Here is a 144,179-nt window from a genome sequence, read left to right as displayed (position 1 = left end):
ATGGCCCTAGCTAGCAAAAAGACAGTACTAGACAAATGCAGATAAAGACAAAACTGATATTTATAACTCCTGGAGATATCAGGAGTCCTCTAGCTACCGAATGAAGCTTCTGTAAATACCAAGATAAACAACTACTTATTCAACTCAGAAATGTGTTTCTGGTCACCAATGATTTAACAATTCAGTGGGTCATAGGCCATATAATTGTACATATTTAAGCCAACCATTAATAAATACAAAAAATTGATGCTGAGATAACACAAATAAATCTCAAAATGTAATATTGAATGTAATATTGACAAAAGGTCAAGGTCATAGTGATTGAACATATTCAGTAAGCCCCATATACTGTACACACTTACAAATGTAGATTTAAAAATAATCCTTATTTTCTACCTTTTTGTGGGTGAACATAGGGCTGAGGGAACATAGGGCAGAGGGAACATAGGGCTGAAGGAAGATAAATTGAGGGAACATAGGGCTGAGGGAACATAGGGCTGAGGGAACATAGGGCTGAAGGAAGATAGGTTGAGGGAACATAGGGCTGAAGGAAGATAAATTGAGGGAACATAGGGCTGAGGGAACATAGGTTGAGGGAACATAGGGCTGAGGGAATATAGGGCTGAAGGAAGATAGGTTGAGGGACCATAGGGCTAAAGGAATATAAATTGAGGGAACATAGGGCTCAAGGAAGATAGGTTGAGGGACCATAGGGCTAAAGGAAGATAAATTGAGGGAATATAGGGCTGAAGGAAGATAGGTTGAGGGACCATAGGGCTGAAGGAAGATAAATTGAGGGAACATAGGGCTCAAGGAAGATAGGTTGAGGGAACATAGGGCTGAGGGAATATAGGGCTCAAGGAAGATAGGTTGAGGGACCATAGGGCTAAAGGAAGATAAATTGAGGGAACATAGGGCTGAGGGAACATAGGGCTGGGGGAACATTGGGTTGAGGGAACATAGGGCTGAGGGAACATAGGGCTGAGGGAACATAGGTTTGAGGGAACATAGGGCTGAAGGAAGATAGGTTGAGGGACAATAGGGCTAAAGGAGATAGGTTCAGGGAACATAGTGTTGAGGGAACATAGGGCTGAGGGAACATAGGGCTGAAGGAACATAGGTTGAGGGAACATAGGGCTGAGGGAACATAGGGCTGAAGGAACATAGGGCTGATGGAACATAGGGTTGAAGGAACATAGGGCTGAGGGAACATAGGGGAGGGAACATAGGGCTGGGGAACATAGGGCTGAGGGAACATAGGGCTGAGGGAACATAGGGCTGAGGGAACATAGGGCTGAGGGAACATAGGGTTGAGGGAACATAGGGCTGTGGGAACATAGGGCTGGGGGAACATAGGGTTGAGGGAACATAGGGCTGAGGGAACATAGGGCTGAGGGAACATAGGGTTGAGGGAACATAGGGCTGGGGGAACATAGGGCTGGGGGAACATAGGGCTGAGGGAACATAGGGCTGAGGGAACATAGGGCTGAGGGAACATAGGGCTGAGGGAACATAGGGCTGAGGGAACATAGGGTTGAGGGAACATAGGGCTGTGGGAACATAGGGCTGGGGGAACATAGGGTTGAGGGAACATAGGGCTGAGGGAACATAGGGCTGAGGGAACATAGGGCGGAGGGAACATAGGGCTGTGGGAACATAGGGCTGAGGGAACATAGGGTTGAGGGAACATAGGGCTGAGGGAACATAGGGCTGAGGGAACATAGGGCTGTGGGAACATAGGGCTGGGGGAACATAGGGTTGAGGGAACATAGGGCTGAGGGAATATAGGGCTCAAGGAAGATAGGTTGAGGGACCATAGGGCTAAAGGAAGATAAATTGAGGGAACATAGGGCTGAGGGAACATAGGGCTGGGGGAACATTGGGTTTAAGGAACATAGGGCTGAGGGAACATAGGGCTGAGGGAACATAGGTTTGAGGGAACATAGGGCTGAAGGAAGATAGGTTGAGGGACAATAGGGCTAAAGGAGATAGGTTCAGGGAACATAGTGTTGAGGGAACATAGGGCTGAGGGAACATAGGGCTGAAGGAACATAGGTTGAGGGAACATAGGGCTGAGGGAACATAGGGCTGAAGGAACATAGGGCTGATGGAACATAGGGTTGAAGGAACATAGGGCTGAGGGAACATAGGGCTGAGGGAACATAGGGCTGGGGGAACATAGGGCTGAGGGAACATAGGGCTGAGGGAACATAGGGCTGAGGGAACATAGGGCTGAGGGAACATAGGGCTGAGGGAACATAGGGTTGAGGGAACATAGGGCTGTGGGAACATAGGGCTGGGGGAACATAGGGTTGAGGGAACATAGGGCTGAGGGAACATAGGGCTGAGGGAACATAGGGCGGAGGGAACATAGGGCTGTGGGAACATAGGGCTGAGGGAACATAGGGTTGAGGGAACATAGGGCTGAGGGAACATAGGGCTGAGGGAACATAGGGCTAGGGGAACATAGGGCTGGGGGAACATAGGGCTGAGGGAACATAGGGTTGAGGGAACATAGGGCTGAGGGAACATAGGGCTGAGGGAACATAGGGCTGAGGGAACATAGGTTTGAGGGAACATAGGGCTGAGGGAACATAGGGCTGAGGGAACATAGGGCTGAGGGAACATAGGGCTGAGGGAACATAGGGCTGAGGGAACATAGGGTTGAGGGAACATAGGGCTGGGGGAACATAGTGCTTCACACTGTGAAGTCAATCTGCAGCTTTCCTGCTCTTCCTGCTCTTACTGTGCCACAGGCCCACAGCCACCTGTTTCACGGCCTCATCAGAGGGAGGTGATGACAGGATATAGATGGGGATAGGAGGAGGGACGGACAGACAGATGGGGGGGGAGACAAAAAAATAGCACAGAATCAACGAGTGCTCTTGCAGAGCACAGTGTAAAGTTGCAGCTACTACTTTCAGATCCCATTAACTAGGCACCAAGATCACGGACAAGACAAATGAAATAACATCAGCCCGTGTTTTCGCCCACTGTGACACCCGTTGTTTTTGTGCAGCCTGATTTGGAGAATAAGTTCACAATTCCAACTTCCTTTGTAACATGTTGAAAGAACGAGTCATTTCCCCGGCCTGCCCTCAGTCTCCCCCTCAGGCCTGGGACCTGTGGTTTGCTGGGGGTGAAGAATGACACCACGGGATGGGGGGAAGTGGGGGGGCCGACCCGTCAACAAAGCTGGGAGACACTATTGTACAACCTCCTCAACCCCAACCGCAGGTAGTGGGACATTTTGGATCTAAAATCCATTGTATTATTTGTGGGACACGTTACAGTGACGGGCGCTGATATAATTTAATCCATGTGCTCCTCCAGTTAGATGTTGTATCAGGCAGAAAGAGGGTTGCAGCCAGACAAGTGAGGATGGGGGGGATCAGACCCTCCGGAGCCTGATAGGAAACAGCCTTTAATTCATCCCAAATCATCCCACCGCAGCTGCCCTCTTCACTTATTTTTCATGGAAGGGAAATGTGAGCCAGATACAAAGAGACAGACTTGTGTCCTGTTGAAATAGCAGCTGTCCCATTTTTTGAACATGCATAGCTCCAGCTGACCAGCTCTGGGAGGAGGAATCCTTAACAAAAGGTAGAGGCCAAATACTATGGTTTCTATACCCCCGTCTGAGTGATCAGGGCTCCCAGTGAAATCTCTAATGAGATCAACATACATGGACTAATGGTCCAGTTTTTACCTTCATAATCTAGGTAAAAGCATTAAGTGAGAAAGTTAGTTGTCTGAATGGCATGCTGTGGTTGAGCAGAGGTTTAGCATTTTAATGGGCAAGTGGTCTATGAAGTCCAGACAAAGGCTAGACGCTACTTTGATTCATGCACTTTTGCACGTGTGGCGTCCTCTTTTTCTGCCTGAACAACATCAACTACACAGGAGGAGTTAACGAGATGAAAATAACTAGCCAAACAAATCTAGTAGTTTTCCTCACACAGTGATACAAATCTCAGAATGAACTCCCCAAAGCAATTACTGTAGAAGGCAATAGGACTAACGCATCTACTATTTCTGATACAAACGTTCTAAAAACGTTTTTAAAAAGCCACATTCAGGTTTCCTTCTCTCTCTGCCTGTCAGGCTGCGGTGTGATGGAGGAATGACAGTGCCGAATGCAGCGTTATCTTTTCCCCATTTAAATGCTAATGAGTGTTCCACTGCTGTAGTATTCAAAGCGTGGCGGAGACTGTGAATTTTTTATATCTTATCTCACCCCAAAGGTAACAGCGCTCTCGTTGAGGGATGACTACATGTTCACTCATTAAATTCAACACAGATGATCTGACCCACAGGGAGAGCCGAGGGACATTCTGTGAGTTAGGGTATGTGTGGTCTCTGTGTGTGTGCTAGCCTGCGTGGGTTTGAGTCTATGCCATCGTGTGTGGGTCTGTGTGTTCACGCCTCTTTATCTCATTTGTGTGAGTGAGCTTGTATCTGCAACTCATCAATAATGAACGCTACTCAATTAGTTCCCAATCCTATGGCCAAGCTAACGGGTTAAGGTTGTCACAGCCGCTTAAAAAGTGACTTTCCCCGTCTGCTATAGTCATTGGCCGCCGTGTGGATGGCACAAGGTCAGAGGAAAATTCATAATGTCAATTCAAATTCATCTGGGAGAATAACCCCTGCCCTCGTGCTACCCTGTTTTCTACATTTATTCAATCACCCCCCTGGCTCTTGTTCTCATACAGTACATACAGATAATGTATTGAGTTTTCAGGGGGATTTACATACATTTTAAAATTGCAATGCAATTTACTATGGAATGGAAAACACAATGAAAAATATTATGCTGTATGTTTATGGTGACACAGATGGACATTGACACGAAAAGCAAAGCACAGTAACAGGATTTTGCAGACAAAACATCAATTTAAGTAGGTGTGAGGGAGGGGGGGTTTGGGCTCTGTACCAAGCAGTCGACACTGCTGATAACTCCAGACAGCTTTATAATGGAATCACACTTAGGCTCTATTCAATCCGTAGCGCTGAGATCCGCTTTATTGCACGATTGACAATTAAGAGCAATGTTTCCACTGTTGAGGAGACTGCATTCGTGGTAAATGCTACATATGTCGGCTCAATTGGAAATTACCTTAACATTATTACACGGATCTTCCGCGAAACGTCGGAGATAAGGTTTGAGTTCAGACCTTAATAGCAAGTAGATTTCATTTAAAACAACTATCAAAAGGCTGGCCTTTCTGAAACCTATTGGTTACAGCAAGCGAAATAAAGTGGGAGAGAGGGAGGGAGAGAAGAAAGGATCACAGAGGTTACTTAACAGGAGAACAGATAAGAAGGCCACCATCAGTTTCCTGTTCACTAACACTTTCTTAATACAATATATTAAGTGTTGTGAGGGTGAGAAAGGGTAACCAGACCTGAGAAACAAACATCAGATCAAGTGCACTCCAGAATAGGCTACGTCCACTGAATAGACTACGTCCACTGAATTAATGCAGTGTTACAGTAACGCCAAGCAAATGGGGTGGGGGAGTAAGAACTTATTGCAGAACTTACTCTGCAACGAGACTCAGAGTAAGTTCTTCAGATAAGCACCAAGTCAGCATACCCCTATTGTATATATTATTTATACGATCAACAGTAATTGATGGCGTTCTCCCTCTGCGGCCTGGCCTAGACGTTTTGTGAGACTTTGTTGGTAGACTATCTATCGAACTTCTTGCGACTGCATTCCCGGCGGAATGCTGGACAGACTATCACGTTTTAGGGAAGACCCAGATGCAGACAGTGTCAAAGTAACAAAAGTGTATTACTAGAACAGGGGCAGGCAAAACGACAGGTCAAGGGCAGGCAGAGGTTGGTAATCCAGATCAGAGTCCAAAAGGTACAGAACGGCAGGCAGTCTCAGGGTCAGGGCAGGCAGAGGTCAGTAATCCAGATCAGAGTCCAAAAGGTACAGAACGGCAGGCAGTCTCAGGGTCAGGGTAGGCAGAGGTCAGTAATCCAGATCAGAGTCCAAAAGGTACAGAACGGCAGGCAGTCTCAGGGTCAGGGCAGGCAGAGGTCAGTAATCCAGATCAGAGTCCAAAAGGTACAGAACGGCAGGCAGTCTCAGGGTCAGGGCAGGCAGAGGTCAGTAATCCAGATCAGAGTCCAAAAGGTACAGAACGGCAGGCAGTCTCAGAGTCAGGGCAGGCAGAGGTCAGTAATCCAGATCAGAGTCCAAAAGGTACAGAACAGCAGGCAGTCTCAGGGTCAGGGCAGGCAGAGGTTGGTAATCCAGATCAGAGTCCAAAAGGTACAGAACGGCAGGCAGTCTCAGGGTCAGGGCAGGCAGAGGTCAGTAATCCAGATCAGAGTCCAAAAGGTACAGAACAGCAGGCAGTCTCAGGGTCAGGGCAGGCAGAGGTTGGTAATCCAGATCAGAGTCCAAAAGGTACAGAACGGCAGGCAGTCTCAGTGTCAGGGCAGGCAGAGGTCAGTAATCCAGAAAGTCCAAAAGGTACAGAACAGCAGGCAGTAAGGGCAGGCAGACAGATCAGAGAAACAGACAGAGGTCAGTAATCCAGAAGGGGTACAAAACAGCAGGCAGTCTCAGGGTCAGAACAAAAGGTTGGTAATCCAGATCAGAGTCCAAAAGGTACAGAACGGCAGGCAGTCTCAGTGTCAGGGCAGGCAGAATGGCCAAAACCAGGAAAACTAGTAAACAGGAACTAGAAACAGACAGGAGCAAGGGGGAAAACGCTGGTAGGCTTGACGAACAAAACGGTCTGGCAATAGACTACACAGGTATAAATACACTGGCGATAATGGGGAAGATGGGCGACACCTGGAGGGGGGTGGAGACAAGCACAAAGACGGGTGAAACATATTAGGGTGTGACACAGACTTTGTTTAACTAGATGTTCCCCGTTGTCAGGTCTCTGTTTTACTCTGCTCTTGTCTACCCATTACCAGGTCCCTGTTTTACTCTGCTCTTGTCTCCCCGTTGCCAGGTCCCTGTTTTACTCTGCTCTTGTCTCCCCGTTGCCAGGTCCCTGTTTTACTCTGCTCTTGTCTCCCCGTTGCCAGGTCCCTGTTTTACTCTGCTCTTGTCTCCCCGTTGTCAGGTCCCTGTTTTACTCTGCTCTTGTCTCCCCGTTGCCAGGTCCCTGTTTTACTCTGCTCTTGTCTCCACATTGTCAGGTCCCTGTTTTACTCTGCTCTTGTCTCCCTGTTGCCAGGTCCCTGTTTTACTCTGCTCTTGTCTCCCTGTTGCCAGGTCCCTGTTTTACTCTGCTCTTGTCTCCACATTGTCAGGTCCCTGTTTTACTCTGCTCTTGTCTCCCTGTTGCCAGGTCCCTGTTTTACTCTGCTCTTGTCTCCCTGTTGCCAGGTCCCTGTTTTACTCTGCTCTTGTCTCCACATTGTCAGGTCCCTGTTTTACTCTGCTCTTGTCTCCCTGTTGCCAGGTCCCTGTTTTACTCTGCTCTTGTCTCCCTGTTGCCAGGTCCCTGTTTTACTCTGCTCTTGTCTCCCCGTTGCCAGGTCCCTGTTTTACTCTGCTCTTGTCTCCCCGATTCCAGGTCCCTGTTTTACTCTGCTCTTGTCTACCCGTTGCCAGGTCCCTGTTTTACTCTGCTCTTGTCTCCCTGTTGTCAGGTCCCTGTTTTACTCTGCTCTTGTCTCCCTGTTGTCAGGTCCCTGTTTTACTCTGCTCTTGTCTACCCGTTGCCAGGTCCCTGTTTTACTCTGCTCTTGTCTCCCTGTTGTCAGGTCCCTGTTTTACTCTGCTCTTGTCTCCCTGTTGTCAGGTCCCTGTTTTACTCTGCTCTTGTCTCCCTGTTGCCAGGTCCCTGTTTTACTCTGCTCTTGTCTACCCATTACCAGGTCCCTGTTTTACTCTGCTCTTGTCTACCCATTACCAGGTCTCTGTTTAACTCTGCTCTTGTCTCCCCGTTGCCAGGTCCCTGTTTTACTCTGCTCTTGTCTCCCCGTTGCCAGGTCCCTGTTTTACTCTGCTCTTGTCTCCCCGTTGTCAGGTCCCTGTTTTACTCTGCTCTTGTCTACCCATTACCAGGTCCCTGTCTTACTCTGCTCTTGTCTCCCCGTTGCCAGGTCCCTGTTTTACTCTGCTCTTGTCTCACGCAAGTGACAGATGTCTGGCCGTCGCTGGCCTGACGATGAAAACAATAAAGTTAATTAAAAGTAAATAGAGGGAAAATACTGAATCTGACGGCTGGAAGAGTGTGGGAGAGGGAGAGAGCATGTCAAGGAGAGAGAAAGACAGACCAAAATAGAATGGAGAGGTGTGAAATGTAAAAACAATGTGAGGAATGTGTCAGGAGGAATAATATACAGGTACCAGGAACTACTGAACTTTGCTTTATCTCCACAGAAAACTGGAAGTGTTGAGAGATTTGAAGGGGGAGAACATAAAAGAAAACTCAGAAGCTTTATCACCGGTCTGCCCTGAACATCACACACTTGCCTACCTGTTCCATTACTGAAAGACTGTACTGTGTGTCAGTGTGAATCCTCACGTAGAAGTCATTATTTCTCAGAAGCAGCAAGGGAAATTCAGAAACTACTTTTACAACCAAAGTATATATTGCTCTGGTCTCTTCCTTTCTCTGTTGCATTGATCAGGTTTTGAGGTAACTAGAGATCACTCTGTGAAGGCCACTCTTTTCCAGACAGACCAGTGTGCTATGTGCTTTTTCTGTTCCCAGACAGTTACAAAGTCCCACATAATGGAATTGAAAATCTCTCAGTCAATCTCAGCCATCATCCACCACTTTCTTTGCCCCATGGTCTGGTCAAAGCTCCATGTGTAGAGGATGTGGCTATAAATCTAACCCAAAATATTATCTTACTGAAGCTTCAAAACTGGTTGCTCTCTATGCTGTAGCAGGAGGAATATGGTACCAACCGTAGGCTTGAGACAATTTCCGATTCTGTTTTCAGTAGTGATCTACATGGAGTGACCAGCATAAAGGCTGTTAGATATCTGGGGCTGGGAAACATGGGATACACTTTGAGCCGATATTGGAGTCGCAATCCCCTCTGCTTATGGTTAAATCATATGGTACACATTATGGTTGACAAAAGCTGCACAATACCCAGAGAACACTTTCCATCTATTCTGTGTAATATGATAGAGTTTATCTTGAGGACATTGAGATTTCAGCCTGTTTCCATTGACATCAAAGCAGATCACCTAGGTGTCCTGGGAAAAGAAAGGTATGATGGCATAAGTCTAGCATGTATGGCTCCAGTAGAAATATAGAATAATGGACAGATTCTGCATGTTTTCAGTTAAAGTTGTCCATCCACCATACAGAAGAGATGCCCAGCCAAAGATTCAAGCAGGAACAAGGGCATGGGTGAACAGATGGATTGGGTAAGAGGTGTGTCAGGTACACTGCCTGTGAGTAGTGTAGCTCTGATTTACAAGAGGTATTGACATGTTGAATGCACCGAGCTATCTGTCTAAACTACAGGCACACAGCTCAGACACCCATGCATACCCCACAAGACATGCCACAGGAGGTCTCTTCACAGTCCCCAAGTCCAGAACAGACTATGGGAGGTAGGTGCACAGTACTACATAGAGCCATGACTACATGAAACTCTATTCCACATCAAGTAACTGATGCAAGCAGTAACATTAGATTTTTTTTTAAACATGGTAGTGGTGGATTAGGGGCCTGAGGGCAGAGTGTGTTGTGAAATCTGTGAATGTATTGTAATGTTTTTAAATGGTATAAATTGCCTTAATTTTGCTGGACACCAGGAAGAGTAGCTGCTGCCATTCATAATAAATACAAATACACATTTCTGTCTGTGTTTTCTAAGTGCCACAGCTGCACTGGTTCTCTTCTCTGTCAGACAGAATGTCAAGGTGTTGGAGGTGATCTCCCTTATCTGCATCTTGGCATTTCTTCAACAGTTTCCTCTGTGAAGCAACACACCCTCCTACCAGTGCCCACATTCCTGCTTCAAAGACAAATACAACAGCTGTCATGGACAAATAAAATATTCCCTTCCATTAAAAATCATGCTTCGTTTAATTTATGGTGTTTTATTTCTCACTTTATTTGGTTCCTGTGGGTTGAATTGATCTCATCGTGGGTGTTGCCTAATCTCTGCAGGGAATCAGAGTTGTCCAGATAATTAGAAGGTTTTGCTAGCACACTCAAAGTGCTAGTGGGTATACATTCTATGAGTTGAGCTGTGATTAGTGGTAGCTACAGGAGCTGTGCTCTGATCTGATTGACCTTTATTCATAAGGAAACACTGTCCCTCTGTCCATCACACCTTCAAAACCTGTCTACTGTTTTAACATGACCCCTCTTTCTTTTTCTCGCTACCCTTCGCCATATCTTTCTTTTTCTCGCTACCCTTCGCTAAATCTTTCTTTTTCTCGCTACCCTTCGCTAAATCTTTCTTTTTCTCGCTACCCTTTGCTAAATCTTTCTTTTTCTCTCCATTCATGATCTCTTTCTCCCTCTGCCATGCACAAACTTACATGCATCCACACACAAAATCCATAAAAGAAACTTGGACATGGTACTTTTCTTAATAATGCATAAAGAAATTATAAGAAATAATAAAATAGTGAGGTTAAGAATAAAACGAGAATAAGTCGTCACTTCCAGCTGCCAAGAAAATGTTATCATATTTTGTATTATTGCCTTAAGTTTGATTTATGACATTTTGTGAAAACACTCAGCAATGTTTCCAGGTATTTTCCTAGTGTGTCTGAATAATCTACTTACTTTTGTATTTTCCTGACTCTACCCATAAGGGGTCTCTCAGTACCTGGTTGATTGTCTTCTCTGCTGAAGTTTGTTTTCTATCCCCAGTTAAAAGACTGGACAAACCTGGAAAGAGGGTAGATCAGTAGGGTTTCTTTAAAAAATGCATAACGCTCGAGGCCTAGGGATTCTTGACAAATTAAGTTTACATTGTCATGCTGTGTCACGCAGTTGCTAAGCCATTTGTCACCGACTCCATTCTAGAAAGTCAGAGTATGAGTTGAGAAAATGCTTATTTTCCTCAAAAGTCTGTAATGTCACAATAATAAAAACTATGATATTACAGAGAACAATTTAATAATCTCATATCGGAAAAGATCTGTAATGTGCTGGTTCTTGTTCACGTTATTGATGCTATTGTTGGGTTGTTATGGCCCCCTCCGTAAATCAAAAATGTGTTTATCTGTCCTGCTACGCCACTACTATTCTGAACACCGGAAAATGAAATAAAACTTGCATAAACACATTTGTCCCATAAACAGTATATTAAAAAACTGCATTAGTAGGCTAGGGCTGGCTCCGAATAGTTTTCGGTCCGGCATGTCCGTTCCACACATCTCAACAGCAGGGTTGCATTCGCTCAACCCACAGCTGGCCGTCTGAAAGAGCCTTTATTGATTTGTTGACAAAGCAAAGCTGGGGAGCGTTGCTCATCAACCCCCCCCCCACCCCCACCCCCACTGAGGGTAGGCTGGACACATGACATTTTTAACAATGCTTTTTTTCTGATGAAAATGAGTTCATTGCATCCGCCATGGACCCCAGTTTCATAATAATACCACATGTCCCAGCTGCTTGCCATAGTTATGAAGTAATCACGAAAATAATGGCCTTATTTTAGTGCATTTTTCACCCTGCCAGCTCCTATTAGTTCTATTGAGCACCGTGGCACCAACTCACCTTCCTGAATGTTCTATTCCCAGTTTATTGTTCTAAGTCACAACGCCTGCTTTGCTATCGTTAGCAATGAGACCGGCCTCGTTGCTGGTAGTTAAAATGTAAACAACAAAAAATTACTCATGGAACTCTGAGATTGTCCCATTGTTTACTATTGTCACACCCTGACCGTAGAGATCTTTTTATTCTCTATGTTTGGTTGGTCAGGATGTGACTCAGGTGGGAAACTCTGTGATCTTTTTCTTATTATGTACAGTACCAGTCAAAATTCTGTACATCTACTCATTCAAGGGTTTTTCTTCATTTTTACTATTTTCTACATTGTAGAATAGTGAAGACATCAAACTATGAAATAACACATATGGAATCATGTAGTAACCAAAACACCATTTGCCTTGATGACAGCTAGGTAGTCACCTGGAATGCATTTCAATTAACAGGTGTGGCTTATTAAAGGTTAATTTGTGGAATGTCTTTCCTTTTTAATGTTTTAGCCAATCTGTGATGGTTTTTATTGATTTTCTGTCCCATTTGTAAAACAATTCTGCCCCAGTGTCCTCATTTACCTCAAACTTTTCAATGTTCAACCATGAGGGAGAGGGACCATTGTCAAACCTCTGAGCCAGAAACCTAGACTGTGCAGCCCAGTAGTACATTCTAAAATGGGGGATGTTTAAGCCCCCTTGACCGTAATCAAAGGTCAGTTTATCCAGGCCAACCCTGGGGGTTTTGCCGTGCCAGATAAACCGTCTGGTCAGCTTGTCGAGAAAGGAAAAGAATGCTGCGGGAACAGGGATAGGGAGAGATTGAAACAAATATAGAAATTATTTATTCTACCCAGTAGAGTGAGAGGCAAGTCTATCCATTTACAAAGGTCACCCTCCACCCTTTGCAACAATCTGGCCAGATTGAGTTTATAGAGGTTGTTCAGATTACCAGACACCATTATGCCCAAATATGTGAAGCCCATAGGCAACCATCTAAAAGGAAACTTGTGCTTGATGGTATGATGGTCAAAGACAGACAACGGTAAGATTTCGCTTTTATCAAAATTGACCTTATATCCAGAGAAAGAACTATAACACTGTAGTAGGATCTGCAAGTGAGGGAGTGTTCTTAGTGTTCTTGGTTTGTTAGAAATAAGATAAGGTTGTCCGCAAAAAGTGATAATTTATGGGTATGGGGGCCCACCTCAAAGCCATGTATGTCAGGGCATGTTCTAATAGCCTCAACCAACAGTTCGATGGCGAGGGCAAAGAGATGGGGGCTAATTGGGCAACCTTGTCTGTTCCCCCTATAGAGAGGGAAAGAGAAGGAAGTAATCCCATTGGTAGCAATCCTAGTTTTAGGAGATTTGTACAGTGATTTTTATCAAATTTACAAACATGGTACCTAAACCAAACTTTTCCAAGATGCGAAAGAGGTATGGCCATTCAACCCTATCAAAGGCCTTTTCAGCGTCGAGGGAGACTGCGACACTAGGTATTTTGTTTTTGTTAGCAAGGTGAATTATATCAAAGAACCTTCTGAGATTATTGGAGGACAATCTATTAATTATGAAGCCAGTCTGATCTGGGTTGACCAACAGGGGAAGACATGACTCCAGTCTCTTAGATAGCACCTTGGTGACCAGTTTACAATCGGTATTAAGGAGAGAGATTGGTCTATAGGAGGCGCACTTTAGCGAGTTTTTCTTTCTTGTGGATCACAGTAATCACTGCTTGAGAGAAAGATTCTGGAAAGCAGTTGTCTTCCCCTGCTTTTTTAAGTACCTCCATAAGGTAGGGGACCAACAGCTCCCTAAATTCTTTATAGAACTCTGGAGGGAAGCCATCCTCCCCAGGAGATTTATTAGAAGGTAAGGATTTAATGGCCTCCAACAATTCAGGAACTGAGAAGTGTTCACTCAGGCGCTCTCTGTCTTCCTCTGACAGGCATGGGAGGTTGAGAGAGGAGAGAAAGGAGTCGATCTCTGATAGATCGCTTGATTGGGAAGTGTAGAGGTCTTCGTAGTATTTCTTAAAAGTATCATTAATTTCAGTAGGGTTGAAAGATATCTCATTAGTAAGAGTTTCTATAGCATTAATTGTCCTCTTACTTTCCTCTGCTTTCAGTTGCCATGTCAATACTTTGTGAGCTTTCTCTCCAAGCTCTTAATAATGCTGTTTTGATTTAGTGATGGCCCTCTCAGCTTAATATGGGTTCAGAATATTATATTTCCGTTTTTTATAGATCTTTAGTTGGGCCTCTTTGGTAGGTGTTCTCTAGCTCAGAGATTTCAGATTCAAGGGAATTCAGTTCCGCACCATGTTTTCTCTTCAACCCTTTAGTATAGGAAATGATCTGTCCCTTCAGATAGGCTTTCAATGTGTCCCAAAGAATGAAACTGTCAGGAGCGGAGGGTTTGTTTGTTAATGTAAAAAATATTGATCTGCTCTTTGATGAATGCACAAAATTCAGGTTGCTTTAGGAGTGTAGAATTTACTATCCATCTATATGCTCCATTTACCTTGGTAGGAATGGAGATTGATAATACCAGAGGAGAATGGTCACTAAGCAATCTGGGGAGATACTCTATCTAACACTCTATGAAACAGTTGAGTCGATAGTCAAAAAAAGTGATCTATGCGTGTGTGTGTGTGTTGTGTGGGTGTGAATAAAAAGAGTAGTCCCTATCCTGTGGGTACAACTGTCTCCAGATGTCTAGTAAATTGAGATCTTTCATGAATGACATGGTGAGTTTGCCGGTGTCATGACGTTGCCCTCTTTGGGTACAGTGAGCACCATCCCCCTCTCTTTGCCTCCTACAACCAGGCTGCTGTGGTCAGAGAGGTCGTAAATTCCTAGGGAAGATCCTGCCTCATGGCCACACAATATAGAGACAGAGTGAAGTTTCATAGAGAACAAAGGAATGTCTTCCACCTCACAGAACTTGAGGTCTGAACAACATTTATGTTCCGGAGAAGGTAATCTGATCCAACCAGTAGCCATCCTGGTGGTGCTTGAGCAACCGGAAGGAAGACATTCTGAATAAACATATGGTCATCGACGTTAGGAGCGTAAATATTCAATAGGGTCCAAGACTCTGAAAACATATGCCCCTGCACCAAAACAAACCTGCCAGAGGGATCAGAGATGGTGTTGTTGACTCTGAAAACATATGCCCCTGCACCAAAACAAACCTGCCAGAGGGATCAGAGATGGTGTTGTTGACTCTGAAAACATATGCCCCTGCACCAAAACAAACCTGCCAGAGGGATCAGAGATGGTGTTGTTGACTCTGAAAACATATGCCCCTGCACCAAAACAAACCTGCCCGAGGGATCAGAGATGGTGTTGTTGACTCTGAAAACATATGCACCCCCGAGTAGGATCCAGAGTGGTGTTGTTGACCAAAACAAACCTGCACCAAAACAAACATAGGGATCAGAGATGGTGTATTCAATGTTGACTCTGAAAACATATGCCCCTGCACCAAAACAAACCTGCCCGAGGGATCAGAGATGGTGTTGTTGACTCTGAAAACATATGCCCCTGCACCAAAACAAACCTGCCCGAGGGATCAGAGATGGTGTTGTTGACTCTGAAAACATATGCCCCTGCACCAAAACAAACCTGCCAGAGGGATCAGAGATGGTGTTGTTGACTCTGAAAACATATGCCCCTGCACCAAAACAAACCTGCCAGAGGGATCAGAGATGGTGTTGTTGACTCTGAAAACATATGCCCCTGCACCAAAACAAACCTGCCAGAGGGATCAGAGATGGTGTTGTTGACTCTGAAAACATATGCCCTGCACCAAAACAAACCTGCCCGAGGGATCAGAGATGGTGTTGTTGACTCTGAAAACATATGCCCCTGCACCAAAACAAACCTGCCAGAGGGATCAGAGATGGTGTTGTTGACTCTGAAAACATATGCCCCTGCACCAAAACAAACCTGCCAGAGGGATCAGAGATGGTGTTGTTGATGAAAGATATGCCCCTGCACCAAAACAAACCTGCCAGAGGGATCAGAGATGGTGTTGTTGACTCTGAAAACATATGCCCCTGCACCAAAACAAACCTGCCCGAGGGATCAGAGATGGTGTTGTTGACTCTGAAAACATATGCCCCTGCACCAAAACAAACCTGCCAGAGGGATCAGAGATGGTGTTGTTGACTCTGAAAACATATGCCCCTGCACCAAAACAAACCTGCCCGAGGGATCAGAGATGGTGTTGTTGACTCTGAAAACATATGCCCCTGCACCAAAACAAACCTGCCAGAGGGATCAGAGATGGTGTTGTTGACTCTGAAAACATATGCCCCTGCACCAAAACAAACCTGCCAGAGGGATCAGAGATGGTGTTGTTGACTCTGAAAACATATGCCCCTGCACCAAAACAAACCTGCCCGAGGGATCAGAGATGGTGTTGTTGACTCTGAAAACATATGCCCCTGCACCAAAACAAACCTGCCAGAGGGATCAGAGATGGTGTTGTTGACTCTGAAAACATATGCCCCTGCACCAAAACAAACCTGCCCGAGGGATCAGAGATGGTGTTGTTGACTCTGAAAACATATGCCCCTGCACCAAAACAAACCTGCCAGAGGGATCAGAGATGGTGTTGTTGACTCTGAAAACATATGCCCCTGCACCAAAACAAACCTGCCCGAGGGATCAGAGATGGTGTTGTTGACTCTGAAAACATATGCCCCTGCACCAAAACAAACCTGCCAGAGGGATCAGAGATGGTGTTGTTGACTCTGAAAACATATGCCCCTGCACCAAAACAAACCTGCCCGAGGGATCAGAGATGGTGTTGTTGACTCGAAAACATATGCCCCTGCACCAAAACAAACCTGCCAGAGGGATCAGAGATGGTGTTGTTGACTCTGAAAACATATGCCCCTGCACCAAAACAAACCTGCCCGAGGGATCAGAGATGGTGTTGTTGACGCAGTTCCTCTTGCTTTGGAGTTAAAAGAGGACTCAAAAACTTGTTTTACCCATTCCCTCTTCAATTTCTTGTGTTCACTGGCTGTAAGATGTGTTTCTTGTAAAAACACAATGTCAGCCTTTAATTTTTCTTAAGGTATGTATTAGAGGTCGACCGATTAATCGGAATGGCCGATTTCAAGTTTTCATAACAATCGGAAATCGGTATTTTTGGACTATTTAAAAAAATAAAAAATGTTTTACACCTTTATTTATCTTTATTTAACTAGGCAAGTCAGTTAAGAACACATTCTTATTTTCAATGACGGCCTAGGAACGGTGGGTTAATTGGGGCAGAACGACAGATTTTCACATTGTCAGCTCGGGGGACCCAATCTTGCAACCTTACAGTTAACTAGTCCAACGCTATAACCACCTGCCTCTCGTTGCACTCCACAAGGAGACTGACTGCCTGTTACGTGAATGCAGTAAGCCAAGGTATGTTGCTAGCTAGCATTAAACTTATCTGATAAAAAAACAATCAATCATCACTAGTTAACTACACATGGTTGATGATATTACTAGTTTATCTAGCGTGTCATGCGTTGCATAAATTCTGACTGAGCATATTACTGAGGACTGGGGATGATGGTACATCAAAAGACAGAGGTGGGATACCCTGGTCAGGTGGAGTAAACAGCCTACCCCTCTCAGTGCTTGTAAACTCAGGACTAGCAAACACTCTACTCCCAGGAGCTGACTGAACAATTGGTGTAAATGCAAGGACACCCCTCCCTTTCCCCACACTAAAATCCCCAGCATAACTCATTTTATGGACTTGAGTATTCCATGGCTCAATAGAGCGCTAAAATACAAAGTAATTTACAGCATACAAATACAAAAATTCAATACATAAATTCCTTCAAAACAAGCAAATAAACACAAATACCCTTATCTAGTGAATATGCTACATTCACCTTCACTATTTACAGTATATATTCACTTATAGCAAACCATCAAGATGTGCACATGCGCAGATCCCGCACCTCATCCACATGCACAGCTCCGGTGGTCTGCTTGAGCTGACCTTAACTTAATTTAAAATAATTGTTCAAATTGCACACCCTTTAGTTTGTCCATTTTTTTTTATCTCACATGGTTTTACATGAATTTTTCAAAATGTAGAAATTCAATAGCTCCTTGGTCATGTGACCTAGTGACTTCAAACAAGGTTCAGAATGTCCACTTAGTGGCTCTACACATTGCACACCCTTTAGTTGGTCTATTTTCATCTCACATGATTTCACATGAATTTTTCAAAATTTCAATTGCTCCTTGGTCATGTGACCTAATGTCCGCTGACTACCCTTCTATATTGCACACTCTTGTGTACTGTAAAATGACGCGGTGTAACGTACATTTTTCATAGCTTCAAATTTCAATAGCTCCTTGGTCATGTCAATTACACACCGAAGCATGCAGTGGATATACACCCATATTGCATAATCTCTAGTCATGTATCTTCTATATTGTTGCTCATTAATATTAGCTTGACAATTAGGGGGTTCAGTCCAGTGTTTGGTGTTGGTCAATGCATATACTGAACAGGGATGGAGTGAGCTGGTGAGGTAGGCTGCAGTGGGTTTGCTGGTCAATGCATATACTGAACAGGGATGGAGTGAGCTGGTGAGGTAGGCTGCAGTGGGTTTGCTGGTCAATGCATATACTGAACAGGGATGGAGTGAGCTGGTGAGGTGGGCTGCAGTGGGTTTGCTGGTCAATGCATATACTGAACAGGGATGGAGTGAGCTGGTGAGGTGGGCTGCAGTGGGTTTGCTGGTCAATGCATATACTGAACAGGGATGAGTGAGCTGGTGAGGTAGGCTGCAGTGGGTTTGCTAGTCAATGCATATACTGAACAGGGATGGAGTGAGCTGGTGAGCTGGGCTGCAGTGGGTTTGCTGGTCAATGCATATACTGAACAGGGATGGAGTGAGCTGGTGAGGTGGGCTGCAGTGGGTTTGCTGGTCAATGCATATACTGAACAGGGATGGAGTGAGCTGGTGAGGTAGGCTGCAGTGGGTTTGCTGGTCAATGCATATACTGAACAGGGATGGAGAGTGAGCTGGTGAGGTGGGCTGCAGTGGGTTTGCTGGTCAATGCATATACTGAACAGGGATGGAGTGAGCTGGTGAGGTAGGCTGCAGTGGGTTTGCTGGTCAATGCATATACTGAACAGGGATGGAGTGAGCTGGTGAGGTAGGCTGCAGTGGGTTTGCTGGTCAATGCATATACTGAACAGGGATGGAGAGTGAGCTGGTGAGGAGGGCTGCAGTGGGTTTGCTTGTCAATGCATATACTGAACATGTAACCATAGTAATGGTGGCCAGTAAAGCAATGAATAAAAATTTAATATTGACAAATTAAACAGAAATTGGAGACCTTTAATCTTTCCCAACATGTAGACACTTAATTTAAGTATGAAGCATTTCACAGTGTTAACTTTCTCTTTATCCCTGGTTGATGTACATTTCAGAGCCTCTTCAGTGTGGATGGAGTATAGCATCTTTACTCTGAACTCGTGTCTTCATTCCTAGGCATGCACATGGAACCACCATTGGCATGCAAAAGATTTCATCAAAACAAAACGAATTAGCCATCCATTGTGTCATATCATAAACTGTTGTCAAAATATTATAAACATGTTAAATGAAGTTACTAACCCATTTTGGTCTTTGGGCCACATCCAGGTTCTTTATCAGTGGCACACATGAAGCAGTTGTTGGCTTTGTTGAACTCTGAAATCATAGGCATGAACTGAACATATGGTTGTCCCACACAACTACATAAAAATAATTTACATTTACTTTGAATTAAATGTCATTATATAGCAGACATTTTTAGGATATCCTCAGCCATTTCTTTTCGCAGTTGCTCCATGTGTGTCAGCCGTGTGTGTGTGTGTGTGTGTATAGGTGGCAGGGAAGTCAGGCGCAGGAGAGTCAAACAGAGTGTAAAATATAATATTTTAATGAATGTCCACATAACATGCTCCATAACACTAATAAGAACAGAATATAAACAAACATGGGTACGAGGACCCGTCGCGCACCTATACAACAAACACAACACTGACAATAAACAATCTCTGACAAAGACATGAGGGGAAACAGAGGGTTAGATACACAACAGGTAACGAATGGGATTGAAAACAGGTGTGTGGGAAGACAAGACAAAACCAATGGTACTGAAGGCCCCTCGCCCGACGTCCCAAATCCAAAATGGGGCGACGGTCTGCGCCAATTTCTGGCGCCTTATGGCACGCTGAAGGTGGACGTGGGCTGCCTCCCAGGTTCTCAGAGCGCCGAAACCAATTGTCCACCGCAGGAGCCTCGGTCTGACTCTGATGCCAAGGAGCCAGAACCGGCTAATACTCATTTTCAATGTGTATTAGGGTAAGGTTAGTGGAGGAGTGACGTAGCGAGTTCTGGGCCATCTCTGCCCAGGGCACGCACTTCGCCCACTCCCCCGGCCGGTCCTGGCAATAAGACCGCAGAAACCTACCAACATCCTGGTTAACTCTCCACCTGCCATTACTCTCTGGATGAAATCCTGAAGTAAGACTAACCGAGATCCCCAGACGTTCCATGAACGCCTTCCAGACCCTTGATGTGAACTGGGGACCCCGATCAGACACTATATCCTCAGGCACCCCATAGTGCCGGAAAACGTGTGTAAACAGGGCCTCTGCAGTTTGTAATGCCGTAGGGAGACCGGGCAAAGGGAGGAGACGACAGGACTTCAAAAACCGATCCACAACGACCAGGATCGTGGTGTAACCCTGTGGTGGAAGATTAGTCAAAAAAAAATCATCCACCGACACGTGCGACCATGGCCGTTGAGGAACGGGTAAAGGTTGTAGCTTACCTCTGGGCAGGTGTCTAGGAGCCTGGCACTGGGCGCACACCGAGCAGGAGGAAACATATATCCTCACGTCCTTAGCTAAAGTGGGCCACCAGTACCTCCCATCAAGACGGCGCATCGTCCGACCTATCCCAGGATGACCAGAGGGTGACGTGTGAGCCCAATGGATAAAATCGGTTGCGGACAGCAGACGTCCAGCTGGACACTCAGGGGGAGAGGGCTCTGCACGTGACGCACGCTCAATATCTGCGTCCAGCTCCTACACTACTGGCGCCACCAAACACGAAGCTGGGAGTATGGGAGTGGGATCCATAGACCGCTCCTCTGTGTCATACAGCTGAGACAATGAGTCTGCCTTAATGTTCTGGGAGCCTGGTCTGTAAGAAAGAGTAAACAAAACAAGTGAAAAACATGGCCCACCTTGCCTGGCGAGGATTCAGTCTCTTCGCCTGCCGGATGTACTCCAGATTGCGGTGGTCAGTCCAGAAGAGAAGAGGGTGTTTAGCCCCCTCAAGCCAATGCCTCCACACCTTCAAGGCTTTTAAGACAGCTAACAGCTCCCTTCTTCGAGAAGAAAGCACAGGGGCGACGCTTCAGTGGCGTACCAGAACGCTGAGAGAACACTGCTCCTATCCCAGCTTCGGATGCGTCCACCTCCACTATGAATGGCAAAGAGGGATCCGGATGAGCCAACACAGGCAACGAGGTAAACAAAGTCTTCATGTGTCCAAAAGCCCTGTTTGCCTCAGCCGACCACTGCAAGCGCACCGAGCCCCCCTTTAGCAGTGAGGTAATGGGAGCAGCAACGGATAAACCTCCGGTAGTAATTGGCAAACCCTAAAAACGCTGCACTTCCTTTACCGTGGTTGGAGTCGGCCAATTACGCACCACTGCAATGCAGTCGCTCTCCATTTCCACTCCTGAAGTGGAAATGCGATGCCCTAGGAAGGAAATTGATTGTTGGAAGAACAAGCATTTCTCAGCCTTGACATATAGATCATGCTCCAACAGACGACTAAGCACCCTGCGCACCAGGGACACATGCTCGGCGCGTGTAGCGGAGTATATCATCTATATACACCACTACACCCTGCCCGTGCCGGTCCCTGAAGATCTCATCTACAAATGATTGTTAGACTGATGGAGCATTCATCAACCCATATGGCATGACAAGGTACTCATAATGACCTGAGGTGGTGCTAAATGCCGTCTTCCACTCATCACCCTTCCGAATACGCACCAGATTGTACATACTCCTTCACAAAATTGGATCTCAGAAGCCTGCCCCTTGCATTGACTCAATAACCGTATTTATCAGAGGTAGCGGGTAACTATATTCCACCGTGATTTTATTTAGACCTCGATAATCAACGCACGGGCGTAAACTGCCATCCTTTTTCACAAAAAAAGAAACTCGAAGAGACGGGTGAAATGGATGGCTGAATGTACCCATGACGCAGGGATTCAGAGAAATATGACTCCATAGCCACCGTCTCCGCTTGAGACAGGGGATACACGTGACTCCTGGGATACGCAGCATATACCAGGAGATCTATCGCACAATCCCCCCGTAGATGGGGTGGTAATTGAGTGCCTTCTTTTTACAGAAGGCGAGAGCCAAATCGGCATATTAGACCTGGTCTGGACTTTCCACCGTAGTAGCACCAACGGAAATCCCTAAACACCTACCTAAGCACTCTCGCGACCACCCCTTGAGAGCCCTCTGTGGCCAAGAAACAGTGGGGTTATGACAAGCTAACCAGGGTAGGCCTAGCACCACAGAATACGTAGGAGAATCAATAAGGAAAATACTAATCTTGTCCTTGTGACCCTCCTGTGTTATCATACACAAAGGTGCGGTTACCTCCCTGATAAACCCTGACCCTAATGGTCGACTATCTAAGGCATGAATAGGGAAAGGCATATCCACAGAAACAATAGGGATCCCTAAACTATGAGCTAAATTTTTATTAATGAAATTCCCATCCGCACCTGAATCTACTAGCGCCTTATACTGGGAATGCAGGGAAAAATCCAGAAAAGTGACAGAGGTAAACATTAGTGCAACAGAGGGCTCTGGATGAGAATGGTGTCTACTCACCTGGGGTGATGCCAGAGTGCCCTGCCTGCCTTCTATATTCCCAGAGGAACCAACCCGGCACCAACCAGCAGTGTGACCTCTGCGACCATACATGGTGCTCCAGCGGGAACATCCTCCGGTCTCTCTGCGCACCTTCCCTCCCAATTCCATAGGTTCGGGAGAGAGGGTGCGGGAGGATGGAACAACCAGACCCCGATCTAGACGTCCACGAGTAGCCAGCATGTTGTCCAGCCTGATGGACATGTCCACCAGCTGGTCGAAGGTGAGGGTGGTGTCTCTACAAGGGCACTGCGTTCATCCACCTCTGGCCTGCTCGCCTCCCTACCACTGAGGAAGTACAGTTCCCGCTCAGCCCAGTCAAAACTGTTCGCTGCTCTGGCCCCCCAATGGTGGAACAAACTCCCTCACGACGCCAGGACAGCGGAGTCAATCACCACCTTCCGGAGACACCTGAAACCCCACCTCTTTAAGGAATACCTAGGATAGGATAAAGTAATCCTTCTCACCCCCCCTCCCCCCTTAAAAGACCTAGATGCACTATTGTAAAGTGGCTGTTCCACTGGATGTCATAAGGTGAAAGCACCAATTTGTAAGTCGCTCTGGATAAGAGCGTCTGCTAAATGACTTAAATGTAATGTAAATGTACAGGCCGGCTCCCGACGGACATCCTCGCGTAGACTACAACGGTAATGGTCGATCAGGGCCCTGTCACTCCATCCAGCGCCGGCAGCCAAGGTCCTAAACTCCAAAGCAAACTCCTGTGCACTCCTCGTCTCCTGCCTCAGATGATAGAGGCGCTCACCCGCCGCTCTGCCTTCGGGTGGGTGGTCGAATACTATCCGGAAATGGCGGGTGAACTCCTCAAAATGGTCCAACGCCGCATCCTCCTCTACACACAGCGCTGGCCCACTCCAGGGCTTTCCCGGTGAGGCATGAGACAAGGGCGCAACTCTTCTCACGGTCTGATGGTACTGGGGAGACCATCGCCAGATACAAGTTCAGTTTAAGGAGGAAATCCTGGCAGCCGGCAGTATCTCCGTTGTATCCCGTGGGTAGGGATAAATGGATCTCGTTTGGTTCAGGAGGGGGAAAAGCATTCAAGGGAGATCCCGGTGGTGGTGGTGGTGGCGCTGGAGAAACTCCCTGTCTCTCCCAGCGGGTCATATTCTAGGCAATGCGATCCATGACAGCGCTCAAAAAGTCCATCTCCTCCGCTTGTTCCCGGACGCGTTCCTCCACCTCCATGAGCGTAGTGTCCTCTCCTGCTGACTTCATATTTTTGGGATCAGAGATTCTGTCAGAGTCATGTGTATAGGTGGCAGGAAAGTCAGGCGCAGGAGAGTCAAACGGAGTGTAAAATGGAGTCTTTTAATGAATGTCCATGTAACATTCTCCATAACACTTAATAAGAACAGAATATAAACAAACATGGGTATGAGGACCCGTCGCGCACCTATACAACAAACACAACACTGACAATAAACAATGTCTGACAAAGACATGAGGGGAAACAGAGGGTTAGATACACAACAGGCAATGAATGGGATTGAAAACAGGTGTGTGGAAGACAAGACAAATCCAATGGAAAATGAAAAATGGATCAGTGATGGCTAGAAGACCGGTGACGTCGACCACCGACACCGCCCGAACAAGGAGAGGCAACGACGGCAGACATCGTGACAATGTGTTTTTGAAGGTTCCATATCAATTTGGGAGGGGATGTTGGGGAAGTTCTGTGCAACTTCCTTGGCCATCTACACCAAAAAATACCTAATTGTCACATAACAGCTAACCATTCATCATTGAAAATATAACTATCAAACCTGCATTACAAAGACCCCACAGCTGAAGGGGTTCTGCTGCATGGTGTGAGTTATTTCCCCTCCTTTCCACTTTATGTCCACCAAGTCATCTTTTCCATGGTAGGATCTTCTCATTTTTAAGTATTCTCTTTTTTATGTAAACATAATGGAAATATGATTAGTTACAGGCAAATGAATACACAAGCCAAATTTGTATGCTGTTTTGCTTATCACTATAATTTAGTAGTAATTTATTAGTAGAGGTAATTTCCTTTATGCCCCATTCTACACACAGCCTAAATGATAGGCACTGAACCATTTACAGGACAATAATAAAAGTAAGAAAAAAATATTAAGTCACAGTTTCATCAGTACGTGCTTAAAGAAAGTCATATCACAAAGATCACTGATGTCAGCGCCCAACAAATCTATAACAATAGAGAATTAATTGTAAGCACCAGAGTGTGTTTGTCAAAATAATATCTGAAAATGTCAGTTGTTGAACATAATACTTCTATTTGCAATAGCAATTTATGATATATGCATTTGAGGAATATTCTATGTACCAACACGGACGGACATTCCTACATACATGTTTTTATTTCACCTTTATTCAACCAGGTAGGCCAGTTGAGAACAAGTTCTCCTTTACAACTGCGACTTGGCCAAGATAAAGCAAAGCAGTGTGACACAAACAACAACACAGAGTTACACATGGAATAAACAAACGTACAGTCAATAACACAATAGAAAATAATCTATATACAGTGTGTGCAAATGAGGTAAGATAAGGGAGGCAATGCAATAAATAGGCCGTAGTGGCGAAATAATTACAATTTCTTAAATAAACAGCGGAGTGAGTTGTGCAGAAGATGAATGTGCAAGTAGAGATACTGTGGTGCAAAGGAGCAAAACACGTTTTAAAAAAATATGAATTAAATAAATAACAATATGGGGATGAGGTAGTTGGATGGGCTATTTACAGATGGGCTATGTACAGGTGCAATGATCTGTAAGCTGCTCTGATATCTGATGCTTAAAAATAGTGAGGGTGATATGAGTCTCCAGCTTCAGTGATTTTTCCAGTTGTTGGCAGCAGAGAACTGGAAGGAAAGGCGGCCAGAGCAGGATTTTGCTTTGGGGGAGACCAGTGAAATATACCTGCTGGAGCGCGTGCTACGGGTGGGTGCTGCTATAGTGACCAGTGAGCTGAGATAACTCAAACTCTCCTGTCGGATTTATCTGTAGTTGTGCACATGCGCAAAATTGATTTTCTTTACAATTATAAACTGGGTGGTTTGAACTCTGAATACTGATTGGTTGAAAGCCATGATGTACCATGGGAATGACAAAGACGTTTTACTGTTCTAATTATGTTGGTAACCAGTTTATAATAACAGTAAGGCATCTCATGAGTTTGGTATATGGCCAATATACCACAGCTAAGGGCTGTTATTTGTGATATATGGCCAATATACCACATCCCCTCGAACCTTATTGCATTTATCCTTTGCCAAGATAATCCATCCACCTGACAGGTGTGGCATATCAAGAAGCTGATTAAACAGCATGATCATTACACAGGTGCACCTTGTACTGGGGGCAATAAAAGGCTACTCTAAAATGTACAGATACACAACACAATGCCACAGATGTCTCAAGTTTCGAGGGAGCATGCAATTGGCATGCTGACTTCAGGAATATCCACCAGAGCTGTTGCCAAAGAATTGAATGTTCAGTTCTCTACCATAAGCCATCTCCAGTGTCATTTTATAGAATTTGTCAGTACATCCAACCGCAGACCACGTGTATGGTGTCATGTGGACCAGCGGTTTGCTGATGTCAATGTTGTGAACAGAGTGCCCCATGGTGGCGGTGGGGTTATGTTATGGGCAGGCATAAGCTACGGACAAGAAACACAATAGCATTTTATTGATTTTATTGACAATTTGAATGCACAGAGATACTGTGACGAGATCCTGAAGCCCATTGTTGTGCCATTCATCCACCGCCATCACCTCATGTTTCAGCATGATAATGCACGGCCCCATGTCGCAAGGATCTGTACACAATTCCTTGAAGCTGAAAATGTCCCAGTTCTTCCATGGCCTGCATACCCACCAGACATGTAACCCATTGAGCATGTTTGGAATTCTCTGGATCGAAGTGTTCCAATTCTTGCCAGTATCCAGGAACTTTCCACAGCCATTGAAGAGGAGCGGGACAATATTCCACAGGCCACAATCAACAGCCCAATCTATCCAAAGGAGACGTGGCATGCTGCATTAGACAAATTGTGTACACAAGATACTGACTGGTTTTCCATCCACCTCCCTACCTTTTTTTTAAGGTATCTGTGATGAACAGATGCATATCTGTATTCCCAGTCATGTGAAATCAACAGATTAGGGTATTATTTATTTATTTATATGAACTGTAACTATGTCAAATCTTTGAAATTGTTGCATGTTGCGTATATATTTTTGTTCAGTATATATTCAGAAACGTCAAGTTTTGAAGTTACTATACCTGTGGACCCTGGATATTGTAGACGTGAAATCTTGCGGTTGTGTTCCAGTTTATTTTCAAGAGGGAGGTACAGAGGCGTCGCTGCTAAGGTAAGTTCCCGCCCCATGGGTGTGTCTATGCAGGATACCGGCGAGCGCATTGTATCCACCTGCCAATGCGTTTCCCCTTCAGTAGCTTACAGAGCTGTGTTGCGTGCGCCGCGTTTCAACTTTAGCAACTACTCCATTTCAAGGAATAACGCTCATTATGAGAACAACAAAGTGGGATTGTACACAATAGACTGAGAAAATAGCATAGAGGACACAAATATTGCAAGCTGAGGTGATTAACAAGTTCATTTGGAACCTATATATTTGTTACCAGGGAATCGTGTAGGATGTCCGCTGCTTCATTCGTAGGCTACACTAATATATAATTGAATAGGATTTTGTTTACTACCTTCTCAATGACTTGTATAACTGGATTCAACATCATTTACACCGGGCAATAATAACCAGGTAGGCACAACTGTAGGCTCCTTTATTTAGCTCTAATGTTTTGATGCATAGGGCCTAAGCTTTTTCAGTCAAATCATGACTCATATGTCCATGTTGAATTATTTATTATCCTAAGAGATTACAATCAAAACACAATGGCTCCAGTAATTGAGTCGAACAATAATTGGTGAATTAGGCCTATTGTCTATAATAATATATACTATTTTAAGTCTACTGATTTAAGTGTAGACAAATAAGAAGCTAATGCTTTGTGTAATCAAATCCAGTTTTAATGGTTTCTTTTTATTGTTAATATTATGATAATGTATTATTTTGTTGCATTGTGCCGGCATGAGGAACAATATAGCCTAACCTTTCACTCCACGTAGTAGACTATCGCATGATTTTATCCATAATAAACCCGTTTCGATACTTTGCAGATTTCTCTGCATTTCAAACTGCTGTGGGAGCTCTTGCATAGTCTTTTGAGCTGCTGTACTTCTCAAGAGCGTCGCAAGAAGCGAGCATTTTATAGCGCTCGAGTTTCTTTATCCAACAGGCTGTAGAAATCTGTGCTGCTATTAGTGGGTGGTTTAAAACAGTCAATAGCCTTTGTTATTCTGTTATAACACAAGCATTTCCCAGTTAAAGCCAGTCTGAAATGTTAAGTGTTGCCTAATTTAACTTATTGCACAGACTTCTCAACGGAATAATTAATGTTTAGCAATAACAATGTCGTATCATTTTAAACGCAGTCACGCTTTATTTGGGCAAAATGGCAGGCTATAATTTGGAATTTTACGCTTGGAGGTCTGTCCTAACCTGGAGGGTTGAGGCTCTCATTGGGAACTTGATCCTAAATCCCTTCGTGACAGCTTGACCTCATACCCTGTTGACCCGCGTTACGAGCAGTACAGTGCCATGCAGGAGGGATTAGATGGCAAAACATGTCTTTGAGTAGCCTTTATGAGCTCCAAACCTCATAAATCAGACTTAATATTAACATTATCTCTACTTACGGGGTGTTTTGTTAAATTACCACATTAGGTTAATCATAGGCTTTTATCATGTCACCTTAATTAAACGTCGCAGGTTTTATTATTGAGATTACTGTCCATTTTTGGAGATGCCAGTGTGCTGTGCTACGTCTGCGTAAAATATCTCCAGGTAACATATTTGACAACAGACTCGTTCACTGGGCATAAAAGTAAACCTATATGCGTGTATGAGGTCTTTTTTTTGCGTGACAGGGCATCGGTTAGCGGGGCAGACCCGCCAGACCTACGTTTTTTAGGGGTCTGCGGAGACGCTGGGGAGGAGGGAACTGTGGAGTGGTGGGTTATAGAATGTGACAGCGATGGGGATGTTGCGGGGGTCTCGGGAGTAAAATTAGATTCATGAAGATGCAGAATAGTTGAGGGGGAAACTGTAATTCAATGTGAACGAACGCCGATCTCGTACCGCGCCCCAACAATTTCATCCCTACATTTACGTTCTCTGTTGCTTTGTAGTGGTCTGTACCTGGGAGGACAAGATACTGCAGGTCTCATCTGTGATGTATCCCCCCTCAACAACACTTCCCTTTTTATAAGAGGTGTGACAGTGAAAGATGGAATTTGTATGATAAATATCCTCTATGGATGCATAAACATTCACTTAGTGTTGATAGTTACAACATGCAACACTTTTTTTCGTGAAAAATGGCACAGAACCCTAACTCAGAAGGAGTTGGTAGGTCCAGTGTGTTGCAGGTGTGAGTATGGGGTGTGGTACAGAGCTGATCATTCTCTCTCCCTCTCTCCTGCTCCTTCTCTCTCTCTCTCTCTCTCTCCCTCTCTCCCGCTCCTTCTCTCTCTCTCTCTCTCTCCCCCCCCCAGCTTCCTGGACTGTTTCTCCTCTGTTTCTGGAAGCGGAGGGACCATGCTGTGGGACAAACTATGGTGGCTGTCCACCTTGCTGGCCCTGTCGGCCGAAGCATTGCCCACACTGCCCATTGAGCCCCTCTCTGCCCCTCGGGTTTTCCTCTCCTTCAAAGGTAAGCCACTCACACTTTCAGATATCTCAAATAGTTTGTGTGGTTCTCTGTGACTGAAAACAGGTGGATAGAATGTCCTTGTATCTGAGCTCTTGTGGTTGCTTCTATGTTTTTATTTTCACTATTTTCACAGTTCCTCCTAGCTTTGTCTGCTCTTGGTGAAATGTAGGGTTTAGGGGGACTAGACTGCCGTTATAGCCAGCTATGCGCTTATTTTGGCACACCATGGTGTCAGTCAGTGCCCATCCCTCTCTCTCTCTGGCTGAAACTTGATTATCTGTTGAGAGAGGGGGCGATGAGAGAGATGAGGAGAGGTGCTGTTTGTTCCTACTGTTCAGAGATCAGAGAGCACATCTTCATTAAACCGACTGACTGACTGACTAGCACAGTCCTCCAACAGGGCTTTGCCTGCCCTCAGCTCCCCTCTGGAATCAAGTTGGATTCAACACTTGGCCGTGTCCACATTTAGAGGGGCCCAGCGTATTATGAATGCCTTTCAATGTCACATGAGGCCCTGTCTGTGTTTTGAACTGTACCTTCAAAATGGTTCTTTATGGACATCATCTCTAATGTCTTGTAGACCTAATTGCTGTGTCTATTTACAAGTGTAGGGTCTTACTTTGATCACCCTGTTGCAGGGAATTGAAGGGAATGTAAAACTTGTCGTGTATTTGAGGTATAAAAAGGCTTCTGAAGTTTTTAATCTCCACTTTGAAAATCTTCCCTTATGAAAAATGTATCAACCCTTACAGAAATGTATTAATTATAATCCACTTATTTCACATTTCCTGTTGCTACAGGATTATTTTCCTGCTGTAGCGAATGGCCTCAAACTAATATCCTGCATCTGTAGGCTAATCGTTAGGTGAACCCTGGGTTGGAGCTCAAAGGAGCAGAGGACTCGCAAAGCCTCCAGATGACTTTAAATCCTCATCACCTCACTTGGGGACAGAGAGGAGATTCTGCACTTTTCCTTTTTGTCTGCAAGTATGTAGAATTGGGCAACCTGAGTGTCTCTCTCTCTCTCTCTCTCTCTCTCTCTCTCTCTCTCTCTCTCTCTCTCTCTCTCTCTCTCTCTCTCTCTCTCACCTGTCTGTTTTCACTCTCTAATCAAGTTTGTTTTCACAATCACACTGCTCCAAATTGGTAATTTCTTTCCCATTTCCTTTCAATTAGTTCCTTTTTTGTTTTTAATTGGTTTTTGAGAGACCTATATGCTTGACAGAGCATCTTTACTTTGTTGGTGACTAGAATTGAACATGAGCTGCACATTTTCTAATTGTGTCATTTTGGCTCACGCTGAGGGGAATTGCTTTTAAATGTGCCCATATTTATTCCTTTATGGACCTTGGTGAGCCAATTGTTTTGCTGCACATTTTAAAAAGCATATGCATGGGGTCAAGATTCCTTGGAGCTTGCCAAGGGTGCTTAGCTGAATTTTAACAAGTGTATATCTACCCTCTTAAAAATGCAACTAATCTCTTTCTAGCCATCCAACTGTTTTTAAACAAGCTTTTTGATTTCGACACTCCAAGCTTTACACAACCTCTTGCACCTACTTTTTCATGATGGCAATCTCTGTCTATTGAAGCAGTTGTGGTACAGTACACTGTGTTGCCTAAATGTGAAACCTAACCTGTGGCATCAGTGTTACTTCTGGCTAATACCGCCAGTGTGGTCTGGTGGTCCAAAAGTATTCTCTAATCCGGTTGGTCTATTGTCAAACACTGAGGTTGAAACCTTCCCCTCCAGTTTCAATGTCAGACTTGTAGACAGTTTGTTCTAAATATTTTTTTCTCGTGTACTGTTTTGTGTTATTATATGTCGTAATCTTGGATGAGTTGTAGTTGCTGTCGACCACCTGCTGGTCATCAGTGTGGTTAGACTTGGGCCAGTCCTTTCTGCTGAGGACTCAGACTGTCAGGCGGCTTAACTGAAGCTAGTTCAGGAGTTTGTTTAGTATTTCTGGCATTATTGATTGCTTTGAAGCTGCGTGCGGGTGCCTTGCAACACAGACACACACACAGATTTAACTGTGTGTATAAACATAAAAGCACAGACATGGCATGTACCTGAAACATCAACACATGGAGTAAAGGGCAGGGGCCATTAGAGATCATTTATTTCCTTTGATTGAGGACTTGAGTTCATGTAGGCTCCTGCTACATGGAGAGGAAAGATGGATGTGTCCATCAGTCAACTCACTCAGGGAACTTGTGCTACAGACTATCTCACAGAGACAGTGGTCTGCCAGACTGATGCATCACATGCATGTGTAGCAGGCCGTTTTCAGCTACTACACTGGTTGAATCCATATTCAAGTCATATTAGTTCACATTGCCATTTACTGTCTCCTTTTCACAGCTCAAAATCCAGGTTCTATTTTCATAGAAATGTTTTAAATCTCTTATCTTCTGTCGTTTTTTTCCTGAACGGAGACAGAAAAGCTTTCTGCTACATGAGTGAAAGTGTGAAGGATTGACATGCTAAAGGATGGCCCGGGGGGGAGAGGGGAGAGACACGTCACATGCTAGGTAGCCATCACATAACTCCATTGTGACATGACAGCACATTCCCTATGATTATTTCCCAGCACAATGGTTAAGAAAAGTGCTCTCTCGGGAATTGTTGCCCATGTTGTTTAAAATGTAGTTTTCTATCATTCTGAGCTATAAATTGTTATATCATATTTATTTTTTCAACTGACATTTTCAGTTTTGCTTGATTCAGATTTTTTGTTGTTGTTGAGTTAAAGGTCCCAGATCTGTCTATAGTTTCTGTTGAATGTTGTCCATAATATCAGTCCACCTACCTTACTTATCTTCAATTATTGAATTGAAGTAGCTTAAGTCCCTATCAGCACTGAGCTCTCTATGTACGTTTATATCAGTTGTCTGTAGTATATAGTGAGGTCTATAAAAGCAGCCAGTGAGGGGGTCAGAGGCGGTGCAAGGCTGTGAGTTATCACTCGTGATAAGGGAAGAGTAAACAGCAACTGAGAGTAAAGGAATGTCCACTCAGGACTCGTAAGCATCGATCATCTCCCACACTGCTTTAGTAGTATGAGATGAATGGTGACGAAAACAGACATACACACCATTTACACCTATTGAATACAATAAAGCACTGTTGAACACAATGCTCCCAGTTAGTCACACACGCAATAATACACTTACATGCTCGCATGCACGTTAAACGCCTTTTCTAAATGCTTATCGCAGGCTGGTTAGCAAACACATGTTAAGGTTATGAAGATAAAGTGGGCGCTTAGGTTTTCAAAGAACAGAAAGTGTGGTAGACATATAGACACCCTGAAGAAGGCACAGTTATGCCGAAACGTTGGTGTTTTTTTATCCAATAAATGATTGGGAGGTTATACTAATGGAGTGTGTGACATTCTTTGTTTTTCCAGTTTATTCTCTGTTAGTCAGCACCGCGACACTACATCATGTCCTCCAGGGGAGCTCCAGCTCATGCTTTTTATTAGACACACTTTCTCCCGTTTTTGGTTGGGTGTTTTTCTTTTGGGGTCAGTGGGAATAGTGGATGGTGGACGTTGTAATACAATGTTACAAACACAAACAAAGCACCACCGTTGTGTTCCTTATTAAGGGTAGCCATTGCCATCTTTATTTGTAAAGAGCTAATAGGACTGACTGCTTTCAGCCTCTGAGAGAAGAACTCTTATATTTATCCTCCAACAAGCTCCATAATCACGTGCTATTTCAAGGTGTGGGGCTCCTCAGGGGTCATGACCCCAAAACAGGAGCCAGTCACACTAACTGCACCCCCCCCCCCCCACACACACACACACCTTGGGAGAATGGGAGCATATTAGCTAGTAATAGCTCGTTGCGCTAATCTTCAGTCACATTCGAAAGTGTTTAACGTTGTTTTCCTTTTGCCTTTGGTCCAGGGTGAAACACCTGGAAACAGAGTTGGTGGTGAGGGAGGGAAATAGAACACTCTAAATGGGGGAGAAAATGCACGGCCAGACAGTCATATAATTGGACTATTTCTCAAACAGAATCTCAAGGTTATTTCAACTTCCCCTGGCTTCTCTCTTTCTCTATCATGTAACTTAATGGTTAAGTGATTATCACAGTAGCACAAAGAGCTCAGTGTTAGCTCACCTCTCCTGTCTGTGCTCTCAGGGTGGAATATATTAGCACACAGATCAGCTCTGGCTATATTTCTGCTTTCCTATTATGTGAATTATGCTACTACTCACAGTGAACTTCACTTAGACTTCACTCAGTGTCTCTCTACGGCTCTACGATTACAATAGCCCAGGTTTCTTAGATTAGAGAAAGAAATGTGGGCGGACATGCAGACATGCCTACTGTGGCTGGTAAGAGAGGAAAGCCTATTCATGGTTAAATGCCTTGCTGGAGGTGCTCTCTCAGCTTTCCGCCTGCCTGCGGTTAGTTACTATACTGTATGGGTTGTCTGAAACCCTTGCTGACATGTCTACTGAAAGGGAGAGCATTATGGCAGTCTATTTGTGCGCAGTCTGTCTGAGAGCCAGCCTTGAGCTGAGCTTTCCACCCCTGTCAGGGCCTAAGAGAGAGAGATGGCCAGCCAAGAAAGAAAGGCAAGAGTGACAGGGGAAAAGGCCACAGTCCGGTCTCCATGTAATGGACACGAGGTGGGAATGTGTGTGTGTGGTCTTTGTGTGGATGGGTGTCTGTGAGTGTGAGAGTGAAACGGAGACAGTTAGATGCCCATGTCCAGACTGGCAGAGTAGGTCTCCATCCATCTCTCTTCCAGGCTCCTAGGTTCCTATTTAGTTGGGTCCATTGTGACACTAGAGCCAGAGCTAAGTGCCCCAGCCTTACCAGAACAGAGGCCCATGGCAATCAATGATCTGATGGAATCTTGTCCACAGCTAACCTGTCAAGAGACAGTCTCAGGGTGACTATGTCCACTGCTTTCCTAAGTTTTTCTGGGCAGAACAAAACCTTCCCTGGGCAGACAGACAGACAGACAGACAGACAGACAGACAGACAGACAGACAGACAGACAGACAGACAGACAGACAGACAGACAGTCAGTCAGTCAGTCAGTCAGTCAGTCAGTCAGTCAGTCAGTCAGTAACACTCCCAATAAGACCAAAACATGTAAGGTACAAGGGTTATTGCTCGACAATCAGTTAGGATATACTGTATCCACTGGCTGGTTCAACTGTTTAAAACAATGGTTCACTGAAGATGACAAGAAGCTTTGTCAAGGTATAATAATCACTGGGGAGACCGTGTCTGGATCTCCAGTTATGTCTGCTACTTGGGATTACTCACAGTTAATTTTCAGAGCAGGTAGAGGCGGCTGCTATTTGTCTAAGTGCTCATTTGGTCTGAAAGTTCATTCTGATTCCATGACATTAAACCATATGAACAGGGACAGGCAAGATGTGACAGAATGAAAACAGAACACATTTGCAGTCTTTTTATATCCTGATGATTTGCATAATTACTTATTAATGGAAACACTCCCACCTCCAGAAGACAGATTCACCAAACCCATCTGACACAGAGAGCCACTGCGGTTAGGTAAGGATAGAGAGTGCTATGTCAGACACACTATGTAAGTAAGAGGCAGCGGACGTGCTGTAGCTAGTACATCAGTGTGAAAGGCCCCTGCCTGCCGTCCTCTCCTCTCCCTGCTCAAACTGCGCTATTCCGTCCCCTTACTCTGCACAGATATATGCCATGTCATCTCTAATCTGCATCCCACCTCCCTCCCTCCCTCCCTCCCTATCGCTCGCTCCGCTCTGCCAGCTGTGCATGTATACAGTGTTTATAATAGATGTCCAGGATAGCAAATGTTTAATACATATAAAAGCAGCATGTTTTCGGAATGGGCTCAGACAAGACAAGTCAAGTGCAGTGAGTGCGGTCAGTCCCTGTGTCACGTGGGTCACGACGGGTGCTCTGATATTTTAGTTCAACGGCAGCATGTAGTGAGTCTGTGCTTGACCATCGCTGACCAAGCTGACCAAGTTGACCATGCTGACCAAGCTGACCAAGCTGACCATCGCTGACCATGCTGACCATCGCTGACCATGCTGACCATGCTGACCATCGCTGACCATGCTGACCAAGCTGACCAAGCTGACCATGCTGACCAAGCTGACCATCGCTGACCATGCTGACCAAGCTGACCAAGCTGACCATGTTGACCATGCTGACCATCGCTGACCAAGCTGACCATCGCTGACCAAGCTGACCATGCTGACCATGTTGACCATGTTGACCATGCTGAACATGCTAACCATGTTGTCCATGCTGACGATCGCTGACCAAGCTGACCATCACTGACCATCGCTGACCCTCACTGACCTTGCTGACCGTCACTGACCATCACTGACCATCACTGACCATGCTGACCATGCTGACCATCACTGACCATGCTGACCATCACTGACCATCACTGATCATGCTGACCATCACTGACCATCACTGACCATCACTGATCATGCTGACCATCACTGACCATCACTGACCATGCTGACCATCACTGACCATCGCTGACCATCACTGACCATCACTGACCATCACTGACCATGCTGACCATCACTGACCATGCTGACCATCACTGACCATCGCTGACCATCACTGACCATCACTGACCATGCTGACACACATTTACTGTCTAGACCAGTCACTCCTTTACTCTGTGACTGTCTTTTTAACTCTCAGGTCTTTGAAAAATTGCTTCAACAGAATTATATTCAGTGGCTGTGGCACGCAAGCCTGCAGCAAACATTATTACCTTGGCTGTGTCTCTCTCTCTAGAGATGGTGATGGGGCGGGGGGGCATACTGCATCCCAGCAACCTCTGCTCTGCAGGAGTCGTGCTGTCAGACTGATTATTCGAGGAGGGAAAACAGAAGTTGACAGCTTGAGCTCTAAATATAGTGTCTGTCTCTGTTTCTCTCTATATCCTCCTCCTCCTCTCCTCCTCACACCCTCTCTTGTTGCTTGTTGGTAAGGGGTTGGCAGAGGCAGGGAGGGGTGGCAGAGGCAGGGAGGGGTGGCAGAGGCAGGGAGGGGTGGCAGAGACAGGGAGGGAGGCAGAGGCAGGGAGGGGAGGAAGAAGCAGGGAGGGGAGGGGAGGCAGGGGAGGGAGGGAGGAGTGGGGATTACCTAGCACAGCATGGGCACCCTGTTTTAGCACGCTTCAAAGGGGAAAGGGGAGATGGCCGCAAGGTGGTGGTGGTGGTGGTGGGGGGGGGGGGGGTAGGCCTCTCAGGGCGGAAGGGTTTGACATACCAGCTCTGTCACAGCGTCACCGTCACGGTAACTAGGATCACAGGCCCGAGGGAAAATAGAGCGTGTTAAATCTCCTCTGTTCTGTGTGGTTTTATGTCAGCCCTGTTGCATAATGATGAATCTGACTGCTGGTATAGTACTACCGTATAGCTATGATCCCTGTCTCTCCCCTCGAAGTGATGTCATGGATTTTAAAAGAAAGACTTGAAGCACTTCAAGACTATTCTTCTCAATCAAAGGGAATGAACAGCAAATGAAAAGCAGGCAGGCTGATGCTGTTTATACCCGTGTGAGCAGAGTATTTCATGACAGCAGGCGACAGTGATCAGACAGAGCCCATAACTAAGTATTTAATTAATCATGCTGCAATCTCTCTCCATAGAGTTATAAAGACATACCATCCAAATTAAATCAGAATCACTGTGTTTTTATTATTCTTAATCTGTGGTTTGGGATAGCCAGGCCTTTTAATTAGAGTCAGAGCTGTTCCTGTGTACAGGAAAAGGACAGATTTCCTCATCTCAGGGATCAGCTCATCAGCCTGTCTAACGTAACCCGGTCTATGGACAGGCTGCAAATTGGAATGGGCACTGAGGTGGCATGACATGGAAAGGGCACTGTTGAACCGGATGGATGGGAGAGAGACATTGTGGTGTGGAGTGAAGTTAAAATGGAGAGAGAGAGAAGAGGAAAGAGTCTTCCTGTCAGTCACTTAAAGTACTCACATACACACACCAGGTTCTCCCATGTTCTCCTCATTCTCACAGCCTTCTTTACTCTTATAGTACTCTCCTACACATACCAGGCTCTCCCATGTTCTCCTCCTTCTCACAGCCTTCTTTACTCTTATAGTACTCTCCTACACACACCAGGCTCTCCCATGTTCTCCTCATTCTCACAGCCTTCTTTACTCTTATAGTACTCTCCTACACACACCAGGCTCTCCCATGTTCTCCTCCTTCTCACAGCCTTCTGTACTCTTATAGTACTCTCCTACACACACCACGCCCTCCCATGTTCTCCTCCTTCTCACAGCCTTCTTTACTCTTATAGTACTCTCCTACACACACCAGGCTCTCCCATGTTCTCCTCCTTCTCACAGCCTTCTGTACTCTTATAGTACTCTCCTACACACACCACGTTCTCCTCATTCTCCCATGTTCTCCTCCTTCTCACAGCCTTCTTTACTCTTATAGTACTCTCCTACACACACCACGCTCTCCCATGTTCTCCTCCTTCTCACAGCCTTCTGTACTCTTATAGTACTCTCCTAAACACACCACGCTCTCCCATGTTCTCCTCCTTCTCACAGCCTTCTTTACTCTTATAGTACTCTCCTACACACACCAGGCTCTCCCATGTTCTCCTCATTCTCACAGCCTTCTTTACTCTTATAGTACTCTCCTACACACACCAGGCTCTCCCATGTTCTCCTCATTCTCACAGCCTTCTGTACTCTTATAGTACTCTCCTACACACACCAGGCTCTCCCATGTTCTCCTCATTCTCACAGCCTTCTTTACTCTTATAGTACTCTCCTACACACACCAGGCTCTCCCATGTTCTCCTCCTTCTCACAGCCTTCTTTACTCTTATAGTACTCTCCTACACACACCAGGTTCTCCCATGTTCTCCTCCTTCTCACAGCCTTCTTTACTCTTATAGTACTCTCCTACACACACCAGGCTCTCCCATGTTCTCCTCCTTCTCACAGCCTTCTGTACTCTTATAGTACTCTCCTACACACACCACGCTCTCCCATGTTCTCCTCCTTCTCACAGCCTTCTTTACTCTTATAGTACTCTCCTACACACACCACGCTCTCCCATGTTCTCCTCATTCTCACAGCCTTCTTTACTCTTATAGTACTCTCCTACACACACCACGCTCTCCCATGTTCTCCTCCTTCTCACAGCCTTCTGTACTCTTATAGTACTCTCCTACACACACCAGGCTCTCCCATGTTCTCCTCATTCTCACAGCCTTCTGTACTCTCTACACACACCAGGCTCTCCCATGTTCTCCTCATTCTCACAGCCTTCTTTACTCTTATAGTACTCTCCTACACACACCACGCTCTCCCATGTTCTCCCATGTTCTCCTCCTTCTCACAGCCTTCTTTACTCTTATAGTACTCTCCTACACACACCAGGCTCTCCCATGTTCTCCTCATTCTCACAGCCTTCTTTACTCTTATAGTACTCTCCTACACACACCAGGCTCTCCCATGTTCTCCTCCTTCTCACAGCCTTCTTTACTCTTATAGTACTCTCCTACACACACCAGGCCCTCCCATGTTCTCCTCATTCTCACAGCCTTCTTTACTCTTATAGTACTCTCCTACACACACCAGGCTCTCCCATGTTCTCCTCATTCTCACAGCCTTCTTTACTCTTATAGTACTCTCCTACACACACCACGCTCTCCCATGTTCTCCTCCTTATCACAGCCTTCTGTACTCCGTTCTCTTTATTTCACCCAGATTGATATATCCTTTCAACAGTTTTTCCCTCCCCATTACTTTTATGCTCCTTAGGGCATGTAAGGTAACAAGCCTGATGTTTTAAGATAACTGCTTTATGTACCCTTATGAATTTGACTATCTATGCATGTGTGCATCTGTGGAATTATGTTTTGATTAGAATTCTAGCAACCATGAAACCAGATCGGATAAAGCTTTTCTAGTTTTCCCACAGTGCAGTTTTTAGTTTTCCCTATACATGAAATGCTTTTTCAGAATGCAAAATCACATGTAGACCATAGTCTTCTTCACATGGGGCCACTTTGGCATGCTTGATAAATGGCCCTTCTGTTTCACACTCTCTGCTGTGCAAAGGGTTTCAACGCTCAGCAGGGGTGTGAGACTACCGGTCTCTGATGGGTGTGTGTGTGTGTGTGTGTGTGTGTGTGTGTGTGTGTGTGTGTGTGTGTGTGTGTGTGTGTGTGTGTGTGTGTGTGTGTGTGTGTGTCTCTTGATGTCTGCTGCGGCCTTTTTATCCAATCGAAATATGACAGACAGGATAAAAATAGGCTTTAGCCACAGTAGTAGATGCAGCGATGTTGTCGTCTCATTTTTCTAGTCCCTTCAAAACAGGACCCAAGGAGCGCTGAACATTCAGACATCCACACTGTCCATGTTAGGACGTGTTTTGTTTTCACATGCAATTGACTATTGACTACAGGCATCAATGATCTTCTGACTATTGTTCCTTGTATGAATGTAAGAAACTCCTTGGTGAACCCTTGCAGATCCTTTGCTTCTCATGAAAAAGTATGGAGGCAGAGGCTGTAGAGTAATAGAGTAAACCTCAGCCCCTGCTATTGAGACAGCGGTGGAAAGGTGAGGGATGGAGGATAAGGGGAGCATTGCAGATGAAAGTCACAGAGATAGATGATAATGGATTTTTAAAGAAGTGTTTCTCTTAAGATTCGAAGTGACAGAGGAGGATGACTGCTTGAATATTAATCTCTTCAAGCGTGTGTGTGTGTGCGTGCGTGCGTGCGTGCGTGCGTGCGTGTGTGTGTGGAAACAGCAACAGAGCCCATGTTTGGAGGTGGAGTGTGACAGTGACAGTTCTTTGGCTTGGTTGCCATAGCAGCATGGCTGTTACTACCTGCCACTTGTCCACTCAAATAAACCGAACTGATTTCAAATTACTCTCTTCAGAGGGGAAATTAATGCAATCTCTGGATTGGTCTTATTTCCCCTGGTGTGTGTTGTCGTGTCTGCACACAGATGGAGTCTGAAATGAACAAGGATAAAGGTCTGCTAGTTAAGATAAATGGGAACTTTAAAAGTGGATTTTGGGAGACAATTTAACCTTCATACCAATTCAATATTGGGAATGTGATTGAGGTTGTGGTTGGTGTGTGTAGGCTTTGTGTCTGTCTGTTTGAGAAAGAGAAGGAGAAAGACAGAGAGAGAGAGGGAGAGGAGAAAGTGGAAGAGTAGATTCCTCAAGGACACAAACCCCATGGGCCCTCCAGATGTGACCCCATGTGTGTGTGGGAGTTCTCTGGGGGTTAGCGGTCAAGGCTTGACCCCAGGGCTGAAATTAAGGGGATGGCAGTGATGGGGGGTCAAGGGTGCCTCTCTCTCGCCCTGCTGGTCCTGTTTAGCCAGTCAGACATAATTTATTCCCATCTGTCTGTCAGGGCTAGGTTCTGTTACCATGATGCTGCTGAGACATGGCCATCATATATACAAAGACAGACAGACCGAGTTTGGACAGGAGGGAGACAGAAACAGGCACCTGGCATAGGGAGAACAGCTGACTGGCTATCTTATTAGAGATACTGGTTATGTCTGGGGAGTAGGGAGGACAGCTGACTGGCTATCTTATTAGAGATACTGGTTATGTCTGGGGAGTAGGGAGAACAGCTGACTGGCTATCTTATTAGAGATACTGGTTATGTCTGGGGAGTAGGGAGGACAGCTGACTGGCTATCTTATTAGAGATACTGGTTATGTCTGGGGAGTAGGGAGGACAGCTGACTGGCTATCTTATTAGAGATACTGGTTATGTCTGGGGAGTAGGGAGGACAGCTGACTGGCTATCTTATTAGAGATACTGGTTATGTCTGGGGAGTAGGGAGGACAGCTGACTGGCTATCTTATTAGAGATACTGGTTATGTCTGGGGAGTAGGGAGAACAGCTGACTGGCTATCTTATTAGAGATACTGGTTATGTCTGGGGAGTAGGGAGGACAGCTGACTGGCTATCTTATTAGAGATACTGGTTATGTCTGGGGAGTAGGGAGGACAGCTGACTGGCTATCTTATTAGAGATACTGGTTATGTCTGGGGAGTAGACAGGAGGATCTTATTAGAGATACTGACTGGCTATCTTATTAGAGATACTGGTTATGTCTGGGGAGTAGGGAGGACAGCTGACTGGCTATCTTATTAGAGATACTGGTTATGTCTGGGGAGTAGGGAGGACAGCTGACTGGCTATCTTATTAGAGATACTGGTTATGTCTGGGGAGTAGGGAGGACAGCTGACTGGCTATCTTATTAGAGATACTGGTTATGTCTGGGGAGTAGCTGACTGGGAGGACAGCTGACTGGCTATCTTATTAGAGATACTGGTTATGTCTCTGACTGGGGGATACTGGTTATGTCTGGGGGAGGACAGCTGACTGGCTATCTTATTAGAGATACTGGTTATGTCTGGGGAGTAGGGAGGACAGCTGACTGGCTATCTTATTAGAGATACTGGTTATGTCTGGGGGAGTAGGGAGGATCTTATTAGATACTGACTGGCTATCTTATTAGAGATACTGGTTATGTCTGGGGAGTAGGGAGGACAGCTGACTGGCTATCTTATTAGAGATACTGGTTATGTCTGGGGAGTAGGGTGGACAGCTGACTGGCTATCTTATTAGAGATACTGGTTATGTCTGGGGAGTAGGGAGGACAGCTAGGGTTGCAAAGCTACTGGTAATTTACCAAAGTAATTTAGGTAATTAACAGAAAATATATGGCAATCTATTGTGACTTTGGTAATTTATACTTCAATAACAAACACAAAAGATGTCATATATAGTAAGGGTATTCAACTCTTACTCCACGAGGTCCAGAGCCAGCTGGTTTTCTGTTCTACCTAATAATGAAATGCACCCACCTGGTGTCCCAGGTCTAAATCAGTCTCTGATTAGAGGGTTAGAATTGAAAACAGCGGTGGAACTGGCTTCGGGGTCCAGAGTTGAATATGAGGGATATGTACAGTTGAAGTGGGAAGTTTACATACACTTAGGTTGGAGTCATTAAAAGTCATTTTTCAACCACTCCACACATTTCTTGTTAACAAACTATAGTTTTGGCAAGTCAGTCTACTTTGTGCATGACACAAGTAATTTTTCCAACAATTGTTTACAGACAGATTATTTCACTTATAATTCACTGTATCACAATTCCAGTGGGTCAGAGGTTTACATACACTAAGTTGACTGTGCCTTTAAACAGCTTGAAAAATTCCAGAAAATTATGTCATGGCTTTAGAAGCTTCTGATAGGCTAATTGACATAATTTGAGTCAATTGGAGGTGTACTTGTGGATGTATTTCAAGGCCTACCTTCAAACTCAGTGCCTCTTTGCTTGACATCATAGGAAAATCAAAAGAAATCAGCCAAGACCTCAGAAAAAATTGTAGACCTCCACAAGTCTGGTTCATCCTTGGGAGCAATTTCCAAACGCCTGAAGGTACCACGTTCATCTGTACAAACAATAGTACGCAAGTATAAACACCATGGGACCACGCAACCGTCATACCGCTCAGGAAGGAGACACGTTCTGTCTCCTAGAGATGAACGTACTTTGGTGCGAAAGGTGCAAATCAATCCCAGAACAACAGCAAAGGACCTTGTGAAGATGCTGGAGGAAACAGGTACAAAAGTATCCATATTCACAGTAAAACGAGTCCTATATATCGACATAACCTGATGTCCCCTGGTCTGATGAAACAAAAATATAACTGTTTGGCCATAATGACCATCATTATGTTTGGAGGAAAATGGGAGGCTTGCAAGCCGAAGAACACCATCCCAATCGTGAAGCACGGGGGGGGGGGGGGGGGGGGGTCGTGTTGTGGGGGTTCTTTGCTGCAGGAGGGACTAGTGCACTTCACAAAATAGATGGCATCATGAGGAGGAAAATTATGTGAATATATTGAAGCAACATCTCAAGTTAAAGCTTGGTCGCAAATGGGTCTTCCAAATGGACAATGACCCCAAGCATACTTCCAAAGTTGTGGCAAGATGGCTTAAGGACAGCAAAGTCAAGGTATTGGCTTGGCCATCACAAAGCCCTGACTTCAATCCAATAGAACATTTGTGGGCAGAACTGTAAAAGTGTGTGCGAGCATGGAGGCCTACAAACCTGACTCGGTTGCACCAGCTCTGTCAGGAGGAATGGGCCAATTTTTTTACTAGGATTAAATGTCAGGAATCGTGAAAAACAGATTAAATGTATTTGGCTAAGGTGTATGTAAACTTCTGACTTCAAGTGTATATAGTATTAACTTATTATATCTGTCCATAAGTGGGGGGGGGGGGGGGCTGAGGAAAGGTACAAGGGTAGTTAGTAATGGACCTAAAGAGCCCAACAGTTGAGGTGCCATAATACCCATAAAACCAAGCGGTCAAACAGGGAAATGGTTCCAATCATTTTCCACCATACATTTTTCCCATAGTTGATTTTAGAAACACTTCAAATAAGGTCTGTGTTTTGTGTAGACTTACCCTGGCGTGACGCTTTGATAACAGTGTCAATTTCTCTCGGACAAGGTGACTTATCAATACATTCGTCTCTATTTACTCACAGATACTAAAATGATAATTAGCTTCAAAGTAGACATCATGCAAGACTACAAATCCCTGCAAGCTCCTGCACGTCATCTCTAGTTGACACCTTTGCTGACAATTATTGTGTCAATTTATAACTTGCACAAGACAGTTCACAGAATTTTACATTTAAAGAAATGTTGCCAATTTATTCATAACTACATTTATCTAATATTAGATAGTTAATCCAGAGATTCTTACCTTTGCCTCTATTCGGCAGTCTCATCCAGATCATCATAGCATTTGTAGTTATTTTTGATCGCCACATTAGCAGCTAATTGGCATTTAATTTGGGGGGGGTAAATAGAGTATATAATGATAAAAGTCACCTTGTCCTAGAGAGATTTACACGGGTATCAAAAAGTCACGCCACGGTAAGCCTACACTAAACACAGCCCTTATTTAAGTGTTTCTAAAATAAAAAAACTATGGGAAAATTTATGGTGGAAAAACAATTGGAACTATTTCCCTTTTTGACCTCAAGATGTTATGGGTATTATGACTCATACTATGGTACTCTATTGTTGGTGGGGAGGAGGGAGAGCCTTTTCTCTTCCCATCCCAGTGATGTACTTTAAATGTGGAGTGACTAATCACCAGAGACTGAGCTAGCCTGGCTCTGCTCTCCTCCTTGTGGTGAGATTTAGCGGGACATGATGAACTGATGGACTGGACTTGTCTCTGGAAGAGAGAGAGAGAGAATTCATCTGGGAAGACACAAGGGGTGAGAGGACATGGTGCTGGAGAGAGAGGGTGAGAGGGAGAAAGAGTGAAAGAAAGAAAGAAAGAAGAAAGAAAGAAAGAAAGAAAGAAAGAAAGAAAGAAAGAAAGAAAGAAAGAAAGAAAGAAAGAAAGAAAGAAAGAAAGAAAGAGAGAAAGAAAGGGAGTAAGGAAGTGCTTCAGGCAAGGCGTGGGAGACTAAAAGGGAGTGAGGGAGAGAGTAGGTGATGGGTTGAACCTGGAGGGAGGGATTGGAGAGGGCTGGCTATTCCACTACTAATGGATGGAGGGGCATCAGTGTCAGGCCTCTTATCTTAGAAAGGTCATGGCTGGCTAGATGGAAGGATGGATAGATGGCGGGATGAGGAGGAGGAGGAGGAGGAGGAGGAGGAGAGGAGTGTGGGAGCTGGAGGCGTACTCAGAACAGATTGTCTCTCTGTTTCTTATTAGCTGTCTCTGAGTGTTGGTTGACATGGTTTAGCTCATGGTGGTTGAGTGCTGGGACACCTTCATGCCAATGTCCTGACAGTAACCTCATGCCTTCTCCTCTACTGTTAGATCCTATCTGAACATCAACATAGCCCTGACTTTCCTTACACTTTTGAATTGTCATTCAAATTGTGTTAAACCAACTGTTTCAGATCACTTGGCACGTGAGCTAATTTGGACTAGAGCCTGGACAGTATAACTGAGCCATACCATTCACTCACTGACCATATAAGTGGTTGTCTGCCAAAATGAGAAATTACTATTTTACTGAGCATTAGGGAGTATGTATTTCTCAGTGAACTGACTTGGCATTGCCTGTTGGGAAACTCTCAACTAATCATTCTTAAATGAGAAGCTGTGTAGTGTTTTTCTGTTCAAGCAGGAGTTTGGCAATATCAATAGTTACTTTGAGGATAGTGTGTTCTGTTTAAAGGTGCACTATACAGAAATCACTCTGCCATTTCCTGGTTACTAAAATTCAAATAGTTTGCCTAATTTCAGTTTGTGACAAAACAAGCAACTATAGTGTAGAGAATCATTGTCCATCTAAACCTCTGTGAAATACCTTTTCCATAAGCAAAAATATTGTATTTTCAGCTGTTTGAAGCTGATGTACAAAACCAAAAGTGAAAGACACAAAAACAAAACTTAAGAAGGGGAAGCATAGAAATAGCACACATAGAACAGATCTACAGCTTCTTAGACTAGCTTTCAATGAGAATGACTGATCTATAACTGACATTTATATTGGTCAGGTCACCCAAAAAGTGACATATTGCAGCTTTAAGAAACAGGTCTGGGTGAGTTCAGGCAACCCTACCATGTGTGTTTGCGCATTTGTGCGTGTGTGTGTCACCCAGGAGCACTCCCAGCTGCAGAACCTTTGAACACAAGTTCACTAGAGAGAAACGATTTGCCCATTGGAACACCCTGAAACCCATTAAGCTCAATGATTTTGGTGGGATGAGGACCAACTAGCTGTCTGTCTCTGGGAGTATGAGAGGGATCAGGGTTGGAGATGGAGAGTGTGGTTGGGAGCAAACGCTGATCTGGTGGGAGGGAGGTTTGTAGTTGTGCTTCACTGCTAGATTTAAAACAGCCTCAGCAGCATTCCTTTTCCTACCTCAGTGACAGCACTATTTTACCCCAGTTCCTTTCACTGCTACCCAACCAACAACAAGGTCACACCCTACAGCCTCCCCCTCACCCCTCTATGCTCATCCATCAGGTGCACTTGGAGGGCATCAATGTTCACCCATGTTAAATCCAAATAAACAGAGCAAGTGTTTTGTCTGGCACACTCTGGTTTGGTCACACACCACATAAATGTGGAAGCTACTAGATATGGGACCACGCACGTCCTGTAACCAGTGTTAGCTCTCACCTTTCATGCTGCATATGCATATTGTAGGAAACTGAACAGCAATTCAACAAGTGTGGTCTCACAGATGTAGTGTCATTGAGTCAAATGCTTCAGGCGTAGCATAATGTACATGGCCAAGAATCCATAGTGGATTGTTCTCTATCCAACTGGGTTTGTTTTCACATCCCTTTTCCATAGTCATTGTGGCTTTCAGGCTAGGGAAGGCAGAGTGCATGTGAGAGTCAGTCAGTGTGGGTGTCAGAACATTGAGGAGCAGTGACACTCCTCAGAGATCACCCTTGGGTGGGCTAAGGCTCTGATCCCTCCAATGAACCACTTCCTGGAAGAATAATAGAGAAGGGGAAGGCCCTGAATTTGGAATGAAGGAACAGGGGGATTTTAGGCCCTGTGTGGTGGGACATGAGGTTCCAGACCTTGTTTTCTGGGTTCCAGACCTTGTTTTCTGGGTTCATGTACTGATGGGGTTTCTGTTGCGTGGATAATGTGCTGATTGTTGGTGGAGGAGATGGCTTCTCATCCCCAGTCATTGTGGCGATTGCATTGACATGATGCCAAGATTCTCCCCATGTCCTGCCTCGTTCACTCCCCTTCACTCCCCTCTAACCCTCCTGCTTTGTCGGATGCCCCTGTTCTCAGGCACCCTCTGTAGGTGTCTCCAATGGTATGCTGGCAATGTGGGCCTGTGTGGAAAAGTGTGTGTGTGCGTGTGCATGTGTGTGTGTGTATGTTTGTGAGAGAATGAGAAAGAAGAACAGAGGCCTCCGTTCCCAATGTGTTGCTGTTGTTGTTGGTGGTGTCGCCTCCTTTCTAATCCCAGTGAAAGGAGTGCTGCGTCTCAACAGTAGAGGGGCGTTTATGTGGGCTGGTCCACAATTCACTGACTTCATTCATGTCTGAAGGGAAGCCAGGTAGCTTCAACACAAGGAGGCAGACAACATTGGTTAAATGCATCTCTCTCTCTCTTCCTTCCTCTCACTTTCTCCGTTCTTTCTGTCCACTTCCCCCTCTTGGTGCCCATGCTAGGATGATATTTACTCAGAACTCGGAAATGATCCGTAGCTGTTTTTGAGAATTTCACGTTGCATGAATTGATGTGTTCCGCTGTACCCAGCGTTAAACCTTCCATACAGTGATGGGAGTCTGCTGTCCTCTGGGAACCTCATGGTGAACATTCATTGTCATGATCAGTTACACAATGCCATTGTACTGCAGAGACAGTATTTTTAAGAATCCCAGGAACGGTCAGAGCATGTGATAGTTCTACCCATTCCAGTGCTATTGTTCTATTGGAACCAACCCACAATATACCTTACATCTTCACTGGTATCCCTTACGCTGGCTTTGGCTTCCATGGTTCACATTAAGATAAAGTGGCGCTCTACGGTTTCAAAAGAGGTGATGTACATTGAGCGCATGTGAATCGGGGGGCATTGTGTGCATGGCATTTTCTTCTCATGGCATGCCTTCTCTCTATAGCCTCGTTCTGACTGAGTCCTTTTTAATGGTGTCCACTCAGTTGAGCAACAAAGAGATAGGAAACAAAACCAAACTCTTTTGGCATGAAGAGGATGGGGAGGTAACAGGCAGGGTTTTCACCAATAATCACCTCTTGTCAGTCTGGAATATATTAGCCTGACTGTTGATTAATCCAACATCACTAGGGAATGGTTACGTACAGCAAGATTTACATACTAACATCCGTGACCAGATTACGTTGTTCTTGTTATTGAACATGTTTGTGCTAAATTAAACCGCAAATCCATGGTTAATTCATCATTAACAATAAAATTAAGACAGTAATTTAGACCAGAACGCATTCCAATGATGGAAAGGCTTTCTTGATAGCTTTACAATTTACAACCACCCTACTGTTGGCAAAGGAAAGATGATCTCTAAAAATCTTCTTGGTCTCTTTCCTTGCCACTGACAGAAGTGGAAAGGTTAAACTGTTTTAAAACTACTATAACTTTTCCAGTGTGCTGTGCAGTACTGGATACCCTGTGCAATGTTGCAAGAAGATTGGGGAAGAGAACAAATAGATTAATTAAGTTAGAGGACTGGGATTTCTCAATGCAGTGTGAAATCACCAAGCCAACAGAATACGGTTAAATGTAGTATTACATCCTTATGTTGCAACAGTAATAAAAGCTTCAGAGATGAAGAACTTTTAGCGTGGGCCAGGGAAGAATTCAAGTCTGCCTCTGCTCACTGGAAGAATAAATATAGGCCTAGATGACACTGAAGTCTTTTGGTCTGCTTAGGACTAATATCTCCATTCCTTTTAAGATAATTATTTAATTTACTGCCCAACATTGTAATAATTCAACAAGATGGTCAATAAGAAACATTAAAAAAGTCCTAATCTATCCTACGCATTAAATAATGAAATACTTTAACAGGTGTCCAAACGTCCATGCAGGTCGAGTTTCTGAACTTTCAAGAGGAAGTCTCCAGGCTAAACACGCTTATGTTACCATGACGATGTTGTTGTGGCTACAGTTACCCAAGAAATTCAATTGAAATGACAAGCTTTGTCCCTTAATATTTTGCACCAGATCACAAGACCCAGTATTATTTTTCATGAGTTGGCCAGCTTTTTCCTGTGTGAACAGTCTGAGCAGTCATTTGTCGGTGTCAAATTGAACTCTGGAGCGGGAGGCTAAAACCAGATAGGAGAAGTGCGTCTCTCTCCACTCCCTGTGTAGAATGGTCTGTGTTTGGGTTTCTTGCCGGTCCAGAGCGGATGGCGTGATTATTGATTTGGTAGCAGGTCTGATAGTGTGTGATAAGAGAGTTTTAAGCCCCTTAATGTGTTACTGACTGGAATCACTGTCATAGAGAGAGAGGGAGAGAAGCAGGAACCATGATCACCACTTCCCACTGTCATGCATGTTGCTTCTCCCAGCAGATAAAACTATTTTTTTCCACCCGCCTTCAACCTACAGGCCACAGAAAAACAGATGCTTCCAACTAATATTTCCTCTCCTCCAACCTGTCTGAGCATCTTCCATAGCGGTGTGTTGGTGTTTTTGAGCCCCAATTGAAAATTCTAGAAATGTTGTAAAAAAAATTCAAGATTTTCCAAGATGGCGTAGCAGTTCAGACATCTTTGTCTTTGTCTTGTCCCGTGTATATATATTTTTTTCTTCATATATATTTTGTATACTTTTAACCTCAATTTCAACATACCGTAATTGCTGGACTATTAAGCGCACCTGAATATAAACCGCACCCACTGAATTATTAAAAAATATGTATTTTGTACATAAATAAGCCGCACATGTCTATAAGCCGCAGGTGCCTACCGGTACATTGAAACAAATGAACTTTACACAGCCTTTAAACGAAACACGGCTTGTAACAAAAATAAATAGGCTTTAACGAAACACGGCTTGTAACAAAAATTAAAACTCTTCAACACTCAGCAGTCCAGCCTTTCGAAACCCGTTGATGATAGTGGATTTTTTGACAATGCTCCACGCTGTCAGGACCCACTGGCAGACTTGACCATAAGTTGCTCTTCACATGCGGCCCGTTTTAGTGAAGGATTTCGCCCCACTTGTCATCCAAGCCTCCCACTGAACACGGAGCGCCAACTTAAATGCACGATTTACACTGATGTCGAGTGGCTGCAAATACTTTGGGGCATCTGCTTTTCTTCCCTCTGAAAGGTTTGTTGTCTTTTTGCACTGAGTCAGTTCCTCACGCTGCTGTTTACAAAGTCTTATAATCGACTCATTAAGGCCAAGCTCCCATGCAGCAGCTCTATTTCCTTTTCCAACAGCCAGATCGATCGCCTTCAACTTGAAAGCTGCATCATATGCATTGAAGAGGGTGACAAAATTACTACCGTAATCAGAATGATGGGAAGTTTGAGCGCGCTCGATTTACGTCACATTATGTGACGGTGCTCAGTTTTTTGGCGGCGGCATGCATCTTGCGAAAGCGGGAAAAATCCATAAATTAGCCGCGTCATTGTATAAACCGCGAGGTTCAAAGTGTGGGAATAAAGTAGCGGCTTATAGTCCGGAAATTACGGTACTCTCCTCACCCAATGTGGTTTGGATCTGCTATTTTCTATACCTTAGAACCGGAACCCCCAACAGCAGCTAGCCAGCTAACTAGCTACTAGCTAGTAGTCAGTTAGCCACTGCTAGCGGTCATCAACTAACCTTGACAGGGTGTCAACTCCTGCCAGTCTGCACAGCGCGATTCAACCAAGAGCATACCGGACTGCTTTTTCTCTGCATCTCCGGATTCCTACCACAAGCTCTGAACCTTTTCACCTGGATCATCGCAGCTAGCTAGTCAAGTGGCTACTACTGGCTAAAGTCTCTGTCCCAAAGCAAGCACCAGTGAGCCTGGAACTAGCCTCGTGCTAGGCCCATCTCCTGGCTAGCTGAAAAGGTCCATCAGCCACTCCTTGAGCTACAATATCTATTTTGTCAATTGGCCTGGACCCCTTTTACTGCTGACCCCGCCAATCCATCACGACTGGTCTACTGACGTAATCTGCCCGAGGGGGTTTCAACAGGCTCCTCCGCCGCAACATCCCCTGAAGGCCCATCTGCTAGCCTGCTAGCCGCGGCCCGTTAGCTGTCTAGAGTATGTCGGACTGTTAGCTGAAGAGGTCCATCAGCCAATTTCTTGGGCTACAATACCTATTTTGCCAATTGGCCTGGACCCTTTTAGTGCCTACATGGAGCCCTGCCAATCCAACATGACTGGTCTGCCGACGTAACCGTCCTAGGGGGCTACAACAGACTATTCCGTCGCGAAGTCCCCCTAAGGCCCTTCTGCTAGCCTGCTATCCCCGGCCCGCTAGCTGTCTGAATAGCTGTATCTCCAGCTCACCTAGCTATCCACTGGTCCCTATGATCACTCGGCTACGCATGCCTCTCCCTAATGTCAATATGCCTTGTCTATTGCTGTTTTGGTTCATGATTATTCTCTTATTTAGCTGTAGAGCCTCCAGCCCTGCTCAATATGCCTTAGCTAGACCTTTTGTTCCACCTCCCACACATGCGGTGACCTCACCTGGTTTAAATTATTTCTCTAGAGACAAAACCTCTCTCATTGTCACTTAATGCCTAGGTTTACCTCCACTGTATTCACATCCTACCATACCCTACATTATGCCTTAAAACTATTCTTCCGCACCCAGAAACCTTTTCCTTTTACTCTCTGTTCCGAACACACTAGACGACCAGTTCCTATAGCCTTTAGCCGTACCCGTATCCTACTCCTCCTCTGTTCCTCTGGTGATGTAGAGGTTAATCCAGGCCCTGCAGCACCTAGCTCCACTCCCATTCCCCAGGCGCTCTCATTTGTTGACTTCTGTAACCGTAAAAGCCTTGGTTTCATGCATGTTAACATTAGAACCCGCCTCCCTAAGTTTGTTTTATTCACTGCTTTAGCACACTCTGCCAACTCAGATGTCCTCGCCGTGTCTGAATCCTGGTATAGGAAGGTCACCAAAAATCCTGACAATAAAAAATCCCTAACTATAACATTTTCCGACAAGATATATACTGCCAAAGGGGGCGGAGTTGCAATCTATTCAGACATAGCCTGCAGAGTTCTGTCTTACTATCCAGGTCTGTGCCCAAACAATTTGAGCTTCTACTTCTAAAAATCCACCTTTCCAGAAACAAGTCTCTCACCATTGCCGCTTGTTATAGACCACCTTCTGCGCCCAGCTGTGACCTGGACACCATATGTGAATTGATTGCCCCAAATCTATCTTTAGAGCTCGTACTGTTAAGTGACCTAAATTGGGACATGCTTAACACCCCGGCCGTCCTACAATCTAAGCTAGATGCCCTCAATCTCACAAAAATGATCAATGAACCTACCAGGTACAACTCCAAATCCGTAAACACGGGCACACTCATAGATATCATCCTGACCAACCTGCCCTCTAAATACCCCTCTGATGTCCTCGACCAGGATCTCAGCGATCACTGCCTGCATCCATAATGGGTCTGCGGTCAAATGACCACCCCTTATCACTTCAGTGAGCAGGCCTTTCTAATCGACTGGCTCAGGTATCCTGGAAGGATATTGACCTCATTCCGTCAGTAGGGGATGCCTGGTTATTCTTTAAAAGTGCTTTCCTCACAATCTTAAATAAGCATGCCCCATTCAAAAAATTTAGAACCAGGAACAGATATAGCCCTTGGTTCACTCCAGACCTGATTGTTCTTGACCAGCACAAAAACATCCTGTGGCGTACTGCATTAGCATCGAATAGCCCCCGCGATATGCAACTTATCAGGGAAGTTAGGAACCAATATAAACAGGCAGTTAGGAGAGGAAAAGCTAGCTTTTTCAAACATAAATTTGCATCCTGTAGCACAAACTCCAAAAAGTTCTGGGACACTGTAAAGTCCATGGAGAATAAGAGCACCTCCTCCCAGCTGCCCACTGCACTGAGGCTAGGAAACACTGTCACCACCGATAAATCCACTAGAATTGAGAATTTCAATAAGCATTTTTCTACGGCTGGCCATGCTTTCCATCTGGCTACCCCTACCCCGGTCAACAGCCCTGCACCCCCTACAGCAACTTGCCAAAGCCTCCCCAATGTCTCCTTCACCCAAATCCAGATAGCTGATGTTCTGAAAGAGCTGCAAAATCTGGACCCCTACAAATCAGCTGGGCAAGACAATCTGGACTCTCTCTTTCTAAAATGATCCGCCGCAATTGTTGCAACCCCTATTACTAGCCTGTTCAAACTCTCTTTCGTATCGTCTGAGATCCCCATAGATTGGAAAGCTGCTGCGGTCATCCCCCTCTTCAAAGGGGGAGACTAATCCTTATGCAATCTATCCTGGTGGTTTTAGATTAGATAAGAAGTTAGTCACAGAATAGTCACATGTACAGGGTTGCAGATGTAATCACAGAGTACAGTGAAAATCTTAAGCTCTGAGCTCCAACAATACAGGACAAAGTGAAATAAAAACAATTAAAGTAGTAATAAAAAATCCTCACTGTCCCTGATTATCTTCTTGGCCTTCCTGCGACACCTGGTGTTGTAGGTATCCTGGAGGGCGGGCAGTGTACCCAGTGGTTGGTTAGGCTGAGTGTACCACTCCCTGTCAAGCCTTCTGGTCTGTGGCTGTGAAGTTGCTGTACCAGGCTGTGATGCAGCCCAACAGTAAGCTCTCAATGGTGCTCCTGTAGAACACGGTGAGGGCCCTCTGGCACAGGAAGAATTTCTTCAGCATCCTGACTTTGAAGAATCGCTGACGTGCTTGCTTCACCACGGTGTGGTTTGACCATCTCAGCTCCTCGGAAATGTGTACGCCAAGGAACTTGAAGTTTTTATGTTTTTTTGTTTAGCTCATATAATATCATTTAAAAGTATGCATTAAGGTGTCTGTAATAGAATAAATATGTGAAAATTTAATGTAGACATGCATTTCTATAGCTTTCCCCCCCAAACAAAATCATTTAGGAGGAGTACCAAGATGGCTGGGTTGTGCTTTAATACAGCGCCCCCTGTCAGTCATCCAGGGTTTATACACATCATTGGACTGCAGGGACGTTGTGAACTAGACAGAGCATCACCACAGCTGGGGCTCTGGTGGGTCTCTGTTAGAGAGTGTGACAGACAAGATGGGCTAGCGCTCTCACTCTTCTCTCTCTTTACTGTGCCTCTTAGATGATTGTGTCTGTAGACAGGTTGGTTGAGTGCGCAACTATGGGGCATAACAGACGGGGTTGGCTTAGATTGTTGACTAGATGAAAACTGTATTTTGTCTCCAAATGTATTGATAACATAAATACATTTGCACAAGGAGCACTTGTTGTCTCTCATACATTATTACAGTTGTTGGTTAGATAGCTATTAGAATTGACATGAAATCAGTCACCTATGATTCCCCACACGGCAGCTTCTTTTCATTGCTGCTAGCTATCTGACCGTTCAGAATCAAAACAAAGGCTTCCGGCCACATCGATGCGTTAGCATCATTTTCGTGACGTTGTCAGCCAACCCGTCTGTAGGCTTTATCTTCATTCATTGATTGCTCTGTGTAGACGTGTAAAGTGATCCGTAGCGATACGAACATTCAATGGACTTCGCAGGGTTTTAACCATTTCTGGGAGTAACTGGAGCAATGCAAAGTCTCCTCCAACTCCCCCACATAACCCTAGACTCCACGCTGACCCTAGTTGTCATGGGTGAGAAAAAAGGTTACAGGGTAGGATGTCCTGTCTGTCCGTCAAACATGAAATGGCTAAAGTGGCTGGCTGGGTGGATGTAACGGCTGCCAACATGTTTTATCTTCAATGACAAAACTTCATTTCAAAGCAAATTAATTTGCACTATTGGAATGTAGTAAATGGTAGTTTTAGCCTGCAATTATTTTTGGAATATTTAACCCATTAGGTTTGAAGTGCTGGCTTTTATTTGTCATTTTCCTATCAGTCTCATTCATGTATGGCTGTAGAGACCCCGACAGACCAGACAAACAGACGGCCACATGTTCGGTAGGACAATGGACAGGTTGTATAATAGTTTGGACCCCAGATTACTTCTCCCATGCAAGATATAAAATTCATGCCCCATATGTTCATTCACTACTTCATGTTGGACAGCAGGTGTAGGTTAGATATCTCTTCACACCTCTGATAGGAAATGTTCTCGCCCTGTCAAATAGGCCTCCATTCAGAGAGAGACCCTGTTCGTATCACAACAACCTAAAGAGACAGATACTGCTAAGAGAGGAGTGTTTTCAATGGGGAAATGGGTAGGGCAGAAAAATAGGGGTGACTATGAAATATTTTGGCAACCGTTTACTGCCATTAGAATATCTTCCATCAGCTCTTCTCCACTATTTCCATCAAAATAACCTTCTGTAATAATTCCCTCTCCCAGCATTCCTTAAGACACCCCCTCCCCCAACCTCCATCCCTCCCCCAACACCTCCACTCACTCCATCCCTCCCTCTGTTCCCACTATCATTACATTCATCTCAGAGCAGCGCCAGACTTCCACAGCAAGGCAGAGGAATGGTCTTGACTGACAGCTCTCCACCTCATCATCCCCCTCCCTTTCTCTCTCCACCTCCATATCCCCCTCCACTCTTCATTCATTCATGCCTAACAGGCAAAGGAACGAGAATGAGGAGGGGGACTCAGCCTTGAGGAGCTCCCTGTCTGTCAGAGCATCCTGCCGACTCTTTCTCACTCCTTTTTCTCCCCCTAACCCCCACCCACCACTCCTGCTGCGTCCTACTCAAAGCCTGTATCACATTTATGATGTGTGTGAACGTACCAATGGGTGAGCGTGTCTATGAAGTCTTTTATGTTTCCCATGAACCAGGTCAAACCCTAGTCTGTCGTATTCACACAGTCTGGTCATGTTCAGAATGGTTCCATTGTGATGATGGAAAAGAAAGATAAAGAGAGAAAAGAATGCCTCCTGTTTGGGATAAACAGAGATGGTGGTAGGATGCGCTCCATGCACCCGAGCTGCTCTATCACTCTTATGGGTCTCCACCACTGATCTCACAGTGCACTTTGTGTAGAGCGTGAAATCCTCTGGGCCACTCCCATCTGCCAAGGAGCAGGCTGGCTGGATCAATGGCCTGCAAATGAGGGTTGTTCTTGTGGGGAACCAGATTCCTATGGGGAGTTTAGCCTTAGGAGAGCTGGTTCAGAGAACCAGAGAACCCAAAAGCTGAGGCCCAGGCCGAGGAGAGATGGGAAAACAGAGCTTTCTGAGGATCCATTTCGCAATCTCTCACTCTCTGGAGCGTCACCATCTCGGCCAGTCGAATTGAAGCACAATATTGAGCCTGGCTCTTCCCTGTAACAACGACAACAGTAGAGGAGTTAACTGGGACAACTTGTTGGAGGTCTCTGAGTGTTTGGGTTTGAGAACTAAGTAACCTGTCAGTTAATGTTATTCTAAAGCCAAGGTTGTGGTCACAGGGTTTAACAAACCCGAGGGAGAGAGTTTGATTTTTGAGTGTAATAATCCACAAATCCTTGCACTGGGTCAATGCAATATTGATTTGTTATACCTGTGTGCAGCCTGGCTGTCAGTAATGGAATTTCTTCTCAAGATTTCTCTTTAGGGAATTTGGGCAGACAGAAAACTTGACCTTAAGCAGCATCCATAGAGTAGTATAGGAGAGGCTCATCTATCAATCATTATACTGTAACTAGTCCATCAAGCAAATACACACACAACAAGATGTTTACATTTTATTTGATGGCTTGTTTTATTCTTTGCTACTATTTATTTGAATATCTTTCCCACAATTTTTTTCCTCAAACCCTTCCACCTACAGGTTAAAAGGAAAGCCATACAGCAAGTGTGGAAGAGGGATAAAAGGAAAGCCATACAGCAAGTGTGGGAGAGGGATAAAAGGAAAGCCATACAGCAAGTGTGGGAGAGGGATAAAAGGAAAGCCATACAGCAAGCGTGTGAGAGGGATAAAAGGAAAGTCATACAGCAAGTGTGGGAGAGGGATAAAAGGAAAGCCATACAGCAAGCGTGGGAGAGGGATAAAAGGAAAGCCATACAGCAAGTGTGGGAGAGGGATAAAAGGAAAGCCATACAGCAAGCGTGTGAGAGGGATAAAAGGAAAGCCATACAGCAAGTGTGGGAGAGGGATAAAAGGAAAGCCATACAGCAAGTGTGGGAGAGGGATAAAAGGAAAGCCATACAGCAAGCGTGGGAGAGGGATAAAGGAAAGCCATACAGCAAGCGTGGGAGAGGGATAAAAGGAAGCCATACAGCAAGTGTGGGAGAGGGATAAAAGGAAAGCCATACAGCAAGTGTGGGAGAGGGATAAAAGGAAAGCCATACAGCAAGCGTGTGGGAGAGGGATAAAAGGAAAGCCATACAGCAAGTGTGGGAGAGGGATAAAAGGAAAGCCATACAGCAAGTGTGGGAGAGGGATAAAAGGAAAGCCATACAGCAAGTGTGGAGAGGGATAAAAGGAAAGCCATACAGCAAGCGTGGGAGAGGGATAAAAGGAAAGCCATACAGCAAGTGTGGGAGAGGGATAAAAGGAAAGCCATACAGCAAGAGGGATGAAAGGAGCAAGCGTGGGAGGGATAAAAGGAAAGCCATACAGCAAGTGTGGGAGAGGGATAAAAGGAAAGCCATACAGCAAGCGTGGGAGAGGGATAAAAGGAAAGCCATACAGCAAGCGTGGGAGAGGGATAAAAGGAAAGCCATACAGCAAGTGTGGGAGAGGGATAAAAGGAAAGCCATACAGCAAGTGTGGGAGAGGGATAAAAGGAAAGCCATACAGCAAGTGTGGGAGAGGGATAAAAGGAAAGCCATACAGCAAGCGTGGGAGAGGGATAAAAGGAAAGCCATACAGCAAGCGTGGGAGAGGGATAAAGGAAAGCCATACAGCAAGTGTGGGAGAGGGATAAAAGGAAAGCCATACAGCAAGCGTGGGAGAGGGATAAAAGGAAAGCCATACAATAAGCGTCGGAGAGGGATAAAAGGAAAGCCATACAGCAAGCGTGGGAGAGGGATAAAAGGAAAGCCATACAGCAAGTGTGGGAGAGGGATAAAAGGAAAGCCATACAGCAAGTGTGGGAGAGGGATAAAAGAAAAGCCATACAGCAAGTGTGGGAGAGGGATAAAAGGAAAGCCATACAGCAAGTGTGGGAGAGGGATAAAAGGAAAGCCATACAGCAAGCGTGGGAGAGGGATAAAAGGAAAGCCATACAGCAAGTGTGGGATAGGGATAAAAGGAAAGCCATACAGCAAGTGTAGGAGAGGGATAAAAGGAAAGCCATACAGCAAGTGTGGGAGAGGGATAAAAGGAAAGCCATACAGCAAGCGTGGGAGAGGGATAAAAGGAAAGCCATATAGCAAGTGTGGAAGAGGGATAAAAGGAAAGCCATACAGCAAGTGTGGGAGAGGGATAAAAGGAAAGCCATACAGCAAGTGTGGGAGAGGGATAAAAGGAAAGCCATATAGCAAGCGTGGGAGAGGGATAAAAGGAAAGCCATATAGCAAGCGTGGGAGAGGGATAAAAGGAAAGCCATACAGCAAGCGTGGAAGAGGGATAAAAGGAAATAATAGTGCTTCGAATACTGTACAAACAGTTCAAGATGATTGATGTTGTTTTAAGAGGTGATTTCGTATTCCTCATGGTAGGGCTGAATTGGGAGAACGTTTAGTTTTGGTCTCCCCCATCATGCTCCATGGTCTCCATGCCTGTCACATTGTCTTAGTGGCATGGCCTCCATCTGCTGCTCACTGAACACAAAGCCTGTCAGCTGAATAAGCCAGCCTCTCTGCAGGCAGGGCCCAACACTGACACCCCGTCACAGACCCACGCCTCCACGGCTCCACGCCACGCAGCACAACAACCAGCCACCTCGACCTCCCGCTATCCCAGTGTCTTCTGCCTGTCACATGGCATTCGCCACAAGAGGTTGGGCTGGGGGTCTCTGTTGACACCTATCTGGTCGGGGGTGACCCTGGTCTTTGTGTCCCATAGACGGAGAGGTCAAGTGGGTGTATGCAGAGCAGGCAAAGCCCTGGCCTGGAGGAGGAAGAGGAGCCTGAAGCATCGGCAGGGTCACTAATGGCTTGTAGTGTGGTAACCCCTCTGACCCTACTGACTCCTGTTCTGTTCTGTAGGGCAGTTAGTCCTCTGACCCTACTGACTCCTGTTCTGTTCTGTAGGGCAGTTAGTCCTCTGACCCTACTGACTCCTGTTCTGTTCTGTAGGGCAGTTAGTCCTCTGACCGTACTGACTCCTGTTCTGTTCTGTAGGGCAGTTAGTCCTCTGACCGTACTGACTCCTGTTCTGTTCTGTAGGGCAGTTTAGTCCTCTGACCGTACTGACTCCTGTTCTGTTCTGTAGGGCAGTTTAGTCCTCTGCCCCTACTGACTCCTGTTCTGTTCTGTAGGGCAGTTAGTCCTCTGACCGTACTGAGTCCTGTTCTGTTCTGTAGGGCAGTTAGTCCTCTGACCCTACTGACTCCTGTTCTGTTCTGTAGGGCAGTTTGTCCTCTGACCCTACTGACTCCTGTTCTGTTCTGTAGGGCAGTTAATCCTCTGACCCTACTGACTCCTGTTCTGTTCTGTAGGGCAGTTAGTCCTCTGACCGTACTGACTCCTGTTCTGTTCTGTAGGGCAGTTTAGTCCTCTGACCGTACTGACTCCTGTTCTGTTCTGTAGGGCAGTTAGTCCTCTGACCGTACTGACTCCTGTTCTGTTCTGTAGGGCAGTTAGTCCTCTGACCGTACTGACTCCTGTTCTGTTCTGTAGGGCAGTTAGTCCTCTGACCGTACTGACTCCTGTTCTGTTCTGTAGGGCAGTTTAGTCCTCTGACCCTACTGACTCCTGTTCTGTTCTGTAGGGCAGTTAGTTCTCTGACCCTACTGAGTCCTGTTCTGTTCTGTAGGGCAGTTAGTCCTCTGACCCTACTGACTCCTGTTCTGTTCTGTAGGGCAGTTTGTCCTCTGACCCTACTGACTCCTGTTCTGTTCTGTAGGGCAGTTAGTCCTCTGACCCTACTGACTCCTGTTCTGTTCTGTAGGGCAGTTAGTCCTCTGACCCTACTGACTCCTGTTCTGTTCTGTAGGGCAGTTAGTCCTCTGACCCTACTGACTCCTGTTCTGTTCTGTAGGGCAGTTAGTCCTCTGACCCTACTGACTCCTGTTCTGTTCTGTAGGGCAGTTTGTCCTCTGACCCTACTGACTCCTGTTCTGTTCTGTAGGGCAGTTTGTCCTCTGACCCTACTGACTCCTGTTCTGTTCTGTAGGGCAGTTAGTCCTCTGACCGTACTGACTCCTGTTCTGTTCTGTAGGGCAGTTAGTCCTCTGACCCTACTGACTCCTGTTCTGTTCTGTAGGGCAGTTTGTCCCCTGACCCTACTGACTCCTGTTCTGTTCTGTAGGGCAGTTAGTCCTCTGACCGTACTGACTCCTGTTCTGTTCTGTAGGGCAGTTAGTCCTCTGACCCTACTGACTCCTGTTCTGTTCTGTAGGGCAGTTTGTCCTCTGACCCTACTGACTCCTGTTCTGTTCTGTAGGGCAGTTAGTCCTCTGAACCTACTGACTCCTGTTCTGTTCTGTAGGGCAGTTAGTCCTCTGACCCTACTGACTCCTGTTCTGTTCTGTAGGGCAGTTAGTCCTCTGACCGTACTGACTCCTGTTCTGTTCTGTAGGGCAGTTAGTCCTCTGACCGTACTGACTCCTGTTCTGTTCTGTAGGGCAGTTAGTCCTCTGACCCTACTGACTCCTGTTCTGTTCTGTAGGGCAGTTAGTCCTCTGACCGTACTGACTCCTGTTCTGTTCTGTAGGGCAGTTAGTCCTCTGACCCTACTGACTCCTGTTCTGTTCTGTAGGGCAGTTAGTCCTCTGACCCTACTGACTCCTGTTCTGTTCTGTAGGGCAGTTAGTCCTCTGACCCTACTGACTCCTGTTCTGTTCTGTAGGGCAGTTAGTCCTCTGACCCTACTGACTCCTGTTCTGTTCTGTAGGGCAGTTTGTCCTCTGACCCTACTGACTCCTGTTCTGTTCTGTAGGGCAGTTTGTCCTCTGACCCTACTGACTCCTGTTCTGTTCTGTAGGGCAGTTAGTCCTCTGACCGTACTGACTCCTGTTCTGTTCTGTAGGGCAGTTAGTCCTCTGACCCTACTGACTCCTGTTCTGTTCTGTAGGGCAGTTTGTCCCCTGACCCTACTGACTCCTGTTCTGTTCTGTAGGGCAGTTAGTCCTCTGACCGTACTGACTCCTGTTCTGTTCTGTAGGGCAGTTTGTCCTCTGACCCTACTGACTCCTGTTCTGTTCTGTAGGGCAGTTAGTCCTCTGAACCTACTGACTCCTGTTCTGTTCTGTAGGGCAGTTAGTCCTCTGACCCTACTGACTCCTGTTCTGTTCTGTAGGGCAGTTAGTCCTCTGACCCTACTGACTCCTGTTCTGTTCTGTAGGGCAGTTAGTCCTCTGACCCTACTGACTCCTGTTCTGTTCTGTAGGGCAGTTAGTCCTCTGACCCTACTGACTCCTGTTCTGTTCTGTAGGGCAGTTAGTCCTCTGACCGTACTGACTCCTGTTCTGTTCTGTAGGGCAGTTAGTCCTCTGACCCTACTGACTCCTGTTCTGTTCTGTGGGGCAGTTAGTCCTCTGACCGTACTGACTCCTGTTCTGTTCTGTAGGGCAGTTAGTCCTCTGAACCTACTGACTCCTGTTCTGTTCTGTAGGGCAGTTAGTCCTAGCATATTGAGGACTGAGAGGGGGATCTGTAGAGTTGGGGGTTGTAATCACTCCCACCCAGTCACCTTTTCACAGTATAGACCTGGGTTGGGTGATGTCAACCTTTATCTCATCGTGATTATGTACTAATAAAACATGCGTATGGTATCGCCCCCTATTGGCCTAAATCACTACAGGAGGGAGGAGATAAATAGGTGGGGATGTCTGTGTGTGGATGGAGCGAGTGACACAGTCAATTTGCCATGCACACTGTAATACAATCAATAGTAATACATGAGAACCGTGGAATGAGTTCAGATCTACAGTATAATCACAATCCAGAATGTTTTGTGATGCTGTAAACTCCGTTAAGGTGGTGGTTTCTATGAGGCATTTGATTAAAGTCTGTCTCTGGCAGGGTTTGTTAAGGTGACCAAATGAGCACAGAGGACTTGGGATTTAAGAGTGGGTGGCAGGGCGGCAGGTAGCCTAGCGGTTAGAGCGTCGGGCCAGTAACCGTAAAGGTCACTAGTTCGAGGCACTTAACCCTAATTGCTCCAGGGTCGCCATTCATAATGGCAGCCCCTGGCTGTGACCCCACTCTCAGGTAGAAGGAGTTATGCAAAAAAACACATTTCCAATTCATACGTGTATAATACACACTTGAAATAGGACCAATACTGTATAAGCACCCACCAAAGTATTATTATTATTATAGATGTCATGTTGAGTCTTGTCCTAATCCTTGGCTGGCTGAGCTGGAGCTGAGAAAACCTTCTGGATAACCTGTACTCTCGTGAATCATGATTGTGAAAGGGCACGGTGTGGGAGGCAGAGTCAAGGTCTCTTTTTGACATTTTTTCCTTTTCAGCCTTCAATGTTCTGCTGGAAAAGCAGATGATAATCAAAGGTCAATGGGCCATTTACAGATGCCTCAGAAAGGATTGCATTCTGTGTGTCAGAATAGATTGGCATACTGTAGCAGGGCAAGACATTTAGCTTATACAGGACTTCTGATGTAATGAAGTGTATTACTATTGTTATTGCTCCAGCTTATGCTCTTGTTCTAAACAATACAGCCTTTGCCTGCTCCTTTACACTTGGCTAAATCTGTTTGAAAGCCCTGCGTAATAAGGGCAGGGGAATCATAATGTGATTGTTGGCCACGTTGTATCCTAAATCCATCTTAGAGTGAAAGGTTAACAGATAAAACATGGCCAAGAAAGAGAGGTGAAGAAATTCAGCAGAATCTAAACATACCTATGAATGTAATTGTACCTGATCCTGCAAAAATAGACTCTGACAAACCTAATTAATTTCTCTGTCCTTAAAGTGACTTTTTCCATTCACCTTTCAGATAATAGGCATAATCTACCACAAATCCAGAGCTGATTAGTGAAGGTGCTGGAGGCAAAAGGCAAAACTGTAGAAACAGGAAAAAGTCTCTAAAAATGTCTTTAATTGTGGCTCAGTTTTCGGTCAGTCGACGTTCATCAGAGAATGTCTCCACAAACAATAGTGGGACAGATAAGGCCACACTGTGAGCCAGAGATAATTACAGACACCTGTGCTAATCTAAAGTACCCCAAAGGGCTACAAGATGTCATAATATCAGATATGACAAAAACATATTAGATAGAACAATAAAATAAAATGTTTGTTGCAAACACATATTTAGTAGATGTTATCACGGGTGTAGTGAAATGCTTATGTTCTTAGCTCCAACAGTGCAGTAATAATCGACAATACAAAACAATACACACAAGTCCAAAAAATATAAATAAAGGAATTAAGAAATATACAAATATTATAACGAGCAATGTCAGAGTCCGAAATATGTACAGTGCATTTGGACAGTATTCAGACCCCTTGACTTCTTCCACATTTTGTTACGTTACGGCTTTATTCTAAAATGTATTAAATTGTTTTACATAATTTTAGTATTCAGACCCTTTACTCAGTATTTTGTTGAAGCGCCTTTGGCAGCAACTACAGCCTCGAGTATTCTTGGGTATGACGCTACAAGCTTGGCACACCTGTATTTGAGGAGTTCTCCCATTCTTCTCTGCAGATCCTCTCAAGTTCTGTCAGCTTGGATGGGAAGCATTGCTGCACAGATATTTTCAGGTCTCTCCAGAGATGTTCGATCGGGTTGAAGTCCGGGCTCTGGCTGGACCACTCAAGGACATTCAGAGACTTGTCCTGAAGCCACTCCTGCGTTGTCTTGGCTGTGTGCCTAGGGTTGTTGTCCTGTTGGAAGGTGAACTTTTATCCCAGTTTGAGGTCCTGAGCGCTCTGGAGCAGGTTTTCATCAAGGATCTCTTTGTACTTTGCTCCGTTCATCTTTCCCTCCATCCTGACAAGTCTCCCAGTCTCTGCTGCTGAAAAACATCCCCACAGCATGATGCTGCCACCACCATGCTTCACCGTAAGGATGGTGCCAGGTTTCCTCCAGATGTGACGCTTGGCATTCAGGCCAAAGAGTTCAGTCTTGGTTTCATCAGACCAAATAATTTTGTTTTTCATGGTCTGAGAGTCCTCTCGGTGTCTTTTGGCAAACTCCAAGCGGGCTGTCATGTGCCTTTTACTGAGGAGAGGCTTCCGTCTGACCACTCTATCATAAAGGCCTGATTGGTGGAGTGCTGCAGAGATGGTTGTCCTTCTGTAACATTCTCCCATCTCCACAGAGGAACTCTGGAGCTTTGTCAGAGTGACCATTGGGTTCTTGGTCACCTCCCTGACCAAGGCCCTTCTCCCCCGTTTGCTCAGTTTGGCAGGGCGGCTCTAGGAAGGGTCTTAACTTCTTCCATTTAAGAATGATGGAGATCACAAGCCGTGTTCGAATATACATACTTAAGTCCTAAATAGTAGACTGTTTTAGGATGAGCGGGAAAAGTATGTTTTATAGTGTACGACCCTGCCTCACACAGGAAGCGGCGCAGGTCCTAATCCAGGCACTTGTCATCTCCCGTCTGGATTACTGCAACTCGCTGTTGGCTGGGCTCCCTGCCTGTGCCATTAAACCCCTACAACTCATCCAGAACGCCGCAGCCCGTCTGGTGTTCAACCTTCCCAAGTTCTCTCACGTCACCCCGCTCCTCCGCTCTCTCCACTGGCTTCCAGTTGAAGCTCGCATCCGCTACAAGACCATGGTGCTTGCCTACGGAGCTGTGAGGGGAACGGCACCTCAGTACCTCCAGGCTCTGATCAGGCCCTACACCCAAACAAGGGCACTGCGTTCATCCACCTCTGGCCTGCTCGCCTCCCTACCACTGAGGAAGTACAGTTCCCGCTCAGCCCAGTCAAAACTGTTCGCTGCTCTGGCCCCCCAATGGTGGAACAAACTCCCTCACGCCGTCAGGACAGCGGAGTCAATCACCACCTTCCGGAGACACCTGAAACCCCACCTCTTTAAGGAATACCTAGGATAGGATAAAGTAATCCTTCTCACCCCCCTTAAAAGACCTAGATGCACTATTGTAAAGTGGCTGTTCCACTGGATGTCATAAGGTGAAAGCACCAATTTGTAAGTCGCTCTGGATAAGAGCGTCTGCTAAATGACTTAAATGTAAATGTAAATGTGTTATAAAACATTAGTAAGTAAGTATTATTAGTTTATAGTATAAAGTTTTATAGTATGTGACATTTCTAAAATCGAGTACACTTTAAATGACCGGATGTTATGCTAATTTCTGCTTTGACAACAGCAGATAATTAGATATGGGGTTGTGCTACTGAAATTAACCTATAACATTCTCACATACTCATCTAGTAGAATTCCACTTTTCCACAATGCATTGGAAGAGGTGGGCTGCAAGTGATAGGCCCTAGTTCTCTTCAAGGAGCCAAACAACACAACTAGGCTACTTCATTGGGAAGTTGCTGAATATTGAATCTTCTGCAGTGGTGTTAAAATGTAGGGTAAGCGGTCACGAGTCATGAAGGCAGTCAAATTCCACGTGACCGTTTAGTCACTGTAATTAGGTTTCTCCAATCTCTGATGCTGCTGATGGACATTAGTAGCCTACCAAACTTTTAACTACCTGGTGCTCAGCACTCTATTGTCCCTCTAATCACTCTAATATCAATGCAAATGTAATCAAAAATCTCATCAAACGCCTGGTGGCAGTGGTCTAGGGCACTGCATCGCAGTGCTAGCTGTGCCACCAGAGACTCTGGGTTCGCGCCCAGGCTCTGTCGCAGCCGGCCGCGACCGGGAGGTCCGTGGGGCGACGCACAAGTGGCCTAGTGTTGTCTGGGTTAGGGAGGGTTTGGCCGGTAGGGATATCCTTGTCTCATCGCGCACTAGCGACTCCTGTGGCGGGCCGGGCGCAGTGCACGCTAACCAGGTCGCCAGGTGCACGGTGTGTCCTCCGACTCATTGGTGCGGCTGGCTTCCGGGTTGGATGTGCGCTGTGTTAAGAAGCAGTGCGGCTTGGTTGGGTTGTGTTTCGGAGGACGTGTGGCTTTCGACCTTCGTTTCTCCCGAGCACGTATAGGAGTTGTAGCGACGAGACAAGATAGTAACTACTAACAATTGGATACCACGAAATTGGGGAGAAAAGGGGTCAAAAATAAAAATAAATCAATCTCATCAAACACTTCATGTTGCGCAAAATGTCTATAGGCTATGCAATTGCGTGAGAAAACAGAGTGATGTCCTCTACTAAAAAGAGGAGGATCCCATCAGCTTTCTATAGGCTAGGCCTATTTTTTCTCAACTTTCCTAATATTAAGTACATTGTTTATCTTTACAACAGGAGTATAGCCTACCTGGCTGGCATGAAAATTAACTACGGGAAAAGTGTCCTCCATTTGCTACTTAAGTGCAGAGATGACATGTATTTTTTCCCCTGCCCCTGTTTCGAGACAGGTGCATGCTAATGGTCCATTCTAAATAAAAACAAATTTCACACATGTATTATTTAGTGTATGTAAAGACAAGAGTAAATCAAAAATAGTCTGATGGATGACAATATTAGCCTTATAACTTGTGAATTATACATTATCACTGGTGAATGATGCCCAGCATAAGAAACTGCCTTTTATTTTCTACTTTTTCTAATCATGTAGCCTATCCCATGGGCCTACAGTATATGTTTTGATAAGGTTTGTATCACAACAAAAGTGGCCAAATAACTTCTTAACATGAAGCACATGAATCCGCTTTACAAGGGGTTTAGAGCCTAACTGGCATACATAAGCAGCGCGTGGAGTTTCAAGTTTGGGGAAGTTCATTTTCACCATAAAAAGGCACCTTCATAATAAAAGCCTTACATGCATAACCGATTTTGCGGTCACTTTTGATATTGGTGTTTTTCCGCTAATGGAAAATGTGTGCATATAGCCTACTGCCATGTGCGCATTGCTGCGCTTATAATGTGAAGAAATAACCTGATAGTTTATCAACATTTTAAGCTAAATGTTGCATCAGCCATATTGTGTAAAATGTGTATTATTTTGGCATCCCTCAACTATCCCATACTATTTTTGGAATATTTACTTCTCACACAGAACAGAATAGTCTACTCATCTTGTTGGCTTGAAGACAGCTCTTCCAATATCTTCAATATGCACCTCGGAATTGTATAAGGACAGACGCAATTGCATCCAACTTCACTTGTAGCCTGTGAGGAAGGCCCAATTATAATTGTTTTAACTAGGCACGTCAGTTAAGAACAAATTCTTATTTACAATGACAGCCTAGGAACAGTGGGTTAACTGTCTTGTTCAGGGGCAGAACAACCTATTTTTACCTTGTTAGCTCAGGGATTTGATCTAGCAACCTTTCAGTTACTGGCCCAACACTCTAACCACTAGGCTACCTGCCACCCCCAATCATGTGATGGAGAGCCTTGTGAGTAAGAGGTGCTTCGGAGTGCACAGCACTCATGGAGAAGAGCACAACGCAGCACTCTGGGCCAAAGGCACAACGGCCATTGGCTGCAAAAGGCCTGGATTTTTTAGGGGGCATTACATCCACAAAGGGGGTACCACCGGGAAATTCGAGGCATTATCAAGTGCATGTCAAATTGTGAATGAGAGACCATTGGAGTGTGTACAGCCTGCACAAAAAAAAACAAGGGAAGAGGATATCTGGTTATTCTTCAAAAGTGCCTTCCTCACCATCTTAAATAAGCATGCCCCGTTCAAAAAATGTAGAGCCAGTAACAGATATAGCCCTTGTTTCACTCCCAGAAACTTTGGAGTGTAGAGCCAGTAACAGATATAGCCCTTGTTTCACTCCCAGAAACTTTGGAGTGTAGAGCCAGTAACAGATATAGCCCTTGTTTCACTCCCAGAAACTTTGGAGTGTAGAGCCAGTAACAGATATAGCCCTTGTTTCACTCCCAGAAACTTTGGAGTGTAGAGCCAGTAACAGATATAGCCCTTGTTTCACTCCCAGAAACTTTGGAGTGTAGAGCCAGTAACAGATATAGCCCTTGTTTCACTCCCAGAAACTTTGGAGTGTAGAGCCAGTAACAAATGTAGAGCCAGTAACAGATGTAGCCCTTGTTTCACTCCCAGAAACTTTGGAGTGTAGAGCCAGTAACAAATGTAGAGCCAGTAACAGATGTAGCCCTTGTTTCACTCCAAAGAAACTTTGGAGTGTAGAGCCAGTAACAGATGTAGAGCCAGTAACAGATGTAGAGCCAGTAACAGATGTAGAGCCAGTAACAGATGTAGAGCCAGTAACAAATGTAGAGCCAGTAACAGATGTAGAGCCAGTAACAGATGTAGAGCCAGTAACAGATGTAGAGCCAGTAACAGATGTAGCCCTTGTTTCACTCCCAGAAACTTTTTTCAAATCAGCATTAGAGTCGCATCATGCAGCCTTACAATGTATTAAACATCTAAACATATAACCCAATGTTAGTAGAACAACTAATGTTACATTAATAACTCTAAATGAAGCATATAGGATGACCTATTTCTTTGTTAACCACTCAACACACAATAGCCACATGTGCGCACCCCCTCAAATCATTTGGAGAAAATATTTATATTTTATTCAGCTTTGTTCAATTGTGTTCTTCATACTATAAATAATATAAAATAATGCCATGGAATTCTAAGCAAATCTTGTCTGCTAAATTAACTAGTGAAGCCCACAGCAATTTGGCATAGCCAGATCAGGACCTAACATAAGGACAACTCAGAGTATGTTACTCTGTTCTTCTGAAATACACTTCATTTTCTTCCTATCATGCTTCTTTAGACCTGTCTGAAATAATAATGACTTTATTATGAAGGTGTGGGCTGTATTACATGTATTTATTAGACGTTTTAATATGTAGATGTTCCAGTGACTTGTAGGCCATGTGTGGAAGCCGGATGATGCTAAATGTGTTTAGGTTAATTAACGGTCAATTACCGTTAGACCGACAGTTATTTTCTTGACAATCACCGGGCTGATGAAATTTCGTGACTGCCACAGTCCTAACACGAGTACTGCATCATAGGCTACATCGTTGAAAACAGAAGTCTTTAAAAAATGTTTTTACCCCAAATGGATTTATGTTTTCTCATTGAAAAGTGTTTATTGTTCTCTTGGCCTTCTTCAGAGCTTTTAAACTAAATAGTAAACCATCTTTTGATTTCCGAATGTGTCGGCACCGGGGACTCAACATGTGGCTGCATTGTTGATGTCATGTTAATCATGTGGATTGTTTTAGTTTTGTAGGCAAGGCTACCTATTTCATGATTTAATTTAAACCTTAGCAGCTTTAGTTTATTATGTTGCTGTCCAGCAGTTCTGAATTTGCGATGCACCTGACCATATTCCTGTGCAACAGCTTTTTCATGGGAACATTTGAACATTTGGGTTCTGGGAACATTTGAACATTTGGGTTCTGTGCTGCTGGAGACTCGTATCTTTTGGATCCTGGGAGGGACCTGTATGTGGTCTTAGAGGTCCTGTTGTGGACCCTACATGTCCTGGGAGGAACCCTACAGGTCCTGGGAGGAACCCTACAGGCCCAAGGAGGAAACCTACAGGTCCTGGGAGGGACCCTACAGGTCGTGGGAGGAACCCTACAGGTCCTGGGAGGAAACCTTCAGGTCCTGGGAGGGACCCTACAGGTCCTGGGAGTAAACCTAGAGGTCCTGGTGTGGTCCTTTTTCTTTCTTTCCTACCTCTAATGGCTACAGCCAGCCATGTCTGTCAGTGTTTCTCTGAGTGTCAAGGACCTTTCTGTCCGTGATTGTTGTTGTTAGACCTCGGTACGCCTCCCAAAGCTACGCCTTCGACTGTGAGTGAGCTGCTTTGAAATGAAAATGGAAACAGAGTTGAGTGTTTTCTGCCCCCTCAGTCAGCCAGTAGCGTCTCTCTCTATAGTCTCTATAGTCTCACTATAGCCTCTGTACTAGTCATTCAGGCTCAGAGAGCGAACACTAAGTTGCCAAGGCACTCCTCCTGCCAGGCTAGTGTTGATAAATGAAAGCTCTTAGGCCACGCTGTCAGACTCATCCACCCTGGGGACTCCTTTCTCCATTCTCACCCCTCTACCCCACCACCATCAGTCCTGTCCTGGGGTTGATCAATGACCCGGGAGGCCATCTTAGGCTCCTCTCACTGCCCTGGAGTGGGGAGAGAGAGAGCGGTGGATAGCTCAGTCTCAGTAGTCCCTGAGTCAACACTCCGTTCTAATGGTCTCTTTAAATATACCTCCTAATTACCCCCTCTAATTTCCCCATGTACCTCTCATCACCTCCCCCCATCTACCCCTACCCACCTCTCACCATGCTGGCCATGACCCTGTTGCTGGAGCCATGCTGGCCATGACCCTGTTGCTGGAGAGGGGAAGGGGGATACAGACTCCACACTACTCCCAAAATCAAGCCTAATACTCCATTGTATGTGTAAAGATAGAAGGAGAGATCAGGCTTAAGAATAAATCTAATGCACCCCTTTACTCACCCTTTGGTGCTCGGTTTTTTATAAATTATCATATGAGGAAGAGCAGACAGTTGATGTAGTGGGGAAAAATAGATCCTTAAGTTATAAGAAAGGAGATTCTCAGTGTGAATTCATCATGGGTGTTAGGGCTTCTTTTTTAGTGGGTAGATCAGCTTTAATATTGACGATAGATTCTAGCTTCCATCAATGTAGACCCACATATATTTTTTACAAATATATATATATATATATATATATACACTACCGTTCAAAAGTTTGGGGTCACTTAAAAATGTTGTTTTTGAAAGAAAAGCACATTTTCTGTCCATTAAAATAACATCAAATTGATCAAAAATACAGTATAGATATTATTAATGTTGTAAATGACTATTTACTTGAAATCATGGAGAATTTTACTTGATTGACATCATGGTGAAATCAAAAGAAATCAGCCAAGACCTCCACAAGTCTGGTTCATCCTTGGGAGAAATTTCCAAATGCCTGAAGGTACCACGTTCAACTGTACAAACAATAGTATGCAAGTATAAACACCATGGGACCACGAAACCGTCATACTGCTCAGGAAGGAGACGCGTTCTGTCTCCTAGAGATGAAGGTACTTTGGTGCGAAAAGTGCAAATCAATCCCAGAACAACAGCAAAGGACCTTGTGAAGATGCTGGAGGAAACGGGTACAAAAATATCTATATCCACAGTAAAACAAGTCCTATATCGACATAACCTGAAAGGCCGCTCAGCAAGAAAGAAGCCACTGCTCCAAAACCACCATTAAAAAAAAGGCAGACTACGGTTTGCAACTGCACATGGGGACAAAGATCGTACTTTTTGGAGAAATGTCCTCTGGTCTGATGAAATAAAAATAGAACTGTTTGGCCATATCGACCATCGTTATGTTTGGAGGAAAAAGGGGGAGGCTTGCAAGCCGAAGAACACCATCCCAACCGTGAAGCACACCATCCCAACCGTGAAGCACGGGGGTGGCAGCATCATGTTGTGGGGATGCTTTGCTGCAGGAGGGACTGATGCACTTCACAAAATAGATGGCATCGTGGGGAGGAAAATGTGATATTTTGAAGCAACATCTCAAGTTAAAGCTTGGTCGCAAAATGGGTCTTCCAAATGGACAATGACCCCAAGCATACTTAGAAAGTTGTGGCGAACTCTCCCTCTATACTGCCCCTGTTGGAGAAAGTGTGTACCCATAGTAAACTGAAAATATTTTTTCCCAAAATTGCTAATATATGCATATAAAAATTATTATTGAATAGAAAACACTCTAAAGTTTCTAAAACCGTTTAAATTATGTCTGTATGTAAAGCAGAACACTCAGGAGAGCCATTCTCCCAAACACTCTGTAAACAATAGAAAAGTTGGGTCAACTTTGACGTCATCGCCAACACCCTTCCCAGGCAGCTACGGATCCAGGAACAGTCTCTATCTGTTCAGCGCGATGTCTGCTTTCAAATGACGCGTTCATTGTGAGAATTGCACGAGCCCTGCACGTTTGGCGGGCGAAATTGCTCGTGTCCTTCTCAAATACAGGCACTCTATTGCGCGTGGCCGATTTGGGGAACGGTCTTTTCCAAGATACACCAATTGAAGCCGGTTTGTCTGTTCGCGCTGATCATTGTTTTACATGTTAAAAACATCATAAAGCTCGATTTTGCACATCGCTTGACCAGTTTAATCGACATATAATATGTAAATTGGAAGTTTTAATGCGCAGAGTGCTGGACCAGAAGTCATTTTTGATGCATTCCAGCTGAAGCTGTTAGCATATGCTAATACAGTGACACACAACGTGAAACCAAACGATTTATTGGGTAAGTATGACTCCTTCTACGTCTTCTGATGGAAGAACATTAAAGGTAAGGGAATATTTATGTGGTTATTTTGGGTTTCTGTGGACTCCAAACGTAGAGGAGACATATGCTAATATCTGAGCGCCGACTCATAGTATAGCCCAGTGAACGATGTCTGTAACGTTAAAAATAAATGTAATACAGCGGTTGCATTAAGAAGAAGTGTATCTTTGTAAATATATGTAGAACATGTATATTTAGTCATGTTTATTGCTTGTTATCTGACGTTATCTGTCGGAGCTATCATCATTTCTCCTGACATTTGAGTAGCATGTTTTTTTTTTTAAATGTCGTCAACCGAGATTTATGGATATTATATAGCATATTATTGAAAAAAAAAATGTACTGTGTAACATGTAATATTACTGTCATCTGATGAAGATTTTCAAAAGGTTAGTGAATTATTTATTTTTTAATCCTACTTTAAAATTGTATTTTTTCTGGGACAAAATGCCTTTTGTTTCGGTGGTGATCTAATATAAATATGTGCTATGTTTTCGCCGTAAAACATTTTAGAAATCTGACTTGCTGGGTAGATAAACAAATTGTTTATCTTTCATTTGAGCTATTTTACTTGTTAATGTGTGGAGGTTAAATATTTTTAGGAATATTTTTTCGCATTGTGCGTTATGCTAATGAGCTTGAGCCGTAGTCACGATACCGGATCCGGGATGGGTCAGACTATGAGGTTAAATGTATTTGGCTAAGGTGTATGTAAACTTCCGACTTCAACTGTATACATACAAATCTTTGTTATATATAAATTTCCCTCCAACCCTACCACCCCTGCCCCATTTTATGGACACAGTCTATTTTACAATAGTTTTATTTTGTTATTTTGTAGGAAAAAGGGGGAGGCTTGCAAGCCGAAGAACACCATCCCAACCTTTTTAAGGGCACAGTATGTTTTACATGAGTTAACTTTGTTGAGTGTTTGCTTTAATGAGAGAGAGAGAGAGAGAGAGAGAGAGAGAGAGAGAGAGAGAGAGAGAGAGAGAGACTCTATATTCATCCACACCACCTCCAGGTCTCTGTCTTATTATTCCGCTCATCAATGATCCCTTTGATGGTCTCAGTACCGGGCCAGCCACACACACACCCTGACCCCTACCGCACCACACCGTCGGCTAGCCTACAGCACAGCTACAACAATAAACACAGCTCTATCACCATTACAGAGGCTAGCTTAACAGCTACACATACCCCCTCTAGTCTACTGTGAAGCTCCCACACCCACTCGCTAGCCAGGAGCCCAGACAGTGCCACTGAGATATAGGCCCCATGGTAAACAAGGCGAGGAACCATCGTTCTCAGCGTTCACCAGAAGCCAGGGATTGGTGTTCTGAGGGAGGAGGTTAGAACCAGTAGATTGACACGCTCCAAGCAACAGTGTTTATGGTATTAGAAGCTCTGCATACGTTTATCAACTTTTTGGCATCTCCAAGGCTGTAGAATATGGAAACTATTCTTGTAGATTCTTGGAGCCATGTTGAATGATTTGATGCACTATGCTGTTTTTTTTATAGCCAATTGTATTGTTGGAAGGATGCCATTGAAAACATTGTTGAGAGAGACCGTAAACATTACATAAAAATGACTGTTTTATGTCGAGATTCAGTTCACTGTCAATACTCAAAATGAGTGGAACAACTCCACTCATCCTCCCTTGACTGTCAACGTCCCAGCCTCCATACAGTCCATTCTCCTCTCATTGGCTGACCACCTGACCATCCTCCTGATGGAGTGCCTCTCGACCCTCACCATTCTTATCCCCCTCCACCTATCCCTAGCCCCTGATTGTGATCAGGCGAGCCACACTGGCCACTGACATAATCCCAGATTATGCTGGACCAGGATAAACCCTCTCACCAGCCCCCTGGCTCCCTTTCACCTTTAACCCCTGACCATGGGCTGCTGCGGGTCTTTGGCCGCGTCTGGTGAGGAAGAGGGCATGTGGGATAGAGACTCAGATGTTTACCTCAGATAGTGCAGTCCCACCCTTTCACCCCAAACAACCTCTCAGAGCTCACGCTCTATTAGTACATGTCAACTCTGTCATTCTCCTCCGCTTTTCCCCAAGCACCCAACGACTCAAAGGAGTTCCTGCTAATTTGGTTTGGCAACATGATTTTTGTGCTTGCAATGCAGAGCGATTACAGGTCTTTTCCATAACAAAGTACAAGTGATGATTCATGTGTTGAGCTTGCTTGGACTGTTTGGTTGAATTAAACAAACAAAAAAGCCGATAGCATCACCCTGGAAAACAGGTCTCTTTGTGTTGCATCAGTCTGTATCATCCCTGACTGGTTCCTGGGAAGGAAAAGGTTGATAGTGGGATAGCACATTTGCAACTGCCATTAAGTTGACTGATGCTGTATGTATTCACTTATCTGAGACAACTCCTTCTGAGACAACTACTCTCCTTCTTCCACTCGGCACCGCGGTTGATTCACATTTTCTCTCCTCCTTTAAAGAAGAAAAAGTCATGATCAAGTGCACTGACCAGAGGGTGACGAAGACAGAGAAAAGTCTTCCCTGTCAGATGATGTGAAGGTCAACAACTTCTCCCTGTGGCTTTAATTAACCTCTCCTGTCATCTGAAACAAGCCCAGATAGATTTTTACAATCTCCTGTTTCCACACAGGAACTCAGCTGAAGGAGCAGCGCTGCTTAAATCAATGTTGCCTCTTCCTGATCCCTGCACTGGGAGACAGGTGTCCCTGATTTGATGTGAGGATCATAGAGCTTTGCTCGCTGCTGCACTGTCACACACAGATGTGCGTGCATATACACACACACACACACATACACATACTGATACACAAACACACACACACTGTCAGTCACAGCTGCGGAGGAGTATGAGAGCGTCGGAGTGACAACCTCCAGAGGCTCAGAGATAAGACATAATCTGGTGGCAATTATTTCTCCTTGACAGGTGAAGGTAAACACCAATCAGCTCCTGTGACATGTGTTCTGAGTCAACAGTCCCAGACCAGTGGGTGGTGGTAGGGGCTGATTATGAGCTGTCGATGGGAGGCAAACACCAGGCTGTCACATTACAGCTCCCGGAGATAAGGCATCTAGTTCAGATCAACCTGGTTATTCTGATGTCCTGGATGTCCTTTCTATATCCCTGCCTCTGTCAGGCTAAACTAAGGACTTTTTTTCTGGCTCTCGCTCCATCGGACAATTTCTTGGGCCACTATACGTATTTTTCCAATTGGACTGGTCCACTTTACCACACAAAACCCTACTAATCCATCATGACTGGTCTACCGACGTAAACCCATGAGGAGGCTCCGCACGAGGAGGCTATAAACAGACGTACCCCATCGCGACGTCCCTCTGAGGCCCTTCTGCTAGCTTGCTATCCCCGGCCAGCTAGCTGTCTGAATCGTCGTGTCTCCAACCAGCCTCACTACTCACTGGACCCTTATGATCACTCGGCTATGCATGCCACTCCTCAATGTCAATATGCCTTGTCCATTGCTGTTCTGGTTAGTGATTGTCTTATTTCACTGTAGAGCCTCTAGCCCTGCTCAATATACCTTAGCCAACCCTTTAGTTCCACCTCCCACACATGCGATGACATCACCTGGTTTAAATTATGTTTCTAGAGACAATATCTCTCTCATCATCACTCAATGCCTAGGACTACCTTCACTGTATTCACATCCTACCATACCCTTGTCTGTACATTATGCCTTGAATCTATTCTATCGCGCCCAGAAACCTGGTCCTTTTACTCTCTATTCCGGATGTACTAGACGACCAGTTCTTATAGCCTTTAGCTGTACCCTTATCCTACTCCTCCTCTGTTCCTCTGGTGATGTAGAGGTTAATCCAGGCCCTGTAGTCCCTAGCTCCACTGCTATTCCCCAGGTGCTCTCATTTGTTGACTTCTTTAACCGTAAAATCCTTGGTTTCATGCATGTTAACATTAGAAGCCTCCTCCCTAAGTTTGTTTTATTCACTGCTTTAGCACACTCTGCCGACCCAGGCGTCCTAGCCGTGTCTGAATCCTGTTTTAGGAAGACAACCAAAAACCCTGAAATTTCCATCCCTAACTATAACATTTTCCGACAAGATAGAACTGCCAAAGAGGGCGGTGCTGCAATCTACTGCAGAGATAGCCTGCAGAGTTCTGTCTTACTATCCAGGTCTGTACCCAAACAATTCAAGCTTCTACGTTTAAAATGTTTAAAGTCTCTCACTGTTGCCGCTTGCTATAGACCACCCTCTGCCCCTAGCTGTGCCCCGGACACCATATGTGCTCTGATCTTCAGAGCTCGTGCTTCTAGATGACCTAAACTGGGACATGCTTAACACCCCGGCCATCCTACAATCTAAGCTTGATGCCCTCAATTTCACACAAATTATCACTGAACCTACCAGGTACAACCCCAAATCCGTAAACATGGGCACCCTCATAGATATCATCCTAACCAACCTTCCCTCCAAATACACCTCTGCTGTTTTCAACCAAGATCTCAGCAATCACTAACTCATTGCCTACATCCGTAATGGGTCTGAGGTCAAACGACCACCCCTCATCACTGTCAAACACTCCCTAAAACACTTCAGTGAGCAGGCCTTTCTAATCGACCTGGCCTGGGTATCCTGGAAGGACATTGACCTCATCCAGTCAGAAGAGGATGCCTGGTTATTCTTCAAAAGTGCCTTCCTCACCATCTTAAATAAGCATGCCCCATTCAAAAAATGTAGAGCCAGTAACAGATATAGCCCTTGTTTCACTCCAGACCTGACTGCCCTTGACCAGCACAAAAACATCCTGTGACATTCTGCATTAGCGTCGAATAGCCCCGTGATATGCAACTTTTCAGGGAAGTTAGGAACCAATACACACAGGCAGTTAGGAAAGCTAAGGCTAGCTTTTTAAAGCAGAAATTTGCATCCTGTAGCACAAACTCCCAAAAGTTCTGGGACCACCCTGTAAAGTCCATGGAGAATAAGAGCACCTCCTCCCAGCTGCCCACTGCACTGAGGCTAGGAAACACTGTCACCACCGATAAATCCACTAGAATTCAGAATTTCAATAAGCATTTTTCTACGGCTGGCCATGCTTTCCACCTGGCTACCTGTCGTGTCTTTACTATCATTAAACTGAAGACTTCGTTTTTATCAAAGATTCTCTGTAATTAGTTACTCGATTAAACTGAATAATCATGTAACTGTAATTAACTAGGAAGTCGGGGCACCAAGGAAAGTATTCAGATTACAAAGTTATAATTTCCCAATATAACCTTTCAGATATTTTCATATCTGATCAATAGTCTTCTGATTAATTATTTATTTATTTGACCTCACGTTGGTCTCATTCCAAACGTTGTAAATTGTTGGTTATCTGCACGAACCCAGTCTTCACTATGAGTCATCCTTAAATCAATTGTCTTAAATCATTTATTTATTACTAACTAAGTAATTCACAGAAATGCATAAACAAAACAAAAAAACTTGGTAAATGTGGTTACATGAAAATGTGCCCTAGTGGGCTGAACCGGCATGGCGGCTTGTTAGACAAAGGGGAAATGGGGGTCGACCAAGAAGTCACTACAGAGTGATAATTATAACATTTAAAATGTTATTCCTTTTAATGAACGCTCACTCATTCGAGAACAATTGCAATCAATATAAATATTTACGCTCAGTGTGTCGTCTTGATCGCTGGTGAAAAGTCTTTATTTGTAGAATTGTCCGTCTCTCTCCCTCTCTCTCTCTCTGTCTTGGTTAGAGGGGATAGTTCAGTGACATTCGTTATAGAATGGATGTTTCGGCGGTTGTCATTCTTCGCGTTCAATGATACCAAATTGCTAGCTGCAGACTAGTAATCAATATAAAAGACTTGTTCTTATTCTGTCGGTATCGATAGTCTAAGAGTTTAACCACGTGGTATGGTTAAAAGACTCTACAACCTTTATCCATCTCGTAATTGAGGTAAGTTTGGTCTGCTGATAATTTCTCAAAGTTGGGTTTTATTCGGAGTGGCAGAAGAGGGCTTTCCCAGGATGTCTGACCCTAACTGGGCTCAGGGGCGGTCCTCTGATTTAGTTCAAATCAAAAGGGAATTGTATTTTTCTTCATTAAACAGTCCAAAATCATATTACACAATTATACAAACAGTATAATACTCATTCATCTTATACAACAATTAGATGTAAACCTCATATCTCAGGCTCTTATATAAACAGCGTTATGGTAATGTGGCCACACTGTCTCTCTTGAGCTTCCCAAGTTGTGCCAAACGGACCAGTTCATAGCTGGATTCTTCACCAATCTTTTACACTTTCTCTGGAACATGAAATTTGTTCGTACCTCAAGTTCTGTGAGGTGGAAGGATTTCCTTTGTCTCCATGAAAAACGAATCTCTATAACTGTATGTCCATGAGGTCTTCTCCGGAATTTACGACTGTTACTGTTACAGACCTATATCTATCCTACCCTGCCTTTCTAAGGTCTTCGAAAGCCAAGTTAACAAACAGATCACCGACCATTTCGAAACCCACCGTTATGCAATCTGGTTTCAGAGCTGGTCATGGGTGCACCTTGGCTGATGCCAACATACTGACTCGACTCCAGCCACTTTAATAATGTAAAAATGGATGAAAAATGTATCACTAGCCACTTTAAACAATGCCACTTCATATAATGTTTACATACCCTACATTACTCATCTCATTTGTATATACTGTACTCTATACCATCTACTGCATCTTGCCATCTTGATGCAATACATGTATCACTAGCCACTTTAAACAATGCCACTTTTATATGTTTACATACCCTACATTACTCATCTCATATGTATATACTGTACCCAATACCATCTACTGCATCTTGCCTATGCCGTTCTGTACCATCACTCATTCATATATTTTTATGTACATATTCTTCATTCCTTTACACTTGTGTGTATAAGGTAGTTGTTGTGAAATTGTTAGGTTAGATTACCCGTTGGTTATTACTGCATTGTCATAACTAGAAGCAAGCATTCCGCTACATTCGCATTAACATCTGCTAACCATGTGTATGTGACAAATACAATTTGATTTGACCTGTATATAGCCCATCTGTAAATAGCCCATCCAACTACCTTATCCCCATACTGTATTTATTTATTTATCTTGCTCGTTTGCAGCCCAGTATCTCTACTTGCACATTCATCTTCTGCACATTACCATTACAGTGTTTAATTGCTATATTGTGATTACTTCGCCTATTCATTGCCTTACCCGCCTTATCTTACCTTATTTGCACACAGTGTTTATAGACTTTTTCTACTGTATTATGGACTGTATGTTTGTTTATTCCATGTGTAACTCTGTGTTGTTGTATGTGTCGAACTGCTTTGCTTTATCTTGGCCAGGTCGCAGTTGTAAATGGGAACTTGATCTCAACTAGCCTACCTGGTTAAATAAAGGATCCTTGCAAAGAGGGCTTCACTCACCTTGTGCGTACATGCATCTGTATCAGAAGCTTGGCGTGATTGGGTGTGTGTGCATATAGGGGTTGAATTTTATTTATTTATTTATTTATTTCACCGTCCTGTCCCTTGATGTCTAAAGGAGAGATAGGAAGAGAAAGATCACTAATGAGTCAGCATTCTTTCCTTATACAAAGCCGCTGCTCAGTATGCTCAACATTCATTGTATGTTCTGTACCATACATGCAACACAAACACACACACATGGCTGGAGACAAGCCAAAGCAAGGTGAGCCACACGTTCCCATTATCATTATGGGTCTCTGAACCTAACTGTTGATGGGGGAATTCAGACAACATTCCTGGGATGCCTGGGCAGGTATGTGGGATTTTCTGCTGTCTGCGACTTCTACGTCAAGATCGCCACCTTCCAGATCGCCACCTAGCCCAGCCACCGGTCCACCCACCGAGTAGAACAGAGTTGGATAAAGTAATCCCTCTCACCCCCCCTCCCCCTGAAAAGATTTAGATGCACTACTGTTCCACTGGAGGTCATAAGGTGAATGCACCAATTTGTAAGTCGCTCTGGATAAGAGCGTCTGCTAAATGACTTAAATGTAAATGTAAATGTAGTAGTGAGGGAGCAGAGGGATCAAATAATCTGGTGGACAGACAGACAATATCAGTTTACCACCAGATGTATTTGACATGCTGGCCTGGGTCTGTGGTAGACAGAGCTCTTCACTAGTTACATTCTCAGGCCTACCTGTGATGGGATGTTCCATTAGGTCTGCTGCTCCAAGGTCGAGGTCATTCCCTAATAGATTTTCGTTCTCCCTCAGCTCGCCTGTCAATCTCCCCTGAGATGCAGTAAATGTGACAGGTGCTTAAATCCAAGGCCTTTTTCCTCCTCAACCTTATCTCCTCATCATAACCATAAGGTCCTGGAACGCACACACACACACACACACACACACACACACACACACACACACACACACACACACACACACACACACACACACACACACACACACACACACACACACACACATCTGCATCTGGTTGTGGTTAGCTCCAGTGATGTATCCCAGATCCTTCTGATCTGCTTTGGGTGGAACTATTGACACCAGTTGGCACTGAACACACAATTTATATGTGAAGGTTTCTGCTCTATATGCGTCCTCTCACTTTCAATATGTCGTGCTAGATAAAACTATCAGAGCTGCAACTGAGAAGAGCACTTATCTTGATTGCAAGGATGACGTACACTAAAATGTATGCACTCACTGGACTTTAAGGCCAGGTACCAGATTTATCAGACTGAAACTTTCCCAGTTAAAAGTATACATAAATACATTATATTTTTGTATTACAAGTTTTATAAATTTTAAAATGAAAATATGCAAAGGAGACAAAACCTTCTTAAACACCTCCTTCTGCAACTGGATCCTGGACTTCCAGGTAGTAAGGGTAAGCAACAACATCTGCCACACTGATCCTCAACACGGGGACCCCTCAGGGGTGTGTGCTTCATCCCTTCCTGTACTCCCTGTTCACCCACGACTGTGTGGCCAAGCACGACTCCAACACCATCCAGAGATGTTTGATCGGGTTCAAGTCCGGGCTCTGGCTGGGCCACTCAAGGACATTCAGAGACTTGTCCCGAACCACTCCTGCGTTGTCTTGGCTGTGTGCTTAGTATTGTTGTCCTGGTGGACGGTGAACCTTCACCTCAGTCTGAGGTCCTGAGCACTCTGTGACAGGTTTTCATCAAGGATCTCTCTGTACACCGCTCTGTTCATCTTTCCCTTGATCCTGACTAGTCTACTAGTCCCTGCCGCTGAAAAACATCCCCACAGTATGATGCTGCCACCACCATGCTTCACCGTAGGGATAGTGCCAGGTTTCCTCCAGACGTGACGCTTGGCATTCAGGCAAAAGAGTTCAATCTTGGTGTCATCAGACTAGAGAATCTTGTTTCTCATGGTCTGAGAGTCCTTTAGGTGACTTTTGCCAAACTCAAAGTGGGCTGTCATGTGCCGTTTGCTGAGGATTGGCTTCCGTCTGGCCACTCTACCAAAAAGGCTGCAGAGATTGTTGTCCTTCTGGAAGGTTCTCCCTTCTCCACAGAGGAACTCTGGAGCTTTGTCAGAGTGACCATTGGGTTCTTGGTCACCTCCCTGACCGAGGCCCTTCTCCCCTGTTTTCTCAGTTTTGGCCGGGCGGCCAGCTCTGGGAAGAGTCTTGGTGGTTCCAAACTTCTTCCATTTAAGAATGATGGAAGCCACTGTGTTCTTGGAACCTTCAATGCTGCAGATTTTTTTTGTACCCTTCCCCAGGCCTATGTCTCGACACAATCCTGTCTCTGAGCTCTACGGACAATTCCTTCGACCTCATGGCTTGGTTTTTTCTCTGACATGATTTGTTATTATGGGGTATTGTGTATAGATTGATGAAGAAAAAAACAATTTAATACATTTTAGAATAAGGCTGTAACGTGACAAAATATGGAAAAAGTAAAGGGGTTTGAATACTTTCCGAATGCACTGTATATACTAGGCAGTGTCAGAGGAAGGCCCAAAAAATTGTCAAAGACTCCAGTCACCCAAGTCATAGAGTGTTCTCTCTGCTACCACACAGCAGGCGGTAAAGGAGCGCCAAGTCTAGATCCAAAAGGCTCCTTAACAGCTTCTACCCCCAATCCATAAGACTGCTGAACAGTTAATCAGATGGCCATTTAATCAAATGACTATTTACATTGACACCTGTGCATCGATAATAAACAGCCAGTAGCAGCAGTTTAAAAACAAAGGGGTGGGGGGGGGCTTTCATTTTTTCAAATGGCCATTTGATTAATATTATACTACAGTATAATTCCTGTGTCATGTCCTACAGTATAATTCCTGTGTCGTGTCCTACAGTATAATTCCTGTGTCATGTCCTACAGTATAATTCCTGTGTCATGTCCTACAGTATAATTCCTGTGTCATGTCATAGAGTAAACCCGCTGAGTCATGTGCTACAGTATAATTCCTGTGGCATGTCATAGAGTATACCTGCTGTGTCATGTCCTACAGTATACCTGCTGTGTCATGTCCTACAGTATAATTCCTGTGTCATGTCATAGAGTAAACCCGCTGAGTCATGTGCTACAGTATAATTCCTGTGTCATGTCATAGAGTATAATTCCTGTGTCATGTCCTACAGTATTCCTGCTGTCATGTCCTACAGTATACCTGCTGTGTCATGTCCTACAGTATACCTGCTGTGTCATGTCCTACAGTATAATTAATGTGTCATGTCCTACAGTATAATTAATGTGTCATGTCATACAGTATATAATTCATGTGTCATGTCATACAGTATAATTCCTGTGTCATGTCATAGAGTATACCTGCTGTGTCATGTCCTACAGTATACCTGCTGTGTCATGTCCTACAGTATACCTGCTGTGTCATGTCCTACAGTATACCTGCTGTGTCATGTAATACAGTATACCTGCTGTGTCATGTCCGACAGTATACCTGCTGTGTTCTGTAATCCAGTACAGATACAAAGGAAGAGGACAGGCAGGCAGGAGAGAAGCAGACACATCTCTACTCAGTGTGTCCCTCCCTCCTAGTCTCCTGATCTCCAGTCATATGTTATGCAGGGGCATGCTTTACTGTATATTTGGCGCTCCTGATGTTTCTCATTCACCCTATTTGAAACAACAGACACCAGCCGTTTTTAACAGCAGTGATTTTAGCCACAAGGAATTTTGCAGCGCAGAAGACGTTTTTTCTCTTTTTTTGTTTTATGTTAAACAGCCAGAAAACGTTTAAATTATCCCATAATACTCTTTACTTACAATGGGAATTTTCTCTGAGACAGAAAATGCTGAAATGGGGATATGTATTTTTAAGATGATTGTTGGATCCAGTGATCGTTCTAAAACACAATTACATGAAATGTCCATCTTGCAAAACAAACCACAAGCACTATTTAATGTAACATAAGACTGTAATTATTCCAGTATAAAAGTGATTTATTTCATGTCATGTTTTGATATCATTTTAACGGCGGAGAGCATGTACCTCAGCTGTATATTTAGTTAACTCTTCTCGGCCTGATTAGTCTTAAGCAGACCATGCAGATATTAAGTGTCATGCTATTTCAATATTTTTTGTAGGTTTCTCAATGTTTGCTACATTTACTGTCGTTATTTTATTCCTGGTTGCCAGCTGGAGATGTTGTAGATGTTTTTATCTCTGTCTGTGGGTTAAAGGAGAATGTAGATGTTTTTATCTCTGTCTGTGGGTTAAAGGAGAATGTAGATGTTTTTATCTCTGTCTGTGGGTTAAAGGAGAATGTAGATGTTTTTATCTCTGTCTGTGGGTTAAAGGAGAATGTAGATGTTTTTATCTCTGTCTGTGGGTTAAAGGAGAATGTAGATGTTTTTATCTCTGTCTGTGGGTTAAAGGAGAATGTAGATGTTTTTATCTCTGTCTGTGGGTTAAAGGAGAATGTAGATGTTTTTATCTCTGTCTGTGGGTTAAAGGAGAATGTAGATGTTTTTATCTCTGTCTGTGGGTTAAAGGAGAATGTAGATGTTTTTATCTCTGTCTGTGGGTTAAAGGAGAATTGAGCTTTTTTACAACCAAATCTCTATTTTTGATGTAAATGGTATTTTATAGAAGCGTCCAGACACTTTTTTTGCAATTTCACTTGTTTTTGAGAAACTTGACCCAACCAGCGAGTCACTTACTCATCCTCTTTGTGCAGAATGGGGGATCCGAAGAAAAAAAAACATGAACAAATGCTTCAAAAAACACCCACATATGTAGCTTTAGAAACAGAAAGGTCTCAGCATAGCGATGCACATCTTTAGATGTTGCTTTTGCAACTCAAGCTGTTTTGGAAGTTTGGATGGATGTCTGCCTGTCACACAGAGGCGTCATGCCCATAGGAGGCACAGGGGCACATGCCCCCTCAGATTTGTCCCCTCCAAACAAATGTTTTTGTTGTTGTTTCTCTGTAATACTACTAGCCACCTGGCAATTGTATGAAGTTGTCTTTAGCTAGCCCAGATACGTTCCCAATCTCCCAACCTCATAACTAGCTACCAAGAAGCCATTTCAGGCTGTCAATCAATGTATAGTATCTAGCTTGTCCAACTCTCTTAGCTGGCATACCTGCTCGCAAGGTTGGTTGACTTTAGAAAAGCAAGTAATTACTAAAGGTACTGAATAAGACTCACATTCCTTTCAACCTTTTACCCAGATTTTTACACTGATGTAGAGAAGCATATTTAGTTTCTTTAAAAAAACAAACACCAGTCAGTAGGATACAGACAGCTCTAAAGGTAGGCTTTGATATGCATAAAAATAAGCATATTTTACATAGAATTAAGCTTAATAACCTCTCTATGCTAGATGGGACGCTACCGTCCCACCTGACCAACATCCAGTGAAAGTGCAGGGCTCCAAATTCAAACTACAGAATGGTAAATATTTAACATTCTTGAAAATACACATGCAATATGTCAAATTAATGCGTAACTTCTTGTTAATCCAGCCACCGTGTCCGATTTCAAAAAGGCTTTACGGCAAAAGCAAACCATGCGATTATCTGAGGATAGCACCCCATCAAACAAACACATGACAATCACATTTCAACCCGCCAGGCGCGACACAAAACTCCAGAAATAACGATATAATTCATGCCTTACCTTTGAAGATCTTCTTCTGTTGGCACTCCAAAATGTCCCATAAACATCATAAATGGTCCTTTAGTTCGATAATGTTCTTCTAATATCCATAAAAACTAAGTTTAGCTGACGCGCATCAGTCAATAATCCACTCAGTTTCCCTCTGTCGAAATGCATACAAAATGAATCCCAAACGTTACTAATAAACTTATCCAAACAAGTCAAACAACATTTATAATCATTCCTTTGGTATCCTAATACACAAATAAACGATCAAATGTAAGACGGAGAATCGTTATTGTCTTTACCGGAGATAAACAACAAAGAACGCGCTTTCCTCCACGTGCTCGGAATCACTAAAGCCAAAATGGGAGCCACCTAGAAAAACTACAATTTCCGTGTAATTTTTCTAAAAACTAGCCTGAAACTCTTTCTAAATACTGTTGACATCTAGTGGAAGCCCTATGAACTGCAATTTTGGAGCACGTGGGCTTATAATTCAAGTTCAAGCTATTGAAAACAGTGGTAAAGCAGGGGTTGTCCTTGGGGTTTCACCTGCCATATTAGTTCTGTTATACTCACAGACATAATTTTAACAGTTTTAGAAACTTTAGTGTTTTCTATCTAAATCAATAGATTATATGCATATCCTAGCTTCTGGGCCTGAGAAACAGGCAGTTTTCTTTGGGCACTTTTACATCCGGATGTGAAAATACTGCCCCCAATCCCAAAGAAGTTAATGGTGGCTCTAGATTGCAGGGAAAATCTTTTTGCTCCAACTTCCATACAGGGGGCCGAGTCCCCCCACTGGACCACCCCAAGCCATCCTCACATACTTTGTGCCCCATCAGATTTTTGGGGTAAATGACGCCCCTGTAATATTCCTGTGTATGTCTGTCTCTCTCTCTCTGTCTGTGTCTGTCTGTGTGTATATGTTTCTCTCCTATGACCTTGGACCTGCTAGGGACTTGTGCAATGCCTAACTTACCCCTGCCAAGCGCTAGAAACAGAGCAGGCAGACAGTGACGCGACACCACCACGGTCCCATTCAAATGACCAAGAGTGCTAATCTCAGCGCGGATGTGATGAATGCCACATGTCAGCTGGTGACGGCGTGTCCTCTGAACCCAGCGTCTCCAGTATCCCCTCGGCCCGCTGCACCTGCCAGCAGCACTACGGGACAGAACGGGAGTGATGTCTGGGCCCGGTGAGGAACCGCTGGCTGGCGACTCGCCAGCTGATGACCAGAGCTGACAACAGGGCTGCTCAGACTAGTCGGCCCGGGTTTTTATGAAGATGGATGACCTTTCACTGCTCTCACACTGTTGAATGTGGTGTGTGTGTGTGTGTGTGTGTGTGTGTGTGTGTGTGTGTGTGTGTGTGTGTGTGTGTGTGTGTGTGTGCGTCTGTGTGTGGGGGCACTACTGTAGCTGCTCTGTATCTGTTCTGGGTGGGCTGAACATACACTGCTGAGAGAAAGGGATGTTCCTGTCTGTCTGTCTGGGTTAGAGAGGGTTAGTGAGGGTTAGAGAGAGTGAGGGTTAGAGACGGTTAGTGAGGGTTTGTGGGGATTAGCGAGGGTTAGAGGGTGTTAGAGAGGATTAGAGGGGATTAGCGAGGGTTAGAGTGGGTTAGTGAGGGTTGGTGGGGGTTAGAGAGAGTTAGTGGGGTTAGAGAGGGTTAGTGGGGGTTAGAGAGGGTTAGTGGGGTTAGAGAGGGTTAGTGGGGGTTAGAGAGGGTTAGTGGGGTTAGAGAGGGTTAGTGAGGGTTAGAGGGGGTAAGAGAGGATTAGAGGGGGTTAGAGAGGATTAGAGGGGGTTATTGAGGGTTTAAATATCACTACCACCTGTGTGTGTGTGTGTGTGTGTGTGTGTGTGTGTGTGTGTGTGTGTGTGTGTGTGTGTGTGTGTGTGTGCACGCGCATATGGGAAGAGCGTTCACATTAACATACACTATATACAGTATCTGTGTGTGGCTATCTCACACCTGCTAAACTATGATAGTACCATTGAAGAGTTTCCTAAGGGGAAAAGCCAGCGCTCGGCACATTAACAACTGAGTAGCCCTCTGCTACATTTACATTTACATTTAGATGATCCATGTCACTTTTACAGTTACACATCTCCTGTGTCTCTGTCTGCACTTGAGAGCTACTCACTCACTCACTCATTCACTTCTTCCATCTGGGTAAACATAATATTATACACTTCTATTTCCACATGGACAGATGTTCACTAAAGCTGTTGTGGGGAGGGCTTTTTTATTGAGAAGAGGCTTTCTCCTCTCGATTCAATGGAGCATACCATTAGCGGCAGGAGAAAGGGGAGGGCTCTGGAAAAGTAGTAGAAGTTACAGAAGACGGGGGTCGTTTGTCTGCACCCATCGGAGTGGAAAATGAACAGGACCTATTTCGTGGTGTCCTCTGGGACATTTGGGGTCCAGGTGCTGGATCAACTTTCCCAAGCTGCACGCACAGAGGCCCACCTTGAGAGACAGAGAGAGAAAGACCTCCTGTCAGTTTCCTAGCTACGGTGTAAGGATTCTCGTCCTCGTCTGATGAGGAATATGAAGGATCGGACCAAGGTGCAGCATGGTAAGTATTCATAATACCTTTTAATAAATACGAATACTTGGAAAAAATTTCAAAAACGACAAACGAACACTTCTGCAAGGTGCAATATACAAAACAGAAAACAACTACCCACAAAACCCATGTGGGCAAGAGTTACCTAAGTATGGTTCTCAATCAGAGAATCAGTCCCTGATTGAGAACCATACCCGGCCAAAAAAGAAATACAAAAACATAGAAAAAAGAACATAGAATGCCCACCCTAGTCACACCCTGGCCTAACCAAAGTAGAGAATAAAAAGCCTCTTTATGGTCAGGGCGTGACAGTACCCCCCCCCCCCCCCCCCAAAGGTGTGGACTCCGGCCGCAAAACCTGACTCTTAAGGGGAGGGTCCGGGTGGGCCTTCTTTACGGCGGCGGCTCGGGTGCGGGACGTGGACCCTGCTCCACCTCAGGGACCCTCGCAGCGGGCCCGGACTGAAGAGGACGCCACTGGACTGAGGGGCGCCTCTGGACTGAGGGGCTGCGATTCTGGTGGCTCCGGAGTGAAGGGCAACTCTGGCAGCTTCTGAGTGACAGGCGGCTCTGGCGCCTCTGGGCTGATGGGCGGCACTGGCGCCTCTGGACAGGAGGGCGGCTCTGGCAGTTCCGGACAGGAGGGTGGCTCTGGCAGCTCCGGACAGGAGGGCGGCTCTGGCAGCTCCGGACAGGAGGGCGGCTCTGGCAGCTCCGTACAGGAGGGCGGCTCTGGCAGCTCCGTACAGGAGGGCGGCTCTGGCAGCTCCGTACAGGAGGGCGGCTCTGGCAGCTCCGGACAGGAGGGCAGCTCCGGAGAGGAGGGCGACACTGGCAGCTCCGGACAGGAGGGCGGCTCTGGCAGCTCCGGACAGGAGGGCGGCTCTGGCAGCTCCGTACAGGAGGGCAGCTCCGGAGAGGAGGGCGACACTGGCAGCTCCGGACAGGAGGGCGGTTCTGGCAGCTCCGGACAGAAGGGCGGCTCTGGCAACTCTGGACAGGAGGGCAGCTCTGGCAGCTCTGGACAGGAGGGCGGCTCTGGCAGCTCCGGACTGGAGGGAGACTTGGTTCTGGGAGCAGGCACACCGGCCTCTGAATACTCGGCCGAGACACAGTGCACATCACCCCATAGCATGGGGTGATGCGTGCTATGGGGTGCGTACCGGGGGGAAAGAAAAAAAACGACAAACGAACACTTCTGCAAGGTGCAATACACAAAACAGAAAACAACTACCCACAAAACCCATGTGGGCAAGAGTTACCTAAGTATGGTTCTCAATCAGAGAATCAGTCTCTGATTGAGAACCACACCCGGCCAAAAACAAAGAAATACAAAATCATAGGAAAAAAAGAACATAGAATGCCCACCCTAGTCACACAAAATAGAGAATTAAAAGCCTCTCTATGGCCAGGGCGTGACATACGGTTTAACACTAAGATCCTCTCAACCTTTAAATGGTTCATTATCATACCAGACCAGTTTAAACTAATGGGAGGAGGACAGGAACAAAGCTCTACTCTGTGTCCCAAACCTCCCATCCATCTGCCCTCACACCCCTGAACTCACACATAAATGCACGCACACACACACACACACACACACACACACCAATCCATGGCAGCAATCCGCCATTAATGACAGATGAGTAATTTGCGACAGGTTTTATTTCCAGATTGTTTCAAAAAATGTTTCCCATGTATCTCAGTTGGTAGAGCATGGCACTTGCAATGCCAGGGTTGAGGGTTCCCATGTGGGACCAGCACAACAATGTACTCACTCACTACTACAGTAAGTTGCTCTAGATAAGAGAGTCTGGTAAAATTACTCAAATGTAAAACATTATGATGAGTTCACATGGAATTCAAATCTACATGTAACTGGACTGTGGTATGACCAGAATCATTTTTTTTTTAAATAACTTTACATTTATATGAACTTGTCCCTCTGGGTTGGTAGGCTGATCCACCCGAGCTGTTTTCGACCGGTGGCCCTAGAAATCTAGAACACTAGAACCCTAGGACACTAGGACACCAGGACATTAAGAAACTAGAACACTAGCACTAGGACACAGAGCTACGACGCCAGGACAGCGGAGTCAATCACCACCTTCCGGAGACACCTGAAACCCCACCTCTTTAAGGAATACCTAGGATAGGATAAAGTAATCCTTCTCACCCCCCCCCCCCCCCTCCCCTTAAAAGACCTAGATGCACTATTGTAAAGTGGCTGTTCCACTGGATGTCATAAGGTGAAAGCACCAATTTGTAAGTCGCTCTGGATAAGAGCGTCTGCTAAATGACTTAAATGTAAATGTAAATGACACTAGAACACCACTAGAACTCTTGGACACTAGAACACTAGGACACTAGAACACCACTAGAACTCTAGGACACTAGAACACTAGGACCGGAGTCACGTTACATGTCTTCCATTACCAGGGCCAGATCAGAGATAATGGGTAGTAGTCTGTTCCCATGTTTATGCCTACTCTTGTCTCGTCCCGCTACCACACACACACTACATGTTCATGTAGATACAGTTGAAGTCAGAAGTTTACATACACTTAGGTTGGAGTCATTAAAACTCGTTTTTCAACCACTCCACAAATTTCTTGTTAACAAACTATAGTTTTGGCAAGTCGGTTAGGACATCTACTTTGTGCATGACAGAAGTCATTTTTCCAACAATTGTTTACAGACAGATTATTTCACTTATAATTCACTGTATCACAATTCCAGTGGGTCAGAAGTTTACATACACTAAGTTGACCTTGCCTTATTGTAAAGATTGTCGTCTTCTTCGGACAAGGAATAGGAAAGATCGGACCAAAATGCAGCGTGGTACGTGTCCATCTTACATTTATTACTGAACACTGAACACAAAATAACAAAAGTGAAACAACGAAAATCAAAACAGTCCTGCAAGGTGACACAACACAAAACAGGAAACAACTACCCACAAACACAGGTGGGAACAGGCTACCTAAGTATGGTTCTCAATCAGAGACAACGATAGACAGCTGCCTCTGATTGGGAACCATACCAGGCCAAACACATAGAAATACAACACACAGAACAAAACATAGAATGCCCACCCCAACTCACACCCTGACCAAACCAAAATAGAGACATAAAAAAGTAACTAAGGTCAGGACGTGACACTTAAACAGCTTGGAAAATTCCAGAAAATGATGTCATGGCTTTAGAAGCTTCTGATTGGCTAATTGACATCATTTGAGTCAATTGGAGGTGTACCTATGGATGTATTTCAAGGCCTACCTTCAAACTCAGTGCATCTTTGCTTGACATCATGGGAAAATCAAAAGAAATCAGCCAAGACCTTAGAAAATAAATTGTAGACCTCCAAAAGTCTGGTTCATCCTTGGGAGAAATTCCCAAATGCTTGAAGGTACCACGTACATCTGTACAAACAATAGTATGCAAGTATAAACACCATGGGACCACGCAGCCGTCATACTCCTCAGGAAGGAGACGTGTTCTGTCTCCTAGAGATGAATGTACTTTGGTGCGAAAAGTGCAAATCAATCCCAGAACAACAGTAAAGAACCTTGTGAAAATGCTGGAGGAAACAGGTACAACAATATCTATATCCACAGCAAAACGAGTCCTATATCGACATAACCTGAAAGGCCGCTCAGCAAGGAAGAAGCCACTGCTTCAAAACCGCCATAAAAAAGCCAGACTACAGTTTGCAACTGCACATGGGGACAAAGATCGTACTTTTTTGAGAAATGTTCTCTGGTCTGATGAAACAACAATAGAACTGTTTGGCCATAATGAACATTGATATGTTTGAAAGAAAAAGGGGGAGGCTTACAAGCCGAAGAACACCATCAAAACCGTGAAGCACGGGGGTGGCAGCATCATGTTGTGGGGGTGCTTTGCTGAAGGAGGGACTGGTGCACTTCACAAAATAGATGGCTTCATGAAGCAGGAAAATTATGTGGATATGTTGAAGCAACGTCTCAAGACATCAGTCAGGAAGTTAAAGCTTGGTCGCAAATGGGTCTTCCAAATGGACAATGACCCCAAGCATACTTTCAAAGTTGTGGCAAAATGGCTTAATTTGTCATTAAAAAGTCAAAGTCAAGGTATTGGAGTGGCCATGAAAAAGCGCTGACCTCAATCCTATAGAAAAGTTGTGGGCAGAACTGAAAAAGCGTGTTCGAGCAAGGAGGCCTACCAACCTGACTCAGTTGCACCAGCTCTGTCAGGAGGAATGTGTCAAAATACACATTCTTAAAATAAAGTGGTGATCCTAACTGACCTAAAACGGGGAATTTTTACTAGGATTAAATGTCAAGAATTGTGAAAAACTGAGTTTAAATGTATTTGGCTAAGGTAAATATCCGACTTCAACTGTATCTGTGCGTTCTTTGAGACTAGATATTTTTACTTGTTTTAAAAATCTTGGCAAATGAAATTTTCCAGTTTTGTTGGCAGATAATTTAGCTTATTTTAAGTCATATTTACCCCATTTTAATGCTTTTTTTCTTGTTTTTGAGAGCTTATTTTTTTGCCTTTCTTTTCACTTCTTTATTGAGGACTCAGTATATCCAGAGGCTGCATATGGGCAGAACAAAGAATGTAGAAACAACAAAGACCAAATGTAAGACCTATGGCAAGATAACAAATGTAACAGTGCTTAAAACCATTCTGATAATAAACAACAAACACCCTGCCTATTCATTAAAGGTTATCGGATCGGTTCTCGGATCGGCTGATAAACGCAGTTCTGTTATCGGGACCAGCATTTGAAAAAATGGTATCGTGCAACCCTAGTCAGTAATGATCTTTTTCCACTCGGCCATAGCCTTTTACGTGAAGAAGTCATATCCCGGTTGTGGATGGCGTCCGAGAGGAGTGTCGCAATGCACTTGGGATATGTGAGGTGAAAGGCGTAATAACACGCCATGAGATAAGTCACGCTGGCATAGATGTTCTCTTTTGGGAAGGTCTCCACAGGCATGCTTCCAATGGCTAGTATGCAGTTGGTTTCGCAGACAATCATGACAGGGCTGAAGAGGAGTCTCGCCTGAAGAAAGGTGTTGGGGACTTCTGCAGACTGACACAAACACAAAGAGAAAAACAAATATGACCACAAAAACAAAGTGGAAGGGGGTGGAGTGTGGAAGGGGTGGAGGAAGAGGAGGAGGAGGAGGGAAAGGGTGTGGGAGTGGGGCTGAAATCACAGGTCCCAGAGGAGGTGCCTGGGCTACACAGGTCTGATTCTTCACCCTGTATAGGACATACATTTATTCAATGGTAATTATAAAGAACAAATAGCACCACACTGTAACAAGAACGTAACAGCAAACACCAAAACAAATACATCTTCAGATACATGTATTGTAATGACGGCCAGGAAATGCTTCTTTGATAACAGGAAACACCGCCTGCATGGTTAGATTAAATGTCTCCCAACTGTGAAAATCTAACATTATCTCATTTTCACCATGAGTAAGTCTCCAAATGGTTCTGAAGAAGTGCTCTGGCCCGGGAAAGAGATCACATAAATCCTCCTTTAAGAAGCTGGACACCATGTCTGTGCTTATTTAGCAGCTGAAATACACACTTAACCACATGGTAAATAGTTAAATAATTAGCAACTAATACATAGACGCAAAGTGTCAGGTTGATATAGGTTATGAGACATTAGCATACTCTCTTCCCTTTCCAATTAATGCAGGAATGATTTACCAAGCTAGCTAATGTTAGCTAACAAAATTAGACTACCAGTATATCATTAACGTTGATGTTAATTACTTTAAACCAAAAGATAGTGCAAGCTAATGAAACTAACTAAATTGTCGCCCTTTTTGAAACTCTTAGTTATGTTAATCTTAGTTAGCCTAGCTAAGATTGTCGACAATGACTGACACCGTCGATTATTTAGCTTCGCCGTTTGGCACCCTTTCTATTTATTTTCTATTGTCAGTAGAAAGGGCGCCAAAGACGGCGAAGCTAAATAATCGACGGTGTCAGTCTTGTCGACAATCTTAGCTAGGCTAACTAAGATTAACATAACTAAGAGTTTCAAAAAGGGCAACAATTGAATTAGTTTCATTAGCTTGCACTATCTTTTGGTTTAAAGTAAAAGAAAACGTCAACGTTAATGATATACTGGTAGTCTAATTTTGTTAGCTAACATTAACTGACAGTGTCAGTTATTAGGGCACATTTACACCTTATTATCACTATTTCTGGCAATGAAACACTATCAATCTAACCAAAGTTAAACTGTTAAACTGCTAACAGTCAACGTTACCTAGTTAAAATAGCATGCTAACTTGGTTTGCCAACTTTCCAATTCAAATGAACGTTAGCTAACTGAAGGTAGCCGGGTATAAACAAATGAACATGACCTTTTAATACTTTGGTTGATATATGATCCATGCCCGGATATGTGTCATCCATTCCATCTTCGTTCATGGTGTTGTTAAATGACGCAAAGCTTTGACTTTTTATTTATAGGCCTCCCTTATGTAGCTAGATAATGTAATGAACGTATGTCAGTTAATCAATATCACACGAAAGAGAGTGCTGAATATCAGCACAGCTGTGATTCGGTCATAGGTGTAAGGCCACAGGCCGAGTGCCGAAGATAATAATATTCAGTATAACAGCACGACCTCAAGTGTGATATTGCTTTTATACAACAGTTCTACAAGCACCTTTTATTAGTAAACAGTAATAAGCGACAACAAATTATGATTTGTTTATTTATTTAATAATTTATTTGGCTCTGCCAACATACATAGTTCCACAACTGGACTGGGACACATAATTCCACAACTGGACTGAGACAGGACTGGGACACATAGTTCCACAATTGGACTGGAACACATAGTTCCAAAACTGGACTGGGACACATAGTTCCACAACTGGACTGGGACACATAGTTCCACAACTGGACTGGGACACATAGTTCCACAACTGGACTGGGACACATAATTCCACAACTGGACTGAGACAGGACTGGGACACATAGTTCCACAACTGGACTGGGACACATAATTCCACAACTGGACTGAGACAGGACTGGGACACATAGTTCCACAACTGGACTGGGACACATAGTTCCACAACTGGACTGGGACACATAGTTCCAAAACTGGACTGGGACACATAGTTCCACAACTGGACTGGAACACATAGTTCCACAACTGGACTGGGACACATAGTTCCACAACTGGACTGGGACACATAGTTCCGCAACTGGACTGGGACACATAGTTCCACAACTGGACTGGGACACATAATTCCACAACTGGACTGAGACAGGACTGGGACACATAGTTCCACAACTGGACTGGGACACATAATTCCACAACTGGACTGAGACAGGACTGGGACACATAGTTCCACAACTGGACTGGGACACATAGTTCCACAACTGGACTGGGACACATAGTTCCACAACTGGACTGGGACACATAGTTCCACAACTGGACTGGGACACATAGTTCCACAACTGGACTGGAACACATAGTTCCACAACTGGACTGGGACACATAGTTTCACAACTGGACTGGAACACATAGTTCCACAACTGGACTGGGACACATAGTTCCACAACTGGACTGGGACACATAGTTCCACAACTGGACTGGGACACATAGTTCCACAACTGGACTGGAACACATAGTTCCACAACTGGACTGGGACACATAGTTCCACAACTGGACTGGGACACATAGTTCCACAACTGGACTGGGACACATAGTTCCACAACTGGACTGGGACACATAGTTCCACAACTGGACTGGGACACATAGTTCCACAACTGGACTGGGACACATAGTTCCACAACTGGACTGGAACACATAGTTCCACAACTGGACTGGGACACATAGTTCCACAACTGGACTGGAACACATAGTTCCACAACTGTTGTCAAGCACCACATAAACATTTTCCTTCACACTAGCTTGCTACTTTGTGTAGGTCTACACGTTACCGTCCTCTCCTGATGACCATTCATAATTTAACTCAAATGTTATTTGAGGAAATATGTTAATCTTTGTGGTGCGACGTTTGTTACAATCTAAGATAGATAACGATCGTTAATCAAATCAAATTTCAAATCAAATTTATTTATATAGCCCTTCGTACATCAGCTGATATCTCAAAGTGCTGTACAGAAACCCAGCCTAAAACCCCAAACAGCAAACAATGCAGGTGTAAAAGCACGGTGGCTAGGAAAAACTCCCTAGAAAGGCCAAAACCTAGGAAGAAACCTAGAGAGGAACCAGGCTATGTGGGGTGGCCAGTCCTCTTCTGGCTGTGCCGGGTAGAGATTATAACAGAACATGACCAAGATGTTCAAATGTTCATAAATGACCAGCATGGTCGAATAATAATAAGGCAGAACAGTTGAAACTGGAGCAGCAGCACAGTCAGGTGGACTGGGGACAGCAAGGAGTCATCATGTCAGGTAGTCCTGGGGCACGGTCCTAGGGCTCAGGTCCTCCGAGAGAGAGAGAAAGAAAGAGAGAATTAGAGAGAGCATATGTGGGGTGGCCAGTCCTCTTCTGGCTGTGCCGGGTGGAGATTATAACAGAACGTGGCCAAGATGTTCAAATGTTCATAAATGACCAGCATGGTTGAATAATAGTAAGGCAGAACAGTTGAAACTGGAGCAGCAGCATGGCCAGGTGGACTGGGGACAGCAAGGAGTCAATGTAATGTTAATGTAATTAATGATTGGTTTTTAGAACACCTGTAAAGAGGAGTGATACATGTATAGTTAAAAGTCCCAGTGCTGTTATTCTCTACTCCAATCAAATTACTTGGTCGTAAAAAAAATACTTGTGAACATCATTTTGAGTTCTTTTCACCCTTTTCATAGAAAGCAGTGGGAACGTTTTACTTACGTTTCCTTTTAGTAGCGTTCAAGATACTTTGGCGGTGCGTTATCTGCTGTGTTTTTCAGACTTTTTCATTGAAACTCTTATTGAGCCATATCAATAGATTTCACAGTCGCAGCCCTGATTTCTGGTTGCTCTGTGGTATTGGCGGATGCACTGAGGAATATAGAGTGTACAATTCCTTCTATCATTATGTAAAGAGAAGATACACCTTCAACACCTACTTGAAGGCACCCGACCAGGTGAACAGCCATCGGAGGAAAGCCAAGTAAGTAGCTAGCTAGGATTTGTTTTTGTTTACTGCTGGATTTAAAAAAAATAAAAATAATGAATGGACGACACACGGACCAAAGCCATACTGTCCATGGGCTATTCGATCATTTTAGCTATAATGTCTCTTATGGCTAAAGCTGGGTTCATGTGAAAATAATCAATGATAAATAGGAACAAAACACTTAAATAGCTCTAATGGTGAAACTAAATACACTTTGAAATAATAATCTGTTTCTTTGACATGTGGTACACAGGACAACATTCAACCCGATCAGCTTCTAGCTAACTCCAGCATCACTGATCAGCAACTCCATACACCTGACTCAGATGAAGGGAAACGGGGCATTGACCAACATGGAGCTGTCACAGTAAGTAAGTAAGTTACTCGGTTGGTGGCAATCTACTGAAATTGACCATATTTTTTGAAGTACTTGGCTATACTAATAGCATTCATAGTCAGTCTTCACAACCACTTCTCCTGTCACAAACATTATACTTGTCATGAACTAGTAATGTCCAGCCTGCACATGTGAGGATACTACATTCAATGTCAACTCTTTTTTTAGGATCTGACTACACATGACACTGCTTTTGTGATAAATGCCAGAGCCAAGCATCGTCTCTCACAGGTAAGATGCTTTTCCTGAACAGAGCACAGCATTTGGTTAGTTACTTTATGCAGAACATTTTGTAGTGGTTCAGTGATGGTTGAGTTCATTCTTGGTGCTAGGTTGTCCACCTTACTATTGTTGATCCCTTATGTCCTTATGTTAATGAATATGTCAAATACAAAATCTATATGTCATAAGTATCCATGAAGGTGTGTTCCAACCTTCATGATTGATGACATCACCACCTCTCTCTCTCTCTCTCTCTCTCTCATTTTCAGAACGGCGTGATTGACATTGTTGCTGGGGTACAGCCGTATCAATCACCACTATTGGACAACCTCAGGAAGCAGATGGAGGCAGTGCTAAAGAAGCATTCAGGAAGCAGATGGAGGCAGTGCTAAAGAAGCATTGAGGAAGCAGATGGAGGTAGTGCTAAAGAAGCATTGAGGAAGCAGATGGAGGCAGTGCTAAAGAAGCATTCAGGAAGCAGATGGAGGCAGTGCTAAAGAAGCCTTCAGGAAGCAGATGGAGGCAGTGCTAAAGAAGCATTGAGGAAGCGGATGGAGGCAGTGCTAAAGAAGCATTCAGGAAGCAGATGGAGGCATTGCTAAAGAAGCATTCAGGAAGCAGATTGAGGCAGTGCTAAAGAAGCATTCAGGAAGCAGATGGAGGCAGTGCTAAAGAAGCATTGAGGAAGCAGATAGGGGCAGTGCTAAAGAAGCATTCCGGAAGCAGATGGAGGCAGTGCTAAAGAGGCATTCAGGAAGCAGATGGAGGCAGTGCTAAAGAAGCATTCAGGAAGCAGATGGAGGCAGTGCTAAAGAAGCATTCAGGAAGCAGATGGAGGCAGTGCTAAAGAAGCATTCAGGAAGCACATCAGGTCAACTTGAAGAAGATGCAATGGATATATGTGACAATTTCATTTAGCCTTTTGCTGGCATTGCAACATTTCGAAAGCGCAATGTTATTAAGAAGCAGTTTAGCTGTTTGGACGCAGAGGAAATTCCAAATGCTCAAACCATATGCAGGATGAACCATATGCAGGATTAACCATATGCATGATGAACCATATGCAGGATGAACCATATGCAGAATGAACCATATGCAGGATGAACCATATGCAGGATGAACCATATGCAGAATTAACCATATGCAGAATGAACCATATGCAGAATGAACCATATGCAGGATGAACTATATGCAGAATGAACCATATGCAGGATGAACCATATGCAGAATAAACCATATGCAGGATGAACCATATGCAGGATGAACCATATGCAGGATGAACCATATGCAGGATGAACCATAAGCAGGATGAACCATATGCAGGATGAACCATAAGCAGGAAGAACCATATGCAGGATGAACCATATGCAGAATGAACCATATGCAGGATGAACCATATGCAGGATGAACCATATGCAGGATGAACCATATGCAGGATGAACCATATGCAGGATGAAATGTGGAGGATCAAAGACATTTTCATCAAAGACAAATTATTTCATTATGTACCATTAGTCAAAAGTCTAGAACAGTTCTTATCACACCCAAGGATTTTGTCTGGTTGAAAAAAGACCCCAGATGTGCAGGGAATGTTTTTTTCATGACATTGTTGATGGTGCTCTTCTAAAATCACATCCCTTATTTTCAGAGAAACCAAATGCATTGCAGATTGTTCTGTACACGGATGAAATAGAGATCTGTAATCCACTAGGATCCTTTGCATCAAAAAACAAGTTGTTAATGGTGTACTACACCCTAGGAAACATAAATCCAAAATACAGGTCTAAACTGGCTGCTATCAGGCTACTTGCCATGGCTAGATCACCAGACCTCCGTCAATCTGGTGTAGATGTCAAATTGAATAGAATCAAGGAAGACATGGATACATTGTACAGTGGGGTTAAAATGCAAACTATTAACGGAGAGAAAATGATATATGGTGCCATGGTCTCTCTCTGTGGAGACACCCTGGCACAACATGAACTAGCAGGGTTCAAAGAGGGTGTGGGCTTTACCTACAGTAAGCGCAGACACTGTGAGTGTTCTTTTGAAGACATGCAGTCACTCTTCAATGAGGATGCATATACTAAAAGGACATTGGAGAAGCATGTCAGACAGTGTGATGAAATAGAAAAGGAGCAGACGGACTTGCTTAGCAACAGCCTGAGAACAACATATGGGATCAATAGAAGGAGCAAGTTAGTTGAGTTGCCAGCCTTTGATATTATAGAACAACTCCGCAAGACATTATGCATGTCATTCTGGAGGGCATTGGAAATCAAATGTGTTTTGAATCATCTTGTTGTGTCAGGACAGATTGATCTGGACTGCTATTCTTGGTTTCCTTTATTCCCCTCTAGATGTTAGAGATCGGCCATCCCCAATTTCTGTTAGTACATTAACGTCAAGTGATGGTAAATTAAAACAGTCATCTGGGCAAATGCTTGTCCTGCTAGGGATATTGCCATGTGTTTTGGAGAGTTTGGAAGTCAATGCATACAGTATATGATACATTTGCCATCACAGATAAAGTCATTGGGGCCAATAGTTAGACATATGTGTATGCGTCTAAACATTGTTTCTTTAAACAATGGGCTTCCGAGCTAAATTTTAAACATATTTGCAGGTCTTTAATTGATCATAACCAAATATATGAAAGTTGCTAAAGTGTTGACAGTTCAATGCACCCAATTTTTTAAAATTAAATGTATCAGAGGTTAAAGATCTACAATATTTACGTGGAAAATTCAGGGACTTCCTAGGTTTCAATAAAGTAAACCATGCTGTATCAGTCAAATGGCTTGTGATACATTTTAATAAATACACAACTCAGAAGTCCATGATCTTTGCCAAAGTACTGAATGATACAGTAATATGCCAGAATTTGGACTGGTCAAAACACATTTCTTGTTGATTCTAGGCTTTATTGTTTGGAATATCAACCATTTCAAACTATACGTTTTGCAGAGAAAGTGGGTAGTAGTCTGTTCCTGTGTTTATGCCTCCTCTGTCTCGTCCCGCCCCCACACACACACACTACATGTTCATGTTTTTAAATGTATGTAAATTGTAAAGTATTTTGCCTGTAATGTATTTTCCGTTATGTGTCGGACTCCAGTAAGACTAACTGTCACCACGTTGGCGTCAGCTAATGGGGATCCTAATAAATCAAACCCCATACAGGCTTTGGGGTTTTATGATGGCTTATGCTGATATTGTGTTGATATTAGATATTAGATATTATATATTCACGTTGAGACACTTCTTGTAAACCCAGGTTGCATTTCCTGTCTGAGTGTGCGTTACCTTAGTTACCACGTTACAGCAAGAACAGATATTGTCCATTCCCTGTGTTAGTCTCGCATCACCCACAGTCTGACGGGCACCTCTTAATGTTACTGTTACACAGAATGAAAATGTCTATGGAAATACTCTTCGTGCGTCACTTTTGGGATGTGTGTAATTACATTTATATACCATAACTCATAGCAATTCAAAAAGCAAAAACCATAATAACAGCCAGCGAGGGTTCGTATGTCATACAGAGCAACTGAATGTAAACAGAAGATTGGAGTAGCAGGCATCGCTCCACCACAGCTAATGTAAATGTTAGTGGGTAGCGGGGGTGTCGGAGGATTACATTTGGAGCCTAGTTTTATGAGTGGTTGAAGTTATTGTAAGCGGCACAAGGTTTGTTTTTGTGTGTGTGCTTGGATAATGTTGGCATGACTTTGTGGAGGAAATATGATTTCCCCCCAAAAGGACTGTTACTGTAAGGTTCCTGTGCCAGTTCTAGGATCTTGTTGCCTTGAACTGACTCTCAATAAAAGGCTAATCACTTTTGAATATACAGAATAAAGGAAACACCAACATAAATTGTCTTAATAGGGCATTTGGCCACCACGAGCCAGAACACCACAGTGAACTCTTCCTGGAACTCTTCCACGAGAGAGAAATTCTTCAGTTCTTCCACCAGAAATTCCATAATGTGGTGTTTTATTGAGGGTGGTGGAAAACGCTGTCTCAGAATCTCCCATAGGTGTTCAATTGGGTTGAGATCTGGTGACAGCTGGCCATGGCATATGGTTTACATAGTTTTCATGCTCATCAAACCACTCAGTGACCACTTGTTCCTTGTGGATGGAGGCATTGACATCCTATGGGAGCAGGGGCATTGACATCCTATGGGAGCAGGGGCATTGTCATCCTATGGGAGCAGGGGCATTGTCATCCTATGGGAGCAGGGGCATTGTCATCCTATGGGAGCAGGGGCATTGTCATCCTATGGGAGCAGGGGCATTGCCATGGTAGCTAAAATAATGTCCCCAAGATTTGCCTGCTCAGCATTTTATTCATACCCTAAGCATAATTGCTTAATTAACTAAGGAAGGATACCTGTGTGGAAGCACCTGGTTTCAATATAATTTGTATCCCTCATTTACTAAAGTGTTTCCATTATTTTGGCAGTAACCTGTATGTGAATTACATGTTTCTCAATATACACTGCACTTTACGGCCACATTGTTCATGACTACAGTGATTAAAATTAATTATCTTCCTCTCCCTCGCTTTAGAGCTGAGATCTACTGGCACTGCCCACCACTTCTCCTTCCTGCTCAACTCAACAGACTACCGTATCCTGCGTATGGACGAGGACCACGACCGCATGTACGTGGGCAGCAAGGACTACATCCTGTCTCTGGACCTGCACGACATCAACAAGGAGCCACTCATAGTAAGAGATGCCCCACTCCCTTATTGATCCTAGCTAGACCTGCTGGATACCACATGTCTAGCACTAAAACTAACCTGCTTCTCTCTCTCCTCTCTCTCAGATTCACTGGCCTGTGGCTCCTCAGAGGAAAACTGAGTGTGTTTTGTCTGGAAAGGATATCAACGTGAGTACCATACTCTCTCAATCATCTTGACATGTGGGTTAGTTGTGCTCTTGGTGTAAGAAATGGTCTAGTTTTGAAAGAACTGTCTGGCTGGTTTTAGTGGCCACCAAAGGGCTCCTGTCAGAGAGACTTGGATTCAGGACTTCACTTTGATCATTTTGAACTGTTTTATTTTGGCAGGTCAATCATCAGAGGACATTGAAGTTATAGAATGTAGTATGTATGGTTCTAGGAACAATGGAAATGTGACAGTTATTAACAAATCCACAATAAGTTACAATTACCCTGGCACAATTCATCAATACACATTCCCCATATAATGCTACTCAAAAGGGTGCTATAAGTAGCAATACTGAAACGGTTTAAACTTAAATGAACAATATGCAAAATGCTGAAGCTAAGTAGCCATAGGCAAGCAATAGGGCAGTGCAGCATCAACAGTAAAGTTCAAGAACATCATCTATAAGGCAGAAACTACAGAACAAATCAAAGTACATAGTCAGACAAAGCATCAGATAATAACTCACTTTTGGTCAATGACGCATTCTGCTGGTTCTTCATCTGAGGGCTGTTGCTTGGTGTGGTGTTCGTCTTCGATGAAGTTTAACAGCGGTTGGCATCCAATACATTATGCATTACCGCCACCAACTAAACTGGGGTAGAAATCCATTATACTTTGAGTGATACATTTTTTTATAATAATAAATCAATTCCCTGCCATCTCCCTACACCCTACACTGATTAAAAACCCACCACCCTATTCCTCTATTTAAACCTATCTGATCCTACCTCAGGCCACCGGCCTGGGGGGACGGGACACCACTACTCAACACACCCTGTTACTCTTCTGACGTCAAAAGCTTGTACACCCAAATACTTCTCTGCAGCTGCAACCGCAACCTCTATTTTCTGCGATGTGCGTTCCATCCATGCAGTACAATAGATTACCATTGCTATGAGCGCTAAAAAGCCAATCTTACTGAATACACAGTATATCACTCATTGGTATCCCTCTGTAGTAGCACAGATCTACTACTCACACAAATCCTCTCAGGATCCCTCCCCCTTGACCCATCTTCCTCTACTTTCTTCACTGTCTCAGCACACGACACCCTCTGCACTTCTTAACCTTGGTAACCTCAACCTGCCTCTCTCTCACTGGACATTTCTGATCCCAGCCCCATGGGCACCCCTACAATTACAATGTACCGCTTCTTTCCCTAATGCTACACTTTCCTTTGTCTCATGCCCTTCTGCACACTTCTCACACCTAGGATCCTCCCTCATACACACTGCTGCCACTTGCGCATAAGCGTGACAACTTTAACAATGTAATGGATTAGGCACCAAAGCTGGTATGGGATAACGGAAATATCCTAACATCACTTTGTCTGGCAAAGACTCAACATCAATACTCAAAAGAACAGACAATGAATCTTCTGTTTCACCACTCACGCCATCCTGTCTGCGTCGCACCAAATGACGAGCATCACAAACACAGGGAATTTCTCCTTCAGTTAGTCCACTTTCACATTTCCCGCTACCCCAGTAATCACTCCTTTCAATAGCCGTCAGGTGACTTGCCAGGTGACTTGGCGGCTATTTTGGAGAGGCACTTAGACACTTTGATAGTGAGTTGGCCATTAAACATGGAATAATCCGCAACAGTTTACATTATGCAGCCATATTCAATCATTCCCTTCCCTTACCCCTTTGAATCATGGTCTGTTAGGGTGAGGAGGACTGTAGCTGGAGGCTAGAGCTCCTGTTTTACCACATCTGTTTCAGAGGGTTAAATCCTGCACATACACTCACATACACACACACCACAGCCCCCCGTGGACCTGAGAACACCATTTAAATTCATATCAAGGTCTGATCCTCCTCTGATTTCTCTTTTGATTTGTTCACACATGTCAACACCCCCACACACAGCCCTAAGGGTGTATTTGGGCAGTGGCATGCAGGATGGAGTATGGATAATAACCGTGCTCCCCTGCTAGTTTTCAGAGAGCAGGCTTCTGTTTATCCAACTGGAATGTTCATTTAGATGCGCTCGCTGACCCACACAGCTCACCACCTCGGGCCCCTGTGTGTGTGTGTGTGCGTGCGTGCGTGCGTGCGTGCGTGCGTGCGTGCGTGCGTGCGTGCGTGCGTGCGTGCGTGCGTGCGTGCGTGCGTGCGTGCAGGTTGGAATTCCAACACAGTAATAATAAGAGAGAAAATTGGCTGTAGACATCTTGGCAAACCCCCTCTTTATGTAATGACAGATTATGACATTTCAAAAGCAATTCAAAGGGGATGTCATTTCAGGCAAGAGGTCAAAGGCAATCATGCACACGGCACTCCCTGTGGGGGAGCACAACTTTGCAATGAATACCTATACCTACACACACACACTGGCCCTGTATCACTGTGGTCAGCATGGAGGCCTGGCCCTGTATCACTGTGTTCAGCATAGAGGCCTGGTCCTGGAGACCTGGTCCTGTATCACTGTGTTCAGCATGGAGGCCTGGTCCTGTATCACTGTGGTCAGCATGGAGGCCTGGTCCTGTATCATTGTGGTCAGCATGGAGGCCTGGCCCTGTATCACTGTGATCAGCATGGAGGCCTGGCCCTGTATCACTGTGATCAGCATGGAGACCTGGTCCTGGAGGCCTGGTCTTGTATCACTGTGATCAGCATGGAGGCCTGGTCCTGGAGGCCTGGTCCTGTATCACTTTGATCAGCATGGAGGCCTGGTCCTGTATCACTGTGGTCAGTATGGAGGCCTGGTCCTGGAGGCCTGGTCCTGTATCACTTTGATCAGCATGGAGACCTGGTCCTGTATCACTGTGTTCAGCATGGAGGCCTGGTCCTGTATCACTGTGGTCAGCATGGAGGCCTGGTCCTGTATCACTGTGATCAGAATGGAGGCCTGACCCTGTGTCACTGTGATCAGCATGGAGACCTGGTCCTGGAGGCCTGGTCTTGTATCACTGTGATCAGCATGGAGGCCTGGTCCTGGAGGCCTGGTCCTGTATCACTTTGATCAGCATGGAGACCTGGTCCTGTATCACTGTGGCCAGCATGGAGGCCTGGTCCTGTATCACTGTGGTCAGCATGGAAGCCTGGTCCTGGAGACCTGGCCCTGTATCACTGTGGTCAGCATGGAGGCCGGGTCCTGGAGGCCTGGTCCTGTATCACTGTGGTCAGCATGGAGGCCTGGCCCTGTATCACTGTGATCAGCATGGAGACCTGGTCCTAGAGGCCTGGTCCTGTATCACTGTGTTCAGCATGGAGGCATGGTCCTGTATCACTGTGGTCAGCATGGAGGCCTGGTCCTGTATCACTGTGATCCACATGGAGGCCTGGCCCTGTATCACTGTGATCAGCATGGAGACCTGGTCCTGGAGGCCTGGTCTTGTATCACTGTGATCAGCATGGAGGCCTGGTCCTGGAGGCCTGGTCCTGTATCACTTTGATCAGCATGGAGGCCTGACCCTGGAGACCTGGTCCTGTATCACTGTGGCCAGCATGGAGGCCTGGTCCTGTATCACTGTGGTCAGCATGGAGGCCTGGTCGTGGAGACCTGGCCCTGTATCACTGTGGTCAGCATGGAGGCCGGGTCCTGGAGGCCTGGTCCTGTATCACTGTGGTCAGCATGGAGGCCGGGTCCTGGAGGCCTGGCCCTGTATCACTGTGATCAGCATGGAGACCTGGTCCTGGAGGCCTGGTCCTGTATCACTGTGGTCAGAATGGAGGCCCGGTCCTGTATCACTGTGATCAGCATGGAGGCCTGGTCCTGGAGACCTGGTCCTGTATCACTGTGGTCAGTATGGAGGCCTGGTCCTGGAGACCTGGTCCTGTATTACTGTGGTCAGTATGGAGGCCTGGTCCTGTATCACTGTGGTCAGCATGGAGGCCTGGTCCTGTATCACTGTGATCAGCATGGAGGCCTGGCCCTGTATCACTGTGGTCAGCATGGAGGCCTGGCCCTGTATCACTGTGGTCAGCATGGAGGCCTGGTCCTGTATCACTGTGGTCAGCATGGAGACCTGGTCCTGTATCACTGTGGTCAGCATGGAGGCCTGGTCCTGGAGACCTGGTCCTGTATCACTGTGATCAGCATGGAGGCCTGGTCCTGGATGCCTGGCCCTGTATCACTGTGATCAGCATGGAGGCCTGGTCCTGGATGCCTGGCTCTGTATCACTGTGATCAGCATTGAGGCCTGGCCCTGTGTCACTGTGATCAGCATGGATGCCTGGCTCTGTATCACTGTGATCAGCATTGAGGCCTGGTCCTGTATCACTGTGATCAGCATGGAGGCCTGGTCCTGTATCACTGTGATCAGCATGGAGGCCTGGTCCTGGATGCCTGGCCCTGTATCACTGTGATCAGCATGGAGGCCTGGCCCTGTATCACTGTGATCAGCATGGAGGCCTGGCCCTGTATCACTGTGATCAGCATGGAGGCCTGGCCCTGTATCACTGTGATCAGCATGGAGGCCTGGCCCTGTATCACTGTGATCAGCATGGAGGCCTGGCCCTGTATCACTGTGATCAGCATGGAGGCCTGGTCCTGTATCACTGTGATCAGCATGGAGGCCTGGTCCTGTATTACTGTGGTCAGCATGGAGGCCTGGCCCTGTATCACTGTGGTCAGCATGGAGGCCTGGTCCTGTATCACTGTGATCAGCATGGAGACCTGGTCCTGTATCACTGTGATCAGCATGGAGGCCTGGCCCTGTATCACTGTGATCAGCATGGAGGCCTGGTCCTGTATCACTGTGATCAGCATGGAGGCCTGGTCCTGTATCACTGTGATCAGCATGGAGGCCTGGCCCTGTATCACTGTGATCAGCATGGAGGCCTGGCCCTGTATCACTGTGATCAGCATGGAGGCCTGGCCCTGTATCACTGTGATCAGCATGGAGGCCTGGCCCTGTATCACTGTGATCAGCATGGAGGCCTGGCCCTGTATCACTGTGATCAGCATGGAGGCCTGGTCCTGTATCACTGTGTGATCAGCATGGAGGCCTGGTCCTGTATTACTGTGGTCAGCATGGAGGCCTGGCCCTGTATCACTGTGGTCAGCATGGAGGCCTGGTCCTGTATCACTGTGATCAGCATGGAGACCTGGTCCTGTATCACTGTGATCAGCATGGAGGCCTGGCCCTGTATCACTGTGATCAGCATGGAGGCCTGGTCCTGTATCACTGTGATCAGCATGGAGGCCTGGTCCTGTATTACTGTGGTCAGCATGGAGGCCTGGCCCTGTATCACTGTGGTCAGCATGGAGGCCTGGTCCTGTATCACTGTGATCAGCATGGACGCCTGGTCCTGGAGGCCTGGTCTTGTATCACTGTGATCAGCATGGATACCTGGTCCTGTACCACTGTGGCCAGCATGGAAGCCTGGCTGGTGTTAAGGCAAGGGTACTGGCTGGGGTTAAGACAGGAGGGCTGGGTGTGGTTGAGGCATGGGCACAAGCCATGGGCACTGACTGGCATTAAGGCAGGGGCAGTGGCTGGGGTTAAGACAGGGGGGCTGAGTGGGGTTGAGGCTGAGGGACTGGCTGGCATTAAGGCTGGGAGACTGGGTGAGGTTAAGGCAGGGGGACTGGCTGGTGTTAAGGCAGGGGTACTGGCTTGGGTTAAGGCAGGGGGACTGGCTGGTGTTAAGACAGGGGGGCTGGCTGGTGTTAAGGCTGGGGGACTGGCTGGTGTTAAGACAGGGGGACTGGCTGGCATTAAGGCTGGGGGACTGGCTTGGGTTAAGGCAGGGGGACTGGCTGGTGTTAAGACAGGGGGACTGGCTGGTGTTAAGGCAAGGGGACTGGCTGGTGTTAAGACAAGGGGACTGGCTGGTGTTAAGGCAGGGGGACTGGCTGGTGTTAAGACAAGGGGACTGGCTGGTGTTAAGACAAGGGGACTGGCTGGTGTTAAGACAAGGGGACTGGCTGGTGTTAAGGCAGGGGGACCGGGTTTCCAGACAGCTGGAAGGAGACATCATGGGCCACTGCCTTATCCTGTTCAACGTGTGTGTGTGTGTACCTTCAGATTAAAGCAGTCTGCCTATCTTTCATTGTTTTTCAGGGAAACTGAATTCATCCAACTTGCCTTGTAGTCAAATACGTTTTCCTGACGTGTGTAATAATATTTTTTAGGCTTGCGATAATTAAATTGTCAACTAAGTGAAAGGAATGTTTTCGATGGGCACAAGTGGAATACATAAATGTAACGGAGTTAGTTTGAGGTGGTTAGCTGAAGGTTATTACTCATCAATTGGACCTTTTGTTTTCCTCAGAAGGCTGAAAGGAGTCCAGAGCAGAATGTGTTTATCTTTCTGAAAATGTAATGATTATCCTTGTATCCTACTGACAGCGTTTTCTTTCTTGTCTCCGTCAGGGGGAATGTGGGAACTTCATCCGTCTGATCGAGCCGTGGAACCGAACCCACCTGTACATTTGTGGAACAGGGGCATACAACCCCATCTGCACCTACGTGGACCGCGGGCGCAGGTCCCAGGTAACCAGAGACAAGATGTAGCCAACCATGGTCACACTCCTGTACTCCCCTCTTTCAGAGTCAGATCTGTCAATCAACTCAGGGTCAAAAAATCTCATTCCGCTCCTTGTCTGTCCTTGTCATGGGACAATTTTCTGCTCCCCTTTTCACATTGATTTGCTCTATCCATGGTCTGGTGAACCCAGAGAAAGGCTCATATTGGGGCTTTTCCATTGAGACTTAGTGGGCCGCTAGTGTTTTATGTTAATGTAAACTCTATAGTGTAATTGTGTTTCCATCAGGAGTGTGACACTAAAGCCTTGTGGCGAGCAGAATCAACAACCTCTGCATCATTCAAGACTTTGTGAGTAGGTGTTAAAGTTCACAGTTAGCCATTGCTATGTAAATTAAAGCTGAAAAAGTACCCAGGGTCCTGCTTCCAAGTGAGAGCAGGTCCACCAGAGCCATGGCCCAGTGAGACACGGGTGCCGGCCCAAGTAGATGGAAACAGAAAAGTTTGAGCCTTTTGATGTAAAACACTGGGGGTCAATCCTCAGTGGAAATGCCCCAATAGATAATGAGCTCTTCACCGGTGGTTAACTCTCCTTTATTCTGGCAGTCACACTGTTACAGTGACTCCTACTGGAGAGACAGCTAACTGCCACCATAGGAAGCTAACCGCCAGCTAAAGAACTGCAGGGAAGAGAATGTTGACTGTGTGTCTAAAACAACCAGGACTATCTTCTACTAGCGGCTGTCTCCTCTCCCCCTCACCTGTTTATGTGTCGTGCTCTGACCTGTCTGGGAGGCTCTGAAAGGCCATCATTACTGATGGAGCCTCTCATCCATCATCAGCCTTGTAACTCACCCCCTCCATCCATTCCTCCCTCTGTTTCTCCCTCTCTCCCTCATAGACCAGCGGCCATCAGAGATGCAGCAGCTGCCGTCCCCAGTGCACACTTACTGTTACTATCCTGCCTGTTTTGTCTCAACGCTTCATTGCAGGGCTTAGGTTTCAATGTACAGGCCAGTCATCCCCTTGACATTCATCCTCTCCCCCAGGCCCTGCTAGCTACATCGCTTGAACTGTAAAGGTTTTCATTGGTTAAAATTAGAGGTGTAAACAGAAACCATTTGTTTGGAAGTTCTCCCAGTTATCATTCCAAAGACCTCACGCACGTTGAGTCCTCAGACAGCTCCCAAGGTTTTCCAGATATTACCTCACGTCTTCACTGAGTTCACTTTACTTTGAGCTCCTTTTCTGCTTTTCACCCAAATGGGTCTCATTTGTCTTTTTTATGTTGCTGAACCTTGTGTCTATGTTTTCATTTGCATGGCATGGCATGTTGTCTGTATGTATTTGGCAACTTAGATAGCTGCAGATTCTGAAACTCATCCATATTGATTTATTCACGTCACTGAACTCGCTTGACATAGTTCTTTTTTGTTACTTTTGGGTTCTCTTCTCATTGATTCTCATGGGGTGGCAGGTAGTCTAGCTGTTAAGAGAGTTGGGTCAGTAGGTGAAAAATCTGTCTGTGCCCTTGAGTAAGGCACGTAACCCTAATTGCTCTGGTGTCTGCCAAATTTTTTAAATGTAATTTTTTAAAATGTCATAGAGTCCTCTCTCATTTCTTCTGTTGTGGTCATGGTTGTGTTTCGGTCATGGGTCTTTCTTTGAGCTTTTTCTGTTCTCCTTCTGGTCAACTCTTGGGTTGATTTTTCCACTGAGTTTCAGTTGGTTTTGGGTTGTCCCTTCGGGTGCAGTCGATGGGACCCTCGTGGTAATCGCGTGGCACGTGTCCTCTTTTTTAGGCCCTCTACCTGCAGGCACCCCAGTCCGGAGGGAGGACCAGCCGGGCGGCAGACTTCAGCACTACGGCAGGGCCTGTGGAGTCAAAGGTGGGCCTACGGCCGAGGGGTGGCTACTGTAGCAAGGGGCTGGAGTCTAGGACCTGGGCAGAGGGGAGTCTACTGTAGCGAGGGGCTGTGGTCTGGGCTGAGGGGAGGCTACTGTAGTAAGGGGCTGGGGTCTAAGACCTGGGCCAAGAGGAGACTACTTTAGCAACGGCTGGGCTCTGGGACCTGGTTGAGGGGAGGTTACCGTATCAAGGGACTGCAGTTTGGGTTCTGGGGAGGCTACTGTAGCAAGGGGCTGGGTTCTGGGACCTGAGGAGGCTACTGTAGCAAGGGGCTGGGTTCTGGGACCTGGGGAGGCTACTGTAGCAAGGGGCTGGGGCCTGGGACCTGAGGACGCTACTGTAGCAAGGGGCTGGGGCCTGGGACCTGGGGAGGCTACTGTAGCAAGGGGCTGGGGTCTGGGACCTGGGGAGCCTACTGTAGCAAGGGGCTGGGGTTTGGGACCTGGGAGGCTACTGTAGCAAGGGGCTGTGTTCGGGGACCTGGGGAGGCTACTGTAGTAAGGGGCTGGGGCCTGGGACCTGGGGAGGCTACTGTAGCAAGGGGCTGGGGCCTGGGACCCGGGGAGGCTACTGTAGCAAGGGGCTGGGGCCTGGGACCTGGGGAGGCTACTGTAGCAAGGGGCTGGGGCCTAGGACCTGGGGAGGCTACTGTAGCAAGGGGCTGGGGCCTGGGACCTGGGGAGGCTACTGTAGCAAGGGGCTGGGTTCTGGGACCTGGGGAGGCTACTGTAGTAAGGGGCTAGGGTCTGGGACCTGGGGAGGCTACTGTAGCAAGGGGCTGGGGTCTGGGACCTGGGGAGGCTACTGTATCGAGGAGGCTGGGTTCTGCGACCTGGGGAGGCTTCTGTAGCAAGGGGCTGGGGGCTGGGACCTGGGGAGGCTTCTGTAGCAAGGGGCTGGGGTCTGGGACCTGGGGAGGCTTCTGTAGCAAGGGGCTGGGGTCTGGGACCTGGGGAGGCTACTGTAGAAAGGGGCTGGGGTCTGGGGCCTGGGGAGGCTACTGTAGTAAGGGGCTGGGGTCTGGGACCTGGGGAGGCTACTGTAGCAAGGGGCTGGGATGTGGGACCTGGGGAGGCTACTGTAGCAAGGGGCTGGGGTCTGGGACCTGGGGAGGCTACTGTAGAAAGGGTCTGGGGTCTGAGACCTGGGTCAGGTGCCCATCTGGTGTCTGACAGGCCCTGTCATCATGTACAGCCTGTTGACATTCAAAATGGACGCTGCTGATTATGATGTGGAAGAAATGGGGTCTAATCACATATTCTAAAATAAAATAAGCATTATTATTACCAGTCCTCAGGGGTACAGTAAGCTACTTGACACAAAGCCAATGTTGACACAAAGCCAATGCCGTCCTGGCTCATGGACTTCAGAGCCACTCTCCACATCTCTAACACTAGGAGCATGGTGGATTCGTTTTGGATCGCTCTCCTCATTTTTGCTTAAGCACTCCATTTTGCCAATAACGGACCTTATACACTTCATACTCCCTTGCTTAAAGCTAATACAGGTGTGTGAGTGTGTTTTACATAGATGTTTGGTTCAGCACACTAACACAGCATTTGACAGACCTGTGCTTAGAAACAAGGACACATATTTGTGTGCCAACCTTTATTGGGATGACTCATGTACTGGAGGCAGCTCTGCAGGGTAGTCACTAGCTGGCATAGCCATAAAGTCATACAATCTGATTTTAAACCTAACCATAACCTTAACCACACTGCTAACATTATGCCTAAACCTAACCTTAATTATGACCAAAAAGCAAATGCTTGTTCTAGGGCAAATGTTGACTTTGCAACCCACCCATCTAGTAAAAATCACTCAGCTCTGCCTCCAGGACAAGACTCATCCCAATAAACAACCTGCATTCCCTATATATCCTCCTTGTGTCTCTATTTCCCTGCAAAGGGTTACATTATGTAAAAACCAAATCACTTGTAATATATAAATAAGGCCTGAATCAACTGTGTTCTCAATGGAAACAACAGAATAATTGATGTTTACATATTTAATTGTTTCTGTCCTCACTTTATCCCTACCTATATGTACTTATCTATCTCAATTACCTCGTATCCTTGTACATTGACTCGATACTGGTACCCCGTGCATATAGCCAAGTTATCATCAACTCGGTACTGGTAACCTGTGTATATAGTATAAAGATATCTTTACTTATTGTCTATTTATTCCATGTGTTATTATCTTCCAATTATTTTTCTATTATTCTCTCTGCATTGTTGGGAAGGGCCCGTAAGTAAGCAAGTCACTATTAGTCTACACCTGTTGTTTTACCAAGCATGTGACATATAACATTTGATTTGCTATCTATTACAGGAATATATCTTCCGTTTAGAGCCAGGCAAAGTGGATTCGGGGAAAGGCAAATGTCCTTACGACCCTAAACTCGACAGCGTCTCAGCATTGATCAGTAAGTGCCTGTTCACCTCTTCTCTCTCAGGTCACTTCCAATATTCCAATATTGGAAGAATTGAGTGTCTCTGTTATTGAAACAAAAGTCAAGCTATATTCCTCTTCCCCACAAAGAGTCTTTATGGTCAGTCCAACCCCTGTGGAATCAATCCAAGACTGGCAAGTCACACTAGATCTTGCTCATTCAAAAACTTCTGCCTCTTTTAAAACTGTTTTCTCTTCAATTGTAGTTACCCTGTGATGATGTAAGAAATTCCATTGTTATACTATTCTCATAATCATAAAAGTATACTGAAAAGTGAATTGCTGTATTGAGAAGTATTCATCTATGTACTGCACAGTATATTTACTGTAATTTGTGGATAAAGGGAGTAGCATGTGTCGGTATGTAAGTTCTCATATCAATAGGTGGCCTGGTGTTGACACCAGCTTGCAGACAGTTGGTCAGACTTAGCTGTTGACCTCTTCCTCTCTGGCATGGCTCCACTGACCTCCCAGCCACCCAGGGTGTGTGACACTTCCCATGACCCCGCTCTGTGACTTCCCATGTCATCCCACACCTAGAGCTGACCGGGGCGGAACTAACTAGCATCCACTTACTGTAGCGACTCAGCTGCTACATAACTGACCTACAACACAGCCAGTCATACCACAATAACGCAGATGCAAAACAAGGAATTATCCTCTTATACGGGGGCTTTCTATGTACCTCTCTTGACCCCAGTTTTTCTGCCATATTTGGTCACCTTGCCAACCCACCCCAGTGTGAAGGGGTTCGATCTGATGGGATTATAGAAGGAAAATACTGTCTTGTCTTTCGGGAGATCTGTCAACACTCTAAACAGGTCCCATACTGGGGCAGCACCTGCTCACTCACACACTCAGCCACAAGCAACTGGTGGCGGGCATTTCCCAGGCCTCCACCCCACACTGCTTACCATGACCAGACCAGGGCCAATGACTACATCCCCACATCCTGCCCCAGGTCCCCAGTGTCTGCCCTGGGATCTCCCTCCTCACTGTCCTGCCTGACCCTGGCCACCAGCTGGATGGTTATGTGGAGGGGAGGGGTACCATGTGTTATTGTCCTACAGAAAACAGGGCCATATTCGTGACGGTAGTCACGAATCACCTATGGTTTACCTCCTGTCAACCAATAGGTTTTTGACTTTCTATAACATTCCATTCATCTCTTTTTCTCTGATTGACAGATGGGGAGCTCTACGCTGGGGTCTACATTGACTTCATGGGGACAGATGCGTCCATCTTCCGTACTCTAGGGAAACAGACTGCCATGAGGACGGATCAATACAACTCCAAATGGTTAAATGGTAACGTCTCACGTCTCATCCTGACAGACATCATCTCTCTATGGCATTTGTCTTTATATTTCCATCAGGTATCAATTGATTCCTCAGTCTCTACATTCCTGTTCTGTCTCATAGCACCTCTGTATGTCATACTGTTGATATGGTCTAAGCCTCTAGCTGTTTCAGCCATTAAAAAGTCAACAATGCCTATCACATCAATACAGTAGGAAATGGTTCGTTGTCATGCCATACATGTCTGGTAGCATTTCATGTCTGGGATGTATGGCATAACAATTAATTATATTAGTGTTTGCAAGAGCATATTGGCTGCCCTACCTCAAATACCTTGTACCCCTGCACATTGATCTGCTACTAGACGCCCTGTGTACACATAAGTGCTGCTGGGTGGGTGTGTTTTGGAAGTCAGTGTGTTTTGGAAGTCAGTGTGTTTGGGAAGTCAATGTGTTTGGGATGTCAGTGTGTTTGGGAAGTCAGTGTGTTTGGGAAGTCAGTGTGTTTGGGAAGTCAGTGTGTTTGGGAAGTCAGTGTGTTTGGGAAGTCAGTGTGTTTGGGAAGTCAGTGTGTTTTGGAGGTCAGTGTTTTTGAGAGGAAAGTGGCACCATTGATTAGTAGGGCTGAGTCCACGGCAGGAGGTACTCCCCATCTCCACCTGAGTCCTGTTCATCAGTCCCAAGGCCACACTATGACGTCCTGATCCATCCTGCTTTCCCCATATGGGTTCATATATCCCACCCCCAACATGGTCTACCTCCCATATGAGTCTATGTACCCCCCACACCACACCCCACATGGTCAACCCCCATATAAGTCTACTGTCCCGTAGCACTCACCTCCGTTATCATGAAGTGCTTTGAGAGGCTAGTCAAAGGCCACATTACCTCCTCCCTCCCCGACACACTTGGCACTCAACAATTCACCTACCACCCTGATTGATCCACAGACAACACAATCGCCATTGCACTGCACACTCTCCTCACCCACCTGGACAAAAGGAATGCATATTTGAAGATGCTATTCATAGACTTCAGCTCAGCCTTCAATACCATAGTGCCCTCCAAGCTCACCACAAAGCTCACGGCCCTGGTACTGAATTCCTCCCTATGCAATTTGGCCCTGGACTTCCTGATAGGCCGCCACCAGGTGGTGAAGGTAAGCAACGTTAATTACGCTGATTATCTATACAGGGGCCCCACAAGTGTGTGTCCTCAGTCGCCTCCTGTACTCCCTATAAACCCACGACTGCATCAAGTTTTCTGATGACAGTAGTTGGCCTGATTACTAACAATGACCAGGCGACCTACAGGGAGGACATAGGCACTCTGACGGCATGGTGCCAGGAGCTGATTGTGGACTTCAGGCGGAACCAGGCTGGGTACGCCCCCATCCTCATCAATGGGAGACGGTCAGAAACTTCAAGTTCCTCAACGTGCACATCTCTGAGAAGCTGGAATGGTCAACCCACACGGAGAATGTTGTGAAAAAGGCACAATAGCGACTCTTAAAACTCAGGATACTGAAGAAATTCTTCCTGTCCTTGAGGGCCCTCACAGTGTTTTACAGGAGCACCATTGAGAGCATACTGTCGGGCTGCATCACAGCCTGGTATTGCAACTGCACCGCCGCAGTCTGCAAGGTGCTACAGAGGGTGGTACACTGCCTAACGCACCATTGGGTACACTGCCTGCCCTACAAGACAACTACAACACCAGGTGTCGCAGGAAGGCCAAGAAGATAATCAGGGACCTCAGCCACCCGAGCAATGCCCTGTTCTCCCCGCTTCTCAGACGGGGACCGTACAGGAGCATCAGGGCAATAACTTGAAGACTGGCCAATAGCTTCTACCCCCAGACCATCATTTTGTTTTTCTACTGTGTTATTGACTTGTTAATTGTTTACTCCATGTGTAACTCTGTGTTGTTGTCTGTTCACACTGCTATGCTTTATTCTTGGCCAGGTCGCAGTTGCAAATGAGAACTTGTTCTCAACTAGCCTACCTGGTTAAATAAAGGTGATTTACATTTTTTTTTTAAATCAGGCTGCTGAATAGCCAATAGGCAGCTACCTGCTCCCCCTGTCTCCCTCCTGCCCCCAGACTTCCTACCCTGCCCCCCCCCCCCCCAGTGGACATGTATCACTATTAAAATGTAAATATGTATATATTATTATTTGTATTACTGTTTTTTCATTGACTTCTCACTTCCTCCCCTGCTGCTCCCCTTATGGGCATCCCCCAACAGATTCTTAACCTGCCCCCACCACCCAATGGTCATTTATCATTGCTACAATTGTAAATGTGTATAGATTATTATTATTATTATCTAGATTTTTTCTCCTTCACTTCTCTTTTCATATTTTTATTTTATTTTGACCTGTGCTGTTGGAGTCCTCAGCATAAGATTTTCACTGCACCCAGCAGTTCCAGCTGCATCCCTGTGACTAATGAACTCATCTCTAACCTATTCTATGTACTCCCCCATCCCACCCCCCACATGGTCTGCCCCCATATGGGTTGTGTCTGTTGCAGCAGGGAGGACAGGATCCGTTTGATTTGTCCAGCAGTGCCCTAATCAGTGAGCTATCATGGGGAAGAGAGGTTGATGCCATATTGTGCTCATTCAGTGAGATTAATAAAACTGATTTGGAATGTAGTGACATGTGCTCAGCTTGAGGCCCCAAATGACTCTCACTAGCATCTGTCTCGTCTTCAACTCTCTCTCTCTCTCTTCTTTCTTTCTCTCTTTCTTTCTCTCTCTCTCTCTTGCTCTCTCTTTCTTTCTCGCTCTTTCTCTCTATTTTCAGATCCCATATTCATCAAGGCACACCTCATCCCAGACAGTGCTGAGAAGAATGATGACAAGCTGTACTTCTTCTTCCGGGAGAAGGCTTCAGAGATGGGCCAGAGTCCCATGGCCCAGTCCAGGATAGGCAGGATCTGTCTGGTAAGTGCCCACACTACCACATTATCTGAAAATGTTTTCTTACTGCAATTGTGAGGGTTTGTCTCATATTGTGACCTCTGAGCCTGCAAACCCAGTACCCTGCCACTCCTGATACTGAGACATCCCCAGAGTAGAGGGGTCTCCTTGGAAAATCCCCTTAAATCATCGCTGCCCCCCACTTCCTCAACAGCCAATGAGGAGTCTAAGAAAACCAAACTAAAGGGAATGCTTGTTGTCCCCTGTGATATTCAGTTGGAGTGGGAGAGTTTGCCTTTGGCCTCCAGTATATACACATAAACACACATACACATAACACTCTCAGGGTAATGTTGATCTAATGATGTACGTATCCAGTGGCTGCAGTGACTCAGAACGTTGTTTACCCTTAGAGGGGGTCAGAGGGTAACCCTGTGCTGTGTGCAAACCTCCCCCCTCTTGCTGCACGTCTCCTATGGGACCGTTGGGACATTGGTCCTGTCTGTCTCTGGATCCTAAGTCACTGTCCTCAAATCAAATCAATGTATTTATAAAGCCCTTTTTACATCAGCAGATGTCACAAAGTGCTTACCGGTATACAGAAACCCAGCCTAAAACCCCAAACAGCAAGCAATGCAGATGTAGAAGCACAGTGGCTAGCAAAAACTCCCTAGAAAGGCAGGAACCTAAGAAGAAACCTAGAGAGGAACCAGGTTGTGAGGGGTGGCCAGTCCTCTTCTGGCTGTGCCGGGTGCTGATTTTTAAGAGTACATGGCCATTAAGGACAAATTCTCTGATGACGCCCACTGGAAATAACACTACTGTCGTAGATACAGTATACACACAATACATGGTAGAAAGAGTGCTCATGTTGATACAATTTCAGAGTACATAACATTTTTGTGTAGGAGCTACAAAACAATAGAATATTCTAACCTTTGCATGATGTTCAGTAGCATATTACTCCAATATAAATTGTTGCATAAATAGCATTCTATGATTTTTAACTTGGACATTTCATAATGAACACGTTTCGTAATGTTTTGCAAGGATTACTGGGCTGTGAGTAATTTTCCCTGGGCATCACCTCCCTCCCCACCTCTCTGTAGGGGCAGGCGTCTGTCCACAACAGATGGGGTGGACAGACTGACCCACAGATCTGATGTTTTCACTCTCAACTTCTCTGTAAGCTAGTATTGGCTGCTAGTTGTCTGTATCAAACAGCTGTTGGTTTGAATCTGTGGACCGGTCCACTTGTTGTGTTTGTCTCCCCCTGCAGAATGATGATGGTGGACACTGCTGTCTGGTCAACAAGTGGAGCACTTTCCTGAAGGCCAGACTCATCTGCTCTGTGCCTGGGGTGGACGGCATAGAGACCCACTTCGATGAACTCCGTAAGTAGGCATCATTTCCCAACAGTGGTACAGCCTAGTTGTTATGTTCTTACAGTAACTTCACAATGCTCCTCAAGTGTTGTCCTACCCTCAACTGTTAGACACTGAACATAGTCTGCTCCACTCCACCTAAAAGGGACAGTGTGTAAAAGGACCAACCACCAGTTCAGAACCCACTCTCTGTCATCTTTCTGTAGTATCTCTGTAACATCTGAGTTCTTCTGAACCGTTCCAAACTGCACTAATGCACATTACGCACTACAGAAAAGCATTTTTTTTAAACAACACTGTCAACAGTTTAATTAAATATGTTTGGTTGTGAAAACATGTTACTGTCGATGTTCCTGAACAGATTTCACTTGGTTTCGCAAACTAAGCACTGGGTAGCTGCAGGAACAGGGTTGGAGAGACCATGGCATACAGAGTTTGGGCGGGAATAGAGCTAGAGGCTTTCTACTGCTACTATATTTATTTCTCAGATGCTAATATTAAGCGCATTGCTCAGCTGTAAAACCAGAGTAGCCTACCTGGCATAATGGAAAAGGGAACCAAAGGAAAGCGCTGAATACAACAGGTGTAGACCTTACCGTGAAATGCTTACTTACAAGCCCTTAAACAACAATGCAGTTCAAGAAATAGAGTTAAGAAAAAATGTATAAAAATAGGTCCTGGATGGCAGGAAGCTTGGACCCAGTGATGTACTATTTGAGTGCATATGGATGACATCTTTTTACCCCGACCCCTGTTCCTACCTATCTGATGATGACCATTTTAAATCAAAACAAATTTCAAATATTAGTAAAGGCGAGATTGAATTGAAAATAGTCTGATGGATGAGAATGTTATCACTTAATGAGAGAACAGCATGTGCAGCCTGAGGCAAGAAACAGAGCGAAAGGGTATTTTATTAGACTTTTTCAAATCATCAATATAGTCACATCATGCAGCCCATATGTTTTGATTTCTAAGACATTCCAAGGTTTGTATTATTCTCAACTAAAGTTGTCAAATTACTCTAAATCTAGCGTATAAGATCTGTTTCAAATGATCACTTTTACACTCAACATAGCCACTTCACATGCGCACTCGCTCAGGAATGGGAAAAATATCCTTTCTATTTTAATCAAATAAGTTAAATTACATTGAACAAAAATATAAATGCAACATACAACAATTTCAAAGATTTTACTTAGTTACAGTTCATATAAGGAAATCAGTCAATTTAAATAAATTAATCTAAAAATATATGTATATATACAGTTGAAGTCAGAAGTTTACATACACCTTAGCCAAATACATCTAAACTCAGTATTTCACAATTACTGACAATTAATCCTAGTAAAGATTCCCTTAGGTTCCCCACTTTATTTTATGAATGTGAAATGTCAGAATAATAGTAGAGATAATGGTTTATTTTAGCTTTTATTTCTTTCATCACATTCCCAGTGGGTCAGAAGTTTACATACACTCAATTAGTATTTTATAGCATTGTCTTTAAATTGTTGAACTTGGGTCAAACGTTTCGGGTAGTATTCCACAAGCTTCCCAAAATAAGTTGGGTGAATTTTGGCCCATTCCTCCTGACAGAGCCGGTGGTACCGAGTCAGGTTTGTAGGCCTCCTTGCTCGCACATGCTTTTTCAGTTCTGCCCACAAATCTTCTATAGGATTGAAGTCAGGGCTTTGTGATGGCCACTGCAATACCTTGACTGTGTTGTCCTTAAGCCATTTTGCCACAACTTTGGAAGTATGCTTGGGGTCATTGTCCATTTGGAAGACCCATTTGTGACCAAGCTTTAACTTCCTGACTGATGTCTTGAGATGTTCCTTCAATATATCCACGTACTTTTCTCACCTTATGATGCCATTTATTTTGTGAAGTGCACTAGTCCCTCTTGCTGCAAAGCACCCCCACAACATGATGCTGCAACCCCCGTGCTTCACGAATGGGATGGTGTTCTTCGGCTTGCAAGCCTCCCCCTTTTTCCTCCAAACATAATGATGGTCATTATGGCCAAACAGTCTATTTTTGTTGCATCAGACCAGAGGACATTTCTCCAAAAAGTACGATCTTTGTCCCCATGTGTAGTTGCAAACCGTAGTCTGGTGGTTTTGGAGCAGTGTTTTCTTCATTGCTAAGTGGCCTTTCAGGTTATGTCGATATAGGACTCGTTTTACTGTGGACATAGATAGCTTTGTACCTGTTTCCTCCAGCATCTTCACAAGGTCCTTTGCTGTTGTTCTGGGATTGATTTGTACCTTTTGCACCAAAGTAGCTTCATCTCTAGGAGACAGAATGTGTCTCCTTCCTGAGCGGTATGATGGTTGCATGGTCCCATGGTGTTTATACTTGCGTACTATTGTTTGTACAGATGAACGTGGTACCTTCAGGCATTTGGAAATTGCTCCCAAGGATGAACCAGACATTTTTTTCAGAGGTCTTGGCTGATTTCTTTTGATTTTCTCATAATGTCAAGCAAAGAGGCACTGAGTTTGAAGCTAGGCCTTGAAATACATCCACAGGTACACCTCCAATTGACTCAAATTATGTCAATTAGCCTATCAGAAGCTTCTAAAGCCAGGACATCATTTTCTGGAATTTTCCAAGCTGTTGAAAGGCACAGTCAACTTCGTGTATGTAAACTTCTGACCCACTGGAATTGTGATATAGTGAAATAATCTGTCTGTAAACAATTGTTGGAAAAAATACTTGTGTCATGCACAATGTCCTATATTGACTTGACAAAACTATAGTTTGTTAACAAGACATTTGTGGAGTGGTTGAAAAACGAGTTTTAATGACTCCAACCTAAGTGTATGTCAACTTCCGACTGTATATACAGTACCAGTCAAAAGTTTGGACACACCTAGATTCTTCATGACAGCTTTGCACATCTTGATGACAGCTTTGCACTCAAGAGTATATAAACTTCCTGTTTCCATCACAACTGTCTTGTTTTTTAAATGTATATAGACAGTTCATTTGGAAAGTATTCAGACAGCTTGACTTTTTCAAAATGTTGTTATGTCACAGCCTTATTCTAAAAATGATTAAATCGTTTTTTCCCCTCATCAAACTACACACAATACCCCATGATGACAAAGCAAAAACTGTTTTTTAGACATTTTAGAGTAACTGGAGTACACTGGAGTAACTGGAGCATCAGCATTTGTGGGTTCGATTACAGGCTCAAAATGGCCAGAAACAAAGACTTTTCTCGTCAGTCTATTCTTGTTCTGAGAAGGCCAGCATCCCGGAGTCGCCTCTTCACTGTTGACGTTGAGAATGGTTTTGAATGCTATTTAAAGAAGCTGCCAGTTGAGGACATGTGAGGTATCTGTTTCTCAAACTAGACACTCTAATGTACTTGTCCTCTTGCTCAGTTATGCACCGGGCCTCCCAATCCTCTTCTATTCTGGTTAGGGCCCGTTTGTGCTGTTCTAGGAGTGGAGAACTACACAGCGTTGTATGAGATTTTCCAGTTCGTGGCATTTTCTCGCATGGAATAGCCTTCATTTCTCAGAACAAGAATAGACTGACGAGTTTCAGAAGAAAGTTATTTGTTTCTGGCCATTTTGAGCCTGAAATCAAACCCAGAAGTGCTGATGCTCCAGATACTCAACTAGTCTAAAGAAGGCCAGTTTAATTTCTTATTTTATCAGTACAACAGTTTTCAGCTGTGCTATCATAATTGCAAAAGGGGTTTCTAATGATCAATTAGCCTTTTAAAATTATAAACTTGGATTAGACAACACAACGTGCCATTGGAACACAGGAGTAATGGTTGCCTCTGTACACCTATGTAGATATTCCATGCAAAATCTGCCGTTTCCAGCTACAATAGTCATTTACAACATTAACAATGTCTACACTGTATTTCTGATCAATTTGATGTTATTTTAATGGACAAAAAACAAGGACATTTTTAAGTGACCCCACACTTTTGAATGGTAGTGCATATCTGAAATATCACATTTACATAAGTATTCAGACCCTTTACTCAGTACTTTGTTGAAGCACCTTTGGCAGCGATTACAGCCTTGAGTCTTCTTGAGTATGACGCTACAAGCTTGGCACACCTGTATTTGGGGAGTTTATCCTATTCTTCACTGCAGATCCTCTCAAGCTCTGTCAGGTTAGATGACACACGTCACTGCACAACTATTTTCAGGTCTTTCCAGAGATGTTCGATTGGGTTCAAGTCCGGGCTCTGGCTGGGCGACTCAAGGACATTCAGAGACTTGTCCCAAAGCCACTCCTGCATTGTCTTGGCTGTGTGCTTAGGGTTGTTGTCCTGTTGGAAAGTGAACCTTTGCCCCAGTCTGAGGTCCTGAGCACTCTGGAGCATGTCTCGTCTCCCAGTCCCTGCTGCTGACAAACTTTCCCGCAGCATGATGCTGCCACCACCATGCTTCACCGTAGGGATGGTGCCAGGTTTCCTCCAGATGTGACACTTAGCATTCAGGCCAAAGAGTTCAAGCTTGGTTTCATCAGACCAGAGAATCTTGTTTCTCATGAGAGTTTTTAGGTGCCTTTTGGCAAACTCCAGGGGCTGTAAGGTGTGGTTTTTGTTCTGACATACACTTTCAACTGTGGGACCTTATATAGACAGGTGTGTGCCTTTCCAAATCATGTCCAATCAATTGAATATACCACAGGTAGACTCCAATCAAGTTGAAGAAACATCTCAAAGATCATCAGTGGAAACAGGATGCAGCTGAGCTCAACGTAGTGTCATAGCAAATGGTCTGAATACTTAGTATGTAAATAATGTCTTTCTTTGTTTTATTGGTAATACATTTGCAAAAATGTCTAAAAATCTGTTTTTCGCTTTGTCATTATGGGGTATTGTGTGTAAATTGATGAGGGGAAAAATATTTAATCCATTTTAGCATAAAACGTAAGAAAATGTGGAAAAAGTTAAGGGGTTTGAATACTTTCTGAATGCACTGTGTATATATATATATGGATTTCACATGACTTGGAATACAAATATGCATCTTTTGGTCACAGATATCTTTTAAAAAAAGGTAGGGTTGTGTATCAGAACCAGTCAGTATCTGGTGTGTCCACCATTTGCCTCATGCAGCGTTACACATCTCCTTTGCATAGAGTTGATCAGGCTATTGATTTTGGACTATGGAATGTTATCCTACTCATCTTCAATGGCTGTGTGAAGTTGCTAGATATTGGCGGAAACTGGAACGCGCTGTTATACACGTCAATCCAGAGCATCCCAAACAGTTTGTGCAGAAATTCTTCGGTTGTGCAAACCCACAGATTCATCAGCTGTCCGGGTAGCTGGTCTCAGACGATCCCATAAGGTGAAGAAGCCAGATGCGGAGGTCCTGGGCTGGCGTGGTTACACGTGGTCTGCGGTTGTGAGGCTGATTGGACGTACTGCCAAATACTCTAAAACAACGTTGAAGTTGGCTTATGGTAGAGAAATGAACATTAAATTCTCTGGCAACAGCTCTGGTGGACAGTCCTGCAGTCACCATGCCAATTTCACCCTCGCTCAAAACTTCAGACATCTGTGGCATTGTGTTGTGTGACAAAACTGCACATTTTGAGTGTCCTTTTAATTGTACCCAGCACAAGGTGCACCTGTGTAATGATCGTGCTGTTTAATCGGCTTCTTGATATTCCACACCTGTCAGATGGATGGATTATCTTGGCAAAGGAGAAATGCTCACTAATAGGGATATAAACACATTTGTGCACATTATTGCACATAGAACATTTTAGAGAAATAAGCTTTTTGTGCGTATGGAATATTTCTGTGATCTTTCATTTCAGCTCATGAAACATGGGACCAACACTTCAGTATGTATTCTTCTTACTATAAAATTGTATAATTTAAAATAATGGCATGAAATGTATAAACATATATTGTCCACTAAATGATCTAGATAATGGATTTATTGTGATGTTGTGTATATTAAATGGATTTATTAGACTTTTTAAAATGTTGATGTTCCCAAGACGTGCATCAGCGGCTTGTATGCTGGAGGCCTGGAGAAGCTAAACGTTCTTCTGATGGTTAACGGTCAATTACCATAAGACGGGCAGTCATTAGTTTGATATTTACCGTCTGACAAAATGTCGTGACCACCACAGCCCTAATTGAGAGCCTAGCTGGTAGAGAGTGAAGGCATCAATGTGACGCCATGACCCGGCTAATAGAAAACAAGAGTGTATATGGATCTGCTGACAGATTCCACATGCACCACCATAGACAAGCACAGATTCCTCACAGACAGTAACTCTTCCATTGTGTTTTCACTGAAATCAAATCAAATGTCATTAGTTTATATACACATATTTAGCTGATGTTATTGCGAGTGTAGCGAAATGCCATCTCTTCAGCTCTGCTCTCTGGTAAGGGCAAAAAGGAAATCAGCAATGAGTTGATGACTGTTACAATGTTGTTTGATTAATTATTCTGCAAGGTACAGAATGTCCGTTTGTACCAATGCGTCTGTACACGTTCTGCACCTGTAAAGCAACACAGATGGGAATTCTGAGGAAGGTACTGCAGTGGTTAAGATATCGCTGTCCCACCCAGCTGTGGACATCAACATCACTCCTGTATGATAAGCAGATCTGGGATCAGGTTGCCTTAATAACACAACAGTGGAAGTGCTGAGAGTAGAGGTGTGTGTAGGTGTCTAGGGAGGACTGGTAATGAGGCGCAGGGCTTTAAGGTCTGTCTCTGGATCAGCCAGGGGTGCGCCCTGCAGGGTTAGAGGGATCATCCCTGCCTGTCAGTCACATCTCTGATGACTGATAGCTCACCATCTAAGGAAAACATCAGTGAAATGCACTGTGTTGAGGAAGTCTGACTCTGAGGAGTCTCCTTGAAATGATCATGAAAACCAGTTTTTTTATTTTACCTTTATTTAACTAGGCAAGTCAGTTAAGAACAAATTCTTATTTTCAATGACAGCCTAGGAACAGTGGGTTAACTGCCTGTTCAGGGGCAGAACGACAGATTTGTACCTTGTCAGGGTTTGAACTTGCAACCTTCCAGTTACTAGTCCAACGCTCTAACCACTAGGCTACCCTTATTAGTGGGACGTATTTCATTAGCGGTCCGATGCAAATCACAATAACTGATGTGATTTTGTTTTATTGCAGGTCATTTGTTTTTACTGCTGCCATCAATCATTACTTGATTGTGTTTGTTATATATTAGGCCTGTAGCCTAGTGGAGGCTCATTTCAGCCTTAGGCTAAGGGCTGTGAACGACCTGTTGTTTTGATACAGCATGACCCAAACCACACACTTATGTTCAGCAGTACTCAACTCTTACTCAATGTCCATGTCTATTTTTCTTACTTCTCTCATCTTCCGTCAATGTCATCACCTCTTTAACAGTCCCTCCTGCAGGTCAATAGGTTTCCCTCAGTCTGAGAGCAGTCTGGGACACACTCAGTGAGGTCATACTAGGCTTGTCATCGCTGAATGTACAGCTATCCATCACACGTGACGGATGTCTAAAGTCTCTATCATAAAGATGGAATCCGCAGTAGGGGGAAACAGTACCACTGACAACCGTTGTTTGTTTTTTTGCAGTACATATTGTGCTCTTCTATTGCACATGCAATGATGTCAGAGGGGAAAAACAGTGGTGGTTGTTTGCAATAACGTCTTTATTGTTGTAACATTGCAAGCGAACGTGGCAGTTTCACCGTAAGGATTACAGTTTAATGGTGGAGCCCAGAAGAGCCATCTGAGGGGGGCTGAGAGGGGGTGGTGAGAGGAGGGCTGAGAGGGGGGCTGAGAGGGGCTTTCAAACAATTAAGGAGCAAGAACAAATATAGCGATTCTAATAATAAGCCTAACCGTCTTCTGGTAGATGGAAAGGGTTTCCCAAAAACCTTCTCAATAAAATGTTAACTAGCTACAAAGTAGTTTATGTCTACCTGGCAGAATGATATCATGATTATTTCCATCAATCCAGTGGCCATTTTATTGTGTTACTCCATTCTCATGTGCTACAGAAACACTGCAACCAAACAACAAGGCTAGGTGAGTGTACTACAGGAGCACTGCTAAACAAACAACAAGGCTAGGTGAGTGTACTACAGGAGCACTGCTAACCAAACAACAAGGCTAGGTGAGTGTACTACAGGAGCACTGCTAACCAAACAACAAGGCTAGGTGAGTGTACTACAGGAGCACTGCTAACCAAACAACAAGGCTAGGTGAGTGTACTACAGGAGCACTGCTAACCAAACAACAAGGCTAGGTGAGTGTACTACAGGAGCACTGCTAACCAAACAACAGTGCCAGGTGAGTGTATTACAGGAGCACTGCTAACCAAACAACAAGGCTAGGTGAGTGTGCTACAGAAACACTGCAACCAAACAACAGTGCTAGGTGAGTGTACTACAGGAGCACTGCTAACCAAACAACAAGGCTAGGTGAGTGTACTACAGGAGCACTGCTAACCAAACAACAGTGCTAGGTGAGTGTACTACAGGAGCACTGCTAACCAAACAACAGTGCTAGGTGAGTGTACTACAGGAGCACTGCTAACCAAACAACAAGGCTACAGGTAACCAAACAACAAGGCTAGGTGAGTGTACTACAGGAGCACTGCTAACCAAACAACAGTGCTAGGTGAGTGTACTACAGGAGCACTGCTAACCAAACAACAGTGCTAGGTGAGTGTACTACAGAAACACTGCTAACAGAACAACAATGCTAGGTGGCTGTACTACAGAAACACTGCTAACCAAACAACAGTGCTAGGTGGCTGTACTACAGGAGCACTGCTAACCAAACAACAGTGCTAGGTGGCTGTACTACAGAGACACTGCTAACCAAACAACAGTGCTAGGTGGCTGTACTACAGAGACACTGCTAACCAAACAACAGTGCTAGGTGGCTGTACTACAGAAACACTGCTAACCAAACAACAGTGCTAGGTGGCTGTACTACAGAAACACTGCTAACCAAACAACAGTGCTAGGTGGCTGTACTACAGAGACACTGCTAACCAAACAACAGTGCTAGGTGGCTGTACTTCAGAAACACTGCTAACAATACAACAATGCTGGGTGGTTGTACTACAGAAACACTGCTAACCAAACAACAGTGCTAGGTGGCTGTCCTCAGGGTAGAGACCATATAATTTTGTAATGCTTTGCAGTCAGACGGGTCCTCAGGGTAGAGACCATATACTTTTGTAATGCTGTGCAGTCGGACGGGTCCCCAGGGTAGAGACCATATACTTTTGTAATGCTTTGCAGTCAGACGTGTCCCCAGGGTAGAGACCATATACTTTTGTAATGCTTTGCAGTCAGACGGGTCCCCAGGGTAGAGACCATATACTTTTGTAATGCTTTGCAGTCAGACGGGTCCCCAGGGTAGAGACCATATACTTTTGTAATGCTGTGCAGTCGGACGGGTCCCCATGGTAGAGACCATATACTTTTGTAATGCTTTGCAGTCGGACGGGTCCCCAGGGTAGAGACCATATACTTTTGTAATGCTTTGCAGTCGGACGGGTCCCCAGGGTAGAGACTATATATTTTTGTAATGCTTTGCAGTCAGACGGGTCCCCAGGGTAGAAACCATATACTTTTGTAATGCTTTGCAGTTGGACGGGTCCCCGGGGTAGAGACCATAAACTTTTGTAATGCTGTGCAGTCGGACGGGTCCCCAGGGTAGAGACCATATACATTTGTAATGCTGTGCAGTCGGACGGGTCCCCAGGGTAGAGACCATATACTTTTGTAATGCTTTGCAGTCGGACGGGTCCCCAGGGTAGAGACTATATATTTTTGTAATGCTTTGCAGTCGGACGGGTCCCCAGGGTAGAGACCATATACTTTTGTAATGCTTTGCAGTCGGACGGGTCCCCAGGGTAGAGACCATATACTTTTGTAATGCTTTGTAGTCAGACGGGTCCCCAGGGTAGAGACCATATACTTTTGTAATGCTTTGCAGTCAGACGGGTCCCCAGGGTAGAGACCATATACTTTTGTAATGCTTTTCAGTCAGATGGGTCCCCAGGGTAGAGACCATATACTCTTGTAATGCTTTGCAGTCAGACGGGTCCCCAGGGTAGAGACCATATACTTTTGTAATGCTTTGCAGTCAGACTGGTCCCCAGGGTAGAGACCATATACTTTTGTAATGCTTTTCAGTCAGACGGGTCCCCGGGGTAGAGACCATATACTTTTGTAATGCTTTGCAGTCAGACGGGTCCCCAGGGTAGGGACCATATACGTTTGTAATGCATTGCAGTCGGACAGGTCCCCAGGGTAGAGACCATATACTTTTGTAATGCTTTGCAGTCAGACGGGTCCCCAGGGTAGGGACCATATACTCTTGTGATGCTTTTCAGTCAGACGGGTCCCCAGGGTAGAGACCATATACTTTTGTAATGCTTTGCAGTCAGACGGGTCCCCAGGGTAGAGACCATATACTTTTGTAATGCTTTGCAGTCAGACGGGTCCCCAGGGTAGAGACCATATACTTTTGTAATGCTTTGCAGTCAGACGGGTCCCCAGGGTAGAGACCATATACGTTTGTAATGCTTTGCAGTCAGACGGGTCCCCAGGGTAGAGACCATACACCATCTTTTGGTAATGCTTTGCAGTCGGACGGGTCAGAAGGGTAGAGACCTTACACCATCTTTTGGTAATGCAGTCATTACAGTCATCAGACAGACAGACAGGCAGACCCTATGTCTCTCTGTTTACCCACCATGACCATTCAGAAGAGACTTTTGTGAATGCACATTGTCACATTTATCTACTTTAACATATAAAACTTGTCTCAGCCCAATTTTCGCTGTATCCACCAATTTTCACATTTGTGTTTTTTCATCAGAAACTATTATTTCTCTGAGAGTGAGGCGGATATATAGCATTTTGTAAAAAAAAAAAAACTAAACATGATTAGTCATCGATTTTAAACAAATACATGTCTGTCATTGAACATGCCATGATTAGATAGTGAAAAAACACACCAATCTCTTTCATAATTTCTTTAAACAATAAAAGCTCATTTACCAATATTTCTGAAAATTGATATATTGCGTTTTGGAATGAAACTCCAACTATTGAAGATCATTATGCTGCATTAGTTTTCTTCATGATATAAATGGTCATTGTAAAATCAGCATAAGGCAAAATTCAAGGTTATAGGTTATCCTTAATAAAACTATACATGCACATTGACAAAAATGAAAATACACAAAATAACACAATTTCTCTCATAGTTATGATATTTTGTCATCCTCATTCTCTAGCATTAACAAGAGAGCATTATTTTTGCAGGAACACTACTGACTTTAGAAACTCCTCAAGGAGTCCAGAATAAAATTAAATAAATAAAAACAAAAAGGTCCAGAATAAAAGAAAATGATGCAACTTGTTCCACATTTGATTGAAGTTCTCTGTCTGTAGCCAGGAGGGATGTCAAACTGGCGTCCGATGTTTTATGAATGTCTCTCCTGTTAGCCAAAAGTTCATTCCCGTTCTTGTTTGCGGCCATTACCTGTCATTCTCATGTCCTGGCAATAAAAAATGTATTTTTACACACTCATGAATGTCAAAGAAACTCAGTTACAGCTTTTCTAAGAGGCCAATAATCTCTCTTTACAAAAATAAGGAGTGGTGGGTCAAAGCGGATTTGGTTTATTCTTTGGTCAAACAATCTTAATGCATGATAAACTCAAAATAACCTGTTATTATACGACTTTACTCTTAATCCAGTGAGATTTGGTGAGTGTGTGCATGGAGAGAGCTGCTGTTTTGTTGTTTGAGGGTTTTTACATTTCAACTTGATATTTGCTGAGAGATTTATCTGAAAGGGTAGAGTCAGGGTGTGGAGCTGCTTTATATATATTATATATATATATATATATATACACGAGGCTCGATATCGAGTAACGTCTGGCTTCATAAATGCCCATGACAGTGGTCCAGAGTTATACATGGAGAGTATAATGTTTCATGCATCATCTAATCATTAGACATTCATAGTTATTGAACTTTCCAATGACTTGTGACTGTGGGCTAACACGTCCAATCTACTCTCCCTGTCCCCCTCACCTTTCTCTCAATGGAAAACCTTTTCCAATGACTTGTGACTGTGGGCTCCAATCTACTCTCCCGTCCAATCTGGAAAACTTTTCTGACCCTGTCCCCCTCACCTTTCTCTCAATGGAAAACCTTTTCCAATGACTTGTGACTGTGGGCTAACACGTCCAATCTACTCTCCCTGTCCCCCTCACTTTAATCTCAATGGAAAACCTTTTCCAATGACTTGTGACTGTGGGCTAACACGTCCAATCTACTCTCCCTGTCCCCCTCACCTTTCTCTCAATGGAAAACCTTTTCCAATGACTTGTGACTGTGGGCTAACACTTCCAATCTACTGTCTCAATCCTGTCCCCCCCTCACTTTAATCTCAATGGAAAACCTTTTCCAATGACTTGTGACTGTGGGCTAACACGTCCAATCTACTCTCCCTGTCCCCCTCACCTTTCTCTCAATGGAGAACCTTTTCCAATGACTTGTGACTGTGGGCTAACACGTCCAATCTACTCTCCCTGTCCCCCTCACTTTTCTCTCAATGGAAAACCTTTTCCAATGACTTGTGACTGTGGGTTAACACGTCCAATCTACTCTCCCTGTCCCCCTCACTTTAATCTCAATGGAAAACCTTTTCCAATGACTTGTGACTGTGGGCTAACACGTCCAATCTACTCTCCCTGTCCCCCTCACCTTTCTCTCAATGGAAAACCTTTTCCAATGACTTGTGACTGTGGGCTAACACGTCCAATCTACTCTCCCTGTCCCCCTCACTTTAATCTCAATGGAAAACCTTTTCCAATGACTTGTGACTGTGGGCTAACACGTCCAATCTACTCTCCCTGTCCCCCTCACCTTTCTCTCAATGGAAAACCTTTTCCAATGACTTGTGACTGTGGGCTAACACGTCCAATCTACTCTCCCTGTCCCCCTCACTTTTCTCTCAATGGAGAACCTTTTCCAATGACTTGTGACTGTGGGCTAACACGTCCAATCTACTCTCCCTGTCCCCCTCACCTTTCTCTCAATGGAGAACCTTTTCCAATGACTTGTGACTGTGGGCTAACACGTCCAATCTACTCTCCCTGTCCCCCTCACCTTTCTCTCAATGGAAAACCTTTTCCAATGACTTGTGACTGTGGGCTAACACGTCCAATCTACTCTCCCTGTCCCCCTCACTTTTCTCTCAATGGAAAACCTTTTCCAATGACTTGTGACTGTGGGCTAACACGTCCAATCTACTCTCCCTGTCCCCCTCACTTTTCTCTCAATGGAAAACCTTTTCCAATGACTTGCGACTGTGGGCTAACACGTCCAATCTACTCTCCCTGTCCCCCTCACTTTTCTCTCAATGGAAAACCTTTACCCAGGAATTGTGTTTCCAACAAGGGGCTGAAGTGTTATACTTCTCAACTGAGGTAGTCGACTCAATTGATTTACATTGTCCCCTTTATTGTTTTTCCTTTCACTTTTAACTCATTAAACCACTGGAGGATACAGGGTCCCGTTACCTCAGCTCTGACAGTCATGGGCAGCATATGGCTCCCGTTAAAGCCTTGTTACACCACATATCTCTATTTTTTTTACCTTCCCCCTCTGAGATGCAGGAATCAGTGTCTAATCTGGAAGGGTTCTGATTCAGGACACCATTATGGCTGGAAATGCGGCTAACAAACCTAACCACCGCTGTGCTGTCCAATCCAAAAGGTCTTCTCCTTGAACCCGTCTCCTGTCCTGTGTCAATACCGGAAGTAGAAACTGTCCGTACATCACGCTTTGAATTAGCTCTGGCTGCTCAGGAATCCCAGTTGGAATAATTAGATCCCCCGCTTAGCTAAGGGAGACAGAAAAGAATAGACACCATCCTTCCATGTTTATCTCAGATTAACAGTGTTTTACCAGAGTCCTTCATACTGCGATAGTATTGTGATTGTGAAAGAATGTTTGCAGTACCATTTTTAGCAATATGTAATTATCTTTGTGTCTAACAGGGGACGTGTACATCCAGCCAACTCAAGACACAAAGAATCCTGTCATCTACGGAGTGTTCTCAGTTTCAGGGTGAGCCACTGATTGACTGTGTTATTTGTCTCAGTTAATTCAACCACATCGTTACCACTGTCATTACCACTGTATCTGTCTCATTGAAGAACAATACAACCCATTTCAGCTTTCACTCAATCAGATCTCTTCAGCAGACCTGTAGAAAACATGAAGTCAGTGGTTCAGATGTTTGGTTCCCTCCCGTGGTTTCCCGTCTCCCATCCATATTCATTCTGCCCGAAGGCACCTGTGTAACACGTTATGTTATTGAAACAGCCTATTCCACACAGTCTGCTCTGCACACTACAAAGGCAGAAGAGGAAGTCAGTCCGTAGCACAGAGGGGAAGGGGTCTCCAGTGAGAGACTTAACCTGTGTTCCCACATGGCTGGGCTTTGATAACAAGCCATCATTCAGCACAGCATTAGGATTCAAGGAAACGGCTCGCAGCTCCTGCCCCCACATATGCAACAGTAGATTTTGTGTGGAGGATACACACACAGAGAGTTCGCTGTCACACTCACACACCCAGTCATAATAAATATGCTGGTATGTGTGTCTGTGAGAGAAGTGCTCTGTAATTGTTTCCCCGTCTCACCCAAGGCCTCCATGCTAACTCGCCACAGTCATCATCCCCCTTGAAGCCCAATTTATTAAAACTACTGTAGTGCTAATGATAGGCCCCTCGACAGAATGTACTAATATAGTAATATACTGTACACCCAGCACACCACAGGACAGCACACACAACCACAGCACACCACACCCCTCCACAGCACAACACACCCCAGCACAGCATACCCCATCAAAGCAGACACTACCACAGCACAGCCCACCCCATCACAGCACACCCTACCACACCACAGCACACCCTACCACAGCATAGCACACCCCAACACAGCACACCCTACCACCCCACAGCACACTCTACCACAGCATAGCATACCCCAACACAGCACACCCTACCACCCCACAGCACACTCTACCACAGCATAGCACACCCCATCACAGCACACCCTACCACACCACAGCACACCCTACCACAGCATAGCACACCCCACCCCAGCACAGCACACCCTACCACAGCACAGCATAACACACCACAGTACACCATACCACAGCACACCACAGTACACCACACCCCACCACAGCACAGAACATCAAAGCACACACCACAGCACACCCCACCCCACCCACAACAGCGCAACCCACCACACCCCACCACACACCACCACACCACACCACAGCACAGCACACCCCACCACAACACAGCACACCACAGCCACCACAGCACACCACAGCACACACACACCACAGCACACCACAGCACACTCCCAGCCACAGCACACCAGCCCAACACAGCACACCCACCACAGCACACCCCACCCCACCACAGCCCAGCACAGAACACCACTAGCACAGCACACCACACCCCACCGCAGCCCACTCCACCACACCACAGCACACCCCACCACAGCACACCACAGCACAGCCCACCACAGCACACCCCACCCACCACAGCCCACACCACAACACAGCACACCCCACCACATGAAAGCACGGCACACCAACCACAACGCACCCCACCACAGTACACCCCACCACACCACAGCACACCCCACCACAGCACACCCTACCCTACCACACCACAGCACAGCGTGGGAGTGCTGTGGTGTGCCGTGCCGTGCTTTCATGTGGTGTGGTGTGGTGTGCTGTGGTGTGCCGTGCCGTACTTTCATGTGGTGTGGTGTGCTGTGCTGTGCTCTGATGGGGTGTGATGTGGTGGGGTGTGCTGTGGTGGGGTGTGCTGTGGTGTACTGTGGTGGGGTGAGCTTTGCTCTGGTGGGGTGTGCTGTGGTGGGGTGTGCTGTGGTGTGCTGTGGTGGGGTGTGCTTTGCTCTGGTGGGGTGTGCTGTGGTGGGTGTGCTGTGCTGTGCTGTGGTGTGCTTTGCTTTGCTCTGGTGGGGTGTGCTGTGCTGTGCTGTGGTGGGGTGTGGTGGGATATGGTATGGTGTGCTGTGGTGGGATGTGGTGTGCTATGGTGTGCTTTGCTCTGGTGTGCTGTGGTGGGGTGTGCTGTGGTGGGGTGTGCTGTGGTGTGCTGTGCTGTGGTGGTGTGTGCTGTGGTGTGGTGTGCTTTGCTTTGCTCTGGTGGGGTGTGCTGTGGTGGGGTGGGGTGTGGTGGGATATGGTGTGGTGTGCTGTGGTGGGATGTGGTGTGCTATGGTGTGCTTTGCTCTGGTGTGCTGTGGTGGGGTGTGCTGTGGTGGGGTGTGCTGTGGTGAGGTGTGCTGTGCTGTGGTGTGCTGTGCTGTGGTGGTGTGTGCTGTGCTGTGCTGCTGTCTCTCTGATGTTTAGCTTGGCTGTGTGTGGATCTTTGATTGGGAGTGTGTCCGACAGCTTGTCTGTGGTGGAGAGTGTTTGTGGGTCATCATAGTGTTGAAGTATGCCTGCCTTATGTCTATGAGAGAATATGTGATGTGAGGGAGAATGTAGCTAATTTCTCAGAGAGTGAGTCGTAATCCCATGTCTCCTAAAGCTGTTCCCTTTAGTGTTTCTGAACCTCCTCATCCCTTTACCTCTCCCTTCCAGATCCGTGTTTAAGGGCTCAGCAGTGTGTGTCTATTCCATGGCTGACATCCGGCAGGTCTTTAATGGACCCTATGCCCACAAGGAGGGGCCCAACTACCAGTGGATGGCCTACACTGGGAAGATCCCCTACCCTCGGCCTGGGACGGTGAGTGACGTGCTGAGGGTGATAAACAAACACACATATTCATAAATTCAATAAATGACCACATTTAACATGGCTGGTTCTGCTCTCTTTCTAAACCCAGTGTCCCGGAGGTACGTTTACCCCCAACATGAAGTCCACTAAGGATTACCCAGACGAGGTGATTAACTTCATGCGGAACCACCCCACCATGTACAACACTGTGTACCCAATACACAAGCGCCCCCTGGTGGTCCGGAACAACGTGGACTATGAGTTTACCACCATCACCGTGGACCAGGTGGCTGCTGCCGATGGGAGCTATGAGGTCCTATTCCTGGGGACAGGTCAGTGCACTGAGTCCCTGCCTGCTGATTGATTTGATAGTCTTGTTATTGTAAGTGTGTGTTCACAACTGTGATAGATTCAGAAAAAAAACTATAATTTGGGGAAAGTATTTTGTTAGAATTTTGGTCAAAGTGCTTGTCTTCTCAAAGATGAAAGAACACAGCCTACAGTACTATTTTTATGGAAAGGGTGGAGTTACTGTAATTTGTTTGAATGTACGGTAATACTACCCTGGTCATCGTCTGGCAGTACTTCACACAGCCTGTCCCTATGGCCGTAAATCATGGTGTGGTTCAGAGGGTGGGAGCTGGAAGACCCTACAGTTGATGACTGTACTGTGCTCACTCAGCCTGGTGATGAATGGCTCCTGTAGACCACTGTACAAGACCGGGGGGATCCTCCTATACTCCTATTCCCCTAATGACATTTGAGTAGAGTAGAACCTGATCCTCTGAGTCTAGAGTAGGGTAGAGGTTAACCTGATCACTCCTCTGGATCTGGTCTGGAGTAGAGGTTAATCTGATCACTCCTCTGGGTCTGGTCTGGAGTAGAGGTTAACCTGATCACTCCTCTGGATCTGGTCTGGAGTAGAGGTTAACCTGATCACTCCTCTGGGTCTGGTCTGGAGTAGAGGTTAACATGATCACTCCTCTGGGTCTGGTCTGGAGTAGAGGTTAACATGATCACTCCTCTGGGTCTGGTCTGGAGTAGAGGTTAACATGATCACTCCTCTGGGTCTGGTCTGGAGTAGAGGTTAACATGATCACTCCTCTGGATCTGGTCTGGAGTAGAGGTTAACATGATCACTCCTCTGGATCTGGTCTGGGGTAGAGGTTAACATGATCACTCCTCTGGGTCTGGTCTGGAGTAGAGGTTAACATGATCACTCCTCTGGGTCTGGTCTGGAGTAGAGGTTAACATGATCACTCCTCTGAATCTGGTCTGGAGTAGAGGTTAACATGATCACTCCTCTGGATCTGGTCTGGAGTAGAGGTTAACATGATCACTCCTCTGGGTCTGGTCTGGAGTAGAGGTTAACATGATCACTCCTCTGGGTCTGGTCTGGAGTAGAGGTTAACATGATCACTCCTCTGGATCTGGTCTGGAGTAGAGGTTAACCTGATCACTCCTCTGGGTCTTCAGACAGGGGGACGGTTCAGAAGGTAATTGTCCTGCCCAGAGATGACCTGCAGACTGAGGAGCTGGTGCTAGAGGAGGTGGAGGTGTTCAGGGTGAGTCTCTCTTTCTCTCTTCTCCTGTTCTTCCTCTCTCTCCCTCTACCTTTCCCTCTCTTTCTCTTTCATGTTCTCGCTCTCTCCTTATTTTACCTCTCTCTCTCTCAGTAGTATCTTTCCATTTTTGTCAACTCATTCCTCATGTAAGAAACATTTTTTCTGTAGAACATCGTTCCAACTTTTATTCTTCTCTTATTAAGATCGGCTTCTATCCCTTATATTTCAGGTGCCAACTCCCATAACCACCATGAAGATTTCCTCCAAAAGGGTAAGTTGAACATTCCCCCGTCTGATGGTTCACACACATTCAGAATTCTCTTCCTATAAAATATCACATAAATCACTGCAGAGCTTAAACTGAATGACGAAGTCTGGATGATGCTATGCCGACATTTTCCAATTGGTCTCTATTCCTCGCTCTGTCTCTCCTTCTCTTCCTCCCTACAGCAACAGCTGTATGTGGGCTCAGTGTTGGGTGTGACCCACCTGGCCCTCCATCGCTGTGACGTGTACGGGGAGGTGTGTGCTGACTGCTGCCTGGCCCGGGACCCCTACTGCGCCTGGGACGGAAAGTCCTGTACCCGCTACTCCGCCTCACAGAAGAGGTGAGTACCAACAGAGTGTGTGTGTGTCTTTGTGTGTGTGTTGCTCATGTTTAGGGGCAGGAACCTTTGCCAAATGCCAATACAATGTTCTCTCAACATTGTCTCTACACACCCCTCTTTAATTATATTTTGACATTTACTGCAGACTTGCAGTTTGTAGAACGTTTTGTAGTTAACCTCTTTATTTTTGGGGAATGTTGATCTGACCCCTCTAGGCGCAGCCGTCGACAGGATGTAAAGTATGGCAACCCAATCCGCCAGTGCAGAGGCTATAACTCCAATGGTGAGCTGACAAGAACACTCTAACGTACCTCAAATAGACACTCTAACAGCACTGAGGTTACCATTCAGTTTGACAGCAGCAGTATCCAATAACATCACATGTGTATAATATTGTGAAAGGGGAATGTGATTTTGACAGAGGACATGATTTTGTCAATTCTACTACTGTGCTACTTCACTAACTGTTGAGCAGTAATTGACTGATTTGGTCTGAGGAAATACATGCATGTGATGTCATGATGCTTATGCTTTGCTGCAGCCAATAAGAACACGCTGGAGATGGTGCAGTATGGGGTGGAGGGCAGCACTACGTTCCTGGAGTGTCAGGCCAGGTCCCCTCATGTGTCTCTCAAATGGCACCTGCAGAGGAGAACAGCGACAGGAAGAAAGAGGTGAGTCAGGAACACTCATCCCACTGCAGCTATACAGTACTCTACTGTATTGACTCTTATACAGCCTGCCTTCGAAACAGGCTGATTATCAGACAAATGACTACTTTATTATTTAACAATATGGCCTGCTGTTTATGGAAAATGATTGCTGAATGAATGCAATGATAAATGAATGATATCTCCCTGCTGTCAGATCCGCTCTGAGGGCCGGACACTAAAGACAGAGCAGGGTTTGCTGCTGCGTTCCCTCCAGTCATCAGACAATGGCGTCTACCAGTGCACAGCCACAGAGAAGAACTTCAAACACACGCTGGTCAAGCTACAGCTGGTGGTCCTGTCCAGCCGCACGGTCAACAGCATTCTGTTAGAGACAGGCAGCCCAGCCCTGCCACACCTCCAGTCCAGCCCTTGGACCCCCAGTGCGGGTCAGTACAAGGACCTGCTGACCATCCTGAGCCAGCCAGAGATGGGCCTGATCAACCAGTACTGTCAGGACTACTGGCAGCTGGGAGAGGGCAGTCCGGGGGACCCCATGCTGGCCGTTGGCAAGGCCAAGGAACTGAAGGAGCTGAAAGAGCAGAAGAAGCCCCGCAACCGTCGGCATCATGACGATGAGGATGAGCGTGAGGACGATGACGATGAGCACACCCACCCAGCCGAAACATGAGGCCGTAGGCTTATACCACAGGCCACACACTACCCCAACACCCGACCCCCGACCCCTTGTCCCATCTGCTCTCTCCCTCTCTGCACAACCCTACAAAATGGGAAAGACTTCAATCAAAGGATTAAAAAAGGTAATGATCAATAGCGATAAGAAAGAGAAACCACTACAAGCAAACAACAAACAGGTTCTTCTTAACTGTTGAAAAGATACACAGTATTTATTGTAGGTTGTACATAGTAAGATTCTGTGGATTTATTTGTACTTAAATAGAAAACAAGGCTTTTTTGTGCAAATCTGTGCAAATCTGATTGTTATTATAATGGTATTATTGTTGGTAGTGTTATTGTTTATTACAAATGGTGTTATTACATTGCAAAAAATCTTTATGTTCTGTATTTTGGATGAAGCGCAGCAACACATCGAAAGGACATTTGAAAGTGTAAATATCTACAGCTGAATGGACTGATAAGAATGCTTTCAAAAAGATTTTGTTAATTTGGCTCCGTGTTGGATCATTCCACTGCTGGCAGTATGCAGTCTGAGGTGGGAGGAGTCAGATCACTGATGTGTGATGAACCTCCCCCAAAGACATGATGGACAGTTGATTCCCACAGCCAATGAACTATAAGGATGTCACTTCAAGGCACTTCATTGGACACGCAGATAGATGAGGAAATGCCGATACGAGGCTGCAGCTTTGAGTTTGTCCCACGGCCACAGACAGACACGAGAGTGAAAGGCCTTTTGGGAAATGATGCCCTCCTCTTCCTTAGCCAGCCTAACTGACCTAACAGGGGTGAAACAAGACTTGACCCCAAATTCCCTCAAGTATTTTCTACTCTTCCGGAAGCTGATGAGGGGTGCCTGTGTGTTCTGTGGTCCAATCTGGCTTTCTTTCAACCCCATTTGTTATATTTACATTGATATTGCCAGTCTCTTCCAGAACTAGTTGCCGTGGACTTTTTGTGTGTATATGTAGTATATGTAAATATGACATCTCAATGTTGTACCCTTGAGGCTGTGATAGTTAAAATAAGTGTTTTGGGGGATGGGATAGAAATAACATTGACTTTCCTTTGTACACCATTGTTCAATTGAGATTAGAATTTCAAGCAGGCCGCTACATAATTTGTGACAATTTGATTTTGCACAATTACTACAAGAGAAAAAGAAATCTCTTAGTCTCCAAACTAATCCATAAGTATACTGGTTTGCATTCCAGCCTATACCTATTCTCCTTATGAGGTCAGTTGTTTCATATGAATTGTGCTAAACATTTCTAAACTCCTCCAATCCTGCCATGCAGTTTCCAATATCACAGCTCTCCTTGTAATATATATGCCCTTAGTCCACCTTGTTTTACGTCAGATAGCGCAACCATTTTGCCTGCACTGATTGGCGGTTGAGGGACGAGCGTAGGAGTGACGCCACCTGACGTAAGACAATGGTTAGTCCATGGAAGTCACTAAAGGGAAAGTGCGCAAAGACTGTTTTAAAAATGAAAGTGTAACATGTTGGAGAGGGTTACTATAGGTTGGTCAGAGCTGTTGTCCATCTCCTACAGAAGGTAAATGTTACACAACTCTCACTAAAGAGTTTATTCATCTTCTCTGATCAGCCGTTGTTGATGGTATTCTGCATGAAAATGACTCCGTCTCCATGTACAACTCTATGTATATAGCTACAGCCACTAGAATGATCTGCTCTTGACCACAGGAAAACACATACCAAACTCTTTGGGACGGTGGCTTTTCATTGTGTGCATGAAATGTATTATGTACTGTATATCATATTCGTCCAAAAAGCTATGCTGTGGATGTCAGTGGATGGAAAGGCAGATGGAGTCATATCCTAGTGTGGGAATATTCAACACACAGAGGCCCCTTTGTCTCTTTAGCTCTCCTTCTCTCTCTCTCTTTACCTCTCTCCTCTCTCTTTCTCTCTTTACCTCTCTCCTCTCTCTTTACCTCTCTCCTCTCTCTTTACCTCTCCTCTCTCTTTCTCTCGTTGTCTTCCTTTCTCTCTTCCTCTTCTCTCTTCCTTTCTCTCTTCTTCTCTCTCTCTCTATCTCTTTACCTCTCTCTTTACCTCTCTCCTCTCTCTTTACCTCTCTCTTTACCTCTCTCTTTCTCTCTTTACCTCTCTCCTCTCTCTTTCTCTTTTTACCTCTCTCCTCTCTCTTTCTCTATTTACCTCTCTCTTTCTCTCATTCTCTTCCTTTCTCTCTTCCTCTTCCTTTCTCTCTTCTTCTCTCTCTCATCCTCTCTCTCTCTCTCTCTCTCTCTCGCTCCCTCTTTCTTTCCAAAAAGTGTTTTGTTGTTGTTGCATATTTCAAATATATGCATCTTTGGCAAATTTTTGGTATGGGTTATTTAGGAAAAATCACTTAGTATGACATAAAGCACAGTTGATGTTATTGTAATGATTTGTGTAAACAACTATTTCTCCTTTCTCATTGATGTTGCTGACTAATAAATTAAAGCTCTATATTTTATAAAAACAGAAATCATTTTTATATTCATATGGTGCATGGATAACTATACTGAACAAAAATATAATGCAACATGCAACAATTTCAAAGATTTTACTGAGTTACAGTTCATTTCAGGAAATCAGTCAATTGAAATAAATTCATTAGGCCCTAATCTATGAATTTCACATGACTGGGAATACAGATATCCATCTGTTGCTCATAGATACATTTTTAAAAAAGCTTCACAATTGGCCTCAACATCTCGCCACAGCATCTCTGTGCATTCAAATTACCATCGGTAAATCCAATTGTGTTCGTTGTCCGTAGTTTATGCCTGCACATAACCCCACCGCCACCATGGGGCGCCCTCTTCATAATGTTGACATGAGCAAACCACATGCCCACACGATGCCATACACGTAGTCTGCGGTTGTGAGGCCAGTTGGACGTACTGCAAAATTCTCTAAAACGATGTTGGAGGCGGATTTTTGGTCGAGAAATTAACATTAAATTATCTGGCACAGATCTGCTGGACATTCCTGCAGTCACCATGTCAATTGCACGCTCCCTCAAAATCATCTGTGGCACTGTGTTGTGTGACAAAACTGCACATTTTAGAGTGGCCTTTTATTGTTCCCAGCACAAGTTACACCTGTGTAAGGATCATACTGTTTAATCATCTTCTTGATATGCTACAGGTGCCAGGTGGATGGATTATCTTGGCAAAGGAGAAATGCTCACTAACAGGGATGTCAACAAATTTGTGCACAACATTTGAGAGAAATAAACTTTTTGTGCATACAGAATATTTCTGGGATCTTTTATTTCAGCTCATAAAACATGGGACCAACACTTTACATGTTGCATTCATATTTGTGTTCAGTGTATATACAGTACAGTAAGGTCACATAGACAGGTTTCGGGTCTCGTGCACTGGCCTCAACCCTTTATTGCATCAACTGATCCTAATTTGTTTAGTGGTTCTTACAATTTACGAAAGCTGAGTGCTGGAGTTGTCCTTCTTCCATCTCTCAGAGGACACACTGTGGATTAGGTTTTGTTACCATCTTCAGATTGAGGTCAATGAGATCTGTCAGGTGAAACTAAAGCCCTGTAAGTACCTTTGAGATCACACCCCTCAGTCTAGAGTTGGGTAGGTTACTTTCTAAATGTAATCCATTACAGTTACTAGTTACCTGTCAAATTGTAATCAGTCATGTAACTTTTGGATTACCCAAACTCAGTAAAGTAATCTGATTACATTCAGTCATTTTTATATCACTTTCCTTTTAAGAGGATTTAGAAGAAGACAAACATCTATTGCAGGATAAATCAATGTTAATGTTTACATAGCTGGCCATATATGGGATGTTAAATTTGGTTATGTAGGTTTCTTCAAACCCATCGCTTTCTACTACATATAATAATACAATTCAATTATATATTTACACTAAAAACCAAAGTCTATCAAAATTCCAGTCATTCTAATAAATGTTATACCCCTTGATCTTCAAGAATAGGACTTGGAAATATGGAAGTATAGATTAGCCAAACTGTTTTACCTGAAAACAACCCCAAAGGTAAGGACTTATTAGCCAGCCCTACTCTGTTGATTCTGATTTTGTTGTCATGGAGAACTGATTGGGCTCATTGATTCGAGTTGGAAAATAAATGCTGCGCTCATGGAATGGCATGCTTTGAGCACTACTGAAAAGGGCTATTTATATGTGAAAAATTAATGCCATATGCTGCATTTGCTACAGGCCTATTGTTTAACTTTTTGTTGGTGACACTTTGATATCTTGATAATATGCAGCTGTTTAAAGGGAAAAT

General features: G+C 44.9%; 1 pseudogene; it reads left to right on the top strand.

Annotated features, from left to right (window-relative positions):
- Positions 1 to 27,133: 27,133 nt before the first annotated feature.
- Positions 27,134 to 142,362, top strand: LOC115143461 (semaphorin-3F-like; annotated as a pseudogene).
- Positions 142,363 to 144,179: the final 1,817 nt, after the last annotated feature.

Source organism: Oncorhynchus nerka, linkage group LG15 (genome assembly GCF_034236695.1).
Source record: "Oncorhynchus nerka isolate Pitt River linkage group LG15, Oner_Uvic_2.0, whole genome shotgun sequence".
In the NCBI taxonomy this organism is placed as follows: Eukaryota; Metazoa; Chordata; class Actinopteri; order Salmoniformes; family Salmonidae; genus Oncorhynchus; species Oncorhynchus nerka.
Note: the sequence above shows the minus strand (reverse complement) of the source record. Positions and strands in the feature narration are given on the sequence as shown.